This window comes from Neoarius graeffei, chromosome 7 (assembly GCF_027579695.1).
Source record: "Neoarius graeffei isolate fNeoGra1 chromosome 7, fNeoGra1.pri, whole genome shotgun sequence".
Classification (NCBI taxonomy): Eukaryota; Metazoa; Chordata; class Actinopteri; order Siluriformes; family Ariidae; genus Neoarius; species Neoarius graeffei.
The window spans coordinates 66,780,319-66,924,497 of record NC_083575.1 but is presented as its reverse complement, the minus strand read 5'-3'; the positions used below and the strand labels follow the sequence as shown (position 1 = coordinate 66,924,497).

General features: G+C 43.4%; 4 protein-coding genes, 1 long non-coding RNA gene and 1 pseudogene across 5 annotated transcripts in view; 2 read left to right on the top strand and 4 right to left on the bottom strand.

The window, feature by feature from the left end:
- The window catches only part of mtg1 (mitochondrial ribosome-associated GTPase 1), a 15,791-nt gene extending 14,386 nt beyond the window's left edge, over positions 1–1,405 (bottom strand). Inside the window, exon 1 of the mRNA XM_060924820.1 lies at positions 1,129–1,405. Coding sequence (XP_060780803.1) covers positions 1,129–1,231 — 103 coding nt within the window. The 5' untranslated portion in view covers positions 1,232–1,405. The remainder of the gene's footprint in view (positions 1–1,128) is intronic.
- Positions 1,406–28,548: 27,143 nt separating this feature from the next.
- LOC132888903 (E3 ubiquitin-protein ligase TRIM41-like) lies at positions 28,549–37,808 on the bottom strand. The gene is made up of 6 exons (XM_060924996.1): positions 37,230–37,808; positions 35,623–35,718; positions 35,206–35,439; positions 34,003–34,063; positions 33,294–33,862; positions 28,549–28,965 (listed from the first exon to the last, which is right to left on the bottom strand). Exons 1-6 carry the CDS (start codon positions 37,806–37,808, stop codon positions 28,549–28,551), a joined length of 1,956 nt encoding a protein of 651 aa, XP_060780979.1.
- A 6,854-nt stretch (positions 37,809–44,662) lies between these two features.
- dna2 (DNA replication helicase/nuclease 2) lies at positions 44,663–92,231 on the top strand. The gene is made up of 23 exons (XM_060926268.1): positions 44,663–44,939; positions 45,056–45,100; positions 51,686–52,662; positions 56,063–56,236; positions 56,339–56,522; positions 56,743–56,891; positions 61,076–61,207; positions 61,401–61,629; positions 62,062–62,179; positions 63,383–63,539; positions 67,893–68,084; positions 68,249–68,479; positions 72,745–72,861; positions 72,984–73,093; positions 73,277–73,386; positions 74,382–74,603; positions 76,336–76,529; positions 80,343–80,432; positions 81,961–82,162; positions 82,485–82,574; positions 86,494–86,676; positions 91,095–91,243; positions 91,883–92,231. Exons 1-23 carry the CDS (start codon positions 44,910–44,912, stop codon positions 91,932–91,934), a joined length of 4,137 nt encoding a protein of 1,378 aa, XP_060782251.1. The 5' UTR covers positions 44,663–44,909; the 3' UTR covers positions 91,935–92,231.
- Positions 91,569–135,083, bottom strand: LOC132889600 (phenazine biosynthesis-like domain-containing protein). The gene is made up of 9 exons (XM_060926269.1): positions 134,969–135,083; positions 134,772–134,871; positions 126,373–126,471; positions 126,183–126,292; positions 112,999–113,028; positions 112,766–112,854; positions 112,312–112,487; positions 101,563–101,625; positions 91,569–92,523 (listed from the first exon to the last, which is right to left on the bottom strand). Exons 1-9 carry the CDS (start codon positions 135,050–135,052, stop codon positions 92,411–92,413), a joined length of 864 nt encoding a protein of 287 aa, XP_060782252.1. The 5' UTR covers positions 135,053–135,083; the 3' UTR covers positions 91,569–92,410.
- On the top strand, positions 112,285–134,478 carry LOC132889601 (uncharacterized). The gene is made up of 2 exons (XR_009655075.1): positions 112,285–112,901; positions 134,177–134,478. It is a non-coding gene; the product is annotated as an uncharacterized LOC132889601 (long non-coding RNA).
- LOC132889599 (zinc finger BED domain-containing protein 5-like) lies at positions 123,567–125,185 on the bottom strand (annotated as a pseudogene).
- Positions 135,084–144,179: the final 9,096 nt, after the last annotated feature.

Genomic DNA, 144,179 nt, shown 5'->3' with positions numbered 1-144,179 from the left:
CAGCAATGTAATGCCTTTTCTGGCTAATTTTATTCGTCTTACCTCCAACAAAGTGGTCACTACACAAGCGTTGGTATGCTGCTATCCATCTTCTCCGTCGGTCAGCATCTACCGGGATCCGATAAAATGATAACCCTTGCCTTGTTTGTTGATGGTTACTACATCCAGGTGCACAACAATATAGTGGCATGATGGAAGTCTTGCTGAAAAACACTTTCTTTGCTGCCGTTCCTCAATGTTGGCTGTGGTAAACTACTGGTAGTACATGTCCAAAATGGCGGCCGCGTTTGTCGTGACGTCAAGTGAAAAGGGTCCATAGCTGTCAAAGGCCTTGGCCTTAAAACCGGTTACCGCAGTGACGTCACGCACTCAGGGCTGGCTGGATCAGCGGGGCAGCTCGAATGCCAACTTTGTGCTCGATTTTAACTCTCAAAAATATATAATTTTTTAATTCCCATTTACGCAGCATACAAAAGTCAAAGATGGAGATACCATCCACTCAGAAATTTATTTAAAAATAAAGGTTCTGCGTATCTGCTTTAAGTGAGGAATGCCTGAAAGACTTTACTGAGCAGAAAAAATTAAATGATGCAGAAAAAAAAGGTTTGTATCTGAGCAGCATGTTACACAAGACACCACTTTTCAGATTAAAAAAAAAGAAAACATAATGAAAGCTACTGAGTTTTGGTGCAAAATGAAGAAGTGAGTGTGACAGTCAAAGTGTCCAGAAGAACTGTGGCTGCTTCTGTAAGATGCTCAGTAAAACCTACAGCTCATTTCCGCATAAAACTGCACTCATTGTACCCGAGACTACTATTTTTTTAAGCAAAGGGTCGGCTCACACCAACTATTGACTTTGTTTCTTTTATTATGGCTTACTGATTACTGTTTATAGTATTTTTTTAAGTTGAAACATTTTATTTCATTATTTTAAGCCATTTTTGGTCAACAGCATTTCTTTACATGTGCCTAAGACTTTTGCACAGAACTGTGTCCAATACAGATGTAGATAATAATCACTGAGTGTGTACTGTGTTATGATACAGTGCCATTTCCTGATCATGTGTATAGTAACTGGAGAGGAAATTCACATGATGATAAACTTGTACATGAACTTTCCAAACAAACCTTTAGCCATATGTCCAGGGAACCAGTGTGCAATTTGTCTCTCTCCGAAATCAAACACAGTCCTGAACTGAGCAGCTGTGAGTAAAGCTGGAGAAATCCTCATTTCCAGTCGCTTATCGACTTATCAAAGATCCAATCATGTAATTGTATATATCCAGTGTATTGGTAATATGTGCTAAAACTGGCCGCATTAAATAAACACACTGATTAATAAGCTACAGATAATCAGACTGGTGAAGCAACATATAAACACACCACTCTGCTCTCTACTCGGGTGACTTTGTTCTTCTGCTGTTTATCTGACTTTAATGCTCGCTACCGCCACCTACCGTTTGTAGGTAGACTGGGATACTCTATCAGGGGTGGGCAATTATTTTTTCCATAGGGCCACATGAGAAACAGAAAATTTTGTGGAGGGCCGGACCATAAGGCTGAACTAAATTCTGCATAATCTCATCTCATCTCATTATCTCTAGCCGCTTTATCCTTCTACAGGGTCGCAGGCAAGCTGGAGCCTATCCCAGCTGACTATGGGCGAAAGGCGGGGTACACCCTGGACAAGTCGCCAGGTCATCACAGGGCTGACACATAGACACAGACAACCATTCACACTCACATTCACACCTACGGTCAATTTAGAGTCACCAGTTAACCTAACCTGCATGTCTTTGGACTGTGGGGGAAACCGGAGCACCCGGAGGAAACCCACGCGGACACGGGGAGAACATGCAAACTCCACACAGAAAGGCCCTCGCCGGCCCCGGGGCTCGAACCCAGGACCTTCTTGCTGTGAGGCGACAGCGCTAACCACTACACCACCGTGCAGCCAAATTCTGCATAATATTAATTGTATTTCTTTATATAAAGCAATAAATATCACTGTTTTTACAAGCTGCTAAGACTGGTAAGAGTATGGAAAAAACGAGGTTGCCTTACAAAAAATGTCATTTATTCAATCAAATTTCCCAAAACAATGGTTAACAAAATGTGAACGTTTGTACCATTTTTTTTCAGTCACATTCACCCCAAAACACAATAAAGACATCACAATATTGTCTTTCTACTCCAAATATCAAACAAGATACATCATATTATAATAATGATGCCCACATTTGTAGCCGGGCGGCACGGTGGTGTAGTGGTTAGTGCTGTCGCCTCACAGCAAGAAGGTCCAGGTTCGAGCCCGTGGCCGGCGAGGGCCTTTCTGTGCGGAGTTTGCATGTTCTCCCTGTGTCCGCGTGGGTTTCCTCCGGGTGCTCCGGTTTCCCCCACAGTCCAAAGACATGCAGGTTAGGTTAACTGGTGACTCTAAATTGAGCGTAGGTGTGAATGTGAGTGTGAATGGTTGTCTGTGTCTATGTGTCAGCCCTGTGATGACCTGGCGACTTGTCCAGGGTGTACCCCGCCTTTCGCCCGTAGTCAGCTGGGATAGGCTCCAGCTTACCTGTGACCCTGTAGAAGGATAAAGTGGCTAGAGATGAGATGAGACATTTGTAGCCTAATCACCTCATTTGGTGTTTTTTATTTGTTCAGTGAGAGAAATCTAGTCTCTGTTGGTCTTTAAAGGGGTCCACAATATAACACATACGGTTGCTGATGTGACAAAGTAACGTATTCATAAGTCTCATCTCATTATCTGTAGCCGCATTATCCTGTTCTACAGGGTCGCAGGCAAGCTGGAGCCTATCCCAGCTGACTACGGGCGAAAGGCGGGGTACGCCCTGGACAAGTCGCCAGGTCATCACAGGGCTGACACATAGACACAGACAACCATTCACACTCACATTCACACCTACGGTCAATTTAGAGTCACCAGTTAACCTAACCTGCATGTCTTTGGACTGTGGGGGAAACCGGAGCACCCGGAGGAAACCCACGTGGACACGGGGAGAACATGCAAACTCCGCACAGAAAGGCCCTCGCCGGCCACGGGGCTCGAACCCAGAACCTTCTTGCTGTGAGGCGACAACGCTAACCACTACACCACCGTGCCGCCCCATATTCATAAGTATTCTATCAAATTTATGTATTAGAAAACAACGAAATATCTTGGTAATTGTAAATATAATACTTTATTAATAGTCGGTACGCTAAACCGCACAAGAGTCGCCATTTTTAAAAGACCGTGACGTCAGCCCTACCCACTGCACTAGTGGAACTCGTGTAATCATGGCGTTGGGCGCATCAAGTGAAAGCGACAGCTCTGTCGAATCGTACGAAGAGATCCCGCAAGACACACTGCAAGCAGGCTATGGCTTAGAAGGGTACCAGTTTGAACCTAGGAGAGGTACTCTCGACTCCGGTGATGACGAAATAAGAGAAGAAAGCTCGGACGACGGCGAGGATGAGACCGATACTGATGCTGAGCGTGGGGCAGAGCGTCTGCGTGCAGGTGACACGGCGTGTCGCAAGAGGCAGAAACAGGTATTTCCAACCTCAATGAGCCATATTGTTTATTTACAACTGGGCACATACATACGTCATAAGTGTTACGCAGAGAAAATTAAGGTGCATTCTGATTGGATAAAATTAATATCATGACGGGCTGTTCAAACTGCGGAAATAGTTTGCTCGAGCTACTTTCAAAACACTATAACTTTCCAACCTTAGAACAAAAAACTTTTGTCAGTCTTGAATAAGATTCGTCATTGTGTGTTTTATTGTTATATTTACTCTATATATTGCCCTCTGTTCCCCTTTAACGAGTGCATCAAAGTCAGGTTGAATGTCTGAGGCGGAGATGCAAAGCACAGCTGACAGATGATCATCAGTCCATTCGGTGTAGGAATCAGATCTACAGATTGGCTCGGGCTCCGGCGCCTGCTGGTGACGTCACACTATGTGATTGGCTGGACCGTTTGAAGGATGACATACAAGTTTGTGGTTGGTCTGGACAAATTACGGAAGTAGTTATCGCGGGATTAGGTTTCGTGGGATTTCATGTCATGTTCATGTCGCGCGCATTGCGTTTTTGTTGAACACAACTTCAAAATAAAAGCAATGCACATTCAGTCCATGCATGAGGTAAAATTAGAAAATACGTTTATTTTGTAATTTCTAATTAACTTTACGCGGGCCGATCAGAATGAACCAAAGGGCCGGATGCGGCCCGCGGGCCGTAAAATGCCCAGGTCTGCTATAGACCAAATAGCCTGCTAATGATTCCCACTCAGCTGCATTTGGCTACCAACATCTTTGCCTATGGTTATCAAAGTAAGAGCAAGGGTAAAAAGGGTAGAACTTGTGTTGAACTAACTGTGGCAGTGGGGGCGTGGTCAAGCGTCGGTCTGTGACCGGAGGGCGGAGTCAGGGAAGGTAAGTGGCAGAATCACTACACCTGATGTGAATTAACCTGTGTTTGTGTGTCTTCCCAGGAGCCGCGCCCTATTTAAGGAAGAGAGCGAGAGCAGTGCGGTCTCTCTCCCGACCAGAACACGTGTGTGTGTGTGGCGTGTGTGTATAAGTATATGAGTAAACGTGTAGAAGCTGAAAAGCTGACAATAAAAGAGTTATTGAGAACTCAGTACTGGCCTGCCGTGCTTCTGTGCTCCACCCACCTAGAACGCTTGCTACACTAACTTTTGAACATGTTCAACAGAACTTTGAACATGTCATTTTAACTAGTGCTACTCTCCGCTGGAGTGGCGTATCTGTTTTCTTTATACATCTGTAGCAGTGGGCCCTCACTGTTATCTCGTTAGCCTTATTTTTGCCTGATACTTCCATCAGAAATACCACCCCGATTCCAAGAAAGTTGGGACAAAGTACAAATTGTAAATAAAAACGGAATGCAATGATGTGGAAGTTTCAAAATTCCATATTTTATTCAGAATAGAACATAGATGGCACATCAAATGTTTAAACTGAGAAAATGTATCATTTAAAGAGAAAACTTAGGTGATTTTTAAATTTCATGACAACAACACATCTCAAAAAAAATTGGGACAAGGCCGTGTTTACCACTGTGAGACATCCCCTTTTCTCTTTACAACAGTCTGTAAACGTCTGGGGACTGAGGAGACAAGTTGCTCAAGTTTAGGGATAGGAATGTTAACCCATTCTTGTCTAATGTAGGATTCTAGTTGCTCAACTGTCTTGGGTCTTTTTTGTCGTATCTTCCGTTTTATGATGCGCCCAATGTTTTCTATGGGTGAAAGATCTGGACTGCAGGCTGGCCAGTTCAGTACCCGGACCCTTCTTCTACGCAGCCATGATGCTGTAATTGATGCAGTATGTGGTTTGGCATTGTCATGTTGGAAAATGCAAGGTCTTCCCTGAAAGAGACGTCGTCTGGATGGGAGCATATGTTGCTCTAGAACCTGGATATACCTTTCAGCATTGATGGTGTCTTTCCAGATATGTAAGCTGCCCATGCCACACGCACTAATGCAACCCCATACCATCAGAGATGCAGGCTTCTGAACTGAGCGCCGATAACAACTTGGGTCGTCCTTCTCCTCTTTAGTCCGAATGACACGGTGTCCCTGATTTCCATAAAGAACTTCAAATTTTGATTCGTCTGACCACAGAACAGTTTTCCACTTTGCCACAGTCCATTTTAAATTAGCCTTGGCCCAGAGAAGACGTCTGCGCTTCTGGATCATGTTTAGATACGGCTTCCTCTTTGAACTATAGAGTTTTAGCTGGCAACAGTGGATGGCACGGTGAATTGTGTTCACAGATAATGTTCTCTGGAAATATTCCTGAGCCCATTTTGTGATTTCCAATACAGAAGCATGCCTGTATGTGATGCAGTGCCGTCTAAGGGCCCGAAGATCACGGGCACCCAGTATGGTTTTCCGGCCTTGACCCTTACTCACAGAGATTCTTCCAGATTCTCTGAATCTTTTGATGATATTATGCACTGTAGATGATGATATGTTCAAACTCTTTGCAATTTTACACTGTCGAACTCCTTTCTGATATTGCTCCACTATTTGTCGGTGCAGAATTAGGGGGATTGGTGATCCTCTTCCTATCTTTACTTCTGAGAGCCGCTGCCACTCCAAGATGCTCTTTTTATACCCAGTCATGTTAATGACCTATTGCCAATTGACCTAATGAGTTGCAATTTGGTCCTCCAGCTGTTCCTTTTTTGTACCTTTAACTTTTCCAGCTTCTTATTGCCCCTGTCCCAACTTTTTTGAGATGTGTTGCTGTCATGAAATTTCAAATGAGCCAATATTTGGCATGAAATTTCAAAATGTCTCACTTTTGACATTTGATATGTTGTCGATGTTCTATTGCAGGGGTGTCCAAACTGATCCATAAAGGGCCGTGTGGCTGCAGGTTTTCATTCCAGCCATGCAGCAGCACACCTGACTTGGCTCATTCTGTCAACTGAACTGTCTTCACACAGTCAAATACTTGCAGCCACACCCACCCTTGATTAAAGGGTGGGTGTGTCAGTTGATTGAATAAGCCAAATCAGGTGTGCTGCTGCATGGGTGGAATGAAAACCTGCAGCCACACGGCCCTTTATGGATCAGTTTGGACACCCCTGTTCTATTGTGAATACAATATCAGTTTTTGAGATTTGTAAATTATTGCATTCCAGTTTTATTTACAATTTGTACTTTGTCCCAACTTTTTTGGAATCGGGGTTGTACAAACACGTTACAAAATAGGCATTTCTAGTAACATGGTTCAACTGAACCAGGACGGTTTGGTTCGTGACCAAAAGATAACAGTCACATCACTAGGCTGCCATCTCAGGCTAGCTAGAATTAACGTTAGCATCAGCGACTTACCTTCAAAATTGCAGAGGTAATGGGGGCGTCGTGGCTCAGGTGGTTAAGGCGCCATACCATGAATGCGGGCGACCCGGGTTCGATTCCGGCCCGAGGTCGTTTCCCGATCCCTTCCCGTCTCTCTCTCTCCCGCCCATTTCCTGTCTCTGCACTGTCCTATCCAATAAAGGTGCAAAAAGCCCAAAAAAATATCTTTAAAAAAAAAAAAATTGCAGAGGTAAGACAAAATGTAGAACTTGAAACCCTTTTCAAGTTTACTCTGTGGCGTTGTGCCTGATGCCCTGACGATACGATGCACATTGTTAACAGTAAACTTCGGTAATTCCAAGAGGCACCTTGTGAACTTCATGGACTCAGCCATAACACCAGCACTTCCACATACCGACCAGAAATATCGAACCATCTTTACACAAAACAAGGAAGTGATGCATGCACCGAGGCCATTATAATAGCACTAAAAGAAGAAAATAAAAGTTTGTAGATGATCATTGGGTGGTGTAGTGGTTAGCACTACAGCAAGAAGGTTCTGGGTTCGAGCCCAGTGGTCAATGAGGGCCTTTCTGTGTGGAGTTTGCATGTTCTCCCAGTGTCTGCGTGGGTTTCCTCCACAGTCCAAAGACTTGCAAATTAGGCTAATTGGTAGCTCTAAATTGACCATAGGTGTGAATGTGAGTGTGAATGGTTGTTTGTTTCTGTGTCAGCCCTGCGATAACCTGGCGACTTGTCAAGGGTGAACCCTGCCTCTCACCCATAGTCAGCTGGGATAGGCTCCAGCTTGCCTGCAACCCTGTAGAACAAGATAAGCGGCTATAGATAATGGATGGATGGATGGATGGATGGATGGATGGATGATCATTGGGCGGTACAGTGGTGTAGTGGTTAGTACTACAGCGAGAAGGTTCTGGGTTCGAGCGCAGCGGTCGATGAGGGCCTTTGTGTGGAGTTTGCATGTTTTCCCCATGTCTGCGTGGGTTTCCTACACAGTCCAAAGACATGCAGGTTAGGCTAATTGGTGGCTCTAAATTGTCCATAGGTGTGAATGTGAGTGTGAGTAGTTGAGAGGAGAAAACCTTGATCATAATCCAGTAGAAGGAAATGGGAAACCACTATTGTAATGTTCCCTAGACACTGTTACCCCTTTTCCACCAAATCAGTTCCAGGGTTGGTTCGGGGCCAGTGCTGGTGCTGGTTCACAACTCGTTCAACTTGCGAGCCAGCTGAGAACCAGTTTGCTTTTCCATAGCTCGCGGTGCTAAGGGAAGCCACGTCATTACGTCACTGTATACATCAGTTACGTCGCTACGTTTGCTTAAACCTTGGCGCGAATATCGAAGCAAAAACAACGCGGAAGACGTTGACATGAAACGTCATGAAACAAGTTCAGTTACACAAATTGAAACGTGGCGATTTTCTATGCTATGGAAAGTCCGCACTATAATGACAGGCGTACTAACACCTTCTGCGCGCTTCGGCAGCGCATTGATATCTGAGCTCCGTATCAATGCGCTGCCGAAGCGCGCAGAAGGTGTTAGTACGCCTGTCATTATAGTGCGGACTTTCCATAGCATAGAAAATCGCCATGTTTCAATTTGTGTAACTGAACTTGTTTCATATCACTGGTCATATAAACCTATGTAAACAGGAAAAACGTGGAAGAGTTTGGTCGCATCTAACTACAGCCCCAAAAAATACCATTGGCCATACTGAGCCTAGCTACATTGCTAACAGGAGTGACAGCGCGTCTGACTGCGTCTGACTGACTGGGAGGTCGCGCAAAGCTCGGAGAGGTACAGAGCAGCTCGTCTTAATTCAGATAAGAGCATATTTCATTATGGAAGTACGGTGGACTGTTCCTTTAAACGGAGGCAGAAACACGAGTCTGTGAACAATGGAGTATACACACTAGACAGTGTTTATGTAGAGAGCATGCACACTAGACAACGTTTATGTAGAGAGTATGTTATGCACAACCTGTCAACCTCGATTACAATTTCCTATCTCTGTATTAGCCTAATTTAATGTTTTAAAGTAATTATTTTTTCGACTAAAATGAATGACTAAAACTGGACTAAAACCCTTTTCGTTTTCTTCGAATAAAACTAGACCAAAACTATCAAGGATAGAATTGACTAAAATGTGACTAAAACTAATAAGCATTTCGTCCAAAAGACTAAGACTAAAACTAAATAAAAAATGGCTGCCAAAAACAACACTGCACAGCACCGACCTAGCCCCCCTCTACATCAACAACGAGTATGTGGAGAGGGTCCACACCTTCCGGTTTCTCGGCGTCCTCATCTCCGCCGACACCTCCCGGTCAGTAAACATTACAGCAGTCATTAAGAAGGCTCAGCAGCGGCTACACTTCCTCAGAGTCCTCAGGAAGTACAACCTAAACTCCAACCTGCTGCTGACCTTCTACCGCTCATCCATCGAGAGCCTGCTGACGTACTGTATTACAGTATGGTACGGCAGCTGCACTGCTGTAGACAGGGAGAGGCTCCAGAGGGTAGTTAAGACAGCACAGAAGATCATTGGCTGCCCTCTCCCCTCCCTGATGGACATTTACACCTCCTGCTGCCTTAGCAGAGCTAAGAACATTATCAAGGACAGCTCCCACCCTGGCCTTGATCTGTTCGACCTGTTGCCCTCAGGGAGGCGCTACAGGTGCATCAGGGCAAAGACAAATAGATTAAAAAACAGATTCTTTCCAAAAGCCATAACCGCCCTGAACTCGGATATGCTCTGACTTTATAGTCTATTTATTTTACTATGTGACTCTCTTCGTGCAATAATTTATAATGTGCAGTACTTTATAAGATGACTCTCTCTGTGCAATACTTTTATAATGTGCAATACCTCACTCCATAATGTGAAACGCAACACATTCACCTCAGGACTGTGCACCTTAGGCAGCTGGGCCATAGAAGGTTCACGCTGCACGCTGCATGCTGCACACTACACGCTACACGCGTGTAAAGAAAAGTGGACAAACGTAGCATGACTTGCTCTGGGCCATAGAATGGCGTTCACGTTGCACGCTGCACGCTGCACACTTCACGCGTGAAGCATGAAATGAACATGCACACTTTTTTCTAGGCGTGAAGATGGAAATTCCAGTCAATGCATGCGGTCACCGCCGCGCCAGCCAATCAGAACGGGTCTAGGGAGATAACTCTATGCTTTCAGGGGAAAACTTCAGAAAAAATATAATTGAATGGTATAATTGAAAAATAGTTCTTCATCGGGATTGTCAAGCATATTATAGAATGTTCGGTGAAATTCACCACGGGTTTCTCTCAGAAGGAAGTGTTCTCGGCTCCAAATTCTGTTCCTTTTTCTCTTCCTCTGTCTCAGTAAAAGCAGAATGAGGCAATCGTCGTCATCCGAAGAGTCCATATTGTTGGTTATTGTTGTATTACTCGGTCAAAGTAGAACAGACGCAACACGTGAACATCCAAGCATGAAGTTTAATGGCCCAGGGTCCGGTTCTTCACGTGAACGTGTAGCGTGTAGCGTGCAGCATGCAGCGTGCAGCGTGAACCTTCTATGGCCCAGCAGCCTTACACACAACACATACACCTCAGGACTGTGCACCCTACACACAACACATTCACCTCAGGACTGTGCACCTTACACACAGCACATACACCTCAAGTCTGTGCACCTTACCTTACCTTGCAATACTTCATAATGTCTCATATCATCTCATTATTTCTAGCCGCTTTATCCTGTTCTACAGGGTCGCAGGCAAGCTGGAGCCTATCCCAGCTGACTATGGGCGAAAGGCGGGGTACACCCTGGACAAGTCGCCAGGTCATCACAGGGCACTTCATAATGTGTAATATTTTATTTTATAATGCGACTCTCTCGTGCAAAAATTTATAATGTGCAATACTTTATAATGTGACTGTCTCTGTGCAATACTTTATAATGTGCAATGAGCAATACCTCACTCCACAATGTGTAACACAACACATACATCTCAGGACTGTGCACCTTACCCCCCTTACACCCTCCCCCCTTTTTTTCTCCTCTCTCTCTACACGCTGTTTGCACTGTTATTGGAGATGCTTTAATCTCATTGTACATGTGTATAGTGACAATAAAGGCATTCTATTCTATAAGTAAATAAAAAGTAAACTGAAAGCATACTCTTATTTTTAGTTTAAAAGAAGTATACTAGAAGCACACTTGAATAAACTTCTTTTTTGTTAGGGATAACCTGGTCATTCAGTACATTCAGGTAGTCATCTGGCTTTATTTTATTGCCACATAAATATTGCTGGGCCTAAACATTACCAATTGAAGCAACACCATAACACTGGACTGTGCATGATGGGTTTATCACTTCATGCACTTCCTTGCTTACCTTGTGTAGCGCGGACAATGCGTGGGTGGAGCACAGAGGACGGCAGGACAATGTTTGGAGGTAGTAACAGCGTATTTTATTAATAAACTTTTCAGTTTAAAAAGAACTCGCAGCACACAGACACACTCTCAGCCTCCACTCCCGGGTCGCGCTCCCTCTGCTCTCTCTCAGCCTCTTAAAATAGGGAGCGGTTTACTGGGAAAATACACACAAAACACAGGTTAATTACCGTCAGGTGTAGCGAATCTGCCACTCACCTTCCCCGGCTCCACCCTCCTGTCACAGACCGATGCTTGACCACGCCCCCGCTGCCACATACCCCCACCGCCCGACTCAGGCCGGGCGCCCGTCCGGCCTGCAGCCGACTCCCCCCCCCCCTTGACGGGAGAGGAAGTCCGCCACGACCATCTGCGCCCCCGGCCTGTGGACCACCTTGAAGTTGAAGGGTTGGAGTGCCAGATACCAACGGGTGATCCGCGCGTTGGCATCCTTCATGCGGTGGAGCCACTGGAGGGGCGCGTGGTCCGAACAGAGGGTGAAAGAGCGCCCCAGCAGGTAGTAACGGAGGGCGAGGACCGCCCACTTGATCGCCAGGCACTCCTTCTCAATGGTGCTATAGCGCCCCTCACGCACTGACAGCTTGCGGCTGATGTATAGGACTGGGCGGTCCTCCCCCTCCACCTGCTGGGACAAAACGGCCCCCAGCCCTCTGTCCGACGCATCCGTCTGCAACAAAAAAGGGAGAGAGAAGTCAGGGGAGTGTAAGAGTGGCCCCCCACACAGTGCAGCCTTTACCTCAGAGAAAGCCCGCTGGCACTGCTCCATCCACTGGACCGGATCTGGTGCCCCCTTTTTAGTGAGGTCAGTCAGCGGGCTGGTGACGTCCGAATAATTAGGTATAAACCTACGATAGTAGCCAGCCAGCCCCAGGAACTGTCTCACCCCCTTTTTGGTCTTGGGCCTCGGGCAGGCCGCAATCGCTGCAGTCTTATTAATTTGGGGACGCACCTGCCCGTTGCCCAAGTGGAAGCCCAGATACCGTACTTCCACCCGCCCAATCGCACACTTCTTCGGGTTGGCAGTGAGTCCCGCCCGCCTCAGCGACCTAAGGACGGCCCTCAGGTGTTGCAGGTGCCGCTGCCAGTCATTGCTATAAATGATGATGTCGTCTAGGTACGCGGCCGCATAGGTGGCGTGCGGCCGGAGGACCCTGTCCATCAGCCGCTGAAACGTAGCGGGCGCCCCAAACAGCCCAAACGGAAGTGTGACGAACTGGTGTAAGCCGAACGGTGTGGAAAAGGCCTTTTTCTCTCGGGATAATGGAGTCAAGGGGATCTGCCAATATCCCTTCGTCAAATCCAGTGTCGAGTAAAAGCGAGCCGTGCCTAGTCGATCGAGCAGCTCATCAATACGAGGCATTGGGTATGCGTCGAATTTAGACACCGCGTTGACTTTTCTATAGTCCACACAGAACCGGACCGACCCGTCGGCCTTGGGAACCAAGACCACTGGGCTGCTCCAGTCACTGTGGGACTCCTCGACGATGCCCATTTCGAGCATGGCCTGAAGTTCTTCCCGAACCACCTTTTTTTTGTGTTCGGGTAGTCTATAAGGGCGGCTACGCACTACCACCCCCGGGGGCGTCTCTATGTGGTGTTCTATGAGGTTCGTGCGACCGGGCAGGGGCGAGAACACATCCGAAAACTCGGCCTGCAACTGGGCGACCTCCGCGAGTTGGGTCGGGGAGAGGTGGTCTCCACAGGGGACCGGAGAGGTACGTGATGCCAATGACCCTTTGGGGACCTCCGGCCCCAGCTCCGCCTTCTCCGGAACTACCGACACCAACGCCACGGGGACCTCCTCATTCCAGAGTTTCAGCAGATTGAGGTGGTAGATCTGTAGCGCCCCCTCCCTGTCCGTTCGCCTAACCTCGTAGTCGACGTCCCCGACTCGCCGTGTGACCTCAAAGGGTCCTTGCCACTTGGCGATTAATTTGGAGCTCGACGTGGGCAACAGGACGAGTACCTTCTCTCCCGGAGTGAACTCTCTAAGGCGCGTGCCCTTGTTGTACAGGCGGGTTTGCCGTTCCTGGGCCTGCCGCAAATTCTCCTGAGTTAGGTGGGTGAGCGTGGGGAGTTTTGCGCGCAGATCCATAACGTACTGAATTTCGTTTTTGCTCTGTGAAGGTCCCTCCTCCCAATTTTCCCGCAGTACATCTAAGATGCCGCGCGGCTTACGCCCGTATAATAATTCAAACGGGGAAAACCCCGTGGAGGCTTGGGGGACCTCTCGCACTGCAAACAACAAGGGTTCGAGCCACTTATCCCAGTTACGTGCGTCCTCACTTACGAATTTTTTAATAATATTCTTGAGGGTGCGATTGAACCGTTCAACTAAACCGTCCGTCTGTGGGTGATAAACGCTGGTGCGGATCGGCTTAATACCTAGTAGCCCATACAGTTCGCTCAGTGTTCGTGACATAAACGAGGTGCCTTGGTCAGTCAGAATCTCTTTCGGGATTCCAACCCGGGAGATGACGTGGAAGAGGGCCTCTGCAATACTGCGTGCTGAGATATTGCGAAGAGGCACCGCTTCCGGGTATCGCGTTGCATAGTCCACCAGGACTAATATAAAGCGGTACCCTCGTGTTGACCGATCTAATGGCCCAACGAGATCCATCCCAATTCTTTCGAACGGGGTCTCGATTAATGGTAGGGGGCGCAAGGGCGCTTTTGGAATGGCCGCTGGATTTACTAACTGGCATTCGCGGCACGCCGTACACCACTTACGGCCGTCGCCGCGAATCCCCGGCCAATAGAATCGGGCCATTATCCGGGCGAGTGTCTTATCCTGCCCGAGGTGTCCAGCCATGGGATTAAAGTGGGCCGCCTGGAATACCAATTCCCGGCGGCTCTTTGGAATTAATAACTGGGTGACTCGCTCTTTCGTCTGAGTGTCCTGCGTCACTCGATATAATCTATCCTTCAAAATGGAAAAATAGGGGAAGGACGGGGTGGCGTTCGGCTGGAGCGTTTGACCATCGATTACTCTCACTTGGTCAAACGCGTGTCGCAGAGTCTCGTCTCGCGATTGTTCCAGTGGGAAATCCACGAGGGATTCCCCAATAGAAAGAGGAGGGGCCGGCGGCTCCTCCCCCTGTCGCGGAGGTGACGTAGACGGCTCTGCGACCGCCGCTCCAGCCAAAGCGACACCGGGACCCTCCCCCGTCAACCGGCAGGACCCACTCTTTACTAGGCGTGCCATTAAACCCCGAAATCCCGGCCAATCGGTCCCCAAGATCAAAGAGTGGGTAAGGCGAGGATTAACCGCCGCCTTCACTATAGATTTTTCCCCTCTAAAATATATGTGGACTGACACCAACGGGTAGCTGTGAATATCCCCGTGCACACACAACACCTTCACCCCTTGTGCTCCCCCCAATGCCTCGTCTTGCACCAGGCTTTGGCGGATCGAGGTCTGATTGCAGCCTGAATCCACCAACGCCTGATATGTAGCCCCTTGTACACTTACCGGTATGCGATACGCTCCGGCCCGATCGAGGGCAGCCTCTGGCGCGTCGGGGATCCGCACCACCGCCCCCACCTCCATCGCTGCACATTGTTGCTGCAGGTGGCCCGGTTCCCCGCAGCGCCAGCAAACCGGCCCGGGCCTCCCCTCTGCAACTGTGTTCTGGGGCTCACTCACCTGAGGGGGGGGAGAGACAGACACAGAAGGGAGAAACGGGAGGGCACCACGGGTGCGGCGGGCCGGCTGGGGTGGGGCCGGCCCCCGCCTCCGTGGTGGGGGAATGGGGCGAGGACGGGACACGGGAGGAGGGGGGGAAGACAGAGAGAGAGAAGAGGAGACAGAAGACGATGTCATCCGTTGTCCTGCCGCCGGTACAGCCGCCAGATGATCCTCCGCCAGTCCTACGGCCTGATCCAGCGACGCCGGGCGGTGGCACTGGACCCACTCCGCGGTTCCGGCTGGTAAGCGGGCAACGAACTGTTCCAGCGCCACCTGGTCGATGATTCCCTCGGCGTCGCGATCTTCGGCCCTCAGCCACCGCCAGCAGGCGTCCCGGAGCTGCTGGCCAAACGCGAACGGGCTGCCGGCTTCCTCCATCCGCAGCGCGCGGAAGCGCTGGCGCTGCTGCTCCGGCGTGCGCCCCACGCGCTGGAGGACGGCCCGGCGAAGGTCAGCGTAGGCCAGCCGGCGGTCGGCGGGGAGCTGTAATGCGGCCAGCTGCGCCTCTCCAGTCAGGAGGGGGAGGAGGCGCGCCGCGCGCTGCTCCATCGGCCACCCCGAGGCTTCGGCGACCTGCTCGAACAAGGTGATGAAAGCCTCGGGGTCGTCCTGCGGGCCCATCTTGGTCACAGTGAGGGGAGACGGGCCCGCGGCCGGGGCGCTGGTGGACCCCGCCGACGCGAGGAGCCGCCGGAACGCCTCTCGATCTTCCTGTTGAGCCAGCACCAGGGCTTCGAAGCGGCGCTCCTGCTCCGTTCGGAGCGTGACGAGTGCCTGGTGCTGGCTCTGCTGAGCCGTGGCGAGGGCGTGGACCAAGTCCGCGAACGGGGAGGATTCCATGGAGCTGTAGCACTGGTGCTCCACCTTTTCCTGGGTTTCGGCACCACTGTAGCGCGGACAATGCGTGGGTGGAGCACAGAGGACGGCAGGACAATGTTTGGAGGTAGTAACAGCGTATTTTATTAATAAACTTTTCAGTTTAAAAAGAACTCGCAGCACACAGACACACTCTCAGCCTCCACTCCCGGGTCGCGCTCCCTCTGCTCTCTCTCAGCCTCTTAAAATAGGGAGCGGTTTACTGGGAAAACACACACAAAACACAGGTTAATTACCGTCAGGTGTAGCGAATCTGCCACTCACCTTCCCCGGCTCCACCCTCCTGTCACAGACCGATGCTTGACCACGCCCCCGCTGCCACACCTTGATATGCCCATCTCTCTGGAATAGGCTGAATCTGGACTCATCAGTCCATATGACCTTTTTCCATTGCTCTAAAGTCCAATCTTTATGCTTTCTAGCAAATTGACGCCTTTTATTCCAGTTAGATTCACTATTAAAGCTAGACGACCTTTCGATTTCATAAAATCAGTAAAATTTAGTTCCCTCTGAAATTTGGTCATCGTGATATATGATTATTTCTGTAATATCTCACAAAATATCAGGCCATCCTGTGGCTGGGAAGTTATTTAATTTGAGGGGATTCCCGAGCAAATAATGTGCATGAAATCGCTTGCTTTACGCAGTCAAGCAGACAGAGGAAGTCCGTGTGCACATGCGCAGGTTTACTTTCTTCTTCTTCTTCTTTTGGGTTTTACGGCAGCTGGCATCCACAGTGTTGCATTACTGCCATCTACAGGTTTACCTTTGACCGTGCACTGACAGTTACATCATTCTGTCACTAAACGAACAGCTGATCACACCGAGGTGCTCGCTGACCGCCGATATTTATTAGTTTGGTCCTGCGTTTCCTTTCCTTTATAACATAACGTCTTTTCTTCTCACTTTCCATTAGTGTAGTCGGTCTTTCACGTTTCATTCGCACACTCACATCCTCCATTTTCTCTCCTGTTTCAAATTTGTATTCCACAGTGCCTTGCGTGAACAGGGAAAGCCCACCACATGATGCATGACGTGGTATCTTGAATTGGGTCATGGTGAAGCAGGAAAAAATTGTAGAGAATTGAGGGCCACATGGCCCTAAATTCATTAATTGTTCTATTTATATTAAAAAAAAAACTAACAAAATCGGGAATCTGTGATTCAAATTCAGTAGCTTTTGGTCCACTAAACAAAAATAATTGGGTGTCAGGGAAAATTCTTTTTATGACCTACACTTGAGAAATCTGAAAGGCAGTCTACCTTTAAACATAGCCATGAGTTCAACTGTCGATTTATTTTATGATTCAACACCAAGAGTTTAAGTGATCTCCGATCATGGTCAGTCAAGATTTGAAGATGCGTTGGAGTGGTTCAGCAGCGCAGGCCTGGCCAAGGTGTGTCCCCGACTACTGAAGACCTACGCTGCTGAACTGGGTGAACCACTCCAACGCATCTTCAACCTCAGCCTGCAGCTGTGGAGAGAGTGCCCACCCTCTGGAAGACATCATGCATCGTTCCAGTTCCCAAAAAGAATTGGCCCAGCGAGCTGAACGACTTCCGACCGGTGGCACTCACTTCACATCTGATGAAGACATTGGAGCGGCTCTTCCTTAGCCTCCTCAGACCCCAGGTACAACATGCCCAGGACTGTCTGCAGTTTGTGTACTGGGCAGGTGTTGGTGTGGAAGACGCCATCCTCTACCTGCTACACCGAGCCCACTCGTATCTGGATAAAGGAAATGGCACAGTGAGTCTTCTTGGACTTCTCGAGTGCCTTCAACACCATCCAGCCCCTTTTGCTTCAGGACAAACTGAACAGGATGCGAGTGGACCCCTGCCTGGTCACCTGGATCTCCAGCTACCTCACCGACAGGCCGCAGTATGTCAGGATGAAGGACATCACGTCTGACACTGTGATTAGCAGCACCGGAGCACCCCAGGGCATGGTGCTGGCCCCTTTCTCTTCACCCTGTACACCGCGGACTTCTGCTACAACTCGGAGCTGTGTCACATTCAGAAGTTTGCCGATGACACAGCCATCGTTGGGTGTATCAGTGACGACAGAGAGGAGGCACATAGGAGCCTGGTGAGGGACTTTGCTGTGTGGTGCAACAGGAACCATCTGCAGCTCAACACCTCAAAGACCAAGGAGCTGGTCATTGACTTTGGGAGGTCCAGACCAAGGTCACGACCAGTTCTGATTGAGGGAGTCGAGGTGGAGGCTGTGGATTCCTACAAGTACCTCGGGCTGTGGCTGGACAGCAAGCTGGACTGGACTTGCAACACCAATCACTTATACGAGAAGGGACAGAGCAGGCTATACTTCCTTAGGAGACTGCGGTCCTTTAACATCTGCAGGAAACTCCTGTGAATGTTCTATCAGTCTGTGGTTGCCAGTGTCCTGTTTTACACTGTGGTGTGCTGGGGGGGCAGCACATCCAAGAAGGACACATCCAGGCTGGACAAACTGATCAGGCGGGCCGGCTCTGTGGTCGACATGAAGCTGGACTCTCTGGTGACAGTGGCAGAGAAGAGGACTATGGACAAACTATTGAACGTCATGGATGATGCCAGTCACCCTCTGCACACCGTCATCAGCAACCAGAGGAGCCTGTTCAGTGACAGAATGCTCCTTCCCAAGTGCAGGACGAACAGACTTAAAAACTCCTTTGTCTCTCATGCCATCAGACTGTACAACTCCTCTCTGGGGGGGAGGAGGGGTAACAGGAGGACAGAGGACGGGAAGGAGCAGTAGCCTAGCCTAACAATAAGCAATACTGGACAATGTGCAATATAATGTGCAATATCTCTCCTGCTGGCCCCTTCCCCATATCTTCTCATCTCATCTCATTATCTCTAGCCGCTTTATCCTTCTACAGGGTCGCAGGCAAGCTGGAGCCTATCCCAGCTGACTACGGGCGAAAGGCGGGGTACACCCTGGACAAGTCGCCAGGTCATCACAGGGCGGACAGATAGACACAGACAACCATTCACACTCACATTCACACCTACGGTCAATTTAGAGTCACCAGTTAACCCAGTGCTTCTCAAACTTTTTCTATCATTCCCCACCTCAGAAGAAGGGGATTTTTCTGCACCCCACTTGTCCCATATCACACCAACAAAATGGTAAAAAAAAAAAATACACAAGTTCATATTTTTCAATTTATTGAGGTAACATCAATTTGTAGCAATTTCTATTGTATAACAACATCAGATACATTCAATATGTTCAAAATAAAAATGTTAAAAATAACTCAAGTTCACAATTTTTCAAAATTTATCTAAGTAACAAATTTCTATCTAGTCCTCTCAACACCAGCAACATTAAGAACAATGTTTAAAAATAAAAAATTATATAGAAAATGGGAAAATTAAATAAAAATTGTGCTTAAGTTTGTCACTTTTTAAACTTTACAAAGAGGCAGGGCAGAGGCAGGTGAACAAATGACTGCCTTCACAGCATTAGTGACTGCAATGGGCCTGTTTTGTGCTACAGATTTTTTCGAAACGGGGTTGAACGCTTGAAACTGCCACTCTCAAGTCATGCTCAATGTCAAGCTGAGATCTGTACTTTGTTTTTAGCGAAGCAACTGCTGAAAAACCAATCTCACAGAGATAAGATGTGGCAAAGGGAAGAAGAATGCCCACAGCTCTCTGCCCAATGAGTGGGTACTGGCTTTCAACTTCCAGCCAAAATTGACTGAGTGCCTGAGATGTAAATCTTAACCTCAGGGTGGAGTCAGAGGTCATTTCAATCAGTTGTTCCTCTTCAGCAGAGCTAAAATCAGCTGGTGCTGCAGAAAGAAATGAAAAACTTTATTTGCCATTGCACATTAACAAGACAGACAGACAGACAGACAGATAGATACCTGCAGCATGAAATGGGTCCACTATCCAGTCAATAGTGTAGCACTGTTGGGAAAGTATTTTTTAAAGAATCCTCTCAATGCCGTGATCAGGGGCGCCACTGGGGGGGGGGGGGGGGGAGTTAGGACGATTCTAAGGGCCTGGCACTGACAGGGGGGCCTGTGAGGGATATTAATATTATTTTAATAGTATAGAGTGCTCCAAGATGATGCTAAAAATAGTAACACTGCGGTCTGCGCGGCCATCTTGGAAGTCACTCGCTCCAGAGCGCTCATAGAGTACACATCATAGAGTACACATTCACCGATTCGTTTCCGCGTTAGAGGGCTTAGAAGCTTGGATTTTTTAAGAATTTAGACATCTGAAGTGATGGAGCACTACTGTGAAAGTTTGGATAAGCAGGCACGGGAGTGTTATGCTGAGAAGTTACGTTTCATTGGGAATGTAGATCCATACACTGTTAGTGAGAAGGAATGGAAAGCTGACCCCAGCTTGTTGCCGCATGTGACATACATCGATCTTGTGAACTATCTAGTGTTTCACCAAGTCCATTTTGTGAACTAAAGCATGTGTACATAAACATTACTAGGCCTAGATCTTAAATGCCATTTGATGCAACAATGCACTGCAGTAGACATAAGCTACCTAATGTGACAAATATATCCATTAATCATTGCTGAAAGTACATAGAAAAGATAATAGTTTGTATCACATTTATTTTAGTAACTATGAAATTCAAGACAATTTAACCTACCTGTCACAAAGTGATCAGAACAAATCCGGATACAGTCAAGTTGTCCTAAATTTGATCGGTTGATGGCAGCCAGCCACTGTCGTCTCCTCCGCTCGCTTTTCTCCTGTGCTGCAATTCCCTGGTTAGTCACGACTTTAGGGAGTCTGTGGAAGCTTTTGCCACCCTTTTCCCTCTGGCTACTACAGCCAACAATGACACACGTATTTGGCATTGTCACCCCTTTTTGCTTCGCTGAACAACAACAATGCACTGACACAGCGACCTTTGACTTCCAATATGGCCGCCGCTGGGTTCGCGCTAACCTCGAAGCACTCTATTGCCTTGTGTAAGTTTTTGAAATAAAATAGTTCATTTCATCTGTTAAAATATGCAAATTATACATGGTTATGATTTGCTATAACATTTTTCTTGAATTATTTATGATATTGTCATTTCACCCCTCCACCCTTTTTTACTAATGGTACAGTCTGATTCTGGGCGCGGGACACGTGAAATGTGTAGCTCCGTGTATGCACAGCGCCGCTATTAGCGCAGCTTAGATCAGCTGTCAGTTTTTCTATGTGCGCAACAGAGGTGTACAGTCTAGAAGTTGCTAAGCAGGAGCAGGTGTGATGAATTATGAAGTCCGGATATCACACTGTGTGTGAAAAAAAATCACCTTTTTTCATAGGTATCTTTATTGTATAATTAATTAAATCAAGATGTTTTGCCATTGTTCATGTGTGGATTGTATTTAACTTTAATATGTTGCACATTAGCTGTGGTCATAGATATCATTGCTATTGTTCATGTGTGGATTTATTGATACTGTTGCTAAGTATTTAACTTGAATATTTGAACATTTGCTGTGTTTTCTAATAAATGTGTGATGCCTAAAAGAAACCAAAAACACTTAGTGGATTTCTCGCAGTGCACTATGTAATTGTATCAAAAAACTAGTGTAGTTATTCATCAAGGCATACATTTGATCACATACATTGTCAATAAATGGAGGAAACAAAGGAATACATTTTGTAATCCTGATTATTGATGATGTTTGCTGGAGGGCTCTGGAGTATCCATAATGTGCATAAAGAATGTTATAAATCCATACTGATACAGTGATGCATGCAGTTTCTCTCAACACAAACATTTGGATTGAATGAACTCCATAGGGGGCGGCACGGTGGTGTAGTGGTTAGCACTGTCACCTCACAGCAAGAAGTTCCGGGTTCGAGCCCTGTGGCCGGCGAGGGCCTTTCTGTGTGGAGTTTGCATGTTCTCCCCGTGTCCGCATGGGTTTCCTCCGGGTGCTCCGGTTTCCCCCACAGTCCAAAGACATGCAGGTTAGGTTAACTGGTGACTCTAAATTGACCGTAGGTGTGAATGTGAGTGTGAATGGTTGTCTGTCTCTATGTGTCAGCCCTGTGATGACCTGGCGACTTGTCCAGGGTGTACCCCGCCTTTCGCCCGTAGTCAGCTGGGATAGGCTCCAGCTTGCCTGCGACCCTGTAGAACAGGATAAAGCGGCTAGAGATAATGAGATGAGATGAGATGAACTCCATAGGCTACTGAGTGGCCTAATAATAGTTGCTCATAAAAGAAAAAATACATATCTTCAATATATATCATGGAATTTTCATTTTAAAGCAATAGTCTATTCAGTCTAATTCTGACAGTTCTGCATTTAAAATGCTCATATACCAAATAATTGTATCACCTAAACTTGCTAGGTAGCTGATCACATGCATAGTAAAGTAGAAGTGCAAGCCAAAAACAGACTTCAAATTCAGTTGCTTGAGCTTGAAAATTTTACCGGGGGGGGGGCCCTAAATTGTAATCTTTCATAGGACCCAAGATTTCTAGCGGTGCCCCTGGCTGTGATGTGCTGCTGTATACACGGGATCACTGCGGTGGCACCAGAATCGATGCGCTCTGCGACTTCAGTGAGATTTTCGAAGACTTCGGTATGTCCTTGATCAACGCGCTTCCCCCATACCTCCAGCTTTCGGATGAAAGCAGTGATCTTGTCAGCCAGGTGAGGTAGGTACTTGTCTTTTCCCTGAAGCTGAAAATTTAATTCATTCAGCTTTGCAAATACATCGCTGAGGTAAGCCAGTTTCATCAGAAACAGTTCATCGCCAAATTTGGCCGCTGCCTCATACATGCGCTCTTCTTCTAAAAACACCCGGATCTCTGTTCGGAGCTCAAAGCCGCGCGACAAGACTTTGCCTCGGGAGAGCCACCTCGCTTCGCTGTGAAACAGCACAGCGGTATGGTCTGCTCCCATCTCCTCACAAATAGTGGAGAAGAGTCGCGCTTTCAGGGGTCTTGTTTTGATAAAACTGACCACATCCACAACTGCTGTCAACACCTCGTTTAATTCGGGGCTGAGGTGTCTGGAGGCCAGCACTTCCCTGTGTAGAATGCAGTGCGTCCACTGTGTATCTGGCGTGGCCCTTTTGATCAATGCCTGGAGTCCCTTCCTTTTTCCTGCCATTTAGTGTAGCAGATAACTGAAACAATCTTTCAAATGGTGATACAAGCACCAAACTTGGCACAAATACTCCTTAGACATTATTCTTTTGAAAAAGTACGTGGGCCATCTGAAATTCAAGATGGCTGCTTATTTTCAAGATGGCCGCTGCTGCAGACTTGAAAATGGGATATAATCTGGCCACTTTGACCGATTTGAATGATCTTGGTGTCTAAAAGTAGGTTTTTGACTATGAGAAATCTAAAAATCCCACTCTTAACCATCTAGGGAGCTCCTTTCTGCCATTTCTAGCAAAAATATGATGAAAAATATACATAGACCAGAACATATCCTACAAACTATTTTATTTATTTGTTTGTGGCAGCGGGGGCGTGGTCAAGCACCGGTCTGTGACAGGAGGGCGGAGTTGGGGAAGGTAAGTGGCAGAATCGCTTCACCTGAGTGTCATTAACCTGTGTTTTGTGTGTTCTCCCCAGTAAACCGCCCTATTTAAGGAGGGAGAGCGAGAGCAGAGGAGTTCAGCCCCGGACGAGACGCTGTGTGTGTGTGTGTCTCTCTCGCTATTTTGAAACATTATTGTAACCCTGAAAAGTGTGGCAATAAAGCCGATAGCCGCCACGGCTCAGCAGAGCCAGCACCAGTCGCTCATCACACTCCGGAAGGAGCAGGAGCGCCGCTTCGAAGCCCTGGTGCTGGCTCAACAGGAAGACCGTGAGGCGTTCCGGCGCCTCCTCGCGTCGGCGGGGTCCACCAGCGCCCCGGCCGCGGGCCCATCTCCCATCACCTTGACTAAGATGGGCCCGCAGGACGACCCCGAGGCGTTCATCGCGTTGTTCGAACAGGTCGCCGAAGCCTCGGGGTGGCCGATGGAACAGCGCGCGGCGCGCCTCCTCCCCCTCCTGACGGGAGAGGCGCAGTTAGCCGCACTACAGCTCCCCGCCGACCACCGGCTGGCCTACGCCGACCTTCGCCGGGCTGTCCTCCAGCGCGTGGGGTGCACGCCGGAGCAGCAGCGCCAGCGCTTCCGCGCGCTGCGAATGGAGGAAGTCGGCAGCCCGTTCGCGTTCGGCCAGCAGCTCCGGGACGCCTGCTGGCGGTGGCTGAGGGCCGAAGATCGCGACGCCGAGGGGATCATTGACCAGGTGGCGCTGGAGCAGTTCATCGCCCGCCTACCCGCCGGAACCGCGGAGTGGGTCCAGTGCCACCGCCCAGCGTCGCTGGATCAGGCCGTAGGACTCGCGGAGGATCATCTGGTGGCTGTCCCGGCGGCAGGACAACGGATGTCATCTTCTCTCTCCTCTTCTCTCTCTCTCTCTCTTCCCCCTCCTCCCGTGTCCCGTCCTCGCCCCATTCCCCCACCACGGAGGCGGGGGCCGGCCCCACCCCAGCCAGCCCGCCGCACCCGTGGTGCCCTCCCGTTTCTCCCTTCTGTGTCTGTCTCTCCCCCCCCTCAGGTGAGTGACCCTCAATCCACAGCTGCAGAGGGGAGGCCCGGGCCGGTTTGCTGGCGCTGCGGGGAACCAGGCCACCTGCAGCAACAGTGTGCCGCGATGGAGGTGGGGGCGGTGGTGCGGATCCCCGACGCGCCAGAGGCTGCCCTCGATCAGGCCGGAGCATATCGCATACCAGTAAGTGTACAAGGGGCGACCTATCAGGCGTTGGTGGATTCGGGTTGCAACCAGACCTCGATCCGCCAAAGCCTGGTGCAAGACGAGGCATTGGGGGGAGCACAAGGGGTGAAGGTGTTGTGTGTGCACGGGGATGTTCACTGCTACCCGTTGGTGTCGGTCCACATACATTTCAGAGGGGACAAATCTATAGTGAAGGCGGCGGTTAATCCTCGCCTTACCCACTCTTTAATCTTGGGGACTGATTGGCCGGGATTCCGGGGGTTGATGGCACACCTAGTAAAGAGTGGGTCCTGCCGGTTAGCCGGGGGGGGTCCCGGTGTCGTTTTGGCTGGAGCTGCGGTCGCAGAGCCGTCTACGTCATCTCCGCGACAGAGTGAGGAGCCCCCGGCTCCTCCTCTTTCTATTGGGGAATCCCTCGCGGATTTCCCACTGGAACAATCGCGAGACGAAACTCTGCGACACGCATTTGACCAAGTGAGAGTAATCGATGGTCAAACGCTCCAGCCGAATGCCACCCCGACCTTCCCCTATTTTTCCATTTTAAAGGATAGGTTATACCGAGTGACGCAGGACACTCAGACGAAGGAGCGTGTCACCCAGTTGTTAATTCCAAAGAGCCGCCGGGAATTGGTATTCCAGGCGGCTCACTTTAATCCCACGGCGGGACACCTCGGGCAGGATAAAACACTCGCCCGGATAATGGCCCGATTCTATTGGCCGGGGATTCGCGGCGACGTCCGTAAGTGGTGTACGGCGTGCCGCGAATGCCAGTTAGTAAATCCAGCGGCCATTCCAAAAGCGCCCTTGCGCCCCCTACCATTAATCGAGACCCCGTTTGAACAAATTGGGATGGATCTCGTCGGGCCATTAGATCGGTCAACACGAGGGTACCACTTTATATTGGTTCTGGTGGACTATGCAACGCGATACCCAGAAGCGGTGCCTCTTCGCAATATCTCCGCACGTAGTATTGCAGAGGCCCTCTTCCACGTCATCTCCCGGGTCGGAATCCCGAAAGAGATTCTGACTGATCAAGGCACCTCGTTTATGTCACGAACACTGGCCGAACTGTATGGGCTACTGGGTATTAAGCCGATCCGCACCAGCGTGTATCACCCACAAACGGACGGTTTAGTCGAACGGTTCAACCGCACCCTCAAGAATATTATCAAAAAATTCGTAAGTGAGGACGCACGTAACTGGGATAAGTGGCTCGAACCCTTGTTGTTTGCAGTGCGAGAGGTCCCCCAAGCCTCCACGGGGTTCTCCCCATTTGAATTACTGTATGGGCGTAAGCCGCGCGGCATCTTAGATGTACTGCGGGAAAATTGGGAGGAGGGACCTTCGCAGAGCAAAAATGAAATTCAATACGTTATGGATCTGCGCGCAAAACTCCACACGCTCACCCACTTAACTCAGGAGAATTTGCGGCAGGCCCAGGAACGGCAAACCCGCCTGTACAACAAGGGCACGCGCCTTAGAGAGTTCACTCCGGGAGATAAGGTACTCGTCCTGTTGCCCACGTCGAGCTCCAAATTAATCGCCAAGTGGGAAGGGCCCTTCGAGGTCACACGGCGAGTCGGGGACGTCGACTATGAGGTTAGGCGAACGGACAGGGAGGGGGCGCTACAGATCTACCACCTCAATCTGCTGAAGCTCTGGAATGAGGAGGTCCCCGTGGCGTTGGTGTCGGTAGTTCCGGAGAAGGCGGAGCTGGGGCCGGAGATCCAAAAAGGGTCATTGGCATCTCGCACCTCTCCGGTCCCCTGTGGAGACCACCTCTCCCCGACCCAACTCACGGAGGTCGCCCAGTTGCAGGCCAAGTTTTCGGATGTGTTCTCGCCCCGGCCCGGACGCACCAACCTCATAGAACACCACATAGAGACGCCCCCGGGGGTGGTAGTGCGTAGCCGTCCTTATAGATTACCCGAACACAAAAAAAAGGTGGTTCGGGAAGAACTTCAGGCCATGCTCGAAATGGGCATCGTCGAGGAGTCCCACAGTGACTGGAGCAGCCCGGTGGTCTTGGTTCCCAAGGCCGACGGCTCGGTCCGGTTCTGTGTGGACTATAGAAAAGTCAATGCGGTGTCTAAATTCAACGCGTACCCAATGCCTCGTATTGATGAGCTGCTCGATCGACTAGGCACGGCTCGCTTTTACTCGACACTGGATTTGACGAAGGGATATTGGCAGATCCCCTTGACTCCATTATCTCAGGAAAAAACGGCCTTTTCCACACCGTTCGGCTTACACCAGTTCGTCACACTTCCGTTTGGGCTGTTTGGGGCGCCCGCTACGTTTCAGCGGCTGATGGACCGGATCCTCCGGCCCCACGCCACCTATGCGGCCGCTTACTTACACGACATCATCATTTATAGTAATGACTGGCAGCGGCACCTGCAACACCTGAGGGCCGTCCTTAGGTCGCTGAGGCGGGCGGGGCTCACTGCCAACCCGAAGAAGTGTGCGATTGGGCGGGTGGAAGTACGGTATCTGGGCTTCCACTTGGGTAACGGGCAGGTGCGTCCCCAAATTAATAAGACAGCAGCGATTGCGGCCTGCCCGAGACCCAAGACCAAAAAGGGGGTGAGACAGTTCCTGGGGCTGGCTGGCTATTATCGTAGGTTTATACCTAATTATTCAGACGTCACCAGCCCGCTGACTGACCTCACTAAAAAGGGGGCACCAGATCCGGTCCAGTGGACGGAGCAGTGCCAGCGGGCTTTCTCTGAGGTAAAGGCTGCACTGTGTGGGGGGCCACTTTTGCACTCCCCTGACTTCTCTCTCCCCTTTTTGTTGCAGACGGATGCGTCGGACAGAGGGCTGGGGGCCGTTTTGTCCCAGCAGGTGGGGGGAGAGGACCGCCCAGTGTTGTACATCAGCCGGAAGCTGTCAGTGCGTGAGGGGCGCTACAGCACTATCGAGAAGGAGTGCCTGGCCATCAAGTGGGCGGTCCTCGCCCTCCGTTACTACCTGCTGGGGCGCTCTTTCACCCTCTGTTCGGACCACGCGCCCCTCCAGTGGCTCCACCGCATGAAGGATGCCAACGCGCGGATCACCCGTTGGTATCTGGCGCTCCAACCTTTCAACTTCAAGGTGGTCCACAGGCCGGGGGCGCAGATGGTCATGGCGGACTTCCTCTCCCGTCAAGGGGGGGGGAGTCGGCTGCGGGCCGGACGGGCACCCGGCCTGAGTCGGGCGGTGGGGGTATGTGGCAGCGGGGGCGTGGTCAAGCACCGGTCTGTGACAGGAGGGCGGAGTTGGGGAAGGTAAGTGGCAGAATCACTTCACCTGAGTGTCATTAACCTGTGTTTTGTGTGTTCTCCCCAGTAAACCGCCCTATTTAAGGAGGGAGAGCGAGAGCAGAGGAGTTCAGCCCCGGACGAGACGCTGTGTGTGTGTGTGTCTCTCTCGCTATTTTGAAACATTATTGTAACCCTGAAAAGTGTGGCAATAAAGCCGATAGACAAACCTGATCTCTGTCCTGCCGTCCTCTGTGCTCCACCCACACGCGATTCTCGCTACATTGTTATTTTTAAATGCACAACTGGAATGTTTAGTTATGGTCAATGTTTGTCACTGCAGAGTGCAATGAGTCAAATACAGTGAACAGCTGCATGGTTTCACTTGTCCTCACATTTGCAGCTACATAGTCCGGTGCAGGTGAGACTGAATCGGTAGCATTTGCACCTTCCACGGCATTCAGATTTGCATCCACATTTGGTCAGCTGTTGGCAACTCTCGGCAATAGGTGGAAGCGTTGTCCAGAAGACCTTCCATGTGTCTCCACTCTTTGTCCATCCCCAGTCAGCAGGACTTTGTGTTTCTGGTTGGCGCAGTGTTGACTGACTCCATATACAGCCTGCTTGATAGGCAGCGCGCTTTGCATGCTGAAGTAGTGCTGCTTGAGTTAGAGGGATGGCTTCATATGGCCTCTGCTTTCAAGCAAACATATCCAGCCTGGCATCATCAACACGTACAACTGTACTGGACCTGTCATACATTGTCACCACAAACTTCTCCAGGACCTCCAGATCATCATCTACTGTTGGTGGGTACTGGCTGAGCTTGGCAAAGACATCAGAAGCTTCAGCATACACATCCCAGGTTTGCCATGCAGACTTCTTCCCTTTGCTGCGGAAGCCTGATACAACATTGCAACCAGTGAAGGCATGAAAGAAGAGTATTCCTTTGCTCTTCTCCAGTCCTAAAGAGAGGTGCAGGTCATGTACAGGAATCCATCTCAGGTTCCGTCCTTGGCCAAAGGCCACCCACAACTGGTGCAGACCAATTCCTTGAAGGAGAGGCAGAACACTGATTGCTATGATGAGGACATCCTCTACCTCTACTGCTACACCCTACATCCCAAACTATAATTATTGCTACAGTCTATACAAACATGCATGCTAGCTACGTTAGTGGACTATTTTACAAAAGGCCAAGAATAAGGCAAAAGTAAGCTTCTGAGTGATTTTATTCTCCCAGATTTGGATTCTACATGGTCAAAAATGTATAATTTGATGCCAGAATCATCCATATCGGACAAGTCTGTGCATAGTTATGGCAAAATGATATATTTCTGTACTGGACATGGTGGCCATCTTTAAAATGGGCAGCCATCTTGAATTTCAAGTGGCCCGTGTACTTTTTCAAAAGAAAAATGTCTAAGGAGTATCTGTGCCGAATTTGGTGCTTGTATCACAATTTGAAAGATTCCTCTGAAATATTATGTTATCTGCTGCACTAATTGTCTGCGCTCCATCAGAACAGAACCCCAAGCAATTTTCCCACCTCAGCCCTTGTTCTTTGAAGTAGTTGTCCATAATCTTGAACAGCTCCTCTGCCGTGGCTCTTGATGGTACAGGTTTGCAAAAGAGCAAATCCTCGTTTAGTGACAGCTCGTTTATGAAACGGACATAAGCAATGAAGAGGCACGTTTTACTGCTGTCTGTTGCTTCGTCCACTTGTAAAGCAAAGCGACTTTCTTGCAGTTGTTCAATGAGTTGGGATTCGATGTCATTAGAAATGTCGGAAATTCATCTCTCAACGGTGTCGTTTGACAGGGGGATTGATTTTAATTTGGAAGCGCTTTTCTCATCAATTAACTGATACCATATCAATAGTAGCAGGGAGAATGAGTTGCTCAGCTATTGTATGTGGCTTTTTGCACTGGGCAATATGGTATGCTACTTCGTATGAAGCCATCTGTGCCCTGCTATTAACTGACGCAGTTTTCACCATTCCCTTTTCCTGCTGCCGGTATTCCGCAAGTTTTCGTTCGAAAAAAAGCTATGGGTTTATCAATGTGAGTGGGGTGTGCAGTCTCCAAGTGTCTGCGCAATTTGTTAGGCCGCATACTGTCGGCTGCCAGTTGCCGCAGGCATAATACACATAAAGGTCGCTCCTCATCACCTACCTCAGCTACCGTGAATCCTAAGCCAAGGTAGGACTCAACATATTTTCTTTTAGGTTGGCATTTGGTACTTGCCTTCCCCTTCACTATTGGTGCCATAAAATCCCCGACTTTAGCGGCCCTTTTAACAAACGTATCCATTTTCGTGCCTAGTTCTGATGTCTCAGGCTCAGCTAGCACGAATGCAGGTTTGAAGATTCTAGCGTGCGTAGCGCCCGAGAATCTTTCTGAGGTATGTAAACAATGGTTAGTCGCATAGCAACGCATAGTCAGTGTGAATGAAAAAGGAAAGGTGGCCGGTGTCGAGTGCAGATGTTTCCTATGTAATGTTCTTTAACACGTTTAGCAAGGACAATAACTGAACACATTTTGAGCGAGTGTAACTTACAAGCAAAACAGAAAGGCATAAATAAAGAATGCAAAAGAAATAAATACATAAATCTTCCGATTTCACACGCCCCACACTTTGAGAAACGTGGAGTTAGCCTAACCTGCATGTCTTTGGACTGTGGGGGAAACCGGAGCACCAGGAGGAAACCCACGCGGACAACATGCAAACTCCACACAGAAGGCCCTCGTCGGCCACGGGGCTCGAACCCGGACCTTCTTGCTGTGAGGCGACAGCGCTAACCACTACAACACCGTGCCGCTTCCCCATATCTTATTCTTTTTATATTTGTATATGTAAATACTTAATTTAATTTATCTAGAAGCTTTTCTCTATTTTCTATTCTCTGTTTATCCTGTAATGATGATGCTGGAATCTTAATTTCCCTGAGGGAACCCGCCCAAAGGGATCAATAAAGTTCTATCTAATCTAATCTAATCTAATCTAATCTAATCTAATCTAATCTAAACTGTTTTTTTTAACATTTAAAAGCAGTTAGTAAATACCTCTCTGTGAAAGGTTATTTTTAATTTTTATTGTTCATATAGAAACAGCACCACTGCTTTCTGCTCACTGCAGACTTAGCCTACCCAATGAAAGTGTAAAGCACAGCCATCTGCTGGCAGTAGTTACAGCACTTTGCACTATTTTTCACTGTTAATCCTGAGCATCCTTAAATTGATTTAAATGTTAAGAAGTAGCAAAGGAATAAACTCAAACTATCTGTACCATACTGAGTTGCATATCATCGTATTATTTGCATTGCATTGTATCGCATTGTGGTGAATCAAATCATGTTGAATCGCACCGCATCGCAGTAGAGGAGAATCATATTGTGTCGCATTAATACTTGCTACATATGTATCTTGAATGTATCAGATCACTGGCAATGCATCAAGATGCATATCACATCAACCTCAGTGATGGCAAGACTCTTAGGAATAGGTTTAGGGTTATCGACATACTGAAGGTTTACCACAGGAGGAGAAAAAGAATGGTATTATTTTGTGGCAACAGTATTAATATGGCAAGATTGCTTGATGATGATTAAATAACAATTCCTGCCCCCACTGCTTTTACTACTGTCCGGTATCCATCCGATATACAAGAACATGTCATACATATCAGTTTAATTGTACAGATGGAGATCATATCTTATACGTATATTTCCTCATCCACCTCTGAAATGAAGGCATATAAGCATTGTATTATGTTAAATTTATAGACAAATTAAAGTATAAAGACAAACATGAAATATTTTCATTAAACAACTGTATACTCACTGGCCACTTTATTACCCATACCCCTGCTGTTTTATGCAGTCATCTAATCAGCCAATCCCTTGACAGCAGCACAATACATAAAATCATGCAGATACAAATCAAGAGCTGCTGTTAATGTTCACTTCAAACATCAGAATGGGAAAAACTGTGATCTCTGTGACTTTCACTGTGGCATGGGTATTGGTGTCACTTGCTCACTTGGGTTTGTTGAGTGTGTAGTAGCTGGCTGCTTTATGTCCCAGGGCGTCCTCATGCCTGTGTTACCTTCTGGCTCTCCCCTTTTAGTTATGCTGTCATAGTTAGTCCCTCTTTGCACTTAGTGCAAAATGTATCCTGTTCTTACTCTTTAGGTGACATTGGGCATACCTAACAACCTGTGTTTTCTCTCTCTCTCTCTCTCTCTCTCTCTCTCTCTCCCCCCTTCCCTCATCTCTTCCCTCTGTCTGTCCCTCTGTTGAGTTACATGTCAATCCTGAGACACCAGTGGTGCCGACCTCTTCTGCTCTCCGGACCTGCCTGATCCATCCTGATGCCCTACGTCTGGCTGGAGTCTCATCTCATCGCTCCTGTGGAGGATGGCCCCATATGGACAGTTGAAAGTTGCACTTGGAAGATGGCTGAGGACTACAGTCGACTTGCTAACTTTAGGACTGCAGTTGTCATGAACAATTTTGCACTTACGTTTCCATCAATGAACAGTTTATATCTTCAACAAAACAGACTTCATGTTAAAACAATGATGATTTTCCTGCTTTCATAGTTATACTTTGTGATTATATAGGACACAGTTATAGAAGCAAGTTATTTATAACCATGCTATCTGTTATCACCCAAATGAGGATGGGTTCCTTTTTGAGTCTGGTTCCTCTCGAGGTTTCTTCCTCATGTTGTTTGAGGGAGTTTTTCCTTGCCACCGTCACCACAGGCTTGCTCATTGGGGATAAATTAGGAATAAAATTAGCTCATGTTTAAAGTCTTTCATTTTCTGTAAAGCTGCTTTGCGACAATGTTTATTGTTAAAAGCGCTATACAAATAAACTTGACTTGGTGTCAGATGGGCTGGTTTGAGTATTTCAGAAACTGTTGATCTCCTGGAGTTTTCACACACACAAAAGAATCTAGAGTTTACACAGAATGGTGTGAAAAAAACCACTGAATGAGCGACGGTTCTGTGGGTGGAAACGTCTTGTTGATAAGAGAGCTTAGGAAAATGACCAGATTGGTTTGAGCTGCCAGGAAGAATATAGTAACTCATATAATCACTCTTCCCAACTATTGTGAGCAGAAAAGCATCTCAGCATGCCACAGCAGAAGACCACATTGGATTCCACTCCTGCAGCTAAGAACAGGAATCTTAGAATCAAGAACAAGTTCCTCTTAAAGTGGACAGTGAGTGTATAGTTTACACAATTTGTAAAAGACACAAGTAGTATTGATGTCTGAAAGCAGCAGTAGCTATGACAGGATAACATATCTGCATTTTTATATATATATAAGTCGTGCAGAGCACGATACTTGCGAAACGGACAAACGGACAGATCAACATACTTGCAAACGTTCCCGATTTTCACAAGTAAAAATACATATTTTATAAAATTATACGGACTCCTTTTGGCCTGTCCAGTTTAACAAGATGAGAGGTTGTGCGTTTTGCTTGTTGAAACAAAGGCAAGGGTTGAATAAAGGTCTCACTGGACCCAGAAATTCTACTGAAAACAAATGGAGCAATTTCAGTGTGTCTGCATCATAGAAAACTACTGTTCCTTTCTCAATTTCCACACAGACTCCAACTTTTTGAATTTTCTTTTCCACTGCTAACATAGTTTCCTCTGAACCATTGCATACAAGATATCTTCCATTTCCATGATAGATGTAGCAGAATGTCTTGTTCAAGAGGATACAGTCAGGAGTTTCATTCTTCTTTCCTGCCTGTGTTTTGGACCCATATGACAGACCAATTAGCCAGTATGGTTTCTCCCAGACTGCAGTCTCCCAGTAATGAGAGCCACTGAGGAATGACTCCTTGGCCAGGATACTGTACTCAGTGCTGACGTCTTCTGTGTCTTTGCTTTCCTGCCTGCTCTGTTTACTCCAGCAAACCTCCAGCAGGTCTGAGGAAACTTCCAGATTAGGGTGTGCTGTATCTGGATCTAAATGTATTGTCTTCAGGTCTGGAAGAAGGGAAGTGTCGTATTCATCACCATAAAAACTCTTCAGAATATATTTGTATCAAGTAATTGTGCATACTTGCCCATAGTCGCTTAGTGATTTGGAACACAGCTTTATAAAGACTTTCAACCAGCTGTTGTACAGTTTCCATCCTGTGTTTGTGTGTATCCACTGATGACAGTGTTGTTGATTTCAATTTTGCCCTGTTACCAGGAAAATAAATAAATAAAAGACATATGTGAAACTCCCTCTGTGGCCCTGACGGATAAGCAGTAGAGATAATTGATAGATGGAAATATGTTGTATGTGAAACCATTTTTGAGGAAACTGATCAATCTGAAAAAAAGAAAGAAAGAAATCCTGGAAATCCTCTATTTACATTCTTTTCAACTAAATTCTAACAGGTCAGCTTTTCCTCACATGTGCAGTTGAATAAAAAGGTTTACATCCCCTGTCAGTAATAGCACTGAAAACCTAAGTTTGGATCAGCCTCCAAACATGGCCGCTTTGGACTACAATTCCCAAGCACCGCAGCGCTCCTCATCTCCAGAATTCTAGGAAGTTCACCTGTTTCCCATTTTCCTGTAATTACTTCCCTATATAAGCCCAGCATTCACATACGCTCACTGCAAAGTATTGTTTTGTGTCCCTGATCATACAGAGCCTTCTGGCATTCTAGTGCGGTTGACTTTGTTTGCAAATTGATCAACCCTTGCCTGTCCCTGATTATGTCTTCAGATTGCTGTATTGGATTTAGTTACCAGTTTACGATGCACCTGCTCTCCCCTGCACTTGCATTTGTAAGTGCCTGTATCCTAGACATTGCTATGGTGTTTTGAATGAAAATCATAAATGCACCTCTATTTTACAATTTTTGTACAAATAGTTGAATTCCAATATGTTAAAATAAAAGGAAGATCCTGTAATGAGAGCCATTCAAAATATAAGGGAAAAATATAAAGAAAAATTTCTTTTAAATGAAATATTTCCCTGGAATTCTTGGTTTCCAGACCCAGAGGAAGAATGAGATCACTGACCAACTAATGTCCTTGTGTTTTATATTAATATCTTCCCATCTTTTTGTTGCTTATACTAATAAAAGAATGTGAGTGAAACCAAACATGCTGTCTTCTTGGTGTAAATAAAATTCTTTATCTTTTTTTAAATGATATGCAACATTTGCACTTGACTGTATGGAAAGAGAGGCATTTTTCCAGTATGCTTTACTCACCTAAATGTATGCTTTTTGAGATGCTACAAAAAGAAAATTATATAATAAGGGAAAAAAACATTCAAATAATTCTAAATTCATATAGTGTATTTAGTACATAGTTTGTCATGGTACCCTGATCAGTTTTAGCTGATCGTTTTCTTGAAGAAGAGATTTGCTTTCACTTAATAAAGAATCCATGTCTTTTATTTGCTGCTCCAAAGACACTCTCCGAGACGCCACCCACTTGTTGATGTAAACTTCTTCCATTTCTATAATATCCATCATCAGCTGTTGATCCTGTACAATCAAGGCTTTTATTTGCTTGTATGTTTCTGTGGTTCTGACTCTGTAGGCTTTAGCAGAAGACTGGAAAATAAACAAAAAATCATTGTGTTTCAGGTTAAAAAAAGAAACACATTTTTGAAAGATGATTAGAGAGAAATTAAGCAGCAAAGACAAGTTACATTAAAATAAAAAAAATCAGATTAATGACTAAAAACAAATTTTAAAAAGTAAAATCTATAATATTTGTGTTAGGTGAACATTTACAGATGTCTCAGAAACCAGTCGCTGCAGGTCCTGTAAAGCACACACAGCCAGGTGTCTGTTCTGCTGCAGCTCCGCATTTCTTTCCTCCACTGCTTTCTAAAGAGACCCTCAGAGGGCCAGAGAAGATGACAACACATGTTTAGAGTCTTTAACTGTGAAGAGTAAATCTGTTTTACTCTGGAAATGTCAGGGGTATTGGTGGTACAAAGTGGTGGTTTATGCAGTGGTGTTCAGTGCATGCCTTCCCTACAAAACCAAGCTCCAATAAATAATAAGCGGCATTGTTTGTTTGTTTGTTTTGAGCTAACATTAGCATTTCTCGACAGATTTTCATCAAATTTGCCAAGTAGGTCCGGGATGACCCGGAATTTTGCAGATATAAGCAAAATTCATGTACGGGCCCCAGGGAGGTCCCTGGGGGGGCACAACATCCACCCACCCCCTCCCTCAATGCCTTTCACGTTATATTTATCAACACAAACTCTCGACAGATCTTCACCAAACTTGGCACATAGGTATAGGAGATAGCCACAATTTGGCAGAACTCAGAAATTCCATATTTGGGCCCCAGGGGGTCCCGGTGGGCCCCTGCATGGTGGATGTTTGGATGAAGTAAGAAATATGTACCAACAAAGTATCTTTCATTTCTTAGTGGATATCTTCTCTCCACCCTTCCCACTGACTATTGTATTACTTTTTAACCCCTTTTTTTCTGATACACACACACACACACACACAAAATCTATCTAGATATCTATCCATCTATCTATCTATGGATAGATAGATGGATATATATATATATATATATATATATATATATATATATATATATATACACACACACACACACACAGGGTTAGTCAAAATTATGTTAACATTAATCGATTAGTTTTCCCCTGCAGATAGACATATGCCATGGGTGACAGATTAAATGGTACTGTTGCTCGCTGGTTTTTGTGTATTGAACACGATGGCGAACCGTCCTGTAAATCATCTTGCACATATGATGTATGTTTTGTGAAGAAATGGTTTCTACCATTTAAGTGTTAACATAATTTTGACTAACCTTGTGTGTAATATATATATATATATATATATATATATATATATATATATATATATATATATATAAAATATAAAACAGCATATTTAATCAGAACCTGAAGTGTAAAAATCGACAAAGTGAAAATATTTTCCCAGGAGAAATGTATGTAGCTTATATTTGTGTTTCTCTAATAAAGAATGTAAAACTAGAAACCTGTAAAACAGGATAAAGCGGCTAGAGATAATGAGATGAGATGAGTAATATATTGTATGTCACATACTAAAAAAATTATGTCCGAGTTTCACCCCCCAAGAACCCGGGCAACCTGCTAGTATGTTTATATATATATATATATATATATATATATATATATATATATATATATATATATATTAAAGCTCAGTCTGTTTCTGGAACTTAAAATATTAACAATATATCTAAAATAAAACATAAAATAAAAACCAACCTAAAACCAACAAAATCACATTCTAATATAACACAAAAATAACTATAAATAAACTAGAACACTATAATACAACTGTAATAGCATGTTGTCTACTACCTTGAAATCTGAGCAGGCTTCATGCAGCTGGATGATCCGGTGATTCTTATGTGTTCCGAACACCACACAGAGATAGCACACGGCAGCCTGGTCATCCTGGCAAAACAGCTTCTGCTCCTCACCATGCTCCTGACACTTATAGGAAAACAGATCTTCGGTCAATTCAATAAGTGTGTGTCCTCTGAGCCGCTCCCTGTGCTGATGATGGAGAGTGTGAGCTGAGCATAGTGAAGCATCACAGTTCAGACAATTTTTCACAGCCACTGAAGACCTCTCAATGCACTGATCACACGTGATAGCTGAAGTCATTAATGCAGTCTCTTCTGTCACACGTCCACAAGTGCTGGAATGCTGTACCTTTTGCTCCAGATCTGTGTTGATTTCAAGCGTCAGGTCAGGTGGAAGAAAGATCTGGCATTCAGGACAGAATCGTGGTCCTGCTCCTGAGTCATCATCATCCATGTTCCAAACGATATGGATGCAGGTCTGACAGAAGTTGTGTCCACAGGGGAGACGTATGGGTTTTGTAAAGACATCCGCACAGATGGGACATGTTAGTAGTTGTTCTGTAACCTCCATGTCTACTCTTGCTGAAGACCCTCCACTGAATGGACTGTGCTGGATTTCCATGAATGTTTTAGAGCTGAGGCTCACGTTTCAGTGCTATTGTGTGATGCATGGATCACTTTTCCACGTTAATTGTTGTAAGATATTTAAAAGAAAATACACTAATAGTTGTGATATAAGTTATGGTGTATAACAATACTTTATTAATTTCTGGTTGGAAGTAAATGTTTTATTCACTAAAAGTTTATACTGTTAAAATGATCACTCGAAAATGGCGTCAAATAGGTAGTATTTTAAATTGCAGATAAGGAGGGCCTTCTTAACTGTAAATAGGCTCTGACCTGCATCATTCTTCAACATTCACAATTTTAAGCTATCTAATATGGGCTCTGCATTTTGATTTTGGTTTGACAGGGGCATTGTTGTGGAAGTTCTGCAAATAGAGAGAGAGAGAGAGACACACACACACACACACACACACACACAGAGGCAAGCAAAAAACTAATTCAGAAACAGTAACTAATCCTTTTGTTACCTCTAGCTCTGTAATGGGTTTCCCAAAAGCCTCTTAACAAGGAGAGTGTTCATTGTGCTGCTTGCGCTACCATTTAACAATGATCTTTGTGCTACGATGCTTTTGGGAAACTCAGCACAGACTATTGCAATGCTTTGCCGTCTGGATGTTCCTGTAAGTACATGAACAAGCTCCATTTCATCCAGAATGTAGAAGCAAGATTTGATCACATCTCTCCTATCTTTTTTGCACCTAGAATAATTAAGACTATGCAACACGCACAGACCATTTAAAGCCACACTATTATGGAGCAGCCTTCCAGTTAGTGTTTGAGGCCCTGTCCACATGGCAACGGATTCAGGTGACTCCGATACAATTGCTTATCGTTTAGGCCTGGCGTCCACACGGCACCGGCGTTTTGGGTAACCAAAACGCAATCTTTTTGAGAACGGGTTCCAGAGTGGAAAGATCTGGCAACGTTGCCGTTGTGAAGTCGTCTGGATGAGTAGAACGGATTTGTTTACGATGACATCACAACCACATGACTGTGAGTGCTTCACGCTGGGTAGAAGTGTAATGAACTCGATGCGAGTTGTCAACAAATCCTATAACTTGGTTCATGAAACGCGCTTACAAAATATTTTCACTGTGAATATTTATTGTGTAATGGTGCAAAGTGAGAGAGAGAGAGAGAGAGAGAGTGAGAGTCAATCCCGCCAGCAAAAATAGGGAAAAAAAGGAGCGATCTCACCTCTTCAGATGTTGGTTTAAGTCCTACAATACATTCCTCAAAAAGGGCGTAGAAGAACAAATTAATCCATCAACGTGTAGCATTCAATTTATTCCGGACCATTAAAGACGCCGCCTTCCGTGTAGAATCATACGTCAGCCTCGCTGCCATATTGGATAGGTCAAAGCGGAGAATAAAGATTCATGTGCTGCGTTTAACTGTACCAACAGGTTTACCATCCAAACGAGATCACGTGGGATTACCTTTCACAGGTGAGAAACAACAAATTAATCCATCAACGTGTAGCATTCAATTTATTCCGGACCATTAAAGATGCCGCCTTCCGCGTAGAATCATACGTCATCCTCGCCGCCATATTGGATAGGTCAAAGCGGAGAATAAAGATTAGCTGCGTTTAACTGTACCAACAGGTTTGCCGTCCAAACGAGATCACATGGGATTACCTTTCACAGGTGAGACTGGAAAATACTTTTCATTATATTTGGTCATTATAATGTAATTTTACGAACAGATTTTTCTGACTTTGTGGCTAATATGAAGTCTCGCGCATAATAGTTTATGCGCATGCGTCCTTACTTCTTCTATTGTTCTGGTGTCTCCGAAGGGACCGTCTTACAGTGCCCCTAGAGGTGTGGCATGTGTATTGCATCGTTTTCAGCAAGCGTTGCGTTGCCATATGGACCTGATATTTTACTGATCGTTGCCCATTTGGATGCGATATATTTTTAAATAACATCTCGTTGCCGTTGTCGTGTGGATGTAGCCTGAGATTCAGACACAGTCTCAATTTAAAATTTGTAATTTCTATGCAGAAAATGTCCTTTATTTGTTTAGTTAAGCCTTTTCTCAATAGCTTTTATCTTAGATGAAAACACAGAATTTATTGGCAAAGCATTCCAACCATGTTTGGATGCTGGAGTCCCTGCTTGCACTGTATGCACAATGTACAGTGGTACTTGAAAGTTTGTGAACCCTTTAGAATTTTCTATATTTCTGCATAAATATGACCTAAACCATCATAAGATTTTCACACAAGTCCTAAAAGTAGATAAAGAGAATGCAGTTAAACAAATGAGACAAAAATATTATACTTGGTCATTTATTTATTGAGGAAAATGATCCAATATTACATATCTGTGAGTGGCAAAAGTATGTGAACCTCTAGGATTAGCAGTTAATTTGAAGGTGAAATTAGAGTCAGGTGTTTGCAATCAATGGGATGACAGTCAGGTGTGAGTGGGTACCCTGTTTTATTTAAAGAACAAGGATCTATCAAAGTCTGATCTTCACAGCACATGTTTGTGGAAGTGTATCATGGCACGAACAAAGGAGATTTCTGAGGACCTCAGAAAAAGCGTTGTTGATGCTCATCAGGCTGGAAAAGGTTACAAAACCATCTCTAAAGAGTTTGGACTCCTCCAATCCACAGTCAGACAGATTGTGTACAAATGGGGGAAATTCAAGACCATTGTTACCCTCCCCAGGAGTGGTCGACCTACAAAGATCACTCCAAGAGCAAGGCATGTAATAGTCGGCGAGGTCACAAAGGACCCCAGGGTAACTTCTGAGCAACTGAAGGCCTCTCTCACATTGGCTAATGTTCATGAGTCCACCATCAGGAGAACACTGAACAACAATGGTGTGCATGGCAGGGTTGCAAGGAGAAAGCCACTGCTCTCCAAAAAGAACATTGTTGCTCGTCTGCAGTTTGCTAAAGGTCACATGGACAAGCCAGAAGGCTATTGGAAAAATGTTTTGTGGACGGATGAGACCAAAATAGAACTTTTTGGTTTAAATGAGAAGCGTTATGTTTGGACAAAGGAAAACACTGCATTCCAGCATAAGAACCTTATCCCATCTGTGAAACATGGTGGTGGTAGTATCATGGTTTGGGCCTGTTTTGCTGCATCTGGGCCAGGACGGCTTGCCATCATTGATGGAACAATGAATTCTGAATTATACCAGAGAATTCTAAAGGAAAATGTCAGGACATCTGTCCATGAACTGAGGCCCTGTCCACACGGCAACGGATTCAGGTGAATCTGATAAAATTGTTTATCGTTTAGGCCTGGCGTCCACACGGCACCGGCGTTTTGGGTGCCCCAAAACGAAATCTTTTGAGAACGGGTTCCAGAGTGGAAAGATCTGGCAATGGCGCCATTGCGAAGTCGTCTGGATGAGTAGAATGGATTTGTTTACGATGACGTCACAACCACATGTGCTTCACGCCGGGTAGAAGTGTAATGAACTCGATGCGAGTTGTCAACAAATCCTATAACTTGGTTCATGAAACGCGCTTACAAAATATTTTCACTGTGAATATTTATTGTGTAATGGTGCAAAGTGAGAGAGAGAGAGAGAGAGAGTGAGAGTCAATCCCGCCAGCAAAAATAGGGAAAAAAAGGAGCGATCTCACCTCTTCAGATGTTGGTTTAAGTCCTACAATACATTCCTCAAAAAGGGCGTAGAAGAACAAATTAATCCATCAACGTGTAGCATTCAATTTATTCCGGACCATTAAAGAAGCCGCCTTCCGCGTAGAATCATACGTCATCCTCGCCGCCATATTGGATGGGTCAAAGTGGAGAATAAAGATGCCTCATTCATGTGCTGCATTTAACTGTACCAACAGGTTTGCCGTCCAAACGAGATCACATGGGATTACCTTTCACAGGTGAGACTGGAAAAATACTTTTCATTGTATTTGGTCATTATAACGTAATTTTACGAACAGATTTTTCTGACTGTGTGGCTAATATGAAGTCTCGTGCATAATAGTTTATGCGCATGCGTCCTTACTTCTTCTATTGTTGTGGTGTCTCCGATGGGACCATCTTACAGCGCACCTAGAGGTGTGGCATGTGTATTGCATCGTTTTCAGCAAGCGTTGCATTGCCATATGTACCTGATATTTTACTGATCCATTGCCCATGTGGACGCCTTATTATTTTTTAAAAAATCTCGTTGCCGTTGTCGTGTGGATGTAGCCTAATAGGGAGTATCAGGTATTTATCCTTTCATGGATGAGGTGTCATTGAGCCCATGTTTACATTAGACCATATCAGCGGATCATCAGATTAACGTTTTTAAAACGATTAGTGTGCACACAGCAACACCAATACACGATTTGCGTGCACACAGCAATACCAATACACGGATACGCTCGGCTCCGCAGGCATCCTGCGCTCCAAATCACTCCACCCTGAACAGCGAGTGCCCTCTGGAGGGTGTGCACTCCGGCCCTGCGCAGCTCACAGAGCACGCGAGTGAAGTGAACAAACTGTGATTCGGGACTGAGCCACTGTGTGTGTGATCCCAGTGCATATCACTTACCACTTGCAAGTGGAAGGATGGCAAGCCTAAAGACAATCATAACTACACAATGGGCAGTATTTGCATCAGTATTTGCAGTATTTTCATACTTTTATACTCTTTAATGAAAGGTGATACAAGGCGGAAGTCCGCGCCGTTTTTCAGCAGTCGCGTCACATGACCAACGCCAGCGAATCAGGAAGGTGGATGTCACGGTGACGTTGTCCAATGAGACGCCAGCTAGAGCTCAGCACAGCGGATCCGCGTATTCTGAATGTTTACACAGCATCGGAGCTGACACGATCTGGATTGAATACGTGGACGCTGGCGTATTCCCCTTTCCCGGCGTTTCCAGGCGGTTTAATGTAAACGGACAGTGCATCCGCGAAGAAAACGAGACAGATACGGTCTAATGTAAACGTAGCCTGAGTCATCCTGTTGGTGTGGGTCACTGGTGGCTGGGTGTGAACAGCCTCGAGAGTCGTTAGGGTGATCAATGGATTGCCTGTTAAGGTGATCAATGGAATGCTGATTCTCTCTGTCCTCCTGTGAGTCACTGAAAACAGCTGGGTTTTGGTGTGCATTCAGTTGTCTGGGAAGTGTGCCAAGGACAGCATTGTAGGTGGCTGATAAATGGTGTCACCACCTCTGTTCAGTGATGGCCGTTCCACCTTAGATGAGCTTTTCATCCATGAGAGGATAGTCAGACAGAACTGAAGAAGCCTTTCGGATGAGAGGTGAAACGTCTTCAAGAATCTTCAAGCAAGTCCAGTTGCTCTCTTTTACCACCCACAGTTTTCTTGCTGTGAGGTGACCGTGCTAACCGCTACACCACCGTGCCGCCCACTGTAAGCATTAGATCTAATATACTGTAGGTTATCTATTCTAATGAGTCAGAAATATACCTGAATACATACATTATAGAGTGAAAGAACAAATTGAAGAACTGCTTTTAATTTTGTTTCCCCCCAAAAAAAATCTCAAATATTCTATAGAACTCAATAAAATATGTACTCTAATTTCTGAACTTTTGTTGTTCCCCTATTTATCAGTTCCAGGATATGTTTAGTCATTTAATTATTTCCAATCTATGCTAATGATATTAAAGAATAATTACACCCAATGATGGTCTTTTACATACAGTGGTGCTTGAAAGTTTGTGAACCCTTTAGAATTTTCTGCATAAATATGACCTAAAACATCAGATTTTCACACAAGTCCTAAAAATTGAAAAAGAGAATCCAGTTAAACAAACAAAACAAAAATATTATACTTGGTCATCTATTTATTGAGGAAAATGATCCAATATTACATATCTGTGAGTGACAAAAGTATGTGAACCTTTGCTTTCAGTATGTGGTGTGACCCCTTTGTGCAGCAATAACTACAACTAAACGTTTCCGGTAACTGTTGATCAGTCCTGCACACCGGCTTGGAGGAATTTTAGCCCGTTCCTCCATACAGAACAACTGCAACTCGGGGATGTTGGTGGGTTTCCTCATATGAACTGCTCGCTTCAGATCCTTCCATGACATTTTGATTGGATTAAGGTCCTGACATTTTCCTTTAGAATTCGCTGGTATAATTCAGAATTCATTGTTCCATCAATGATGGCAAGCTGTCCTGGCCCAGATGCAGCAAAACAGGCCCAAACCATGATACGACCACCACCATGTTTTACAGATGAGATAAGGTTCTTATGCTGGAATGCAGCGTTTTCCTTTCTCCAAACATAACGCTTCTCATTTAAACCAAAAAGTCAGACAGAACTGAAGAAGCCTTTCGGATGAGAGGTGAAACGTCTTCAAGAATCTTCAAGCAAGTCCAGTTGCTCTCTTTTACCACCCACAGTTTACTATGACCTGGATGACTGAGAATCTTCACAGACATCTCACAGCAAGAAGGTTCTGGGTTCGAGCTGGCCTTTCTGTGTGGAGTTTGCACGTTCTCCCCATGTCTGCGTGGGTTTCCTCCGGGTGCTCCGGTTTCCCCCACAGTCCAAAGACATGCAGTTAGGTTAACGTGGGGCGGCCTTGGGCTGAAGTGCCCTCGAGCAAGGTACCTGACCCCTGACTGCTCCCCGGGCGCTGTAGTGTGGCTGCCCACTGCTCTGGGTGTGTGTGTGTGTGTTCACTGCTTCAGATGGGTTAAATGCAGAGGATGAATTTCACTGTGCTTGAAGTGTGCATGTGACAAATAAAGGTTTCTTCTTCAGTGATTTGTAGTATTGTGTATGTAACACCAGGGGGCGACCTTCAGATTTTCAGCCTAGTGGACAAAAACAACAGAAGAAACGTGTATCGTGTTTATGGCGTTGGCGCGGATCTGTGAAGAAGTTGAATGTGTGTGGGGCTGTGATAATGTTTATTTTGGATGGGATAGAAGATAGCAGTTTATTTAATTGCGGTTTGAACGACTTTTTACTGAATGGCGGAGGGATAGCGGTGATGTTTTTGCTTAAAATGTAGAGGAGTCGATGTGATCAGAAACTATTGGCACTTTCTGAATAACCATTTTTTAAGCTAGAGTGTCAGCAATGTCGAAGATCAAGTCTAAGAAAAGCATGGTGAGTGCTGAGTTAACGGCTAAGCTTATTGTTAAACATTTGACTGAGGCTGTAAATAAGCTTTGGAGGTAAACTGTGAAAAAGTCTTATTTAACACTGAACTTTTTATGTTGCAGATGAACAGTGGACTGCAATCAGACATTTCTGTGTTTTTCTCCAAGGTCAGTTATTAATCCCTTATAATACACCAGGTACAAATTATTTCATGCCATATGTGATGCACTTTGTGGATTGTGTCTGGCCAATGATTAACTGGATTCATATTTCTAGATTAATAATAATAATGATGCCAAAGGTCAGGACTGATAAAGTGCTTTTCTCATTCAGTCAAAATTGTCAGGGAAGCAGAGGATCCAGGTCCTGTCCCAGAAACACTGAGAAAGAAAGAAAGAAAGAAAGAAAGCACAACTTGATTCATCATACACTTGTGAAATTTCCTCTCTGCATTTAACCCATCTGAAGAAGTGAACACACACACACACACACACACACACCCAGAGCAGTGGGCAGCCATGCTAACAGCACCCGGGGAGCAGTTTGGAGTTAGGTGCCTCGCTCAAGGGCACCTCAGCCCAAGGCCGTCCATATTAACCTAACCACATGTCTTTGGACTGTGGGGGAAGCCGGAGCACCCGGAGGAAACCCATACAGACACGGGGAGGCCCTCGCCGGCCACTGGGCTTGAACCCAGAACCTTCTTGCTGTGAGGCGACCGTGCTCACCACTTACACCACCGTGCCCCATTGCACTGCACTATGCGCATTCACACACAGGAACGATATTGCTGGGTTTCACGTGACGTCACATCTGCCTCATTAGTTATTCAGAACTTTACCTGGTGGTCTACCAAAGCTCAGTTGACAAAGCGTTTCTACGGAGAAGGTGCATTGCTTGCATGAAAAATGCCTTATGCTTGCGTTGTTTTAGGTTGTCTGAATCAATCAAACTGTGAAACTGATAAGTTTCTTCAGAGTTCCCTGTGAACTAATAAAAAAGGGTGAGCGAACACAGGATTTCATAAAGACGTCAAGAAAGGTGGCTTTTGAGCCTCTCGCTGAAATCGAAGTGAGCCGAGTCGAAGCATGTTTGAGTTTGCAGTGATCACTTCTTGGTGAAAGGTTTGTATTTCCCCTCTCAGCTACGTCTTTAGTGTTTTCCAAGTACTTTTCTTGCTGTGTGTCGTTATTTTATGGTACTTTTTTTTTTTTTTTTTTTTTTTTTAGTCACGAAGCGCTAAAGTCCCCAGCTGTTTCTTTGTTTCCTCCTCACAAAGTCCATATGCATGAAGGTCGTGACAAAATTCTTACCTAGCCATACGGTTACAATGCGCCGTGATCATGTCTCCGTCTTGTTTAACTAAGATCCAGGCCTTTAAAGGGGTTTCTGATGATCTTTGTGAATGATTTACCTGAGAGATAAGAGCCAACACAAGTGAGAATCAAGCGAAGTGTTGTTTGTTTACACTTCAACTTGCAGCGCTTTGTTGTAAAGACGTGAACGAAAAGCTTTAAAAAAAACATATTTACATGAGCAAAAACAAGACAGGATTCATTCGGCAGCGACTTGATACCGAGGTCCTTCACCCAGCCACATATATATTTAAAAAAAAAAAGTTGTAAGCCTCCATACTCTTCCATGCTTCCATCTGTTGTGCGGTGTAGAAGGATGTCTGCAACACCAGATAGTTCGAGATGTCGGGGAACTCGACTGAAGGGTAGTTTTCGAGATCGTATGACAAATCCTTCTTTCTCAGACTGTAGGGGTCGATTCCATTGCACATAGCAATCTCCTGAATATATCTAAAGCAAGCAGTGGCTTCTAGATTCCGAGCAAACTCTTGATAAGTTATTGCTAGTTGTTTGCACTACGGCAGCCGTTTAGACCGCTAGCTATTTCACTTCCGGTAAAACCGCAAAAAAACGTCACGTGACTGAAACCCAGCAATAGAGTAGCCAGTCCAGTGTGTTTTTGAGGTGAGGTGGGAAGAAACCTGGGGAGAACATTGAAGAAAGACATGGGGAAACTCAACACAGGATTGAATGACCCTGTGGGACCTTGGCCCCGAGAGGCAGAATTAATGCCTGGTGAACCACTGTGCAGCTGATTGGACTCTAATTTCTTAATAATAAAGGCAGCAAAGTTTGTGGTGACTGATTAGGTGCTTTTTGCAATTGGAGCAAAGGGGGGCTTTAAGCTCCACACTTTTTTAAAAAAAAAAAGTATATGGTTACACATTAACTAACTGGAAATAAATCCAATGATCAAAGTGCAACAGTTCTGCAGCAGTTCTCCAACAGTTCTTCTTAAGGGATCAATAAAGTTTAATCTAAGCTAATCTAACAAGTCAACTTTATTAAAAAAAAATAGAACTAAAGCCCCCAGCAGAAGAATCCCATTTTCAATTTCTATTTCATTTTACTGAGTTCAGTTATCATGCATCCTGATTGGCTCCTGAGTAATCTGTAATAAAGTCTGACATGCTGATGATGCATTCCTTTCATTTTCAATGTAGCAGGGCCGAATACCCTCCTTTCCCCTATTTAGCTATGATTTTAATTTAGCCTAGCACCTGGCTAACAAGGAGCATGGTGGTGTGATCAGAGTAAAAGCCTTTCCATTCTCTGCAAAAAAAAAATTGATTTACCTGCATCACCCTGAATGTTGAAACACTTGAAAACATTTTCTGGGATCTCTTTGATTACTGCTTGTACAGGATGTACATTTAAACAGGAGCCTGAGATATCAAATGCATTGGCCAAAGGATTATTTTACTCAAATTGGCGAGTCAGCGGTAAAGCAAATGTTTCAGGATTTGTAACAGGGCAGTGCAGAAGTCGTTGTATTTACAGTGGTGCTTGAAAGTTTGTGAACCCTTTAGAATTTTCTATATTTCTGCATAAATATGACCTAAAACATCATCAGATTTTCACACAAGTCCTAAAAGTAGATAAAGAGAACCCAGTTAAACAAATGAGACAAAAACATTATACTTGGTAATTTATTTATTGAGGAAAATGATCCGGTATTACATATCTGTGAGTGGCAAAAGTATGTGAACCTCTAGGATGAGCAGTTAATTTGAAGGTGAAATTAGAGTCAGGTGTTTTCAGTCAATGGGATGACAATCAGGTGTGAGTGGGCACCCTGTTTTATTTAAAGAACAGGGATCTATCAAAGTCTGAGCTTCACAACACAAGTTTGTGGAAGTGTATCATGGCACGAACAAAGGAGATTTCTGAGGACCTCAGAAAAAGCATTGTTGATGTTCATCAGGCTGGAAAATGTTACAAAACCATCTCTAAAGAGTTTGGACTCCACCAAGCCACAGTCAGACAGATTGTGTACAAATGGAGGAAATTCAAGACCATTATTACCCTCTCCAGGAGTGGTCAACCAACAAAGATCACTCCAAGAGCAAGGCGTGTAATAGTCGGCGAGGTCACAAAGGACCCCAGGGTAACTTCTAAGCAACTGAAGGCCTCTCTCACATTGGCTAATGTTCATGAGTCCACCATCAGGAGAACACTGAACAACAATGGTGTGCATGGCAGGGTTGCAAGGAGAACAATGAATTCTGAATTATACCAGTGAATTCTAAAGGAAAATGTCAGGAAATCTGTCCATGAACTGCATCTTAAAAGAAGGTGGGTCATGCAGCAAGACAACGACCCGAAGCACACAAGTTATTCTACCAAAGAATGGTGACCTTAATCCAATGGAAATGTTGTGGAAGGACCTGAAGCGAGCAGTTCATGTGAGGAAACCCACCAACATCCCAGAGTTGAAGCTGTTCTGTATGGAGGAACGGGCTAAAATTCCTCCAAGCCGGTGTGCAGGACTGATCAACAGTTACCGCAAACGTTTAGTTGCAGTTATTGCTGCACAAGGGGGTCACACCAGATACTGAAAGCAAAGGTTCACATACTTTTGCCACTCACAGATGTGTAATATTGGATTATTTTCATTCAATAAATAAATGAACAAGTATAATATTTTTGTCTCATTTGTTTAACTGGGTTCTCTTTATCTACTTTTAGGACTTGTGTGAAAATATGTTGTTGTTTTAGGTCATTTATGCAGAAATAATATTTATGCAGAGAATAATATTAATGCATAATATTAATATTTATGCAGAGGACTAAAATTTCATCTGTGCTGTATGTCGAGCATGTATAGCATCTTTGACAATAAAGTTGACTTGACTTGAAATATAGAAAATTCTAAAGGGTTCACAAACTTTCAAGCACCACTGTACCTTCTAATTAGTCCTTGAGCTTAAAGGTGATACACAGAACATTTCTTTTTAAATAAATTTTGAGTGGATAGTATCTCCATCCTTGACTCTTGTATGCTGCATAAATGGGAATAAAGATGTACTGTATATATCTGAGAGTTAAAATCGAGCGCAGAGTTGGCATTCGAGCTGCCCTGCTGAGCCAGCCAGCCCTGAGTGCGTGACGTCACAGCAGGAACCGGTTTTAAGGCTGAGGCCTTTGACAGCTATAGACAAGTCATAAAAATTTATGGTGAAAGTAAGAAATACCGTTACCGACTTGCTCAACTAAGACTGATTTGACCTCATTGATTGTGGGTTGACTCTCATTAAAACAGGATAGGTGTTATAACTTATGCAGCAGACATGTACATGCATGCATTTTCACTGATAAAATGTAAAAGGCTAATTAAATAATTAGATGAACTGAGACAATCACATTCTGAAGCAAATTAAATAATCTTGTATTGGTAACTTAAACACACAATACAAGTTACATTTATTAATCTAAATGCAGGTAAACAATGTTTGTTTTGTATCCAAATGAGAGTCGGAGCTTACCCGTCTGTGTTCTCGCTTCTTGAAGGCTGATCTTGTGGCCGATTGTTTTGAAACAATCTGACTTTCAGTTGTTTGTTCAGTTTTCTGTTCATTCGCTTCTTCCATCTAAGGGCGAGATATTGCTGCTGAGACGAGCATATCCAGCACAGAAATCAGATGGCTGCTCCACTCGTTCTCCATTTTCTCCGTACTGAATACTCCACCATTACTGCTTGGCTCAGGCAATTACTAAAACCCGGGACAGGACGTCACCGGTTTTAGCAACAACCGCGGGGAGGTCACTGCCTGAGCGATATGTCCCATCCCGTTCCAGTCTGGGTTTTACCAACAACCCTCGGCTCACACTCGAGGAGAACTGGTGCAACTGAACTCACTTTCCTTTTAAAAAAATAAATAAATACTTGTGGGTTTCTTTTCATTTAATTGTTGTTACTGCACCCTCTTTCAATACGGGCTTATAGCCAACACTCTTCAACAGATTACAGGTTTTTTTCTAGAAAAATTTAGTATGAGGGCGCTCACCATGGCGGGGGGGATGGTGCCGGTTGTCGTCCCCCCCCCGCGCAAAGCCTTTGAAAAATTGAGGCGACAATGGGACATTCTGAGGCTATCTGAGAGGGAAATTGTAACAAATTGTCTGTCAACATTGAAAAAGAAAGAAGTAATCATCTTCTGCCCCGGACAGTCTTTGGCTTTCTTCCGTTTCGTGCCGCGGGATGACATCTTTAAATGCCCAAGCGTCAACAAAAACAACTCCCGAACTACTTCTTTCAAAAGCTCCTGCGCCGGTGGGTGAAAGGTCATTCAGTCTCAAGAAATCTCGCTCTACAAGTCAGCTGACCTTGTCTGTATCAAATCTCGCGAGAGCAGCCGCGACAAGTGAACAAACAACATGGCGCCTCAGTCTGGAAAACGCTAATTCGGATTGTTTTTGCACCGTCTGGTGGTGTATCTACTATGATTGGAATATTTTTGGAGTAATTATAACGTATTTGATGATCAGATACATTGTCACGTGGAATGTTTTCACGGAGAAACGATCGTTTTGAGAAACATTGCATGTTGTGTAGTAGCATACAAGTGCATGGCCTGAGTGTGACTTGGGGTTCAATCGGCATTTCGGTAAGAGGGCGCACGCCGAGAGTAAGAGGGCGCAGCGCCCCTGTTCCCCGGTTTAGACGAAAGCCTGGATTCGAGGTCTCATACAAGTCTTCAGTAAAATATACAGAGCAGAGGAGAGACCACTTGGTAGGTGCCCAATGTGCCCGTGAATTTCTTGCAAAACGAGTCCAAATCTTTGCAGTTTGAACATTCTTGGGCCATGAATGCAACGTAAATCGACCTTCTGTTGTGTTGCTGCACCCGCCAGCAGCACATCTACGTGGCATGCCGATAAATTGACTCAAAATTGAAGCTCAAAGTTGCAGTCAGCTCTGTTTTAGTATAGCGGAAAAAGCGAGGAGACCGATAGACTTCCTGCTGTGACGTTGCGGACGTCAAGGTCATTCCCTCAGACCACTACCTATATGAATTATTTTAATCATAAAAATTACTATATTAGATTCATGGTTAACACTTAAAACTATTCCTATGCCATTCTTGAGGTCTCAAGGTATTTTATAAACAAAAAGTAAGGCCATGGTTCTGCGTATCTCCTTTTAAAAACACACAACCTTTAACTAACCCTGTGTTGGACGGACTTTGGAAAGTGCTAGAATTACTGCTCTCTCTCTCTTTCTTTCATTTGCTTTTGTAAACATATCGATGAGGAATGTGTTATTCTTGCTCCCCCCCCCTTTTTTTTTTTTTTTTTTTTTTTAATTTTAGTTTTCATTCAGGCAATGAAACTGGCTTGAAGAGAGACTGAGTGATTTTAGATATTCTTTCTTTGCACCCTTTAATATTTTCACAGGTACAGCCAAAATCCCCAAAAAGATTTACAGCCTTGCGCCCAAATGTAGATGTCTCGATTATGAAGACCTCTGTTAGGCAAGACACAAAGTTCCCACTCTTCTCCATAATCATCCCGGAGACACCTGAGAGTGAGAAAAAGCGTCACTGCACAACACGGCCCTTTTCTGAGGATCCATTCTCCCCTGTGTCCTGTAGTCCACGTTCCCGAGGCCTCGTCTGCAAGGCCAAACTCTTGTCCAGAAGGTCGCTCCAACTACAGAACAAGATGAGCCCAAAACCAGGGGACACTTTGGAATCTGAGAATAGTATTGGTTGTTTTGGTTCAGTGAAACGGCTGGGGTATGGTTCGGAGATGCAGCAGACATCCAAGCGCTCCAGATCCAGAGAGTTCGAGAAAAGTTTTGGACAGGATTCAAGCTCCGACAGGGATTACTTCTGCAAATTTCACCAGAATATTCATGAAGCTGCTGATCTGAAAGATGTGAAATCAAAAGGCTTCTCAAAGAATATTGAGAAAAAGTCTGACAAAATACTATCTGAGAAGAACAGTTCAATATCCACTCTGTCGAGTAATATACTGAGGAATATGAATTCGGAAAAGAGTGATGGTGCCAATGGGTCAGTCATAAAATTACCAAGAATTAATTATAAAATCAGCTCGAGTGAAGATGAAAAGGAGAACATTGATCTCAGTACTGAGCCAAGTACAGACTTGACTGAAATATCCAGTGATAATCAGTTGGATCTTGTGGTGTCCTACAGTTCATGGCTATGCAATAGTGATGCTGGTGAAAAGAAGGAGAATGTTCTTTCTTGTGAAATTGAGAAGAAATCAAAACAAGTGAACAACCTTGGTGATGAAGAAAAGGCCATCACAGCTTCTGAGGAGAATGTAACTATACTGGATGACAGCTGGTTTAATGACCAAATGGAGCAAAGTTTTGAGGAGCCGGAACATGAAAAGTCCGAACTTGAGTATGTCTGCTTAATTTTTTGTATTTATAAAGTTGAATAATTACCTGTGTTCTGGTTAGATTGGTAATGCATTACATCAAAATTCCATCACCTAATATTTACTGCATTAGTTACTAGTAACAATAACAAGCCTTTACCATAGTGCTGCTGCTGTTGATTGATTGGTCAGAAGGAACTGGATAGTAATTGTGGGTAGAAGGTAAATCATGTTTATTAACGTGCATGTTCGAATGTGTTATTTCTATAATGACACAAGGACATATACGGTGGACACGTCAGATACATAACATGATTTTTAAAACTTGTGTAATTGTTGATACAGTGAGGTTTTCTGTGAGGAGACTGATTTAGCATTTATGAAAGGAGTCTTCAGTGTCGACACTTGTAACCGTTCCTTAAAGTTTTCTGAAATGGGAAATTCTTCAGGATGGAGGGGCTTGGCGGTTAGCAAATCATTGTGGTATAAGAGGATTAAACTATTTCTGGAGGTAATTATTATTATTCCCCCCCATAATGTTATTCATACAACCCCAATTCCAAAAAAGTTGGGATGCTGTGTAAACTGAAAATAAAAACAGAATGCGATAATTTGCAAATCATGGAAACCCTGTATTTCATTGAAAATAGTACAAGGACAACATATTAAATGTTGAAACTGGGAAATTTTTTATTTTTTTTTTTAATATATGCTCACTGAATTTGTCAGCAACATGTTTCAAAAAAGTTGGGACAGGGGTATGTTTTACCACTGTGTTACATCACCTCTACTTTTAACAACACACTGTAAATGTTTGGGAACTGAGGAGACCAATTGCTGTAGTTTTGAAAGAGAAATGTTGTCCCATTCTTGCCTGATGTACAATTTCAGTTGCTCAACACTTTGGGGTCTCCTTTGTTGTATTTTGCGCTTCATAATGCACCAAATGTTTTAAATGGGTGACAGGTCTGGACTGCAGGCAGGCCAGTTTAGCACCTGGACTCTTTTTTTACTACAGAGCAATGCAGTTTTAATATGTGCAGAAAGCAAGTTGGTGCCAAACTGCTGAAAGAAGGAAGGCCTTTCCTTAAAGATTTTGGTTGGATGGCAACATATTGCTCTGAAACGTACGTGTGTGTGTGTGTGAGATTCAGCATTAATGATGCATTCCCAGATGTACAAGCTATATGTCCATTACACAACTTTTTCAGTCTTTTGTTGCCTCTGTCTCAACTTTTCTGAAATGTGTTGCTGACCTCAAATTCAAAATGGGCATATTTATTTATTTATTTTTTAAAGAGAATTTCTCGGTACTATTTTCAATTAAAATGTATGGTTTCCATGATTTGCAAATTCTCACATTTTCATTTACAGTTTACACAGCATCCCAACTTGGTTTTTTTTTTTGGATTTGGTTATTTTATTCCTTACATAGACTTCATAAACATTAGTGGATATAAAGTGTACACACCCTGTTAAAATGATGTAAAAAAACGAGACCACGATAATTAATTTCGAAACTTTTCCCACCTTTAATGTGACCTATAACCTGTACAATTCAATTGAAAAACAAACAAATCTTCTAGGAAGAAAAACACAAAAAAAGCTGGTTGCATAAGTGTGCACACCCTAAAACTAAATTTTTTTTTTTTTTATTGCACCTTTTGATTTAATTACAGCATTCAGTCTTTTTGGGTCGGAGTCTATCAGCCTGCCACATTTAGACTTGGCAATATTTGCCCACTCTTCCTTGCAAAAGCGTTCCAAATCTCAGATTGCAAGGGCATCTCTTGTGCACAGCCCTCTTCAGGTCACCCCACAGATTTTCAATGGGATTTAGGTCTGGACTCTGGCTGGGCCATTCCAAAACTTTTTTTGGGGTCATTGTTATGCTGAAAGATGAAATTCATCTTCAGCTTTCTAGCAGACACCTGAAGGTTTTGGGCCAAAATTGACTGGTATTTCAAACTGTTCATAATTCCCTCCACCTTGACTAAAGCCCCTGTTCCAGCTGAAGAAGAAAACAACCCCAAAACATGATTCTGCCACCACCATGCTTCACCATGGGGATGGTGTTCTTTTGGTGGTGCGCAGTGTTTTTGCTCCAAACATACCTTTTGGAATTGTGGCCAAAAAGTTCAACCTTGGTTTCATCAGACCATAACACATCTTCCCACATGCTTTTGGGAGAGTCAAATGTGTGTGTATATATACTATTTTTCTTTTTTTTGCGCAAAAATTAGCCGGGCTTGGATGTTTTCCTTTGACCCTACCTCATAGTCCAGACATATGGAGAATACGGGAGATTGCTGTCACATGTAGGATGCAATGAGTACATGCCAGAAATTCCTGCAGCTCCTTCAGTGTTGCTGTCAGCCTCTCGGCAGCCTCCCTGACCAGTTTCGTCTTGTCATCAATTTTGGAGGGACGTCCAGTTCTCGGTAATGTCCCATATTGTCTTCAGTGTGCTCCATGGTATATCTAATGGCGTGGAAATGTTTTTGTCCCCTTCTCCTGACTGATACCTTTCAACAATGAGATTCCTTTGACGCTTTGTAAGCTCTCTGTGAACGCTGGCTTTTGCTGGAGGATGCAACTGAGTAAATGTCTGAACTTTATTTGGGGTTAATGAGTCATTTTAATTGATGGCAGGTGTGAACCCAAAAAGACTGAATGCTGTAATTAAATCAAAAGGTGCTTCAACAAAGTATTAGTTTAAGGGTGTGCACACTTACGCAACCAGCTTATTGTACTTTTTTTATTTTTTATGTTTTTCCCTCTAACAGATTTGTTTTTCAATTGAATTGTACAGGTTATAAGTCACATTTAAAGGTGGGAAAAGTTTTGAAATTATTTATTGTGGTGTTGTGTGTGTTTTTTTTATTTTTTATTTATTTTTTATTTTTTATAAACATCAGAAAAACTTACCATTTTAATGGGATGTGTACACTTTTTTTTTTTTTTTTTTTTTTTTTTTAACAGCCATTGTAAGTATCATTTAACAAAATGCATTTCTTAAATATCCAGTGAAAATGTTATTTAAATGCTAACCCAATGTTCATAACCACTTTTTTTTTTTTTTTTGGTAACAAAAGCAAATCTGTTAATTAAGGCATTAGTTGGATTTGCAAATTTGACGTGGTTTTTTTTATACTGATGATTAGTTAATGCAGATGTACTTGGTTGGTTTATAATTAAAAAAAAAATCAAAACCCTCAGTTAATAATAATGGTAGCTATTTTGTTAACAGTACTTAAGGTGTACTAAAGATGTTTATATTCATGAAGACTAATTCAGTAAATTATTTCATTTAAGGGAACCTTGGTGTAAAGCATTACTGCTAAGTTTGTTTGCTAAAACAGAAGCAGCTTTTACTTATTTTTATTTTATTAGTAGATGTGGTATAACTTTTTTGACTTTTAGAAAGAAGAGAAGCATTCCTGAGCATGTGATTCTGGCCTCTGGACTCCATAACCGATACTGGGTTCTAAACGTGCAAGAAACCACTGGAGCCCAAGGCTACAACGAGAAACATTTAACCATCACTTGCTCAAAGTCATCCCACCCTACAGAGACCTGCATTCTCAAGGATGACTGGTAGAGGACTTTACTCCATAGTTACAGAGGGATGTGATTTTCAAAGCATGTACATTGTTGTTTATTTGGGTTACCCTTTGTTTGTATTATTTGTTGTTTAAGGGAGAATACCCCAGTTGCTGTGGGGGACATTGTTCATCTGGAAGGAGAGTGCGTTTCTGGCTTATGGGTGATAGACAGGAGCTCTGGTTTCCTGATCCTTTTGCCTGATCTGCTCATCTCAGGGACCAGCATCGCTAACAGTGTTCGCTGTATGAGACGAGCTGTACTCGGAGAGATTTTTAAGGTAAGACAAGTGTTGAAGACTTGCCTTAATGTGTACCACGTGTCCTCTTGCTTGGGTGGGTTTATTGGGAAGTTATAAAGCAGCTGTACAATTGAATTATGTTTTGTATATAGAAGGGAAATTGATTATTGTCTGACTCCTGCAGATCTAGAGTTTTCCCAATGACCCCCCCCCCCCCCCCCCCCCAAACATCTGAACATAATCTCTGTTTTACTTCCAGAGTTTGAATGGTGGAAGCAAGCAGATGCTGAATGGGACCATTGTTCATGACATCTTTCAAAAAGCTGCCATGTCTTTAGACTTTTCTCCTGAAAAGCTAGAGAAGCTTGCCAGTGAAGCTCTGCTCAGCCCAGAATACCTTAGACAACTGTAAGGGGCAGTAAGCCATCTAATTTAATATTTTTTTTTTTTTTTTTTTTTTTTTATGGACATGAGTGTTTTTACTGGGAAATGCGCCAATCGTATTTCTCATACAAGCTACATCCAGGACATGGAGATTCAAAACCGTGATGTAAATCTCTATTGGTCACTTGTGAAGTAATCACTGAATTGTTTTTTGATTAAATTTGCGTATTTTCTGTTTTGTGAATATGTCTATAACATCACATTCACTTGAAGATTTGAACTTTGGTCTTGTGTTGAAAAACTCACAATTTTCATACAAAATACATCGCGGATCTGAGTGACACAATTAAATAATATTGCTGGTGTTGAGTGGTATATCAAATATATTCCATTCAGCTAGCATGATACTGAATGAGTTGAAGACGAGTTCAATACCATGCTAGTTGAATTGAATATATCTAATATACCATGAAAAAAAGCCAGCTGTTGTTGTTGTTACATACACATTTCTTTTGGGTGTTCAACACATCTTTCTCTTTCAAAATTCTCTCAATCTTTCGTATTTAACGAAGCAAACCTGGCGGCCACTTTTGTTTACAAATTGTCAGTCACTTGCTAGCGTGGAAGTTTTACGTCTCTGACGTGTGAATGTCTTGACAACCATGCAATATCGTAAACCATATTCAGTGCTCGTTCTCTAATGGCTAGAGTGATGTAATACACATAAGCAAAGTGATATGATAATATTGCACGCTAACAAACTAAATGGATGAAACCTGCTAGAAGGGAATAAAATGCATGTTTTTTATTCCATTGAAAAAGTGTCCTGTATGTACAGTATAATTAAATAATATTGGCTGGCGTTGAGTGGTATATCAGATGTATTCCATTTGACTCGTTCAATACCATGCTAGCTGAATGGAATATATCTGATATACCATGAAAAAAGCCATTATTATTATTATTATTATTATTATTATTATTATTATTATACATACACATTCAATGGAACAATTATAGATTTTACAAAAAGTTAAGAACGAGGGGGGTAACTTGCCAATATTGAATGCTGATTCTGATAGAATGTAATTCAATGTTCTGTCAATCCAGTGTACATGTACAGAGTCAAAGTTCTAACAGTAAAAATGGTACAAGTCCAAAAAGCCTGAACAACAACCCGACTTGTATACAAGCTACATCCAGGTTGACAGCTCAAGTTCAAAGTTACTTTTGGTATTCATTAATTGTTACATTGCAGTTGTTGAAAACAAAAGGGCTTTGCTGATTGATGTCCACGAGTGAAGTCCTCTTGTAAAACTCTCCGTCACTTTTCCTCACCTCCAAGTAGAACTTTGACAGTATTTCTGCTATTGCTCTCTCTTCCAGTTTTTCGATGTCTGTTGGTCTGTTTTTCTCTTGTAAATATGTGTGAAGAATATCCAGTGAAGTTTTGGTAGCCGTTCAGGTGTCCAGCGCAGGGCTCTACAGTGCGCACGTTTCACTCGCATTTGCGAGCGAATTTTTCGGCATGCGAACGACGAAAAAAAAAACGCGCATTCGTGCGAGGGCTTCTTGCGGCCGACAATTTAGGAAAGCACTGAGCACAGACGCGGCGAGTTTAACATTCTAAAATGTATCAAACGTTAAACTGCAAAGTATGTAAATCCAGCGCTGGATAGCCTACCTAATATAGCATAACGAGTAACGGCCTGTATTGTTGCAAGTGTGTGTGTGTTCTGCCTCTGCCTTGCTCCCTGTCTGTAGTTGCGTGTATTGCCCCTGTCTTGCACCTGCGGTGGTTCCCATGGTAGCTTGGGGGGGAGTGAAAGTTACATTTTTTTTTTTTGCCGTTCTGCCACATCTTTCTGTGATTGCCCCTCTTTCCCATGGTTGTATGTTGTGGGTGTGGCATTAGGTGGGAAAAGTGCTTTTTAGGGATTCATCAGATCATTCAACTGAGAGATAACTGAGAGCTGGTTCGGACCGAGCTGAGAAATATATTCGCTATGCAGAGAATAACGGCGTTTTTTAAAAGCAGTGATGGTGGAAACAAGAATAAAAGAACGGACGAGGAAGAAAGTGTCGTGAAGAAAGCTAGAACGACAGGAGAAGGTGCGGGAAAATTATGTAACGAGATGGAAAGCACACACCCCAGTGCAAACATTTAGATGGGAACATACAACACAGCAGAAAAACAAATAATATACAGTATATACAAATGGTGCATGTCACAACACAGCAGAAAAACAAAGAATATATATATACACAACTGGGTGTGTTGAGTTGCAGATGTTAATTGCACATTAGTTATAGAAACTCAGTTCAGCTACAAAACTCAGGATATTGCACTGTATTTGGTATTGCATTGTATTGGGTATGGATGTAAAAGTGTAGAAATATAAAATATACAAAAGCTATAAAAACTAAAAAGTTGCTCTGTGAGGTTGCACTGTAATAAGTATTGCACTGTATCAGGTAAGTGTGAGAATATTGTCCTTTTAGGTCCTTGTTGGTGCATTGTTGCACCTGCCAGAAGTGGCATCAGTCAGTGCATGTAATTAGCCTTTTTCACATTACGTCACTTGCAGAAGAACCTCACATCCGTTTCCAGCCTTTTGAATGGAAGAAGAGGCGGCATGCTAATCTGCTGGCTAACAAGTAGCAACCATAGAAAGTCAGTAAATTTCCTTTCCAAAACAACGCAGATAGGTGACTGGAATGGTCGCTAACAATACGTAATGATGAACAACAACAATGCGCAATATTATCAATCTTATCTGTGAGTGACACAGTTTTGTTAACATATGTTACCGCCGTATACCTCTTCTTCCATTCAAAAGGCTGAAAACGGATATGAGTTCCCCTGCAAGTGACGTAATGTGAAAAAGGCTAATTGTTCAAAGTGGTTATGGCCTGTGGGGAAAAAACTGTTGTTGAGTCTGTTGGTCCTTGCTTTGATGCACCTGTAACGCCTGCCTGAGGGCAGCAAGTCAGAGAACTCAGAGCCAGGGTGGGAGCTGTCCTTGATGATGTTGTTAGCTCTGCTGAGCTCTGCTCTCTGTTTAGCTACTGTTTGTTCATTCATTCAGTTGTTCGTTATTCATTTGTTTGTTCATTCATTCATTCATTCTCAATTGAATTTTGCGTTGGTGTGTCTAAGGTTTGCGCTGCAATAAGCCTTTAAAATGAAAACCTACTTGTGCTTGTGCCCCCATTTTTTTTTTTTTTCCCTGTGCTCCTAAAATTTTTAACTTAGGAGCACATGTGCTCCTGAAAAAAAAAGTTAGTGTAGAGCCCTGGTCCAGCACATCTTTCTCTTTCAAAACATATCTTCCGCTTTTAATGAAGCAAACCTCGCGGCTATGTTTGTGTACAAACTGTCAGTCACTCGCTAGCATGGAGGTTTTACATCTTCGACGTGCGTCTCTTTTTTTTTTTTTTTTTCAATTTTTCGATGTTCGTTGGTATGTTTTTCTCTTGTAAATATGCGTGAAGAACATATGAGGTTTTGGTAGCCTTTTGGGTGTTCAGCGCATCTTTTTAGTTTCAATTTTCAGTTTATATATTTAGTGCTTAAACCTAGCACTGGATTAGCCTTGTCTTCTCTCTTTCCCAGCTGACAAAGAAATGATTGTGCGCATGCACAGCAGAAAAGTTTTGTCATTGGATGTTCGCATGAGCGCTGATGTGTGACGTCGTGCTGTCTTGACAACATGCAATATAACAATATTGCATGCTCATTCTCTATTGGGGAGAGTGGCGTAATACATGTAGGATAAGTGATCTAACAATATTGCATGCCATCAGTAAACCCACTAGAAGTGAATAGAATGTTTTATTCCATGGAAAAAGTGGCCCGTATGTGTAATAATTTGATATTTCACTCATAACGTCACTCCCAGTGTTTTCGTGCTGACTAGACGTGTGTTGTCAAATTAGCAAACCGGTTCAAAATTAAAATTCTTTTGTTTAACTTGCGGGGTTTTTTTTTGGGTGGGGGTGGAGGAGTGTCCATATAATATAAAGAACATGACATGGTGGTGCGAAGATATGAAGTTTATCTTTTTGTGTCGAATATTTTCACTTGTTCACTTTGCTCACTCGTGAATATGTTCACCACTCGAAGATAAACTTCATAGCTTTGCGCAACCATGTAATATCTATCCATAATTTTTATTTAATATTTATTTAATAAAATGTTTGACCAGGTACAGTCTCAGACTGACTGAAGCAGACATGAAGCAGGAGGTGGAGGAATATCTTCCTGCAATTGCTGAATGGGCCAAAGACTATCTCCACACCTTTGTACGGGCCCGGCAAAAACGGCTGACTTTCAGACTGTGAGCATTTATTCTCTCCTTTTATAGACGGGATGGAAAATGAAGATTAATAGAACTTGATGTAGAAATGTGCTGTTTAAATTCATGCTTATAAATTTTAAGCAAAAGACCCAAATGCTTTTTCCTTAGGCATTTCTTCCTTGGTAGTAATATTCTGAAATATTATTTTTATTAGCTATGTTTCTGTTCTTAGCCCCAGTGATGGAGTTCTGAGCCGGCAGGATTCAGACTGTAGTATCGCCGTTACTGATTTTGTGGACATTGAGGAGAACATCTGGTCTCCAAGGTTTGGTCTGAAGGGAAAAATTGATGTGACAGCCGGGGTAAGGATCCACCGGCGAGGCAGGAAGCACGTAGACAAGATTGTCCCATTGGAGCTGAAGACGGGCAAGGAGTCGAACTCTATAGAGCATCGTAGCCAGGTAAAGGACTGAGGAGAACCTAGGTGAACATGTTCCTCTATTCAGCCATATATTGAGTCAGACTAGGCAGTGCAATAGTAGGGGTGTTGTACAATCTCATTCTTTAATTTTTTTGAGTCAAGCATTATGTAAATTGCCATTTGACTTTTTAACCAATGAAATAAACAGAAAAGTTAGTTAGAAAGGCGCACGTTTGGTCATTGATCCCCACATAAACACATCATGCAAAGCTCATATAACATCCAAGAAGAGTAAGCAACAACCAGAATTACATCCATACATCAAACCACAAGAATACAAATAAATGACAGTTAATTATTTCAGCTGATTATAACCTTCATTCGGAAATGCTTTCAATGATGTGTGTCCATACTCTGGTTTGGCTCTGTTAACCATTATAAACTCGTGTTGTAAACAAATTTGATATTTTAGGTTATCTTATATACTCTTATGAGCACTGAAAGACGGGAAGACGCTGAGGCCGGGTTTCTCATCTACCTGAAGACTGGCAATCTACAGCCCATAGTGGGTAACCACATGGACAGAAGAGGTATGTATTTTCATATCAACAGAAACCACAAGGCAATTGCCAAATATTTAAAAAAAAAAGTTGTTTTAAAGGTAGGATCAGTGGTTTAAGTGATCAGGCTTCTTGTAATAATTTGTCAGAGTTATACTCTGTCAGCTACTGTAAGAGTAATCTGATTAGAGGAAAACGTTTGGTCACGCTGCAACCCCAGGCTCTGAGAAACCAAAGGAGAGCAACAAGATGAGAACCAATCACAAGAAACAGGTTTATAAGTGCCGGTCAATCTTTTTGTATGTTAAAGGAGAACTGAAGGCAAATGTTTTATTATCAAAATTCTGTTTATCGCATTTTATTAAATATCGTAATGCATTTTTGATAGCTATTTTGTCACTGCTATAGCAAGTTATGAGTGTTTGGAATACGCTATGCAATATATCAGTTAATATGTCAAAGCAATGGCCGTAAACGAGATTCGTTGAGACCTGCGCGAGACATCGTAGGACGGAAGTAAAACGTACAGCGAAAATCAAAGTGACCAACATCTGCCAACGTTGTCAAAAGATGCGCGTGCCCTCTTTCGAATGCTGACGTAATCAAGCCGGAAGTTTTGTTTGTTTTGATAGCAATCAGGAAAGTTTTTGGAAAAAAAGTAGGCAGTAATCGTCATTTAAACTCGTTTTTGTGCAATATTTCGTTTGGAAAACAGTTTTCAAAATGGCGGCGCTGACACTTCATGCTTTGAAGTCTCGCACAAGTCTCGTGAAGATCGCGTGGATAAGCGACGCCTGCCGTGGACCAAATAAACTAAATTGAACATGGCTAAAAACCAAATAGGCCGATAAGTCTAATATTTAATTGCAATTAGTTGCCAATACGAGTCACGATATAAGGTTACTAAAACTGAAAACGGAACTGAATAACACGTTAATTTAAGAAATAAAGCACGTTTAAAAATGACCAATTTACGTGTGTGTGTGTGTGTGTGTATATGAGTGTTTAGTCTGTCTAGTTCTTATCTAGTGTTTATACTGTTTATATTGTTTTTTCAATTATTCTATTTTTATTTTTATTTATTGCATTGCCCGTTTGCACCGTGGGTCAGAGAGGACTGACATTTCATCTGTGCTGTATGTCAAGCATGTATAGCATATTTGACAATAAAGTTGACTTAACTTCAGTTCTCCTTTAATTCTGTTACTGATGCTTTTCTCTTGGTCTTCACAGAGCTGATCAAACTGAGGAACTCTCTGGTTCATCATCTTAGCAACAGTGTCATCAAGATTGACGGCAGAAGCCGAATGGGATGTTTACCTGAAGTCATCTCTGACCAGCAGGCCTGCAAGTACTGCCCACAGAGAAGAAACTGTGCACTTTACAACAGGTACTGCACACCTCCATAATGCAGTTTGTATATGGCATGTTCAAATGTCAAAGTCCTTCCCGTGCCAGGATCTGGTCTTCCCAGGCAGTTTCCTGTCCCAGTACTAACCAGATCCTTAAGGCGCAGCGGGTGGCGCTGGTCTCCGTAGCCCTCGGCCTCTCGCCTATGCAGCTAGGGTTACAGTGGTTGGATAGTCCTCTGGTAACTGCGAGAGTTTGACTCCCCACTTGCATCTGTATTACAGTGTGCCATGCCAGACAGCAGTAGGCACCATTTTTATGATGGTCTTTGGTGTGACCCAACTTTGAGTAGACCTCGTGCTCCTCCATTTTTACAGGTGGACATGCCAACCACTAGGCCAGCTCGTGGTATATGGCTTATTAACAGCTTTTAATTCTAAGTAAGTGCTAAATGGGTATTGTAAGTTATAAAACTTGTATATGCTGGACATTTCTTATATACATCTACAGGTTTAAAAAAAAATCCCTGTTTGTCCTCTTGCTTTTTTATTTTATTATTTTTTAAATTTCTTGGGTTTCAGAAGGGCACTATATAAATGAAACTTTGTTTCACAAATGTTGGATTTAGGTCTTTATTTGCTGACTAGGCTGCACATGCTCTCCTACAAACCTCTAAACCAGGGCTTTTCAAAGTGTGGGGCGCGCCTCCCCTAGGGGGAGCCAGAGTTCTTTGGGGGGGTGCAACGTGAGGAAAAATAAACCAGAATAAGTTACTATTGCAGACATTTACGCTACGTTCACACTGCAAGGCTTAATGCTCAATTCCGATTTTTTTGTGAAATCCGATTTTTTTGTGAGGTCGTTCACATTAACAAATATATGCGACTTGTATGTGATCCTCAGTATGAACGAAAAGCGACCTAAAAGTGTTCCGCATGCGCATTGCAGGATACGACGTCGTCACACGCAGTGAGCATGGCCAGTGTTTACGGAAGTAAAACCGCCCGGTTGCGGTATGACCCATCCAATCTAGCTTAAATAGCTGCATCCCCCCAAATGGAAATCAGCTCCCTAACCTCTGCGTCCTTCCATTGAGAAGATTCAGAACCTTCACAGCCCGAAGCGTCCCTCGCATTGATGTCATGCGCAGGGGCGCAGATACGTTTTTTGAACTGGGGGGGACAAAGCTGCCAGCAAACCAACCCCGATATGCCTGTCAAACTTGTTGTGGGTTACCATAGCAACCAAGCTCGAGCTCGCAACCTGTGCAGTCTACGCAGCTCAACCAACCGAATATCAGTCTTTGTTTTATGTGAGTTGTTGCAACTATGTATACACTGCTGTGCACCTCAATAAACCGAATGGTAATTAGTCTTTTGATTTTTCCGTGAGGTTTGCCTTATGCAAAGAAAGACAGCATAGACGTTTTTTCCTCCCTATAAGTGGGGGGGGGGACCGAACGAGGTGAATTTAAATCTGGGTGGGACGAGTCCCACCCTCTATCTGCGCCTGTGATTATGCGCCATGTTGTTGTAACTTTTTTTGAGAGACCCGCCGCCTACTTCAGCGCAGAATAGTGACGTTTGTGGCTTGTTGATGACGTGTAAGTCGGATGAATGCGACCTGGCGGTTCAGACTGAAGTCGCATATGAAAAGAGCGGATAGGAATCGGAATTAGGACCACATATCCAAACGGCCTGGGTTGGATTTGAAAAAATCGGATCTGTGTCGTTCATATTGTCAATAAAAGATCGGATACAGGTCACATATGGGCGAAAAGATCGGATTTGAGTCACTTCAGCCTGCAGTGTGAACGTAGTGAACTTCAGCTAGCCTTTGCCAGAGACCAAATGGATCGATTTTTAGTACCTAAAGCTACAGTGAATGAGGAGACAGAGTCTGGGCCAAGCAAAAAAAGAAGGAAGTATGACCACGATTATTTAAAGTTTGGATTTTCATGAACTGGATCTGAAGATGCTCCACTGCCACAGTGTGTTGTCTGCCAAGAGGTGCTAGCTAATGATGCTATGAGATGTTTTAAATGTGTAAAAAAGATGTTTTCAAAAAGCACAGATGTTTAAAATGTGTAAAAGAAAATAATACGTACAACAACCATTTTTTTAAAATATGAATGGAACATTAAGTATAGCAACAACAAAAATTGTAAGGGGGGGGGCGCTGTTGTTTATTTGCTCTCTGAGGGGGGGGCTGACTCTCCCACACTTTGAAAACCCCTGCTCTAAACATTAGTGTCTAGTCTTAAAGTTATGAGTCATTATAGATGTACTTTGAACTTTCTGGAATTCACTCTGGATAAGAGGGGAAGCTCAGTGGGTAGTATTGCTTCCTTATGTACTGGTATGTCCCAAATCATACCGGTAGGCAGACTGGTGACTAGGGCTGCACAATCAATCGAATTTAATTGAAAATCGCGATTTTGGCTGCCACGATTAAATTAAATGAAAATCGCGATTTATTTCCATTTAAAATGCAAGCTCTGCTGCATATCTGATAAAGCACTTTTTGACCAGTACTCCGCCAAACCATTAGGGGGCGAACCGACGCATGTAAGGTTTCATTACTCCGCCTAAATAAGCAAGCAAGCCAAGTCACTTACATGCGTCGGTTCGCCCCCTAATGGCGTGAGAGTAGGTAACAGATGGAGGTGAGAGAGAAAAGCTAACTATGTCGGAACAACAGACTATTTAGCACTGGAGGCAATGTTGTAACCTGCCTTCGCTCATGTTTAAAGCCAGATCATGTTGATAGGCTGGTCTTTCTAGCTAAAAACTTGTAGGCCTCAGTATAATGCTATGTAATTGTTGCAATTGAGTTTTCAGTTCCTTCATCCTTTGGTAATTTCTTGGATAAATTTCATTTATTTGTCATTTGGAAATCAGAACTTCTCTTTTAAATTTCATTCTGCACTGAAAGCTGTTCATATTGTTTGTTTGGATATAGTGAGATAAAATTTAAGTGATTTCCCTAACATCAAGAATAATCGTGATTAATAATCGTGATTACAATTTTGATCAAGATAATCGTGATTATCATTTTTTCCATAATCGTGCAGCCCTACTGGTGACTCCTCCTAATTTACTTTTCTGTGCATACGTGTGTTGACCTGTGAGGGTGTATGCCATTGTTCCCAGGATAGTGATGTGCAAGTCGACCCATAACATGTGGGTTGGGCATTTTATGTTACAATTCACATATATAAATTTTTTTTTGAAGGAAAACTATAGAATAGTTGTGAATTGCAACATAAAATGATCACACACTGAGTTGAAGTTTGGTTATTGATTAAGTTTATTATTAAGTTTGGTTATCCATTACTTTTACTTGTAACAGACAATAATTTTATCCAAAATGGTTTTTCCTGCCTTAGTCGATTTATTTCCATTTCACATGCATACAGCTGTTGTAAAGTTCAGTGTGTTTGTGTAGAACTCTGACTGTAGGTTCATTACTCGATCATGTAGAAATCATAAAATAGAAATCTATAACAAAGTTTATATAAAGAAAACGATAGGGTGCCGAGCCTTTTGAACAGAAAAGAAAGCACAACTTTATTCATCACACACTTGTGAAATTCCTCTCTGCATTTAACCCATCTGAAGCAGTGAACACACACATGCGCGTACACACGTGAGCCATGAGCACACACAAATGCCCAGAGCAGTGGGCAGCCATGCTAACCGCGCCCAGGGAGCAGTTGGGAGTTAGGTGCCTCGCTCAAGGGCACGTCAGCCCAAGGCCGTCCCATATTAACCTAATCGCATGTCTTTGGACTGTGGGGGAAACCGGAGCACCCGGAGGAAACCCACACAGACACGGGGAGAACATGCAAACTCCAATCAGAAAGGCGACCGCTGGGCTCAAACCCAGAACTTTCTTGCTGTGAGGTGACCGTGCTAACCACTACACCACCGTTCCACCCCATGCATATTCATAGGAAGTACAAAGGTGCAGTGTAATGAGATGCAGCAACTCCAAAGAAAATAAATGGATAATACAGACAGTAAGATGGGTGCGTGTGCTGCTCTCTCTCTCTCTCTCTCTCTCGTGCTCTTTCACAGTATCAGTAAAAAGTTTGGATCTTCAATGATTTTTTTTTTTTTCTTCATGTCAGTAATGATGGACTGTCGTTTCTCTTTACTTAAGTGAGCAGTTCTTGCCATAATCTGGATTACTAATGTTGTCAAAGGGTTATTTACTGTTTTTTACTATTTACTGTTTGATGGTCTCAAATGCCAAATGCATTAAAGTGACTGTGGACTGTCACTGATGGGTTGAAAATGGTGGTGATGAGAGCTTCTGTCAAGCATGCGTACTTTAAACTTTTTTTTTTGAGATTTTTTTTTCTGGATTTATGTGCTTCTTCTTTGTCCAGAGCTGTGGAGAAGGCTCCAGATGCATGTCCTTCTGAAGGTCCTCAGGCTTTCCTACAGCTTGAGAGTGAACATCTGAACCCGCTTCACCTGCAGTACTTCAGCCACTGGTTACTGCTCTGTAGCTTGGAGGCACTCACCATAGTGAACAAGGGAGGCTGTCGGAACATCTGGCTCCAGTCTGCTGAGGAGAGGTGGGCATAGAGACAAAGGAAACGTGGTCATCTTTATGGATATAAAAAATAAAATTGTAAATGGAGAGGAGGGGAAAATAATGTATCTATTGTATAGATCTGGAAATGCGCTATAGAAAAGTGACAGCTGCTAACCAACCAGTTAAACGTTTGTTGTTCCTCAGAGAGAAGAATGGTGGCTGTGTTGGGAACATGGTATTGGCAGGCAGCGTGACTGCTCTCTGTGGTGGTGTGTATGTGCACCACTTTAAGCGCAGACAAGGAGAACTTGCACTAATCACACTGATAGTCGGGGACAGGGTGGTGGTCAGTGACCAGGACTCCAGGTTCATTGGTCTAGCCACTGGATACATCACTGAGATCACAAACACAGGAGTGACATGTTATTTGCAGAAGTAAGTCGCATTCTAGTTGATTGACTTAAATCTCATTATTATGTACTCAAAGGTGTTTTATTTTAGGCTGTCTGTTTTGATGCCGAGGTCTATATTAAACCATTCATATCTGTTTGGTATCATCTTTGACACATCAATCACTTTCCCCAATCCTCTGCCTATAAAGCCTTAAAGGAACAGTCCACCGTACTTCCATAATGAAATATGCTCTTATCTGAATTGAGACGAGCTGCTCCGTACCTCTCCGAGCTTTGCGCGACCTCCCAGTCAGTCAGACGCAGTCAGACGCGCTGTCACTCCTGTTAGCAATGTAGCTAGGCTCAGCATGGCCAATGGTATTTTTTGGGGCTGTAGTTAGATGCGACCAAACTCTTCCGCGTTTTTCCTGTTTACATAGGTTTATATGACCAGTGACATGAAACAAGTTCAGTTACACAAATTGAAACGTAGCGATTTTCTATGCTATGGAAAGTCCGCACTATAATGACAGGCGTACTAACACCTTCTGCGCGCTTCGGCAGCGCATTGATACGGAGCTCAGATATCAATGCGCTGCCGAAGCGCGCAGAAGGTGTTAGTACGCCTGTCATTATAGTGCGGACTTTCCATAGCATAGAAAATTGCTACGTTTCAATTTGTGTAACTGAACTTGTTTCATGTCACTGGTCATATAAACCTATGTAAACAGGAAAAACGCGGAAGAGTTTGGTCGCATCTAACTACAGCCCCAAAAAATACCATTGGCCATGCTGAGCCTAGCTACATTGCTAACAGGAGTGACAGCGCGTCTGACTGACTGGGAGGTCGCGCAAAGCTCGGAGAGGTACGGAGCAGCTCGTCTCAATTCAGATAAGAGCATATTTCATTATGGAAGTACGGTGGACTGTTCCTTTAAAGGAAAATTTTGGGATCTTTTGACCTGGGTCCTGTTTTTTCCGTTTCTCTGGGTCCAAATATGTACTTGGGACAAAAATGATTTGAAAGTGGTCCAGTATTTAGTTAAAATGCTATAACTGGCAACTGCAAAACAATATAATTCTCCAGGGAAATCATCTGCATCAAAGTAAACTGCTTGTTTTTGCCACTGACCGGCTCATAATATTGTTATTCTCCGCTGGACAAAAGGCCCAAAGTGGGATTATGTCGTGGCGACGTCCGTCCGTCCCAGGAAGGGTACTCACCTTCTGAAATCAACTCCTCTCTCAATTTTTGGAGGAATTTCACGAAACTTGGCAGAGTTCTTTGTTATATGTCGGTAATTTGCATATTGTAATTTTTTGTTAAATCTGGCCACGTTTTACCAGAGTTACAGCCCTTGATTAACAAAATTACTCTTTGACAATTTCATGAGTGTGTTTTCCTTCTGAAATCAACTGAAATCTCAGTTTGTGGAGGAATTTCGCAAAACTTGGCAGAAGGCATTGTTGTATGTCGGTAGTACGTGTATTATTTTGCTCAGTCACATTTTACCAGAGTTGTGGCCCTTGATTAACAACCTTGTACTTTCACAATTTCATGAAGGTGTGCTTGCCTTCTGACATCAACTCCTCTCACAGTTTTTGGACAAATTTCTTGAAGCTTGGCAAAAGGCCTTGTTATATAATGGTAATATGCATATTACGATTTAATTTCATTTGTGAAAATTTCACCAGACTTTTGATCCTTGATTAAGTAACTTTGACAATTTAATGAGGGTGTACATTCTGAAATCAACTCCTCTCACAATTTGTGAAGTATAGATGTAAGTCTTCCGGATTTACCCGGAAATCCGGATATTTGACAAAACTCTTGAAAAATCTCCGGTTTCCCGAATGGAGAAATTTATTTTTCAGATTTTTTGCGTTCCTAGACGCAGTGTAATACTGCGCATCGTCCTTGCATGGGCGCAGTCCTTAAATAGCCCAAACATAGTTCATTGATTAAAGACAGGTGTTCTTTGTTAACGGCGCGCGTGCCGGAGCTCGTTAGGCACGCGCACGCCCAAGACGCGCCTTCAAGTGCATAAGCTATGGCGCGCAAGACTGACACTGTTCTGTGCAAGTGCAACACAATCGCACTAGAAAGCATGTTCAAGCTGCCAGTGTAGCTGCAGTCTTTTTAGTTGCGAATTACGAGTATTTCCTCGTGTTAATAATTCGCCATGTCAAAACAAGCAAATATTTCCTCCTTCTTTCAACGTGAAGAGAAGTAAGCAATTTATTATACATTTTTTCCATCAAAGTTGCATTTTGTGGCTTCGAAGCTAAGTTTTAGTGCCGTTTCTAGAACACAACATCAAGAAAACGTGGAAGAAACAGTAATAATGGAAGAGCCGGTTTCTAAGCTGCCTAAAACTAGCAATGGTAATTTATTTTTTGTTACATAATGCACTCAGGCTGCCAGTCAGTGTGTGTGTGTGTCTCTCTCTCTCTCTCTCTCTCTCTCTCTCTCTCTCTCTCTCTCTCACACACACACACACACACACACACACACACACACACACACACACACACACACACACACACAGACCCTGAAAAATCCTAGCTACGCCCCTGATTTACATGAGAAATTTGGTATTCATTGGTGTGTTTTAAATTTACAGACAATATGAAATAATGTAAACAATTGGCTTCAACTCGCATAAATATGAATTGGAAATTTTTAGTTCACTTTAGCTTCTGCAAACGCACAACTCTACTAAAAGATTGATAAATGAGGCTCAATGTCCCCAACATTGAAACCTGAAAGCTTTAGAAACTCTAACAGACCTTTACTTTTTAACAGTACTGTTTTGGGATTTTGCTGAGTTTACCTTCAGCTGTCTGTTTTTTTAAAGTAATGAACTATGTAGCCAGGAAAATCACCGCATTTTCTAAATGCACTCCTGAAATTACTCATTAACTAGGGGAATTAAATTTGATATTTTTGACATTAATCATTAATGTACATGAAAGAAAAAGGCTTAAAAGTTTTAACTTGTTTTAGTGAAAATAAGTACTAAAATGCACTAGAATGCATGCAGGGTTTTGCGTGTTATGTTATTAAAAATTTTTCGGGGGCCATCCCCCTCCCCAAATCTTAGTTTGACTTTCAGAAGTTCAGGATTTTTTTTCTTTGCTCCACTTTCACCCCTAGTGAAGGAATTTCCCTAAACTTGGCAAAAAGCTTTGTGACAGTTATACGCATATTGAAATTTAATTTAATTTGGGAAACTTTTACCACAGTTATGCCCTTGATTATTAACAAACTTGTACTTTGGTAATTTCTTCAAGGTGTGCTTGCTTTCTGAAATCAGTTTCCCTCACAATTTCTGGAGGAATTTCATGTAATTTGACAGGATTCTTTGTTATGTCGGTAATGCACATAGTAATTTCGTTCAATTCAGTCGCATTTTACCAGAGTTATGGTATAGTTGCCAGTGGGGGATATTGTGCTCTCAGAGCACAAGTGTCTGACAACATAGACAGAATCCTTAGAGATACACCTGTGTCTGTTTACTTCAATAACGGTAAAGAAGCTGCAGAAAGCGACTCTTTCCACACTCGTTGTTTTACCTTGCTCTTCTTCTGGTCTCTGATGCAGCACTGCATTCAGTTCCTGTAATCGATTTATCACACAGGGTTATTTTGTGATGATCTCTAAAGAAGTCACACAGAATTTTTGAAGAAGTCCAAGGTAATTCCTGAATATTTAGCTCATGACAATATGAATGAGTATCTGACAACATGGAAAGGATCCATTTTGTAAACATTTGAAAACCGTTCCACGTGATGATCAACTACAGGCACTGAACGGCGTGCTGCGTCAGAGACCAGTAGAAGACGAAAGTAAAACAGTGGCTATAGAACCGGTCATTTTCTATCGTTTCTTTGCAGTTATTGAGGTAAACTGACACAAGCGTATCTCTGTAGGGATCCTTTCCATGTTGTCAGACACGAGCAGTTTACTTTGACATAGATGATTTCCCTGTAGCCATTTCCTTGTATAGCCATTTTGCAGTTGCTGGTTATAGCATTTCTGACTCCATACTGGATTGATTTCAATTGTTTTTGTGTCTAGTAAATATTTGGACCTCAAGAGATGGGAAAATAGGGCTCAAGTTGTGTGGGCTTTTTTTTTTTTAAATCCTGGAATTTTCCCTTAAATAGCTGTGCTCCAACCCACCTAGAGCTATCGCCTCCTGATACTCTTGTCTGTTAACATCTTACCTTGCGTTTGAGAAAAGTGGTTTATAAATTTAAACACGCTCTTAATAGTAATCATTTTTCATGTCCTTGTTGTTTTAGGAATCTCTCAAAGAATTCCGCTGATATGGTATTCCGGCTGGATCAGGATGAGGGCGCTGGAGGCCTGAGCACTCATCTTGGAAACCTCTCCATGCTGATGGAGAACTCGCCGAACAGGTCCGCATATTTGCACATTGATTTGATTACTGTTATGTTTAAGAATAATAATTGCACTCCTTGATTGACATGTTTACTGTGGTCTGTAGTGGCTCTGACTCTCTAATTGATTTGTCTGGCAGTGATAGGCTGAGACAGCTCATTGTGGAGTTTAAGCCTCCTCAATTCATCGATAACCTCAGCAGTGTGTTGCCCCGAGAGGCCAAGGACACCGTAGCCAACATTCTGAAAGGTGTCTTGGTTTATATTCTTGTTTTATGACTTGGGATTGGTTCTTAAACTCTTACTACTGCTATTTTTAAGTGATTACTGTTTTTACCATAGATTGTAATTTCTGAGAGATTAAGCTGCTGTCGAATTGGGATGATATTCCTGTACTGTCAAGCATTGAGACGCATTGTATTCTGCTTCTTAGGTCTCAACAAACCTCAAAAGCAGGCCATGAAAAAGGTACTGTTGTCCAAAGACTACACACTTATTGTTGGAATGCCTGGTACTGGGAAAACTACTACCATTTGTACTCTGGTAAGAAACTGTTTACGTCTGGCGTAGACCACTAATGCCAGTTAATGACGCATCATCTATAAACCCTATAAAATTTGTGTGGGTGTACTATGTAGATACAGGGGGCTGCAAAAATAAGTATACAGTAAGGGTTATTCCAGTATTGCCAGTATTATAATAGTGTTGCTAGGTTTCATTTTTCATGATCAAATTTCGTTTTGTGTGAATGTTTTGTTTTTCATTACTGTATACCTACTTTTGCAGCCCCCCCGTATTTAAGTTATTCCATGAAATCGAGTCGTACATGAGCTGATGGCCAACGAGGTGCATAGCGCCAAGTTGGCTATAAGCCATGTATGACGAGATTTGAGTGGAATAACTGTGTTTATTCTATCCACGTTCACTGGATTTTGAGAAATGGAGCATTTTATTTTTTGCAAATCCGATAAATAAAAACTCTGTACAAAAATGTCTGACAATCATTTCTGCTTAGAATGTAAACAAGCCGGCAAAATGACAGTAGCAATTTGTGAAAAATGCTATAATAATTCTTGAAAAATAAAAAAAAAGACATGTTCTTGCCATCAAATACTTTCATTCCATATTTATTTTGGAGTTTTCGAGTAGAGCTTTTATTTCATCCTTGGTTGGTTCAGCAACACGCTCTGCCGTGTTCTTCTTCTTTAGGGTTTTTTGGTGGTTGGCAAGTCAACATAAAGGTGCATTACTGCCACCAACTGGGCTGGAGTGTGGAACGGAGGTATTTGGGGGCGGGGGGGGGTTATATTCTTTTAGCTATTTGTTTCTTTTAAATACTCAAAAACAAAGTGATGTATCTGACTTAATGTGCTCCACCATTTTGTTTTCCTCTATTCACAGTATACAAGCTGATATCCCAGTAGTAGAGTAGCCGATCAGAGCGCACGATTGCTCATATATCCAGTGAATGTAGATAGAGTATAGATCAATAGATATCTCATCACATTCAATTTCATTTCCATATCTATGTTTTTTAGGTGCGTATTCTGCACGCCTGTGGCTTTTCTGTGCTCCTGACCAGCTACACGCATTCTGCAGTAGACAACATTTTGCTGAAGCTGAAGAAATTTAAAGTTGGCTTCCTGCGCCTGGGCCGAACTCATAAAGTGCACCGTGACATCTTGCCCTTCACTGAGGAGCAGACTCGGACCAGGGGAATCAACACCCTTGACCAGCTGGAGGATCTCTATAATAAAGAGGTACACACAATGCAGGCTACCCAAGTAGTGTGGAAATTACAGCCAAAAATCTGAAAAGCCTGTGTGTTCATGCCAATTTTAAGTAAAATGTAACATACTATGCATTTTGATAAATTGATGTACTTTTATTGGAGGGGGGGACAACAACTTTCTGCTTAATGTATGTTGCTAAACTGTTGTGCCTGTATCTAAACACATGCTGTTTTAAATTAGCGCAGTTGCTTAAACGGGAACTGAAGTCATTTTTAAACTTTTCTTTATTTCTTAATTAACGTGCTATTCAGTTATGTTTTTGGTTTTAGTAACCTTATATCGTGACTCGTATTGGCAACTAATTGCAATTAAATATACTTGATCTGTCTATTTGGTTTTTAGCCATGTTGAATTTAGTTCATTTGGTCCACGGCAGGCGTCGCTTATCCGTGCGACCTTCATGAGACTTGTGCGAGACTTCGAAACGTGAAGTGTCAGCCAGGTGTCAGTGCCACCGTTTTGAAAACTGTTTTCCAAATGAAATATTGCACAGAACGAGTTTAAATGACAATTACAGCCTACTTTTTTTCAAACTTTCCTGATTGCTATCAAAACAAACAAAACTTCCGGCTTGGTTACATCAGCATTCGAAAGAGGGAGCGTGCGTCTTTTGACAACCCCTGCATCCGAAATCGCTCCCTATTCACTATATAGTGGGGACGCCATTTTGTAGTGCTGTCCAAAACCTTAATGAGGATCATTTACACCCTATATAGTGCACTCAAAGTCTTCCACAATGCATCACGATTAGTAGTGTACAACGATGGTCACTAACCAAAACAATATATCCCATCATGCATTGCGGTCACGCTGAAAGAAATCAAATTAAAAGTCTCAAATTTGATTTAATAAAAGGCAGCGGCAAAGAAGTACTCAGCCTTGATTTAAAAAAAAAAACTGAAAGATGCAGGTACTTTGTATTGATTAATGTGGGGAAATGCGCTCGGTATAATATGGATTTATCACAAAAATACATGCATGTATTTATTATTTTGAAAACCCACCAGCTGACTGATCTGGCACGTTTTAATTGTGCGACAGTAATGAAGTAAATACCAGCGCGACGGACGAGTGTCTGAAAGCGTTTTTACATTTTACCAATGAGCTCACTATATAGTCCTCTATATAGTAATTCCCTATGTAGGGAGTAGTGAACGAGTGAGCAATTTTGGATACAGGGAACATTGGCAGATGTTGGTCACTTTGATTTCCGCTGTACGTTTTACTTCTGTCCTACAATGTCTCGCACAGGTCTCAGAGAATCTCGTTTACAGCCATTGCTTTGACATGGACTGATGTACAGTATTACACAGCATATTTCAAACACTCATAACTTGGTATAGCAGTGACAAAATAGCTGTCAAAAATGCATTCCTATATTTAATAAAAAGAGAACTAGAATTTTGATAAATTTGCCTTCAGTTCCCCTTTAAATATCATATTTGAATTACTCTGTTGTTAACACCTTAAAGTGCAGTACATCTCTGACCTCTGGGATGTTGCTAAATGTGCAACATTAAAGGATAGGTGGAGTGTGTTTGACTAAAATTGGAGGGTGAGATGGTGACTCGCAGTTTATTTCACTTGTTTGGGATAGGATAGGATGGCATTCCTTTCTAGAAGGTCACTGACATGAGGTGCTGTAACTTGTCTGTAAACGTCTTGCCTAAAAGTAAAGCTCTCATCCTTCTCTCTTCAGCTTGTTGTAGCCACTACATGTATGGGTGTGAACCACCCGATCTTCAGCCGACAGCGCTTCGATTTCTGTATTGTGGATGAGGCGTCTCAGATAAGCCAGCCTGTGTGCTTGGGACCACTCTTCTATGCTCAGCGGTTTGTTCTTGTAGGAGATCACCAACAGCTGCCTCCCATTGTCCAAAATGCTGAGGCCAGGTATATGAATTTATAGGTTTATAATTAAATATTGGCTGGCTTTGAGTGGTATATCAGGTATATTCTATTCAGCTAGCATGATATTGAACCAGTTGAAGACGAGCTGAATGGAATATATCTGCTGTACCACCAAAAAGCCAGTTGTTATTATTATTATTATTATTATTATTATTATTATTATTATAATAATACATACACATTCAATGAAACAATTATAGATTTTACAAAAAGTTAAGAACGGGGGGGTAACTTGCCAATATTGACTGCTGATTCTGATCGAATGTAATTCAACGTTCTGTCAATCCAGTGTACATGTACAGAGTCACATGTACTATATACAGGTTGACAGCACAAGTTCAAAGTTACTTTTGGTATTCGTTAATTGTTACATTGCAGTTGTTGAAAACAAAAGGGCTTTGCTGAGTGAAGTCCTCTTGTAAAATTCTCCGTCACTTTTCCTCACCTCCAAGTAGAACTTGGACAATATTTCCGCTATTATGTATTCCGCTCCCAGTTTTTCGATGTCTGTTGGTCTGTTTTTCTCTTGTAAATATGCATGAAGAATATCCAGTGAAGTTTTGGTAGCCTTTCAGGTGTTCAGCGTGTCTTTCTCTTTTTAAATCTTACACTTTTAATGAAGCAAACCTCACGGCCATATTTGCATACAAACCGTCAGTCACTCGCTAGCGTGGAAGTTTTACATCTCCTCCATGTCTCTCTCTTCCAGTTTTTCAATGTCCGTTGGTATGTTTTTCTCTTGTAAATATACGTGAAGAATATATAATGAAGTTCTGGTAGCCTTTCAGGTGTTCAGCATGTCTTTAGTTTCAGTTTTATTTATTTAGTACTGAAACCGAGCACTGAATTAACCCTGTCTTCTTTCTCTCTCTCTCTCTCTCTCTCTTTCTCTCTCTTTCTCTCAATTATTCTGCGCATGCGCAGCAGAAAAGTTTTGTCATTGGATCTTCGCATGAGCTCCGAAGTGTGACGTCGTGTTGTCTTGACAACGTGAAATATAACAATATTGCACGCTCATTCTCCATTGGGGAGAGTGGCGTAATACATGGAGGATAAGCGATATGATAATATTGTATGCCATCAGTAAACCCACTAGAAGGGAATAGTTTTTATTCCATGGAAAAAGTGGCTCGTATGTGTAATAATTTTCAATATTGAACCGACAGATATTCATATAAAGACAATGTAACATTAAGAGGATGTGCTGGAAAGATAACTGAATGATGTTTTAGAATAGAAACAGCTTTATTGGGCAAGTTTGCTTTTACACACCAGGAGTTTGTTGTTTCTGTGAGTTACACTGAGCGCAACATACAATAGGATGTAAAACACACCCCAATTCCAAAAAAATTAGGACGCTATGTAAAACTAAATAAAAGTGGAATGCGATTAATTTGCAAATCATGGAAACTGTATATTTCATCAAAAATTGTACAAAGACAACTTATCGAATGTTGAAACTGACAAATCTTTTTGAGAAAAATATATGCTCATTTTGAATTTGATCCCAGCTACGTTTCAGAAAAGTTGGGATGGGCATATTTATCACTGTGTTGCGTCACCGCTACTTTTAACAACACTGTATTGTGGTGATCAATTGCTGTAGTTTTGAAAGTGAAATGTTGTCCCATTCTTGCCTAATTTAGATTTTAGGTTGCTCAGCAGTTCAGGGTCTCCTTTATCGTATTTTGCGCTTCGTAATGCGTCAAATGTTTTCAGTGGGGGACAGGTTTGGACTGCAGGCAAGCCAGTTTAGCGCACAGACTCCTCCAGCATGTGGTTTGGCATTGTCTTGCTGAAAAAGATGTCGTCTGAATGGCAGCATGTTGCTCCAAAACCTGTTTATATCAATCAGCATTAATGATGCCTTCCCAGCTGTGCAAGCTGCCCAGGTCATGTGCACTAATGCACCTCGATACTGTCACAAATCCTGGCTGTGATGCTAAACTGTGTGCTCATAACAAGCCAGATGGTCCCGCTCCTCTTTAGCCTGGAGGACGCAGTGTTCATGAGTTCCAAAAGGAATTTAATATTTTGATTCTTCAGACCTCGGGACAATTTTCCACTTCGCCTCAGTCCATCGTAAAAGAGTTCGGGCCCAGAGAAGGTGGCGATGTTTCTGGATATTGCTTATACATGGTTTTAACTTGCATTTTGGATGCAGTGATGAACTGGTTTCACAGACGATGGTTTTCTGAAATGTTCCAGAGCCTGTGCAGTGATTTCCACTACAGAATCGTGTCTGATTTTAATGCAGTGTCGCCTGAGGGCCTGAAGAGCACAAGCATCCAGTCTTGGTTTTCGTACAGAGATTTCTCCTGATTCTCTGAATCTTTTAATGATGTGTATCGCAGATGTGATCCCCAAATTCTTCGCAATTGCATGTTGAGGAACGTTATTCTTAAATCGTTGCGCTGTTTGCCCACGCGGTCTTTCACAGAGCAGTGAACCCCTCCCCATCTTTACTTCTAAGAGACAGCCTCTCTGGGATTCTCTTTTTATACCTAATCATGTTATTGACCTGCTGCCAATTAACCTCATTCGTGTGTAGTTTTGTTTGTTTTAACATTATGCAAATTTTCCAGTCTTTTTTTTTTTTTTGCCCCATCCCAACTTTTTTGAGCCATATTGCTAGCACTAAATTCAAAATGAGCATATGTTCTTAAACAATAAGATTTTTGTTTCAGCATTTGATAAACTAACTTTGTACTATTTTTAATGAAATTTGAGTTTCCATGATTTGCAAATCATCGCATTTCTGTTTTTATTTGTTTTACGCTGTCTCAACTTTTTAGGATTTGGGGTTGTAAAATAAAGAAATATTGTACCTGTCAAAAGTACTGTAAAGTAGTGGGGGGGAAGGAGAAAAGAATAATAAAATATACTGTGTGTATCTGTGTAATTGAATGAAGAGCTCTTTTCCAAAACGCGATAAACGCCAAATTAAAAAAAAAAAAAACGAGTTCGTCGTGCTATTCTGCTGTGTACTGCGCCTATTCATGGCTCCATTAATGTTTCATGCCAAATCGCTATATTTCCTTGTTTATATGTGCTGCAAATTGTAGTTTCTCTCCAAAACGCGATAGGCGCTACACCTGTTTTTTGGCCGAGTGCGACATTTCCTCTTGACCAATCAGAGTTCGGTCGGCGTTCTACATTATCCCACATGGCGGCGCCCTGAAGCGAGGAGTTTTGTTTGCTTGTGTAGCTTCTTGAGCACAAATAACTTTTGCAAATGTTGGTTGTGAATACTTTTGATGGTTCTGAAGAATTGAACTAACTGGTCATTTGTTATTTAGTTAGTTGTTTTCTGTGGTGGACAGTCTTAAAATGTAAGATTAAACATAAATGAATGAATGTTATTTAAGTGTTTTTTATATAATTTATTTGATTTTATTATAAATTGTATGATGAAAGTTCCTGATATTATATATCTACAGCATGTTCTCTTGTTTTAAAAACAGACAAAAAATGAATGGATTTGTAGCATTTTGAAAAAAGAATGAGTGAGTGGATTTATAGTGTAACTTTGGATTATATATATGAAAAATAAAAATAATACGTGTGCGCGTACGCACACAGACAAACGTAACCAGTACACAGTACTGCATCTGTTCAACAGGTTGTGGGGTGTTTTTTAATTACAGATGTGTGAACCAGTGTCATTACAAAGTAGCAGTTATATATTGCACATAAAAGAATTAGTTCAACTAGGAAGTTGAAGCTTCGTAAAATTTTATTTAATTTTACAAGAATGGTAAGAGTTTAACAGCTATATTTTGTAAATATTCCCAGGGCTTTGGGCATGGATGAGAGCTTGTTCAAGCGTCTCGAGCATCACAGTCAGGCTGTTGTTCAGCTAAATGTCCAGTACAGGATGAACAGGTGGGAAACGTGTATTTTGCCATTAGACACGGATCTTTTGATTCTAGCAATGTTTACATTGATGTGTTTTATCTCTAGTTCACATTTTAATTAGATATTATGATACATTGCTATTCACATCTGTGTGTTTTCTACATTTAACCAATAACTTGATTAAATAATTTTATTTGCTTGTGAAATGAAATTGACATCAATCATAATTGTTACATCTTCAGTAGAGATATTTAATGGGGTTGTTATAGGGAGACAAATGTAATCGATCAGCCAAGATATGGTATCTGATGTTGGCATCTTTAGTCTTGCACTAGAGGTGCAAATGTGATTCTGGTTCTCCAAGCCGATAGGTCCGATATTGGAAAGAGAAGTTCCACTACATAAAGTTTCGTTGGTTGTGCATGACCAGTAAAATTTACACTATGTAGAAATTGGATCCAATTTATAGAACTGTATTGATTTTCTATCAGATTGGGATCTAGTCATTTAAAATACCTTTGGAAAAATGAATTCAATTTTAAATTTAATTTTCCCTCATTGGAGACAGTCAGTGCTATACACTCCCTGGCCACTTTAATAGGAACTTGTTCTTGATTCTAAGATTCCTGTTCTTGGCTGCAGGAGTGGAACCCAATGTGGTCTTCTGCTGTTTGCATGCTGAGATGCTTTTCTGCTCACCACAGTTGTACAGAGTGATTTTATGAGTTACTATATCCTTCCTGGCAGCTCAAATCAATCTGGCCGTTTTCCTCTGACCTCTTATCAACAAGGCGTTTGTTTCCACCCACAGAACTGTCACTCACTCAATGTTATTTGTTTTTCGCACCATTCTGTGTAAACTCCGGAGACTGTTGCGTGTAAAAACCCCAGGAGATCAGCAGTTTCTGAAATACTCAAATCAGTCCATCTGGCACCAGCACCCATGCCACAGTGAAAGTCACACTTTGAGATCACGATTTTTCCCGTTCTGATGTTTGAAGTGAACATTAACTGAAGCTCTTGATTTGTATCTGCATAATTTTATGCATCGGACTGCTGTCAAAGGATTGGCTGATTAGAGAACTGCATAAAACGGTAGGTGTATGGGTGTGCCTAATAAAGTGGCCAGTGAGTAATTGTATTGGCTAAACTAGTAACATTTAAGAAGTGTGTCTTGACATTATTTGTCATGATTTGAGTATTATACATCATCCTGTCACCCAGCACTTGATTACAAGTCATATCATGTTCTAAACCACACTGATAAGTCTGCGTGTCATTCCAAAAAAAAAAACCAAAACTGAATATATTTTGAGGCAAGAGTATGGAAATTTATTGGCAACAAAGGGTGAGGGTGAGAGACTCCTTTCTTGTGAATTGACTACGTTTGAAGAAAGAGTGCTAAAATATTCCTTTTGATTTTTAAATATTGGCGATTGATCAGAATTCTGATCAGTTGAAGAGGTGTACACCAAGATGAATACGCCTGTATGGCTGTTGTAAACCCTTTGCCTATAATATATAACATTTTTTTTTTTTTTTTTTTGTGCCGCAGGATGATTATGTCCCTGAGCAATGCTCTGATGTATGAGGGCAGGCTGGAGTGTGGCTCGGAGCGGACTGCCAATGCTCAGCTGCAGCTGCCCTGCATGGCCGCACTAGAGAGTGAGCTGTGTGTGTGTCAGCCTCAGTACACTGCCTGGGTCCACGCTGCGCTCGATCCTCAAAAATCTGTCTGCTTTCTGGACACATCACAGGTCTGCTTGACTTCCTCTGTTGTTGACCTGCTAACCTGATGTATTAAAGTCAGGCAAGATTATTTTAGACCCTTTTACAGTACATTTGGCTTTTTTTTTTTTTGGGTGGGGGGGTTGTTTTTGGGACACCAGCAGCATCGTGCACAGAAATCTAGTGTAGTCTAATTATTAGAAGACACTTTTGTAAGTCAGGGTTCTCCTCCTTATTTAGTGTTGCCCTTTTTTGTGAGACATTTGAGAGGCATCTCTTCCCAAACTGAGCCAACTGTCCCCCTTAGATGACTTTTTAGTGTTTGAAGCCTTCTTTTCTTTGTCACTGCAGGTTCCAGCCCTAGAGACGGTGGAGAAGGGTGGAGTCAGTAATCACACAGAGGCCATCTTGGTGCATGCTCTCATTAGCCTGCTGCTTAAGGTTAGCATTTGTCAGTCTTCCTCTAGCAGATCCTGTAATCTGGCATACCGGTGTCACCCATTTTGTGACTTCAGAAACCCTGATTAGCTGAATCTGATGTGCTTGGCTATGTTCAAAATGGTGTACTTGTAATGCTGTAAGCTCGAGATCAGTGCTGTATACTACATATCTTTCCTTCTGGAAGTACACAGACTGAGGGTGTATTCACACCTACGTTGTTTGGTCCGGACCAAACGAACCAAATTTCCCTTGGTCCGGACCTTTTGGGTTGGTCTGAATACAAACCACCGAACTCTGGTCCGGACCAAACAAGCGGACCGAGACCGAGCTGCAAGGTCGGACTCGGTCCAGACCAAAGGAACCCTGGTGCGGACCTTTTGGAGGTGTGAAAGCAGACCGGACCTAATCTGACCGTTTTTCTTTTTTGTACCTCAGGAGCTTCCGTCGTTTGTCGAGCATTATGGGAAACAGAGTCTTGACACTCCACCGCAAAGTGTAAACACTTTCGGTTGTCAAGGGAACCTTACAACAGTCGTTCAGTCACCAGTGGTAGGCGAGTACAAAAAATGTGTAGGGGGCAAACTTGGGCCGAGGAAGAAACGCGTACCCTTGTGGATATATGGGCAGATGTCCACATATCTGAGCTTTTGGAGAGAACACACAAAAATGCCGACGTGTTTGCTGTATTCAGTGAGAAAATGAAGGAGAAGGGGTTCACGCGGAACAATGTCGGCTAAAAGTAAAGAAACTCCGTCAGACCTACATTAAAATCAGGGACATTCTTTCAAAAAGTGGCGGTACTAGCGACTTGCGTGAAGAGCCAGAACTGTCACAACATGATGTGCGCTCATCAGCGCTATCCTCCGTGACTACTTTTGAACTTAACGCTTTGTGCGCGTGTCGTCTCTGACCAATAGCTGAACGACCTCAGGGCGCGTGGCTTTGTTGACAGATTTTGGTCCGCTTACTAAAATGTACAGTGTGAAAGCGAACCGCACCAAAATGAAAAAATAAAAAAAACATTTGGCTCGGACCAAAGCAAGTGAACTATCGAACTATCCTGGTCTGAATACACCCTGAGACTGCTTTATTTTTGTGCCGTTGTAAATATGATGAAGCAACAGAAAAGGACTTCACGGTAGTTATGAATGCGTGGTTTTTTTTTTTTGTTTGTTTGTTTGTTTGGTTTTTTGCCTTAAAAGCTCATAGGCAACGGTTTTCAATTTATGCACATTTGAAACTTTATATGTCAAACCCTCTGTAATTTTCTTCTGGTCCCAAGAAGTATTGTTAATAAGTAATAATTAAAATAAGTTGGCGCAGATCGTGGCGAATTTCTGCTTGGCGATTTTCGTGACCACTCGGTGCGTGACGTCATTCATGGCAAACAAACCACTGGAGTTGAGTCCACTTCCGTTTATTTGCATTGCCGTTCGGTTTGAGTGCAGACGTGCGTTCGGGAATTTCCAAAGAAAACCCATGCCTTATTGTTGTGCAGTGAACTGTAACAACGGGACTGTTTCAGGAAGAAGTTTTTACCTTTTTCCGAGAGAGGAGAAGAGGCGGAGAGAGTGGATTGTGCATGTGAAGCGAGAGGGTTGGCAGCCGGGTAAATACGCCACTCTGTGCTCCGATTACTTTTTAAAGAATCCCCATCTGTTGGAGAGTTTAGGTGTCCGTGTCGGACAGAGAAGGCTCAAACCTAACGCTGTTCCGACAAAATTCGAACACAAACTCAAGCAGTCAAAGAAGAAACGGAGCAGCGACGCTCAAGCAAAAAGGAGAAGATTGGAGGTAAACATTTTTACCTTTGCTTGCAATTGACAAGTCAAGAATCCTGAGGGATCCTGTACAATCATTGTGGAAATGAGACAAAAGGGATATTTCCTCGCTTAGAGTAGGCTATAAATGGTATAATTCTTGTATTACTATTAGCAATATATTATATTAGCAATATAAATGAATCCGCTTTATATTATAGGGATTGTGTGTGCCCGTGTGGTTTTAATTATTCTTCAAGAGAGCTCTTATTTTGTATTACGACGAAAGTAAGAATTTATAACTACCAGGATAAATCGTTTGGGCGCGAGTCTTGTTGAGGTCCGGGGTCACCGCAATCAGCACGGTCAAACCAGTGAGCCACATGCACCAATTGCTTCGCAACAGCCGTAGGTTCATACATATATGGTTTCCCCTCTCGATATTCAATTTGGAGAGTTCCTATTTCAAAATCGCTATCGCTTTCAGACATTTTACACAACCTCTCACGACCAAAGTCCGTACAGAACTGCTCCTGGTCTGTTTGCCTTGAATGACGTCACGACGACGGTCCCCTGGCGGTGAAAGTGCGCATAAGTGAGATGTAAACAAACTTTCAGAAATTGCACAAACCAGTATATTTTAGCCGTTTTATTCAATTTTAGGGTGCAAATTAGACACCAGGAAGATTGAATTCGCTTTTTGGGTTGTTCTTCTCGAAAATAAAGTTGATATTCTACGTTCCACCTCCAACCCTTGGCTATGACCTTTAAATAGAACACAGCACGTAGCTCATTAATGAGAATAAACAGGAATTTTTCTGTTTTAATGAATTTTATTGTGCTTTGCTTGGTGAACAAAAACAAATTAGGTGGCAGCTTAATGGATAAGTGAAAACAACCAAGGGGGAGAACAGAGTGCCTGTAGGATATACTAGATAGTTGGCTGGTACAACCATCGACATTTGTAGGAACAGTGCTGGTTATAATGTGCATGCTCCTTTTTTTTTTTTCAGTTTTTGTCAGCCTAGAAGAGTGTTTTTTAAAGAACAAAACGAAACCCCAAACTACAGTAGCTATTTAGCAGTTACCTACAGGATTTATTTGAGACTGACCATACCATAACAGTTTTGTGTGTGGGTGTGTCTCTATTTATTTATTTATTTTATTTTTTATTTATTTATTAAAGGAACAGTCCACCGTACTTCCATAATGAAATATGTTCTTCTCTGAATTGAGACGAGCTGATCCGTACCTCTCCGAGCTTTGTGCGACCTCCCAGTCAGTCAGACGCGCTGTTACTCCTGTTAGCAATGTAGCTAGGCTCAGCATGGGCAATGGTATTTTTTGGGGCTGTAGTTAGATGCGACCAAACTCTTCCGTGTTTTTCCTGTTTACATAGGTTTATATGACCAGTGACATGAAACAAAGTTCAGTTACACAAATTGAAACGTAGCGATTTTCTATGCTATGGAAAGTCCGCACTATAATGACAGGCGTACTAACACCTTCTGCGCGCTTCCATTCGCCAGGCGGGCGAATGCCCTGGTCTGTCCGCCCTGTCTAAAAAAAAAAAAAAATGGTACAACTCCGAGTGAAGGTATCAATGCACTGTCGAAGCGCGCAGAAGGTATAGTGCGGACTTTCCATAGCATAGAAAATCACCACGTTTCAATTTGTGTAACTGAACTTGTTTCATGTCACTGGTCATATAAACCTATGTAAACAGGAAAAACGCGGAAGAGTTTGGTCGCATCTAACTACAGCCCCAAAAAATACCATTGGCCATGCTGAGCCTAGCTACATTGCTAACAGGAGTAACAGCGTGTCTGACTGCGTCTGACTGACTGGGAGGTCGCGCAAAGCTCGGGGAGGTACGGAGCAGCTCGTCTCAATTCAGAGAAGAACATATTTCATTATGGAAGTACGGTGGACTGTTCCTTTAAAGTAAAATTGAATGTCATTTTGAACACAGCCCTTGATTTCGACTGGAAACTGGATGGCAACTGCTCCGGTTTCAAGGCTTGTACACTATATTTGTGCTGGTCTAAACACTACACCTCACCTGCATAAAATAAACATTGAGGCAAACTTTTTTTGGTTTTGTATCGGGAACTTAAAAACTTGACGAAAACAGAAATAAAGTTTTATTGACATTTCAGGCCGGCTGCAGGGCGAGTGACATTGGGGTCATCGCTCCATACCGGCAACAACTCAAGGCCATCACCGCTCTGCTGGAAGAAGAATCCTTCAGAGCCGTGGAGGTGAACACTGTGGACAAGTATCAGGGTCGGGACAAGAGCGTCATCATTGTGTCCTTTGTCAGGAGTCACACAGAGGGCAACGTAAGTAGCGATTCCCATCTGGCGTATAGAGCAGTATGTGAGCCTGCATTACATAAGGATAATTTTGTAATGGCGTGTTACTGTACGACTTTTAGACAGACTTGGTGTTGACCAGCAGTCATATAAAAAGTTACAGTGCCTTGCAAAAGTATTCATACCCCTTGAACTTTTTCACATTTTTCCACCTTACAACCACAAACTTAAAAGTTTTTTATTGAGATTTTATGCAGATAGACCAACACAGAGTAGCACATAATTGTGAAGTGAAACGAAAATGATAAATGGTCTTCAAAATTTTAAACAAATAAAAATCTGAAAAATGTGGTGTGCATTAGTATTCAGCCCCCTGTACTCTGATACCTCTAAATACAATCCAGTGCAATCAATTGCCTTCAGAAGTCATTTAATTAGTTAATAGAGTCCTACTGTGTGTAATTTACTCTCAGCATAAATACACTTGTTCTGTGAAGGCTTCAGTGGTTTGTTAGAGAACACTGAAGAACAAACAGCATCATGAAGACCAAAGAACTCACCAGACAGATCAGGGATAAAGTTCTGGAGAAGTTTAAAGCAGGGTTAGGTTATAAAAAAAATATCCCAAGCTCTGAACATCTCAAGAAGCACTGTTCAATCCATCATTCAAAAATGGAAAAAGTATGGCACAACTGCAAACCTACCAAGACTTGGCCGTCCACCTAAACTGACAGAGCGAGCAAGGCGAGCACTGGCCAGAGAAGCAGCCAAGAGGCCCATGATCACTCTGGAGGAGCTGCAGAAATCCACAGCTCAGGTGGGAGAATCTGTGCACAGGACAACTATAAGTCGTACACTCCACAAATCTGGCCTTTTTGGAAGAGTGGCAAGAAGAAAGCCATTGTTGAAAGACAGGCATGATAAGCCATGTAGGGGACACAGCAAACATGTGGAAGAAGGTGCTTTGGTCAGATGAGACCAAAGTTGAACTTTTTGGCCTAAATGCAAAGCGCTATGTGTGGCAGAAAACTAACACTGCTCATCACCCTGCACACACCATCCCCACTGTGAAACATGGTGGTGGCAGCATCATGCTATGGGGATGCTTTTCTTCAGCAGGGACAGGGAAGCTGGTCAGAGTTGATGGGAAGATGGATGGAGCTAAATACAGGGCAATCCTGGAAGAAAACCTGTTGGAGGCTGCAAAAGACTTGAGACTGGGAAGGAGATTCACCTTCCAGCAAGACAATGACCCTAAACATACAGCCAGAGCTACAGTGGAATGGTTTAGATCAAAGAATATTCATGTGTTAGAATGGCCCAGTCAAAGTCCAGACCTAAATCCCATTGAGCATCTGTGGCAAGACTTGAAAATTGCTGTTCACAGACGCTCTCCATCCAATCTGGCTGAGCTTGAGCTATTTTGCAAAGAAGAATGGGCAAAAATTTCAGTGTCTAGGTGTGCAAAGCTGGTAGAGACATAACACAAAAGACTTGCAGCTGTAATTGCAGCAAAAGGTGGCTCTACAAAGTATTGACGCAGGGGGGCTGAATACTAATGCACATCACATTTTTCAGATTTTTATTTGTTTAAAATTTTGAAGACCATTTATCATTTTCGTTTCACTTCACAATTATGTGCTACTCTGTGTTGGTCTATCACATAAAATCTCAATAAAAAACTTTTAAGTTCGTGGTTGTAAGGTGGAAAAGTTCAGGGGGTATGAATACTTTTGCAAGGTACTGTAAATAGCAATCAGTGCCCTTCCAGTGCAACTCGCTATAGCTTATTTACTTTTTTAACTTTAATTTCAGTTGAAGACGGTTTCTTTTATAATGAATGCTAGAAGGCAAGTCCAGCACGTTCTGCACTTGAGTATATTTTTGTTCAAACAGTTAGCTTAAGGTATGTAGAACTACATTTCATTAATTCTGCAGACACTACTTTTTTAAAAAGCCAAAGTGACCTTTTTAAAATGAGACAAATGCAATTTAAACAAGCTCACCTTGAAATGGTGACTTGGAGCCATATTGTTTGTTCACTACCTGCAAGTTGAAGGGTGGAAGTTAGATGCAGTGTCCGTTAGATGGCAGGCATGTGTGCACCGTCTCCTGGAAACTGGAATTTGGGGGAAAATGGAAAGTCACTTCACTGACCTGGAAACAGTCTGAGTGAGTGTGTGAGATGGAACGGTATGAACTCGTTAATGTAAGGCCAACATTATCACACAGTAGGGGTTCTACCAAACTTATTGGTTGGCTATGGTATCTCTCCGACTCTGGAGTTCCCAGTGGAGACAGTTACCTCCATTTATTTTTATTATAATATTTATTCTAATTAAGGGCGGCACGGTGGTGTAGTGGTTAGCGCTGTCGCCTCACAGCAAGAAGGTCCGGGTTCGAGCCCCGTGGCCGGCGAGGGCCTTTCTGTGTGGAGTTTGCATGTTCTCCCCGTGTCCGCGTGGGTTTCCTCCGGGTGCTCCGGTTTCCCCCACAGTCCAAAGACATGCAGGTTAGGTTACCTGGTGACTCTAAATTGACTGTAGGTGTGAGTGTGAATGGTTGTCTGTGTCAGCCCTGTGATGACCTGGTGACTTGTCCAGGGTGTACCCCGCCTTTCGCCCGTAGTCAGCTGGGATAGGCTCCAGCTTGCCTGCGACCCTGTAGAACAGGATAAAGCGGCTACAGATAATGAGATGAGATTTATTCTAATTATTCAAGTTGCAGTCAAGGCCTGAGAGGTGACCAGTAGGCATGAGATGATACGGGAAAGCCAAAATATGTTAAAATCTCCCAATACAGTCTTCCTGAGATGATATTGACACAAAGCATTTTAAGCTGTAATACTTTTACTTTTGTTTTTGATGACAAATTAAACCACTGCAATATCAATACAACATGGGTGTCAAACTCAAATTTTGCTTGGGTCAGCATGTTTGTGAGATCCTGAAGGGCAGTAATTTTTATTTGTTTGTTTGCATATTTAACATTATATTGATTTAACACCAGTAATCTTTGGGTCAGTCTATATCCTGTGGTCACAAGCTGTGTGTACTGACTGAAAGAATAAGGTTGCTAGTATCGGCGGTGGAAAATGGGTTCCTCTGCATGATTGCTGAGCTTCGTTTGTGTGATATGGACAAAACCAGAAGATTCTCCAGTTCCAACTGTTGCTCCTCTGAATTGAGAGGTGCTAGCTGATGTTTGGGCACCTTACGATGATGTCTCTTGGCTATATCACATGGTTGGCTTGAGAACATCTGGAAATCTCCCAGAAGTAGGTGGAAGCTATAGCTGGGATAAAGTCTGGGCTCATCATCTCAGCCTGTTTCCAGTACAGCTCCCAGAAGGAAAATGAATGAAGTATTAAGTTAGTGGGTTAAAGGTATACTCAGATTTTTCAAGCTGGTCTGGGCAAGTGACAATGGACAAATTTCAGCACGTTTTCCTTTAAGACAGGAGAACAGCAATCCTGTTTCAGAAAAGAAAGACTGACTTATGCAGTTCATGTAACATATCTGTAGTATGCAAATACCTGGAGTTACGTTTCACTGTATTGCTTCAGTGTTGTAAAGTTAAAATAAAACTACTCATTACAGAGAAACATGTTGGATCTTATTTGTGGTAATGTGTCATGCTACACAGTAGGTAAAGGCTTTAAAGGAGAACTGAAGTCATTAAACTTGCTTTATTTCTTAATTAAAGTGTTATTCAATTATGTTTTCAGTTTTAGTAACCTTATATCATGACTCGTATTGGCAACTAATTGCAATTAAATATTATACTTCTCAGCCTATTCGGTTTCTAGCCATGTTGAATTTAGTTCGTTTGGTCCACGGCAGGCGTCGCTTATCTGTGCGATCTTGACGAGACTTGTGCGAGACTTCGAAACATGAAGTGTCAGCCAGGTGTCAGTGCTGCCATCTTGGAAACTGTTCTTCCAAATGAAATACTGCACAAAAACGAGTTTAAATGACGATTACTGCCTACTTTTTTTTTTTTTTCCAAACTTTCCTGATTGCTATCAAAACAAACAACTTGATTACATCAGCATTCGAAAGAGGGTGCACACGTCTTTTGACCACGCTGGCAGATGTTGGTCACTTTGATTTCCGCTGTACGTTTTACTTCCGTCCTACGATGTCTCGCACAGGTCTCAATGAATCTTGTTTAATGCCATTGCTTTGACATATGGACTGATATTACAGAGCATATTTCACTCATAACTTGCTATAGCAGTGACAAAATAGTTATCAAAAATGCATTCCTATATTTAATAAAATGAGAGAATTTTGATGATAAAAAAATTTGCCTTCAGTTCTCCTTTAAGCACCTTTGCAGTACCACATTATTTTTATTGATGTTTGTTGAATGTGCCAGTCAGATTTTTTTCTTTCTGTCTGTCTGTCTGTCTGTCTCTCTCTGCCTGCCTGTCTGTATGTCAGCTGGGAGAGCTGCTGAAAGACTGGCGAAGGCTGAATGTGGCCATCACCAGAGCCAAACATAAGCTGCTGATGCTGGGCTCAGCTCCTGCGCTGCGCCTGTACACTCCACTGGAGAAACTTCTCACTCACATGCAGCAAGAGAACATGATATCCTTTATTCTGATCAGAACGTGATATCCTTGGCTCTGCGCTCGTTCTAGTCATTTTAGAACAATGGTTTTTCCAACGCGGTAAACTTTTGCTGTGTTTGGTGATGAATAAAATTCAATTAAATTACAGCAAGAATAATTTTCCCTGCTTCTTTAAGGCTCCTGTAGAGTTTAAGTCCAATTTGAATATAATTGAGTTAATCAGGGTTGTCTTTACCATGTACTAGAAGGTACTGTGTGTATTACAGCTGAAATTGAGAGGCCAATTACCATTCACTTTCATGTAGGCTAACTGTTGGTCAAGTAACCATTTTTCAAGTGGCCCTTTTTAAAAAAAAAACAAAAACAAAACAATTGTTCTGGAATGGTTTAATTGAAATGACAAACCTTCCTCTTCTCTCCAGCCGATGCCACCACTTGTTGACATCTGCCTAAGGTAGGAGCGAATTTCCAGCCCAGGAAAAAAGTAAACAGAATCCGTAAATGAAGAAACTAGTGTGATCGGCTGCGTATGTTATTGTGTGTCACACGAATATGGTGTCTGTTTTGAAATTGCATGTTTATTGTAGGCCAAGAAGCACATTTAAACAGGTCTTAAAAGCTTACTGAATACCTTGTTCTCCTTAACTTGAACTACATCTGCCAGCTGCCCGCTGCTGCTCATGAGGCACTACCTTGCATCAAAATGTGACATTTAGTGGACTCTCACACTGCAGCTTCTTAGCACCAACTCCCATTGAGTTAAAGATCCCTAAAGACAGAGTTTCTCTGAGCCTGAATGAGAGTTTGGACTGCTAAATAGATGCTACATTATAATACCTCATGGTTAATAACTGACTTTTTTTAAACCCCAGTTTTTTTGTGTTTTCATATGCTTTTATTAAGAGGATTTTTTTTAACAGATATTCAAAGTATTTTGTATGTAAATAGTTTTGTGAGATTTTGTATGTTTTCCTCTAATAAAGATATTAAAGTTTCTAATTACAAACTTTTGTCATTACTAACGAATTGGATTTCTCTGAAAAATAAACTGTTCTTCCACCACCACACGTGGTTCCTATGATTAGTTACTAGATTAGCCTGCAGTGAATATGATTGCAATAATTTGACAGTGGACTATACAGTATATGGCTAAATATTTTCATTGTGAGCTCTATAGCAGTTTCTCTAAAGTTTGAGGATTCCTTGAAGGAGGACCACTGCTCGGCCAGTGATGTCGACTCTGTTGTCTCCTCTCAGTTCCAGCTCGAGTTCTCCGCCACGTTTGGAGCACTGGTAGGCTGCCACACAAACAAGAACCAAAGCATGCAGAGTTGTGAATAATTGGGAGCATTGTTGTTTTTTCAGTTTCACCAGTCTGAAGAAATATCTTAATGCCTTCCATCTTTGGATCTCTAAAATAAGTCATAATTGAACTCTCTGTATTATGAATTTCTGTTCACAACTGAGTTATTCTGGATTTTTCTCAAATGGTTTGTTTTCAGAAAAGTTGGGATATTTTCCAAAATGCAGTTTAAAAAAAAAAAAGTGATTTGTTAATACACGTGAACTTTTATTAAACTGACAAAAGTACTAAGAAAAGATTTTCAGTTGTTTTACTGACCAACTTAATTGTATTTTGTAAACATAAAGTTAGTTTGATGCCTGCCACACACACAAAATAAGAGGCAAAATAAGACCTAAAAGTTTATAGGATGTTAAAGTGCCACCATTTTGGAAGATTCCACAATAAGCAGGTTAACTGGTAATAGATGAAGGTATCATGATTGGGTATAAAAGGAGCATGCACCAAAAACTCAGTCTTTGCAAGCAAGGATGGGTCATGGCTCACTCCTTGTGCCAAAATGTGAGATAATTGCGAGTCAATTAAAAAAAAGAGCATGTCTCAATGCAGAGGATTTAGGTCTTTCAAAATCTACAGTACATAATATTGTGAAAAGATTCAGGGAATTCTGAGACCTCTTGGTGTGTAAAGGTCGGAGAACCATTGTTGAATATACATGACCTTCAAGCCCTCAGGTGGCACTGCCTGAGAAACCATCATGCTACTGTGACAAATATAGCCACATAGGCTGGGGAGTACTTTGGAAAACCGTTGTCGCGTAACACAGTCCGCTGCTGCATCCAAAAATGCAACCTGAAACCATATTTTGCAAGGAGGAAGGCGTTCAGCAATTCTTTGCAAAAATGCTGCCGATTTCTCTAGGCCCAGACTCCTCTTAGATAGACCAAAAGATCATGGAAATGTGTGCTGTGGTCAGAGTCCACATTTTGGCTTGTTTTCGGGAAAACCAGATGTTGAGTTATCAGTGCTAAAGGTGAACGTGACCATTCACATAGCTGCCAACTACTACGAATAAATCGTATTTATTACAATTTGTCGTTTTGATTACGAAAATACAAATTTACTACAATAAAATACGATTTTGCCAATTTTTATGGGTCATTTTCAAAGTCTATCACCGGTGGGATTCGTATTTGAACCCGTTGTCTTTCAAACTGTCTCTGTGCGTATAGGCCAATGCTCTGACCAATCAGCGCAACAGTGACTGTGACGTAGTCAGAGCAACAGAAAGCAGTGGGGGAGGGTAAACCATAGACATATAAACATAGACTCCGCCTTCTGCGTAGAATCATACGTCATCCTCGCCGCCATATTGGATGGGGCAAAGTGGAGATTCTTCAACCGTCTCTGGTATAGCGTCTAGACAGTAGCCGAGAATAAAGACGCCTCATTCATGTGCTGCGTTTAACTGTACCAACAGGTTTACCGTCCAAACGAGATCACATGGGATTACCTTTCACAGGTGAGACTGGAAAAATACTTTTCAATACTGTTCCTTCAGTCTTCAGTTTCCCAGCTCATCTCCACCGGATAGGTGTATAGTTATAAGCAGTGAGAATTAGATAATACAGTGCCACACTATGATGAACGTTTTTGAACGTATGATGAACGTTTTTAACCTTTCTGAATGTGAAGGAATCAGTGATGTATTTTGTTTTGGTATGACGTTAGAACCTGGCCGAACTCAGTTTGGCAGTCATTAAGCTCACTTTATTCAACGAGAGTAGGTCTGTGTGGTGACTCAATAAAACCGTACATTTTTATTTTCATTCACTATTTCCAGTTTTTCCACTATTTCCATCATTTATCATATTCAGTCTTGTAGGTTGGTTATTGTGGCCTCAGGTTTTGGTAGCTTGCTACGGTATGCTGACTGATTAGCTTACCTGAGCTATCTATCACGTATCTGTCGCTAGTTTGCAGTGTACAGTAGCCTGGCAAGCCAGACTAAATGTGAATATTTAGTCTGACCTCGATCCGTAGACATTTCCGACAGGGGTGGGAGGAACAAACTGCTGTCTTTCAAACTGTCTCTGTGCGTATAGGCCAACGCTCTGACCAATCAGCGCAACAGTGACTGTGACGTAGTCAGAGCGCGCAGTGGAGGAGACCTTGAAATAAATAATTTTTCAAAATGCGTATTAATTAATAAACAGGTTCTAGATATTAAGAAGTTTGGAGATAATGACCACAAGTTTGGAGTCTGTACCACATACTTAACATACACTCTTATTTTTTTCAAGTGTTTTTCAAGGGTTTGCTTAAACTGTTTTTGAGAGTTTTTATTTAGTGGTGTTTGGTGAAATAATTTCCCTTAAATTTACAATAACGGGAAAATAAGAAACAATCAAAAAGTAATGTTTCAAAGCTGTTTATTAATTCTTCGTACTGTACAAACTAGCCCCATCCTTTTGGCTACAAGCGGAGCCAGCTGGTAGATCAGACTTTTGCCATAGCTGGTCAGCAAAGCAGCGAAAACGTCCTTCTTGAAAAGGAATGAGCGGAGAGCCTCTTCCTGCTCATGTTTCAACGAAAACTCCAAGTCTAATTCTTCTAAAACTGATTCCAAAGCGGAGTCAAATGCGCGCTGTTCACTAGCCGTAGCCATCTTTCCTGTTGTGCTTTCTCCAGCGTCGCGCAGCTTTGTCATCACTCCTGCAAAAGCCCGCCCAAAGAATCCAAACAAAAACCTTGCGTTGTGATTGGCGGGCACGATTTGATGCCCGGGGTGTTTTTGTTTATATGGTGCGAGGCTAGACCCACTCGCTAGGCAAAAATATTTTTGGCCGCTAGGCGGGTGGGTCTAGTTTACTAGGCTAAGTGTACAGGGTATTTCGCACACTATTTATAACCATCACATTAAAAGTTATTTGTTTTGATGCCTGTTTGTTTCTCATATATATACGTGTGGGCGGCACGGTGGTGTAGTGGTTAGCGCTGTCGCCTCACAGCAAGAAGGTCCTGGGTTCGAGCCCCGGGGCCGGCGAGGGCCTTTCTGTGTGGAGTTTGCATGTTCTCCCCGTGTCCGTGTGGGTTTCCTCCGGGTGCTCCGGTTTCCCCCACAGTCCAAAGACATGCAGGTTAGGTTAACTGGTGACTCTAAATTGACCGTAGGTGTGAATGTGAGTGTGAATGGTTGTCTGTGTCTATGTGTCAGCCCTGTGATGACCTGGCGACTTGTCCAGGGTGTACCCCGCCTTTCGCCCGTAGTCAGCTGGGATAGGCTCCAGTTTGCCTGCGACCCTGTAGAAGGATAAAGCGGCTAGAGATAATGAGATGAGATATATACGTGTGTGTCTTAATGGGTGAATAAAAGGCATCGAGTTAAATATTATTGTAGAAAGGGGCTTTATGAAGTTCAGTCCATTTACTTGCATTGGTTTACGGGGAAGATTTGCCACATCCAATATGGCGGACACTCTGACGTATCCCAGCAACGGGCCACCAGCTCAATGCGGTGTCTGTTTATATGTCTCATCTCATTATCTCTAGCCGCTTTATCCTTCTACAGGGTCGCAGGCAAGCTGGAGCCTATCCCAGCTGACTACGGGCGAAAGGCGGGGTACACCCTGGACAAGTCGCCAGGTCATCACAGGGCCGACACATAGACACAGACAACCATTCACACTCACATTCACACCTACGGTCAATTTAGAGTCACCAGTTAACCTAACCTGCATGTCTTTGGACTGTGGGGGGAAACCAGAGCACCCAGAGGAAACCCACGCGGACACAGGGAGAACATGCAAACTCCACACAGAAAGGCCCTCGCCGGCCCCGGGGCTCGAACCCAGGACCTTCTTGCTGTGAGGCGACAGCGCTAACCACTACACCACCGTGCCGCTCATGTTTATATGTCTATGGGGTAAACAAACAGCATGTGGAGAGGGACACCATTGGAGTGTCCAGTGTTTTGGTGAAGATTCAGCGATCATGGAATGAGCGGAGAGCCTCTTCCTGCTCATGTTTCAACGAAAACTCCTAATTCTTCTAAAACTGATTCCAAAGCGGAGTCAAACGAGCGCTGTTCAATAGCGCTTTCTCCAGCGTCGCGCAGTCTTGTCGTCACTCCTGCAAAAGCCCGCCCAAAGAATCCAAACAAAAACCTTGCGTTGTGATTGGCGGGCACGATTTGATGCCCGGGGTGTGTTGTTGATTCTGTTCTGTTTGATTTGTAGTCATGTGAAGAAGCAAGTTGAAATTGACACTTTTTTGAGCTGTTTCACTTTGTGCCAAGCATGTTTTGAGGCATTTTTATGTTTGGTGTTGATTACAAGAGGTTCCTTTTATGTTTGATCTGTGCCAAATTGCTTTGATTATACATGTATTCTAGTTCCAGGTAAATTTGTTTCCATTGTTGAAAAGAACTTTGCAAATTAATGCAAAATGATAGTTTAGTTTGTAGAATATATTTTGTAAAACTATTTTGTTTTGGTGTGATTTTTCAGGGTAGTTTTGCTAGAAAGCTTTGGCAGCGGCGGGGGGGCTGCCCCCCCGACCCCCCACCAAGACTCAGTACCCAACCTTGTATTACTATTTACAATTTCGGAATGTTGGCAGCTATGCATTCAGTTTGTGGTGCAAAAGCCAGTATCTGTGATGGTATGGGGTGCAGCAGTGCCCTTGGTATGGGTGAATTGCATGTGTTTGAAGGTACCATTGATGCGGAGGCGTATGTTGGGATTTTAGAGAAGGATATTGCCCAGGTCAAACGGCAGAAAGGTGCATGCTGTGACCTGCGATCAGTCGGGTGGCAAGTGGACGCAAGCGTTTTGTGCCAAATCCTTCGTTGTGGTCAGACGTTGTCTCATCTCATTATCTCTAGCCACTTTATCCTGTTCTACAGGGTCGCAGGCAAGCTGGAGCCTATCCCAGCTGACTACAGGCGAAAGGCGGGGTACACCCTGGACAAGTCGCCAGGTCATCACAGGGCTGACACATAGACACAGACAACCATTCACACTCACACCTACGGTCGATTTAGAGTCACCAGTTAACCTAACCTGCATGTCTTTGGACTGTGAGGGAAACCCACGGGGAGAACATGCAAACGCCACACAGAAAGGCCCTCGCCGGCCATGGGGCTCGAACCTGGACCTTCTTGCTGTAAGGCGACAGCACTAACCACTACACTACCGTGCCACCCAGTCAGACGTTGTAACAATTGAAATTGTGAAGTGTGCCTTTAAGACGTGCTGTGTTGCCTAGAGAGGCGGCGTCATCAGCTTGGGCTTGTGTTTTCTGTTAGTTGAGCCGTGCACCTTGCTGGAAATGGGTGTTTCTTAATGAGCTCCTTTTTCTTTTCACTCCTCAACTCGAGTAATGTTTAGGGAACATATGACTTCTACAGTGGTGCTTGAAAGTTTGTGAACCCTTTAGAATTTTCTATATTTCTGCATAAATATGACCTAAAACATCAGATTTTCACACAAGTCCTAAAAGTAGATAAAGAGAACCCAGTTAAAGAAATGAGACAAAAATATTATACTTGGTTATTTATTTATTGAGGAAAATGATCCAATATTACATATCTGTAAGTGGCAAAAGTATGTGGTGTGACCCCCTTGTGCAGCAATAACTGCAACTAAACGTTTGCGGTAACTGTTGATCAGTCCTGCACACCGGCTTGGAGGAATTTTAGCCCGTTCCTCCGTACAGAACAGCTTCAACTCTGGGATGCTGGTGGGTTTCCTCACATGAACTGCTCGCTTCAGGTCCTTCCACAACATTTCCATTGGATTAAGGTCAGGACTTTGACATTCCAAAACATTAACTTTATTCTTCTTTAACCATTCTTTGGTAGAACGACTTGTGTGCTTAGTCTTGCTGCATGACCCACCTTCTCTTGAGATTCAGTTCATGGACAGATGTCCTGACATTTTCCTTTAGAATTCGCTGGTATAATTCAGAATTCATTGTTCCATCAATGATGGCAAGCCGTCCTGGCCCAGATGCAGCAAAACAGGCCCAAACCATGATACTACCACCACCATGTTTCACAGATGGGATAAAGTTCTTATTCTGGAATGCAGTGTTTTTCCTTTCTCCAAACATAATACTTCTCATTTAAACCAAAAAGTTCTGTTTTAGTCTCATCCGTCCACAAAACATTTTTCTAATAGCCTTCTGGCTTGTCCATGTGATCTTTAGCAAACTGCAGACGAGCAGCAATGTTCTTTTTGGAGAGCAGTGGCTTTCTCCTTGCAACCCTGCCATACACACTATTGTTGTTCAGTGTTTTCCTGATGGTGGGCTCATGAACATTAGCCTATGTGAGAGAGGCCTTCAGTTGCTTAGAAGTTACCCTGGGGTCCTTTGTGACCTCGCCGACTATTACACACCTTGCTCTTGGAGTGATCTTTGTTGGTCGACCACTCCTGGGGAGGGTAACAATGGTCTTGAATTTCCTCCATTTGTACACAATCTGTCTGACTGTGGATTGGTGGAGTCCAAACTCTTTAGAGATGGTTTTGTAACCTTTTCCAGCCTGATGAGCATCAACAATGCTTTTTCTGAGGTCCTCAGAAATCTCCTTTGTTCATGCCATGATACACTTCCACAAACCTGTGTTGTGAAGTTCAGACTTTGATAGATCCCTGTTCTTTAAATAAAACAGGGTGCCCACTCACCCCTGATTGTCAGCCCATTGATTGAAAACACCTGACTCACCTTCAAATTAACTGCTAATCCTAGAGGTTCACGTACTTTTGCCACTCACAGATATGTAATAATGGCTCATTTTTCTCAATAAATAAATGACCAAGTATAATATTTTTGTCTCATTTGTTTAACTGAGTTCTCTTTATCTACTTTTAGGACTGGTGTGAAAATCTTATGATGTTTTAGGTCATATTTATGTAGAAATATAGAAAATTCTAAAGGGTTCACAAACTTTCAAGGACCACTGTATTTTGGGTGGTGTAGTGGTTAGCACTGTCACCTCACAGCAAGAAGGTTTTGGATTCGAGCCCAGCGGCCGGCAGGGGCCTTTCTGTGTGGAGTTTGCATGTTCTCCTCGTGTCTGCATGGGTTTCCTCCGGGTGCTCCAGTTTTCCCCACAGTCCAAAGACATGCAGTTAGGTTAACGTGGGGCGGCCTTGAGTAAGGTACTTAACCCCTGACTGCTCCCCAGGCGCTGTAGTATGGCTGCCCATTGCTCTGGGTGTGTGCGCACGTGTGTTCACTGCTTCAGATGGTTTAAATGCAGAGGATGAATCTCACTGTGCTTGAAGTGTACATGTGACAAAAGTTTAAAAAAAAAAAAAAATGTTCGTCTGATAGAGCCATTTAACCAGGCATGGTAAGGTTGAAGTGTACACAGCAAATTTTATAGTATTAAATCAACTCTGAGAGAGTCAATTTTAACACAATGCTGGTGTTTATTTTGTCCCAATCTCTGCAGTGTTAATTTAACACTTCCTAAAGTTAAATCAAGTTTTTAGTCATTTCAACTCTATATTTTAACGCTTTTGCTTAATACTGGGAAACTAACTATGAGAATTTTGCTGTAGTAAGTTAATAAACTATGAGTATTGTGGAAGTCCTGGAGTTTGTGTGAACGTGTTTTTTTGCCTTCCTCTCCTTCTCCACACACTCCAAACTGCTTCAACCCGCGATTGGTCGCTCAAGTGTTGCACGACCGCCTGCCTCTACCTGCGTCAACCTACTATTTTGCACCAATGAGAAGCGAATCGCAGCTGAAATGCGAACAGATCGTGATCCACTTGTGTCAACCTGCTTTGACTAAAGACCCTCTGCAACACACTGCCATTATCTGTGTCAACGCAAGACCAGTCTTGTCTACCTGTGATTTTGTTATCGCAGGTAGACACAAGTAGTTGAAAACCTAGTTGCCGCCTGCCGTCTGACCTGGGCATATGTTTCCATCAATGCGTCTCTTCTTGGGAAGTCCATGCTTATTTCAGCAGGGCAGTGCCAGGCCTCATTCTGCATGGGCTACAACAGCATGGCTTCATGGACAGAGCGAGTGTGGTTGACTGGCCTGCTGCCATCTAGATCTGTCTCCTATTGAGAATGTATGGCGCATCATGAGGAGGAGAATCAGACAACGGTGACCCCGGACTGTTGGGCAGCTGAAGTCCTGTATCAAGCAAGAATGGACAAATTCCAATTGCAAAACTGCAACAATTGGTATCCTCAGATCCCATACAATAAAAAATGGTATTAAAGGAAAGGTAATGTAACACAATGGTAATGATGCCTATCCCAACTTTTTTTTGTGTGTTGTAGTCTTCGAATTCTAACTTAATTATATTTTGTAAATGTGAACAAAGTTGGTCAGGCTTAGTCAAACTATTAAATATTTTCTTTGTACTTTTGTCAATTAAATAAAGTTTCACATGAATTAACAAATCAGTTTTGTTTTTATTGCATTTTGGAAAATATCCCAACTTTTCTGGAAATGGGGTTTGTATTTATTTTTCCCTTTATTTGCATTTGCTCAGGGCCTCATGTTTTTATTAATCAGTAATGGTCATTTTACTCTCAGCGGTTTTCTTATGTTTTATCTAATTTCATTAATGTGATCCACCCTAAGCAAGAGCTAACAGTGAAGAATTACCCTATGCCCTGTATGTATTTTTAAAGGGAGTACAGAACTGTCTAGGATTTAAAGATTGGTGTTCCATACAGGGTGTTTGTGGCCAGTGTCCCCAGGATAGGCTCTGGATCAACTATGTCCCTGACCAGGATAAAAAATAAAGCACTTTCTAAAGGGTAATGAATGAATCCATGTTTCACTGAGGGGCCTAAAGAAATGGAAATATTTTACAATTTATTTTTTGTAGATAGTGGTGGAATTTGTAGAACACCATTATAATATTTATTTTAGGGAATTAAACTGATGAAAAGTTACATTAATTAGAAAACAACGGTATTATATTACTAAGAAGATGGGTATGAAACATATTTTAGTTTTTGACAAACCAAAATACAGATCATTAGGTCTCATTACCTAACATTTTCTTCTTTCCCAGTTTCTCAGACCAGTAAGCAGCGAGGACTGTATGTGCAGAGCCTTTAGGAAAAGTAGAAAAAATCAGAATGTGAGGTATTTGGTAGCTGTGCTGACAGGGACAGTTAGAAAGAAGGCATTTTTAATCAAAGTTAGACCATGATCACAGAGGATCATGTGGTTGAAGAGTACGTCATACCAGCGGTGTTGCAGAAGATTGACAAACACCAATTTGGACCTGTTTGACCAATTTGACAAACACCAATTTAGTTTACCACGCATACGCTCATTAGCATGTTGCATAATTGGTACACTGGCACCATTGGAAACGGAGCCACGATCCGAGTGGTTTTGTTTGATTTCTGTAAAGCTTTTGACTTAATTGACCATAACATACTGGCTAGGAAACTTTTGGCATATGATATTCCAATGCAGATCAAGAGCTGGATTGTCGATTTCTTGATGGACCGAAAGCAGCGTGTCAAATTAGCACAAGACTGGTTTTCTGAATGGTATTCTGTGTCTGCCAGCGTCCCTCAGGGGACCAAACTAGACCCCTGGTTGTTTCTCATTATGATCAACGACCTCGATGCACCGATCAACATGTGGAAATAAGTAAACGACACCACAATCTCAGAAGTAGTAGAGAAAGGCCAGGAGAGCAACATTCAATCTGTTGTGGACACTATTTCCAGTCAATCTAGCTCTGAAGGATTTCAGCTGAATGAAACCAAATGCAAGGAACTCAGGATTAGCTTTGCAAAGAACAAACCTGATCTCAAGCCGATAGTAGTTCATGGTAAGTCCTTAGAGACAGTGAACAGTGTCACAGTTTTAGGCCTGAACATTAGCTATGACTTAAAGTCAGGGGCGTCGGAAGCATTTTTAATGTGGGGGGGGGGACACACTGGCGGGGGGGTCTGGAAAACCCGGAGTGGATTTTCAGTGGTATGTGTATTCTCTTATCGATCAAGTGGGATAGATTCTTTCACGAAGCAATATAAATGGCACCTGGTGAACTAATATTTTATGTTAAATGTGGGGGGTCCAAACAAAGAATTATGAAATGTGAAGGGGACACTTCCCCTTCACATTCAATGGTGGCGACGCTCATGCTTAAAGTTGAATGTACATGTAGAAGGTTGGAAACAGTAGGAAAAAGTAGATAAGAGAAAAACAGACACCCATACTATAATTTTTTTTTAAATTATCTTTTTCATTTTATTTTTTTTCCCTCACCCCTCCTAGAACTGCCACCTTATTGTGGTGGAGGGATTTGTGTGCTTGAATAATCCTAGGAGCTATGTTGTCGGGGGCATTACGCCCCTGTTAGGGTCTCCCAAGGCAGACAGGTCCTAGGTGACAGGCCAGACCAAGAGCAGTTCACCAAACCCCTTATGGATATTAAAGGAACAAGGACCGTGACGTCACCCGGTATGGCACAGCCAGGGCCCCACCCTGGAGCCAGGTCTGGGGTTGGGGCTCGTATGCAAGTGCCTGGTGGCCGGGCCTTTGCCCACGGGGCCTGGCTGGCCTCAGCCCGAAGCGGTGACGTGGGCCCGACCTCCTGTGGGTTCACCACCCACAGAGGTAGCCGCAGGGGGCTGGTACAGTGTGGATTGGGCGGCAGTTGAAGGTAGGGGCCTCGATGACCTGATCCCCGAACACAGCGGCTAGCTGTTGGGACATGGAATGTCACTTCGCTGGGGGGGAAAGAGCCTGAGCTTGTGCGGGAGGTTGAGAGGTACCGGCTAGAGATAGTCGGGCTCACCTCCATGCACAGCTTGGGCTCTGGAACCCAGCTCCTCGAGAGGGGCTGGACTCTCCACTTCTCTGGAGTTGCCCACGGTGAGTGGTGGCAGGCTGGTGTGGGCTTGCTTATAGCTCCCCAGCTCAGCCGCCATGTGTTGGAGTTTACCCCAGTGAACGAGAGGGTCGCCTCTCTGCGCCTTCGGATTGGGCAGAGGGCTCTTGCTGTTGTTTGTGCCTACGGGCCGAATAGCAGTATAGAATATCCGGCCTTCTTGGAGTCCCTGGGAGAGGTATTGAGAGGTGCTCGGACTGGGGACTCCATTGTTCTACTGGGGGACTTCAACGCTCATGTGGGCGATGACAGTGACACCTGGAGGGGTGTGATTGGAAGGAATGGCCTCCCCGATCTGAACCCGAGTAGTGTTTTGTTATTGGACTTCTGTACTAGTCACGGTTTGTCCATAACAAACACCATGTTCAAGCATAGGGGTGTCCATAAGTGCACGTGGCACCAGGACACCTTAGGTTGGAGGTCGATGATCGACTTTGTTGTCGTTTCATCTGATCTCTGGCCCTATGTCTTGGACACTTGGGTGAAGAGAGGGGCTGAGCTGTCAACTGATCACCACCTGGTGGTGAGTTGGATCCGCTGGCGGAGGAGGAAGCCGGACAGACCTGGCAGGCCCAAACATATGGTGAGGGTCTGCTGGGAACGTCTGGCCGAGCACTCTGTCGGGGAGGTCTTTAAGTCCCACCTCCAGGAGAACTTCTCCCAGCTTCCGAGGGAGGCGGGGGACATTGAGTTTGAGTGGACCATGTTCTCTACCTCCATTGTAGACACGGCTGTTCGGAGCTGTGGCTGCAAGGTCGGCAATTCCCAAACCCGGTGGTGGACACCGGAAGTAAGGGATGTCGTCAAACTGAAGGAATCCTATCAGGCCATGTTGGTCTCCGGGACTCCTGAGGCAGCTGATGGGTATCGGCAAGCCAGGTGTGCTGCAGCTCGGGCAGTTGCGGGGGCAAAAACTCGGAACTAGGAGGAGTTTGGTGAGGCCATGGAGGAGGACTATCGGTCGGCCTCGAAGAAATTCTGGCAAACCGTCCGGCGCCTTAGGAGGGGGAAGCAGTACTCCGCCAACACTGTTTACAGTGTGGTTGGGGAGCTGTTGACCTCGACTGGGGACATTGTCAGGTGGTGGAAGGAATACTTTGAGGATCTCCTCAATCCCACTGTCACGTCTTTCATTGAGGAAGCGGAGGCTGATGACTCAGAGGTGGACTCGTCCATTACCCAAGCCGAAGTCACTGAGGTGGTTTGCAAGCTCCTCGATGGCAAGGCACCGGGGGTGGATGAGATCCGCCCTGAGTATCTCAAGTCTCTGGATGTTGTGGGGCTGTCTTGGTTGACACGCCTCTGCAACATCGCGTGGCGGTCAGGGACAGTGCCTCTGGAGTGACGGACCGGGGTGGTGGTCCCTCTTTTTAAGAAAGGGGACCAGAGAGTGTGCTCCAATTATAGGGGAATCACACTTCTCAGCCTCCCCGGGAAGGTTTACTCCAGGGTACTGGAGAGGAGAATTCGGCCAATAGTTGAACCTCGGATCCAGGAGGAACAATGCTGTTTTTGTCTTGGTTGTGGAACACTGGACTAGCTCTATACCCTTCATAGGGTGCTCGAGGGTTCATAGGAGTTTGCCCAACCAGTCCACATGTGCTTTGTGGATCTGGAGAAGGCATTCGACCGTGTCCCTCGTGGTATTCTGTGGGGGGTGGTTCGGGGCTCTTTGCTAAGGGTTGTCCAGTCCCTGTACGAACGGAGCAGGAGTCTGGTTCACATTGCCGGCAGTAAGTCAGACCTGTTCCCAGTGCATGTTGGACTCTGGCAGGGCTGCCCTTTGTCACCGGTTCTGTTCATAATTTTTATGGACAGAATTTCTAGGTGCAGCCAGGGGCCGGAAGGAATCCTGTTTGGGAACCACAGGATTTCATCTCTGCTTTTTGCGGATGATGATGTCCTGTTGGCTTCTTCAAACCAAGACCTTCAGCATGCACTGGGGCAGTTTGTAGTCGAGTGTGAAGCGGCTGGGATGAGAATCAGCACCTCCAAGTCTGAGGCCATGGTTCTCGACCGGAAAAGGGTGGCTTGCCCTCTCCAGGTTGGTGGAGAAGTCCTGCCTCAAGTGGAGGAGTTTAAGTATCTCGGATCTTGCTCACAAGTGAGGGAAGGATAGAGCGTGAGATCGACAGGTGGATCGGTGCAGCCTCCGCAGTGATGCGATCACTTTACCGGTCCGTCGTAGTGAAGAAGGAGCTGAGCCAAAAGGCAAAGCTCTTGATTTACCGGTCGATCTACGTTCCGACTCTCACCTATGGTCATGAGCTTTGGGTAATGACCAAAAGAACAAGATCGTGGATACAAGTGGCCGAAATGAGTTTCCTTCGCAGGGTGGCTGGATGCTCCCTTAGGGTGAGAAGCACAATTACTCAGGAGGAGCTCTGAGTAGAGCCACTGTTCCTCCACATTGAGAGGAATCGGCTGAGGTGGCTTGGGCATTTCTTTCAGATGCCTCCTGGACACTTCCCTGGGGAGGTGTTCCAGGCATGTCCCCTGGGAGAAGGCCCTGGGGAAGACCCAGGACATGCTGGAGGGACTATGTCTCTCGGCTGGCCTGGGAACGCCTCGGTGTTCTTCCCGAGGAGCTGGCCGAGGTGTCTGGGGAGAGAGAAGATTGGGCTTCCATGCTCAGACTGCTGCCTCTGCGGCCTGGCCCCGGATAAGCGGATCGAGACAAGACGAGACGATGTTTTTTTTTTCATTTATTTTTGTTCATTTCAGCATTCACATCACTACACTGCTATGGCATGTTCAGACCGCTAGGTGGAGCATCGCGCTTGTGGTAGAATAGGACTTGCGTGTAAACAGGAAGAATAAATCCTGCTGCTGTGAAGTTAACACCAGCGCAACGTGCATCTCCTCTATTCTTACCACAGGTCGGTAAATATACATTTAATCAGGTGTACATGCTACATGTTAAGAGTTGAATGTGTGACTCAAGGATTAGTTGTGTACATGAGCCAAAGTAACAAGTTGTAGGGAGAGTTTGATGTGAATGGAGAGACGGATGTGTATGCTAACTGACTAATGCTAAGTAGTGTGTCATCTCATCTCATTATCTCTAGCCGCTTTATCCTGTTCTACAGGGTCGCAGGCAAGCTGGAACCTATCCCAGCTGACTACGGGCGAAAGGCGGGGTACACCCTGGACAAGTTGCCAGGTCATCACAGGGCTGACACAGACAACCATTCACACTCACATTCACACCTACGGTCAATTTAGAGTCACCAGTTAACCTAACCTGCATGTCTTTGGACTGTGCGGGAAACCGGAGCACCCGGAGGAAACCCACGCGGACACGGGGAGAACAAGCAAACTCCGCACAGAAAGGCCCTCGCCGGCCATGGGGCTTGAACCCGGACCTTCTTGCTGTGAGGCGACAGCACTAACCAAGTAGTGTGTCAAGTCAAAAAAAAATGGCGCCATCCTAGTGGCAGCCTGTCATAGCAGCTCTGGGTATTTGTTAGTTTTTTGTATTTTTATTGAGTATTTTTTGTTTCTTAGTGCTATTTTTGCTATTCTTGCACTGTGCATTGATCACAACATACAGCAAGATGCTTTTCAAGTGGATAGGACACTTTTTAATCATTTTATTTGCATTCGGGTCTCTTCGGATCACTGGGAGCCATGCCTGCAATATCGCTGGCATTGTTTACACCCGCGACCAGCTGATGGCTCTGAGGTACCCGACCCTCTTGCCCGGAGAGAGACCCACTGTACCCAAGGAGCTAAAGCGGAGGCAGCGAGGCTGCAGAGCGGGGCTCAAACAGAGGAGGAAGAAGAGAAAGTTTAAGCCCTACATTCCCACAGTTATCACTGGAAATGCAAGATCATTGGCAAACAAAGTGGACAAACTGGAAGCGCTCGTAAGGACACAGAGGGAGTACAGGGAGTCCAGTATCATGTGCTTTTATGGAAACGTGGCTGCACGAACAGATACCGGACCCTAACATCACCATTCCCGGCTTCCAGACAGTTTGAGCAGATAGAGACACCACTGCGACTGGTAAGAAGAAAGGAGGGGGCCTCGCCGTGCTCATGAACAACAGGTGGTGTCACCCCGGGCACGTCTCTGTTAAAGAGTGGGTCTGTAGCCCAGACATCGAGCTTATCGCCATCGGATTTCGTCTATATTTGCCGAGGGAGTTTACCAGTGTCATCGCCATTACTGTTTACATTCCACTATCAGGAAACGCGGAGGCAGCGTGTGACGTCATCCACACTGTGACTGCCGAACTACAAACAAAACATCCCGGGGCAGTCATCATCACAGGGAACTTTAACCATGCTTCCATCTCATCCACACTCCTGACTTTCTACCAGTTTGTTACATGCACCACCCATGAAAATAAGACTTTGGACCTGCTGTATGCAAATGTTAAGGATGCATACAGCTCCACTGCCCTGCCACGATTGGGCAGGTCAGACCACAACCTAGTCCTGCTCTCTCCATTATACAAGCCTGTGATTCAGCAGCACCTGGTCACGGTGAGGACAATGAGGAAATGGTCTCTTGAGGCCATGGAAACACTGCAGGGAGCATTGGAGATCACAGACTGGGAGGCTCTGTATGAGCCACACGGTGAGGACATTGATGGCCTTACTGACTGTCTCGGAGTACATTGGGTTCTGCATTGACAACACCTGTTAGGGTTTTGCTGGGATTCGAACCTGGTTCGTTGGTGTGATAATCCAGCAAACCCCCACTAGGCCACCAGGGGGATGACTCAAATGCAGAGGCGTGAGGCGGAAGTAGAAAAAGTATCAAAAAGGTTTATTTACAATATGTACAAAAAATATCCAAAAAGTAAAAATACCAAAACGCTCAGAAGATATAAGGGAAAAAATCCAAAAGTACAAAACAAAAGCCAAAAAACAGAAAAGAAAACGCAAAAATACCAAAGCTCAGAAGATCCAAAAAACACAGTAACTACTAGGTCCAAAAGAAAAGCAAAATGCAAAATAAAGAACACGGTACAGAGGAAACTGGAGATAAACATAACAGCATAAAGACTCCGTGACAAAAGGACTGAACTCAGGGGGTATAAATACACAAACTAAATTGAACACAGGTGAAGATAATCAGGACTAAACAGGCAATTAACACAAACACAACACAGGAACAGTGGCGGCCTCTAGAGGCCAAAATAAACATGACACGAAAAGGAAATAACAGTGGCCTCTAGAGGCCAAAACAGTCCTAGCCCTAATAACACCATCCCCACTAAAGAGGTCCGCTGCTACCCAAACAACAAACCGTGGGTAACCAGCGACCTGAAGGCCCTACTCAACGAGAAGAAGAGGGCCTTCAGATCGGGGGACCGAGCAGAACTACAACGGGTACAAAGAGAGCTTAAACACAGCAGCAGGGAGAGCAAGGACAACTACAGAAGGAAACTGGAACACAAACTGGAGGAAAATAACACCAGGGATGTCTGGAGTGGGGTGAGAGAGATTACCGGCTTCCAGAGGAGAGGTGGGGGTGCAGCTGAGGGGAACGAACAACGTGCGAACGAGCTGAACATGTTTTTCAATAGGTTCAACTCCAACCCCCCTCCCCCAGCCGCCCCCCTACTGATCCTCCAAGCAACAACCCCCCCACTTCCTCCCACCACCTCTACCTCCTCCCCCCCCCCCCCCCGCGGACACTCACCAAGAACCTTTTCACACCCCACGCCCTTAGGATATCCCCAAAGTCCCCCCAGTCCCCCACCACCTCCTGCAGCAGACACCTCTCTGCATCACGGGTGCTAATCATCCAAGAACTACGGGATCCTGATTTCCTGTTTCCTGAGAGAGAGAGAGATCCAGTCGAGCAACGGACTTCAGGTATCCAGAGATGGCTGCGCTACAAGATCTGCAGTGGGAGATTCAGCAACAGCTTCATCAGCTAACCAGTGCTGCCGATACAGACCTGCTCTGCAAGCTTACAGTGTCATGCAAAGATGAGATGGAAGAAGATTGGCCAGGCAAGGATGCAACCAACGTCAAACTCATTGACTTTATCAGAAGTAAACAACTGAGGGGAGTCGTGGCTCAGGTGGATAAGGCGCCATACCATAAATCCGGGGACCCAGGTTCGATTCCGACCCCAGGTCATTTCCCGATCCGTCTCTCTCTCTCTCTCTCCCCCCCTGCTCATTTCCTGTCTCTACACTGTCCTATCCAATAAAGGTGAAAAAAGCCAAAAAAAATCTTTAAAAGAAAAAAAGTAAACAACTGAGGCGCCTTAAAGGAACAGTCCACCGTACTTCCATAATGAAATATGCTCTTATCTGAATTGAGACGAGCTGCTCCGTACCTCTCCGAGCTTTGCGCGACCTCCCAGTCAGTCAGACGCGCTGTCACTCCTGTTAGCAATGTAGCTAGGCTCAGTATGGCCAATGGTATTTTTTGGGGCTGTAGTTGGATGCGACCAAACTCTCCCGCGTTTTTCCTGTTTACATAGGTTTATATGACCAGTGATATGAAACAAGTTCAGTTACGCAAATTGAAACATAGCGATTTTCTATGCTATGGAAAGTCTGCACTATAATCAGGCCCGGCGCCATGGGGGGGCGAAAGGGGGCGTCGCCCCCTCGTGGCTACAGCCCCGCCCCCTCAACGGAGACTCGGATCACTTAATTGTTTTCTTATGAAAATAAAATGTATTATAGACGTATTAATAATTTGCATTTTCAAATACAAAATATTAAGTGGTTGCGCATTGCACAAAAATACATTTCACATAAATCACTACTAAAACTGGCACGGTAGAACAAATCTGATTGGTTGTTATGATTCTTACGTTGCAATTGTAGAATTCAACTGTATTAAGGTAGGATTATTTCAAAAAGCCTGAATTTAATATTAACCCTGTTTAGACATATGTATCAATCCTAACTACTGGGGACTACTAGTTATTGTGGGTGTATGTGTGAAATGCTGACACAGCCGCGCACACACAGACCTGTGATAAGGACAAGGGGAGGGGTCGTGCGGGCGGGGGTTTTACATGTACACTTACAAGTGCACTGTCTCTGCAATATCCTGTAATATGCAGTCAGTTTACGGGAGTAGTCTTTCCCCCTCCGAATTAAACGAATTCAATCACAATATTGTGAATCCATTTTCTTTCTTTGTAGGCTAAGTTTATCTCCATTTATGTTGGTGTATGTGTTCATATAGGTCCGCTTTGTGCGTAAATAGCGTAAGAATATGTGTCGTTGACGTCACCTCCCATGCAGCGGGGGTGAAAATTCATCACTTCAGAGTGTTTTGTCCCCTACACACCTAAACTGGGATCGCGGATTAAGTGGTTAGCGTTGACTCAGTGCGAGTCAGGAAGGCTATTACTGGTGCAGCCGCGGGGTCTGTTGATTTTTTTAAATTATGATTTTGGCCGCCGAGCCAAGTACCTTACTTGCATTGACGTTTTGTTTTCATGCCGCGGAGCTTTTTGTATGTATTTTAAATGTAAAGGACTTGCCTGTAGGTTTGTGTGTGTTGTTTTATGTTTGGCATCTTTCCGGTTGTAACGCGTGTCTGTGAGAAAACTGGAGGGGAGGGTTAACAGGTGGGCACGGGTGTTGATAAAGCGCAACTGCCCTGGTAATATGTCACATGATTTTCCCGTACTAAAGCAACCTTCGGGGCCGTGGTTTTGTGGTTGGCGCAGTTAATTGTTTGAAACACGTTGTCAGACCGCCATCACTACTACACACTATATGAAAAATATTTGCCCCCTTGCGATTTCTAATTGCCCCCTTAGTAAACTGTTCCTGGCGCCGGGCCTGACTGTAATGACAGGCGTACTAACACCTTCTGCGCGCTTTGGCAGCGCATTGATACGGAGCTCAGATATCAATGCGCTGCTGAAGCGCGCATGCTATTACATGTTATTACATTACAATTAGCATGTTATCATGAGAGCTGTTAACATGTTAGGATTAGCATGGTAGCATGCAAAGTTCGCATGTTTGCTGTTAGCGAGTTTGCCTGAGCATGTTAGCATGCTAACTGTTAGCATGTCACCCTCAGCGTGTTAGCATGTTAGAAGTTAACATACTAGCCATTAGCAATGTTAGCCTGTTAGCTGTTAGCATGATAGCTGCCAGCATATTAGCCTTAAAGTGTTAGAATTTTAACAAATAGCATGTTAATCATTAGCATGTTAGAAAGCTAGCTGTTAGCATGTTCTCTATTAGCATGTTATCTATTAGCATGTTAGCATTAACATGTTAACATGCTAGCTTTTAGCATGTTAGTATGCTGTTAGTATGCTAACTGTTAGCATGTTAGTATGCTAACTGTTAGCATGGTAGTTGTTAGCATGTTGGCATGCTAGCTTTTAACATGATAGCTGTTCTGCTATAGCTCAGCAAGCACACTTTTTGCTTTTTCTCTGCAGAAATGCAGTCTAGTTTTAATTATTACTTATTAACAATACTTCTTGGGACCAGAAGAAAATTACAGAGGATTTTTTAACATATAAAGTTTCAAATGTGCATAAAATTTAAACCGTTGCCTATGAGCTTTAAATGTAATTCAGCCAAATAGCTGCAGTGTTTTAGTAAATAAAGTATCTAGTATCTTCCAGCAATGTGTAGCATTATAAAAGTTTTCATTATATAACTTCTGTTTATAAGTTAAAAAAAATGTTCTGAAAGTGTTGAATGACTATTGCATAAAGAACTAATGTATAGACATTTGCAATTTGTGCAATACTGAAAACCAATTTGGTTTATATACAATTGCAAAAAAATTGTAGAGCACAAAAGACATGTCTACGAAATGAGACTAAATTCAGATAGGGAGCCTGTGGGGATGGTGTTTTGCATGCTGGGGACAATGACAGGATTTTGTCCCTGTGTAACTCCCTAGTGTAAGGGGTACGAGTTTACCAGTCACTGGATCTTCAGGGATTCCGACCCACGGTGCAAAGTTACGGGAGTAAAAGTCATATCCTGGCTGTGACGTTGGTGCTCCTTTCACTGTGATGATAAGGCTCTTGATCCTTCCGCTGTCTTCACTTTTCAGCAGAGACTCGGTCATCGGACTCAGGGAAGTGAGCATGGACCTTTAACCAAATGATGATGATTATAATCGTTCATAATGAAGTCTGGATATTTTTGGAAATAGAGTTGCCTACTTTTTGAAGAACAAATATGTAATTTGCAAACTGTGCATCAGAACTGTGTTGATTTAAATAATATGCAGTTTTCATGGCCAAATAGTGTCGTCATCATCATAATTTAATGTGAATTTTTAACTAGATTCCACTACATGATGTATTAAAGTGAACAGAATAATCTTGTACATAGTTCTCTTTTCATTGTTTATTAGAGTCTCCTGTACCTGTCGCATGTATCAAGCAAACGCACTAGCAGTTTCTTTGTTGTCTTACAGTAACACACCTCTTGAATAGGCAAATCTCCCACAGCAGCCTGTGAAGTTAGGAAAATAGCTGTGGGAATCTAGACTGTATTTTCAGGTACTTTCAAAACACATTTACAAACAAAACAGCTTTTGAGCAAGACTATAACTCTGAGTGTGGTGATTTATATTATATTATGCAAAGGTAAACTTACCTTAAGAATGTCAGTAAAATTCTTTCTGTCCTATATGTAAAATATAGACACACAGAAAATTAACAGTCCTAAAGGCTTATGTTCAAGGTACATTATTTGGGATTTGGCATCTAGTGGTGAGCTTGCAGGTTTACAACCAACTGAATGCCTCTCTCTCAGCCTTCCCTGTCCAAGCATGTATTACAATGTACAGTGGGACTCAGGGGACCATAGTGCACAATCTCACTTCCACAAAAGTTGGGATGCTGTGAAAAATGTAAATAAAACAGAATGCGATGATTTGCAAATTATTTTAACCTATATTCCATTGAATGGAATACAAAAACAATATATTTAAATGTTCAAACTATTTGTTTTTTGTAAATATACACTCCTTCTGAATTTGATGCCTGCAACACTAAAAACGTTGGGACGGGCAACGAAAGACTGGGAAAGTTGTGGAATGCTCAAAAAATAAACCCCAGCTGTTTAAAACATTCTACAGGTTAACCAGTAATTGGAAAGGCTCAGCCATTCACAAGCAAGGATGGGGCAAGGTTCATCACTTTGTGAAAAACTGCGTGTGCAGATAGTCCAATGGTTGAAGAAAAACGTTTCTCAATGTACAATTGCAAGGAATTTAAGGATTTCACCATCGACAATCCATAATATCATCAAAAGATTCAGAGAATCCAGAGAAATCTCTGCATGTAAGAGACAAGGCCGAAAACCAACGTTCAACACCTGTGACGCTGCATTAAAAACCAACATGACTGTAAAAAGGATATTACTACATGGGCTTAGAAACACTTCAGAAAACTGTTGTTGGTAAACACAGTTCATTGCTGAAGCTCCAAATGCAAAGCAAAAGCCAAACATCAACATCCAGAAACACCATTGAATTTTTTGGACCCGAGCTCAACTGAGCTGAGAATTTCATGTTCAAAACTTCACCAATTCATGTCCTCCGTTCCCAAATACTTACCGAAAAGGTAATGGAACACAGTGGTAAACATGCCCCTGTCTCAACTTTTTTGGAACATGTAGCAGGCATCAAATTCACAATCTGGAGACTTTATTTTTAGAAGGTTAATAACCAGTTTAGCTCACATCAATCTCACACTGGGCTTTCAAATCTATCTGGGTTTAGGACCAGCACCAAGTATGCACTGTTTTGTACAAACCCAGTGGCTGGGTATTTTGCCTAACCTGTATGTCTTTGAACTGTAGGGGAAACCGGAACACCCAGAGGAAACCCACACAGACCTAGGGAGAACATGCAAACTCCATACTGAAAGGCCCTTGTCAGTCATGAGGTTCGAATCCAGAACCTTCTTGCTGTGAGGTAACAGTGCAAACCACTGCATCACCAAATGAGCAAATATTTGCCAAAAACAAAGTTTATCAATTTTGAACATTAAAAAAATCTTGTCTTTGGATAGTATTCAGTTGAATATAGGTCAGAAAGGATTTGCAAATCATCGCATTCTGTTTTTATTTATGTTTTATTACATTGCTAACCACTTACACCACTGGCGGCACGGTGGTGTAAGTGGTTAGCACGGTCGCCTCACAGCAAGAAGGTTCTGGGTTCAAGCCCAGCGGCTGGCGGGTGCGGAGCTTGCATGTTCTCCCCGCGTCTGTGTGGGTTTCCTCCGGGTGCTCCAGTTTCCCCTACAGTTCAAAGACATGTGGTGAGGTTAATATGGGACAGCCTTGGGCTGAGGTGCCCTTGAGCGAGGCACCTAACTCCCAACTGCTCCCTGGGTGCTGTTAGCATGGCTGCCCACTGCTCTGGGTGTGTGTTCACTGCTTCAGATGGGTTAAATGCAGAGAGGAATTTCGCAAGTGTGTGATGAATAAAGTTGTGCTTTCTTTACACAGCATCCCAACTTTTACAGAATTTTACTTTTACAATTTTGGGGTTGTAACTTCCACAATGATGTCATCGTCATCTATAACCATATCAAGTTGCCCGTCACCTTTTACTTTAAGTAAATATTTAGAAATTGTATTTAGTTATTCAGTGTGTAAAAACTTCCATGCAAAATAGCTCAGTGTGCTCCGTGTTGTGGTAGAGTTTTATTGTAGATGAATATTTTTGAATATTAGTGAATACCTTTTACAAAAGTAAAATATTTGCAGCAAACTTGCACCTATGCACGTGTATATGAGAGATTTGCATTTAGATTAGTAGGCTCAGTTCAGCAGTCCAACAGAAAAAGTCCAATTCAGTGTCACTTTGAAAACATTGATGAGCCCTCATCAATGATTTCCATCTGCAAAAGGCCACACCAATGATCATCCTTGTTTTTGGTAATTACCTGTCTTGATCTTTTGCTGATCTTGTTTTTCTTCTTTGTCAAGGATCGTTGAGGGCTCCCTTACTTTTTCTTGTGCTGAGTATTGTCCTCAATTTTTACAAAATTTGGGTGCTCAAACTTTGATTCAAACACTGATTCTACTTCATGTCTTAAAGTAATGATGGATGTCGTTTCTCTTTACTTAGTTGAGCGGTTCTTGATATAATATGGATTACTACAGTTGTGGAATAGGGCTATTTACTGTATTTTTATTATTTACTGTTTGTTTTCAAATGCAATTCCACTAATTAATGTGTACAACATAGATCTTTAGTAGAAAACCCCCCTGTAGAAAGAGTTGGAGGTGGGTGGAGCACAGAAGCATGGCAGGCCAGAATTGAGTTCTTACAAACACTTTTATTTTTGCGCTTTTCAGCGGCTTACTTTGCTCGCCCACACACACGCATACAAGTGTCCAGGTTGGGGAGCGCTCCCTTTCTCTGCTCTCTCTCTCCTTTTATAGGGCGCGGTCACTGGGGGAGACACACAAACACAGATTAATTCACGTCAGGTGCAGCGATTCTGCCACTTACCTTCCCTGACTCCGCCCTCCATTCACAGACACCCCCCCCCCCCCCCACGGGAGAGGAAATCCGCCACGACCATCTGCGCCCCCGGCTTGTGGACCACCTCAAACTTAAATGGCTGGAGTGCCAGATACCAATGGGTGATCCCGCGTTGGCATCCTTCATGCGGTGGAGCCACTGCAGGGGCGCATGGTCCGAACAGAGGGTGAAAGGGCACCCCAGCAAGTAGTAGCGGAGGGCAAGGACTGCCCACTTGATGGCAAGGCATTCCTTTTCTATTGTGCTGTACCTGCCCTCACGCACCGACAGCTTCTGGCTGATGTACAGCACTGGATGGTCCTCCACCTCCTGGGACAGAACAGCCCCCAGCCCTCTGTCCGACGCGTCTGTTTGCAAGGATGAGAGAAAAGTCAGGGGAGTGTAACAGTGACCCCCACACAGTGCAGCCTTTACCTCAGAAAAAGCCCGCTGGCATTGCTCCGTCCACTGGACTGGATCTGGTGCCCCCTTTATAGTGAGATCAGTCAGCGGGCTGGTGACGTCTGAATAATTAGGTATAAACCTATGATAGTATCCAGCCAGCCCCAGGAACTGTCTCACCCCCTTTTTGGTCTTGGGCCTCGGGCAGGCCGCAATCGCTGCTGTCTTATTGATTTGGGGACACACCTGCCCATTGCCCAAGTGGACGCTCAGATACCGTGCTTCCACCTGCCCAATCGCACACTTCTTCGGGTTGGCTGTGAGACCCGCTCACCTCAGCGACCTAAGGACGGCCCTTAGGTGGTCTAAGTGTTGCGGCCAGTCATTACTATAAATAATGATATCGTCCAAGTATGCGGCCACGTAGGTGGCGTGGGGGTGGAGGACCCTATCCATAAGCCGCTGGAACATAGCGGGTGCCCCAAACAGCCCAAAAGGAAGTGTGACGAACTGGTGTAAGCCAAATGGTGTGGAAAAGGCCATTTTCTCTCAGGATAATGGAGTCAAGGGGATCTGCCAATATCCCTTTGTCAAATCCAGTGTCGAATAAAAATGAGCCGTACCTAGTCGATCGAGCAACTTGTCAATACGAGGCATTGGGTACGCATCGAATTTAGACACTGCGTTGACTTTTCTATAGTCCACACAGAACTGGACCGACCCGTCGGCCTTGGGAACCAAGACCACCAGGCTGCTCCAGTCACTGTGGGACTCCTCGACGATGCCCATTTCGAGTATGGCCTTGAGTTCTTCCCGAACCACCTTTTTTTTTGTGTTCGGGCAGTCTGTAAGGGTGGCTGCGCATTACTACCCCCGGGGGCGTCTCAATGTGGTGTTCTATGAGGTGGGTGTGGCCAGGCAGGCGCAAGAACACGTCAGAAAATTCTGTCTGCAACTGGGCGGCCTCCGTGAGTTGGGTCGGGGAGAGGTGATCTCCACAGGGGACCGGAGCGGTGAGCGATGTCAATTTTCCTTTTTGAACCTCCGGCTTCTCCTCCTTCTCTGGAACTAGTGACACCAACGCCGCGGGGACCTCCTTGTTCTAAAGTTTTAACAGATTGAGGTGGTAAATCTGTACCGCCCCACCCCTGTCCATTCGCCTCACCTCATAGTCGACATACCCGACTCGCCGTGTGACCTCAAAGAGTCCTTGCCATCTGGCGATCAATTTGGAGCTCAACGTGGACAACAACACGAGTACTTTATCTCCCGGTGTGAATTCCCGCGCAGGTCAATAACGTGTTGAATTTCATTTTTACTTGTTGAAGGTCCCTCCTCCCAATTTTCCTGCAGCACATCGAGAATGCCACGTGGCTTATGCCCGTATAATAATTCGAATGGGGAGAACCCCGTGGAGGCTTGTGGGATCTCTCGCACTGCAAATAACAGGGGCCCAAGCCATTTATCCCAGTTGTGTGCATCCTCGCTTACAAATTTCCTAATTATGTTCTTGAGGGTGCGATTGAACCATTCAACTAAGCCAATCCGTTTGTGGGTAATAAATGCTGGTGCAGATAGGCTTAATTCCCAGTAAACCATACAGTTTGTGCAGTGTGCGTGACAAACGTAGTGCCTTGATCAGTCAGAATCTCTTTGGGGATTCCAACTCAGGAGATGACGCGGAAGAGCGCTTCTGCAATACTACGTGCTGAGATGTTGTGAAGAGGCACTGCTTCTGGATATCGCGTTGCATAGTCCACCAGAACTAAAATAAAGCGATTATCCTCGTGTTGACTGATCTAATGGCCCGATGAGATCCATCCCAATTCTTTCAAACGGGGTCTCTATTAATGGCAGAGGGCGCAAAGGCGCTTTTGGAATGGCCACGGGATTTACTAACTGGCATTCGCGGCATGCTGTACACCACCTACGGACATCGCCGCGAATCCCTGGCCAATAGAACCGGGCCATTATTCGGGCTAGTATTTTATCCTACCCCAAGTGTCCGGCCATGGGATTAAAGTGAGGTGCCTGGAATATAAATTCCCGGCGGCTCTTTGGGATCAAAAACTGTGTTATCGGGTCCCTACTCTGAGTGTCCTGTGTCACTTGGTATAATCTATCCTTAATGACGGAAAAATAGGGGAAGGACAGGGTGGCATTTGGCTGGAGCGTTTGACCATCGATTATTCTCACTTGGTCAAACGCATGCCGCAGAGTTTCGTCTCGCGACTGCTCTAACAGAAAATCCACGAGGGATTCCCCGAGAGAGGGAGGAGGAGCCTGCTGCTCCTCACTTTGACGCGGTGATGATGTAGACAGCTCTGTGACAGCTGCTCCCGCCAATGTCACACCAAGACCTCCCCCCGCTAAATTATGGCAGGCCCCACTCTTCACTATATGTGCCATTAATACCCTAAATCCCGGCCAATCAGTCCCCAAAATTATCGAGTGGGTAAGGTGAGGATTAACCGCAGCCTTTACTCCTAAATTTCTCCCCTCAAAATAGAATGTGGACCGACACTAAAGGGTAGTTGTGAACATCCCCGTGCACACAACACTTTCGCCAATTGTGCTCTCCCCAATGCCTTGTCTTGCACCAGGCTTTGGTGGATTGAGGTCTGATTACAGCCGGAGTCCACCAAAGCCTGATACGCATCCCCTTGGATACTCACCGGTATGTGATACGCTCCGGCCCGATCGAGGGCGGTCCCTGGCGCGTCGGGGATCTGGACCACCGTGCCCACCTCCATCGCCGAGCACTGATGCTGGAGGTGCCCCGGCTCCCCACAGTGCCAGCATACCGGCCCAGGCTCTCCCTCTGCACCGGTGTTCCAGAGCTCACTCACCTGAGGGGAGGGGGGGGAAGAGACACAGACAAGGACGTAAGAAACAGTAGGGCACTGCGGGTGCGGCGGGCCAGCTGGGGTGGAGCCGGCCCCCACCTCCGGGGTGGGGGAATGGAGCCAGGACGAGGAACAGAAGGGGGGGGAGAGAGAGAGAGAGAGAGAGAAAGAGGGGAGAAGAGGAGACATGCTGTCCTGCCATCGGAACAGCCACCATATGGTCCTCCGCCAGCACGATGGCCTGATCCAGCGACGCCGGGCGATGGCACTGGACCCACTCCACTGTTCCTTCCAGAAGTCGCCATCACGTTGATTCCCTCAGCATCGCGGTTGTCGGCCCATAGCCACCGCCGGCATGCATCCCGGAGTTGCTGGCCAGACGCAAACGGCTGGCCGGCCGATCTCCTCCAGGCGCAATGCACGGAAGCACTGCCGTTGTTGCTCCGGGGTGCGCCCCACACATTGGAGGACGGCCCTGTGGAGGTCGGTGTAGACCAGCCGGCTGTTGGTGGGGAGCTGTAGGGGAGGAGGCGCGCCGCGCTGTTCCACCGGCCAACCTCATGCCTCTGCTGCTCGCTCAAAAAGAGCGAGAAAGGCTTTGGGGTCGTCCTGCGGACCCATCTTCATTAGGGTGAGGTGGGGCGGGTCCGCGGCGGTGGTGGACCCCGCCGACGCGAGTAGGTGCCGGAACGCCTGGCGATCTTCCTGCTGCGCCAGCACCAGGGCTTCGAACCATTGTTCCTGCTCCTTCCGGAGGGCAACCAGCACCTAGTGCTGACTCTATTGGGCTGTGGCGAGGGCATGGACCAGGTTCTTGAAGGGGGAAGACTCCATGAGGCTGTTCTCTTCTGTGCTCCGTCCTGGGTTTCAGCACCACTGTAGAAATAGTTGGAGGTGGGTGGAGCACAGAAGCACAGCAGGCCAGAACTGAGTTCTTACAAACACTTTTTTATTTTTGCGCTTTTCAGCGGCTTACTTTGCTCGCCCACACACATGCACACACGCACACAAGTGTCCAGGTTGGGGAGAGCTCCCTTTCTCTGCTCTCTCTCTCCTTTTTATAGGGTACGGTCACTGGGGGAGACACACAAACACAGGTTAATTCATGTCAGGTGCAGTGATTCTGCCACTTACCTTCCCTGACTCTGCCCTCCATTCACAGACTGATGCTTGACCACGCCCCTGCTGCCACACCCCCCAAAAAAATTTGGTGCACAAATTATTTATTTTGATATAAAAAAAACTGAATGTCTCTCGGCTGGCCTGGGAACACCTCGGTGTTCTTCCCGAGGAGCTGGCCGAGGTGTCTGGGGAAAGGGAAGTTTGGGCTTCCATGCTCAGACTGCTGCCTCCGTGACCCGGCCCCGGATAAGCGAAAGAAGACAAGATGAGACGAGAAAACTGAATCAGTGTTACCAATTTGGAGACTTTAGCAACATTTCAGGGAGCCAATAGTGCAGATGAGCAATGAAAAACAACCATGCAGCTTACTGTCCTTCCATTTGCCAGAAATTTTCACAGCCTTCTGGTATAGTCACTGCGGCACAGTGTACAGGTAAGTGTTGGAGCTCATGCGGTTTTGTATGCTCACTTGTAGGTGGGGCCATTTATGCAAATGGGATAATTATTACTATTAATTGGCACTTTGTTTTGCAGCAGAGTACTGAAGGTAGTGGAATCTGGGTGTCACTGGGTGTTGTGTACCATCAGCTGCACTGCGCTGTGTGCGCGTGTGTGTGTGGGTGTGTGTGTGGGGTGTCTTCTGGCACATTCCCTCCCAGCAGTGTGCCTCCCCACTGGTAAGCCTCTGCCCTGCCATAATAATAATAATAATAATAATAATAATTTAACCTGTATTCCTACTTAGTACTGTCATAGCCTTCGACATGAGTGTGGTTTTTTTTTTGTTTTTTTTTATTATAATTTTTATTCCATCATACCAACTTCTTGACTCTTATAGCCATATGCTTTTATTGCCTACTGATCATGATCTGTTTCAGTAAAGTTTATTTTTGTATGGAACACATGCTACTCATTTGTAAAGTGAACCTGTGTGACCGGTAGTATCAGGTAATATTTCTCCAGGTGAAATTCACAGAGTTGCATCGTCAACTTGTTAATTTATAATTGCTAGCCTGTTAGTTTCAGCAACCTATGATCTCTAGCTCCAAAATTGGTACAGATGATGACATAAGACTTATGTCATCATCAGTGGTTCCCAAACTTTTTTACATCACGTACCCCTTGAAGCATTTCATCTCCAACCGCGTACCCCCCCCATGCACAACAAGAAATAAAAACACGAAACTGTTAGGGAGCAGAGTTTTATTAACTAGCTTGCAGATATTAAATACAACTACAGATGAACAGGCATGAGAAATAAGAAACAAGAACTAAGACTAAGAACTAATTAGCCTGTTAAGAACATAACCAAACCTGTGGAGCTCTGCGTCGAGTTTGAGAGGGGGCGTGACCGGAGCGAGTTCATTAAACATGACCGAAATCCAGGTTAATGTGAAGGGTGTGCTTGAGAGGATGCACATAGCCCCCTTATGTCTGGTCGAATCGGAGAAAGTTTCAGCCTTAAATCGTCTTCTACACACAGCCTGTGCCAGTATTTAGTTTTCAGGCTCATCAGAGATGAGAACCCCCTCTCACATAAATACGTAGTTGCGAAGGGCATTAATTTTTTGACAGCGCGTGTTGCCAGTTCAGGGTACTCTGTGCACAATCCTATCCAGAAATCTGTAAGAGGCTTGTGGTTGAAATCAATTTTCATGGATCCTGTTGATGCTATGTCAATGAGGTTCTCTTGTTCAGATACTGGCAGGGCAGCAGGGACAGTAGAAAAAGGATGTCGAATCCAACTGTCCGACTCGTCACTGTCGGGGAAGTACCTGCGCAGCTCAGCAGCCAGCTCACTGAGATGTGTTGTGATGTCGTGCTTGATGCCGTCTGTCAGACTGAGGTGATTTTTACACAGAAAATCATGCAAGAACGGAAAGGCCTCTGTCTTGTTTTTGCCCACACAGTCTATCCAGAGCTTCAATTTCTGGATCATTGCCTCGATTTTATCTCGCACATTAAAGATGGTTGCGGAGAGCCCCTGTAATCCAAGATTAAGTTCATTCAGCCGAGAAAAAATGTCACAGAGATAAGCTAGTCGTGAAAGAAATTCTCCATCATGCAAATTGCCAGACAGGTGAAATGTCTGGTCAACAAAAAACATTTTAAGTTCATCTCTTAAAGGCGTCACGCAGTGGCGATAAAAGTCGCATTATTCTGCACCAGAATGCTTTCGAGATTCGAAATAAATTGACCGTAGATTTTTCAAAAGCTTCCCGCGGTTGTAATCGGTCCTTATTTGGTCATGCCCATCACTTGAAATTTCCCGTGTTCGCAGCGCCCCCTCTCGGTCAATGGAACAGCTGCGTGACGTCATATCAGTAACCACTCGGTGCAGTTGCAATGGCAGACACACCAGAAAATAGGAGCGATGCTGAGGAAATTAGCTTTGATTTTACCGATACAGAAGAAGAAAATGGCCCACAAGTAGAGATTTTGACAGCTGAATGTCCTGGTGGTATCCAGCCTTACAGATTTGAACCTGAGCGCTCATCTTCAGAAGAAAATGAGGACAGTTCTGACGACGACAGAAACGAAGACGAGAATGAAGAAGACCGGCGACTTGAAGACTTGTTTTGGTTGGTTTCTCTGACTAAATCACTACTTGTGTGTATTTTTAAAGACCATTTTCACTTGAATTAGAATGCTGTGTGATTTAATCTATGATTATGTGTAATACTGATAGCTGTAGGGGGTGAAAGTATAGCTAGAAAGATTGAATTCTAGCAACTTGACAGCTTGCGATCTCGCGAAATGCAGTGGGCCTTCTGATACAGTAGACCCTTTGATATTCCAGTTTTCATCATTTTCCTTTTATTGCGGTTGATTTTAACTTGATATTCAGTATGTTATAGGCTGGGAGTATTGAGCTTTGTATTGTATTGTTTAGTAAACGTACAATCATCAGTAATAAGTGATAATTATTAGTTAAAGGCAGCTCTGTGGCATAAATCTTTCAATTAATCTTCTGTCATCCATTTGCTAAAATTATGTGCCACATATGTTATCAAGACAACACTTCATGTGACAAAGAAAGATATGACAAATACATAAATGTATGAAAATCATTTTGTAAAATTAATGATTGATACATAGAAACACTTAAAACATGTGTTTTTAAAAAAATATTTTTTTTCTATCAATACCTAGCCATGACCTTGAAATCAGATCCATTGATAAAAACAGTCACAAATAGTGTTCAGTGTTCGTTATTACAGCCAAACACAATACACTGATTAGGCATTTTGTATCACAGAATATTAATACATCATTTCATAGTGTTTTGAGTGTTCAAAACTATCCACAAACTGAATAAATCCACAAAATCCGCAATGTAAACAACTCTGGTAAATGCACGCTATAGAGAAATCATGGCGACAGGCCAGCATCACCCAAGGGAGGTTACTGGTATGACATCACACATAAGTTGACCTAGTTAACGGCTGGCTGCCTAAATTTGGCTGTGCGCGTCAACTTTAAATGCTTGTAGCGGGCGCATCGTGACACTGAGATCGCGGGAAACCGAGGGGCTTGAATAACCCACCAAACCCGACATTTTGACACATGATATAGCCTGATTGCTGAAATTACCGCACGACGCCTTTAATTCAAAGACGTGTGTCAATACTTTCCCCCTTGCTAACCAGCGCACCTCCGTGTGCAGTAGAAGAGATGTATGGTCGCTGCCCATTTCATTGCAGAGTGCAGTAAATATGCGAGAGTTCAGAGGCCTGGCTTTAACAAAGTTCACAATTTTTACAGTTGTGTCCAAAACGTTCTTCAAATTTACAGGCATGCCCTTGGCAGCCAGAGCCTTTCTGTGGATGCTGCAGTGCACCCAAGTGGCGTCGGGAGCAACTGCTTGGACGCGCGTGACCACTCCACTGTGCCTCCCTGTCATGGCCCTTGCGCCATCTGTGCAGATGCCCACACATTTAGTCCAAAAAAGTCCATTCGATGTCACAAAGGTGTCCAGCATACGGAAGCTGTCTTCCCCTGTTGTTCTTGTTTCGAGTGGTTTACAGAACAGCATGTCCTCCTTAACTGACCCTTCATGGATATAACGGACATATACCAGGAGCTGTGCCAGGCCGGCCACGTCCGTTGACTCATCCAGCTGTAGTGAATAAAATTCACTGTCTCGTATGCGAAGCAGTAACTGTTTTTAAAACGTCTCCAGCCATGGCACTGATACGCCGAGAAACGGTGTTGTTTGATGAAGGCATGGACTGTGACACTTTTTGCCTTTTTCCCCCCAACATTACCCCAACCACGTCTGCGGCAGAAGGTAGAAAAAACTCCTCCACAATATTGCGGAGCTTGCCAGTCCGGGCTACTCGGTAGCTCACCATATACTGTAAGATGCCTCTAACCCTTTCTTGTTTATTGTGTCTGGTTTTCTTATGCTGCTCTTACTGGTAGAAAGCCCACGTAATTCCCTTACAAAAAACTCCCGTGGTTTATTTTTCAAGTGAGGGTGATTCGTCTCCAGATGTCTGCGCAAGAGTGACGGTTTCATTGAGTTGTGAGATAACACTTTTGTGCATACAACGCACTGTGGCTGAATAGACGAGCCAGTACCAATACAAGTGAACCCCAACGAAATGTAGTTCTCATCATATTTGCGTCTTTTTTCTCATGTCGTTCTTTCTGCATCCATATGCTTGCTCATGTCAGGGGGGTCATCATACTCACAGTCACCGTCAGCGGCACAAGCCATGCTAGTAGCTTGATGAGCAACAGTATCCCTACTGCTGCTAGCACCCTGATCCACGAAAGAGAAATCTGGGTTGCTGTCACCGACAGGGGCATCCCCGATAGTAGGCCTAGGAGCCGATGGCGTCTCTGTGGAGGGGGGGGTTTACTCTTTTCAGCCATTTGTCCATGTTCGTGTTTGTTCGTTCTTTATTAGCAGCGACGTTTCATTGCCATAGCAGCAAAGTGACATGCAGCTAAACTGACTGAAGTTTCGTGTTGGCCGCCTAGCAACAACTGTTTCAGTTGAAGGGAGAATCTTCGAGCCTAACTTTGTGTGCATGCGTAGTAAAGTGCTGGGACTGATTGGCAGGTTGCTTATTTGTTGTATTATGTTGCCTATATTCGTTGCTATTTGCATAATTTTTTTTCTTCCCACGTACCCCCTACAATCACGTCGCGTACCCCTAGGGGTATCCGTACCACAGTTTGGGAAGCGATAACATAAGTTATGGAGCATGTTCCAAGAAAGTACACTGGATTTCGCCCAAGAGTTGAAATACTGTGTTGTTCTCTATGAACTAAGTAGGTTCATGTTTTATCAAGCATCAGCCTTAAGATCTTATTTCTTGGTTCTGATATTGTGCATTTTTATGCCTCCACCACCTTAAGGTGCAGGAGGCATTATGTTTTCGGGTTGTCTGTCCGTCCGTCCATGCGTGCGTGCGTCCGTCCGTCCCGAAACCTTGTGAACACGATATCTCAAAGGCTAATGAAAGGAATTTCACCAAACTTTCACCATTTGTGTGCTTTGGGACAAACATGAACTGATTAGATTTTGAGATCAAAAGGTCTAAGATCAAGGTCACTGTGAGGTCAAATGTCTGTCCGAAAACCTTGTGAACACAATACTCCAAGGCAAATGAAAGGAATTTCACCAAACTTTCACCATTTGTGCGCTTTGGGACAAACATGAACTGATTAGATTTTGAGGTTAAAAGGTCACAGGTCAAGATTACTGTGAGGTCAAATGTCCGTCCTCAAATCACAACTTAATAAGGCGTGTAGTCTACCAGGCGGAGGCATCCCCATCGACGCCGTTGGCGTCGAGTTCTATCTAGTTTTTTTTCCTGAAACAAACACAATTGTTGAAATAAACTAAAAAATTGTTTACCAGTGGGTACATTGTCCAAATACTTTATTGGGTCTCTATATTTCAGTGGCTGTACCTGAACTTCTGGTTTATTGAGAGGGAAGACCATCACTAGTGATTCACCGCGCTGATGCACCAATAGCTCTCCACTCAGAGTCTCAAAGGCCACCACAGAGTTGGGGTTTTCTGAGAAATAATAGAGCTTTGCTATAGCATTTATCACTGCTGAGTGTATTTTCAAAGTGTTACAAATAAAACACTTTTACTTTTCTTGTAAAAGAGCACTGCTGCTGAAGCCAGTGTCGCATGGCCACAAAGGTTGACTTCATGTGTAGGGGTGAACCAGCGTAAGCCAAACCTTGCTCCTGGAAAAGACCATTTATTATACATACTTATTATTATCAGACCTATTAAACATTATAAATGCAATATGAGAGGGGTTTTGCATTTTCATTCTGATATCCATTGTACATCACTGTGCACAATACCATATACAACCCCAAGTCCAAAAAAGTTGGGATGCTGCTTAAACATAAATAAAAACTTGGTTTTCTGGAGTGTTCCCGAACCCAATCCTTCATTTAAAAAACCCAAAAATTATTTATTTATTTATTGGTAAACATGTGCTCATTCTGAATTTGATGCCTACAACACATTCTATAAAAGTTGGGATGGGGTATGTTTTCCACGGTTACATCACCTCTTCTTTTAACAACACTCTAAGTATTTGGAAACTGATGACACTAATTGCCGAAGTTTGAAAGTGAAATTCTTTCCTGTTTTTGCTTGATACGTATATGACTTCAGTTGTTCAACAGTCGCAGTTGTTGTATTTTATACTTCATAACGCACCTCACATTTTCAATGGGTGGCAGGCAGGCCAGTTTAGCACCTGCACTCTCTTAATACAAAGCCATGCTGTTGTAACATGCAGAATGTAGCATTGCTTTGCTGGAATAAACAGGGACATCCCTGAAAAAGACATCATCTGGATGCAGCATATATTGCTCCAAAACCTGTTTGTATGTTTCAGCATTAATGGAGCCTTCACAGATGTGCAAGTTACCCATGCCATGGGCACTAACACCCCCCCCATACCATCACAGAGGCTGGCTTCTGAACTTTGTGCTGGTATCTGGATGGTCCTTTTCCTCTTTAGCCCAGTGGCCAAAACATCCATGATTTCCAAAAACAATTTAAAATGTGGACTCGTCAGACCACAGCACACTTTTTCACATTGCATCAGTCTATCTCGGATGAGCTCGGGCCCAGAGAATTCAGTGGTGTTTCTGGATGTTGTTGATGTATGGCTTATGCATTGTATGATGGATGCAGCGACAAACTGTGTTTACAGAAAGTGTTTTTCTGGAGTGTTCCCGAACCCATGTAGGTAATATCCTTCATACAATCATGTCAGTTTTTGATGCAGTGCTACGTGAGGGCTTGAACGTCACAGGTGTTCACTGCTGGTTTTCAGTCTTGCCCCTTACATGCAGAGATTTCTTTAGATTCCCTGAATTTTTTGATATTATGGATTGTCAATGGTGAAATCCCTAAATTCCTTGCAATTTTACACTGAGAAAAACATTATTATTCAACTATTTGCCCACACAGTTTTTCACAGATACTCTTTTTCAAACAAACGAGTTCTGTTCTTATTTGTGCACCAAATTTTGAAACATTCAGAGCATTTCGACAAAAAATAAATTGAATCAGAACCTGAAAAGCTGCCAAAATATAGATGGTTTTACCAGTGCAAACCGTGATGACATCAGTTGGCATGTCATTAGCTTAGAGAGGAAGTGGAGCACAGCAATGGAGAACACAACAGAAAATAATACATCCTCAGAAAAAAATGGACCAAAAATGAATATCTGCAATAACAGAACAAAAGCTTACAAGTAATCAGTGCGCTCTGCCATCTTGCTATTACTGTTTACTCCTGTTGTGAATTGTGCAACGCCCTATGTTCACGAAGCATCCTTGATTACAACGGTTTCATTCAACACTGGTGAAAACATGGGCCAGTTTGCTAGCTGGCACCAAGGTTCAAAGAGTCCTGAATGGAACTGGTTCAAGAACCTGCTCCCTGTTGGTCCAAAAGGGGTAAAGGTGGTGAACCTCAACCCATCCTTGTTTGCAAACAACTGAGCCTTTCCAATTACCAATTAACCTGTTTACTTGTAAAATGTTTTAAATACAAGGTTTGTTTGTTTAACATTCCACAACTTTCCCAGTCTTTTGTTGCTCTTGTCCCAACTTTTGTAGAACGTGCTGCAGGCATCAAATTCAGAATGGGTGCATCTTTACAAAAACAATAAAGTTTCAGTTTGAACATTTAAATATCTTGTCTTTGTATTGTATTCAATTGAATGTAGATTGAAAATGATTTGCAAATCATTGCATTCTGTTTTCATTGACATTTTCCAAAGCGTTTCAACTTTTTTTGAATCAGGGCTGTAAATTCAAATTGCAGTTGAATTTGGATTATTTCTCAGCAGAGGTGGAAAGAGTACTAAAATATTATACTCAAGTACAAGTACTGTTACTCTGATGAAATTTTACTTAAGTTACCAGACAAAAAATCTACTCAAGTAAAAGTAAAAAGTAGATCATTTAAAATGTACTTTGAGTAAAAGTAAAACGTTACTTTTAACAATGGGTGTTTTCTGCCTCCATTGTGTTGTGCAAAAATGAAAAAGAAGAGGAAACAAGGATATATGTACATCTCAACCCAGATGTTTTATTTAAAGGAAGTGTATCAAATTGAATGCTTAGGATAATGCTGCATTAAAACTGAGACAAACAAAAAAGGTCAATACACACAGTCATGTCGTTTACATCGCCCTGACCACACACAAAGCATTGTACATGAAATATGAAAGTGAAATGTTGCACCGAAATCTCGTAGCTTGCCTGTGTGCACTGTGTGTTATTAAACAATTCAATTCAAACATTATTTGTTTTGCTTAGTATTCCTTTCTGGCCTGTTGGATGTAGAATGGTAGGAGGACTGATCACGTCAGGTTGGCGAGCTAACTTTCTTGCATGATTAGCCAACCGAATAACAGACTAGTTACCGTTATGTTACAGTACCAACAGGTTGCTACTTCAACATTAGCAATGCCATCCACTATTTTTGGAATATAACCAGCCTATTGTCGGTTTTACTATGGAAAGGAAACATTATGATCAAGGGCGCAGATATGTATTTTGAACTGGGGGGGACAAAAAACTGGGGGGGACAAAGCTGCCAGCAAACCAACCCCAACCCCGATATGCCTGTCAAACTTGTTGTGGGTAACCATAGCAACCAAGCTCGAGCTCGCAACCTGTGCAGTCTGCGCAGCTCAACCAACCGAATATCAGTCTTTGTTTTGTTTTATGTGAGTTGTTGCAACTATGTATGTACTGCTGTGCACCTCAATAAACCGAATGGTAATTAGTCTTTTGATTTTTCCGTGAGGTTTGCCTTATGCAAAGAAAGACAGCATAGACGTTTTTTCCTCCCTATAAGTGGGGGGGACCGAACGAAGTGAATTTAAATCTGGGTGGGACGAATCCCACCCGTCCCACCCTCTATCTGCGCCCGTGATTATGATGACAATACTTACCTCAACATGCTTGCGCAGATTAGACGTCGAATTTTTGTATGCCGCAATGGTTGTCTTCTTGGGCACACATAATCTGCATTGCATAATGAAACTGTCACCCCTTTTCTCTACGAAGCTGAAGTGATCACGTATGTAGGGCCAGGGGTGCACTTCATTACTGGAAGAAATTGCATTTTCTGCAGGGTCGTCCACCACAGGTTCCTTGGTCTCCTCCATGTCTGCAGGGGCGCTTTATCAATACCCGTGGCCCAGGGGCTAGGCCCCTCATAGGCTACCTGTCAGCCCTACCCTTACCGTTGGCCAGGAAAACACTCTTATTTTATTTGCAATATGTGTCAAGCATTTACAGTGTAAGCACGTAATTAGCCTAGAAGCCTACGATAGGTTACGTTTGGCTCAGCGTAGCTGCGCAAGGCCCACGCTCACATCGCTCAACACATCCGACCACAGAGGGAGAGAAGAACACGCGCATTATCATTACAGAGCCAGTTCTGATTATTACCACGGACAGGACAGTGATACTGCGTAACTTTCACGCAGGGGCATGGCCAGAGATAACCACACAAGCGCGTGTGCGCTAATGTAGACCTATGTGTTGTAAACATAAAACACACACACCTACAGACAAGTCCTTTTAAAAAATAAAATACATAAAAATAGCTCGGCGGCATGAAAACAAACATTCACTGCAAGACAAGGTGCCCTAGAATCGCCATCAGTTTTTAATATCTATATGGACTTTGTTGTCAGGATTGCACAGCATGAGATATCAAAACTGTACCCAGATACAGGCTTCAAGTTCAGATATTGCATTCCAAATGAGGTATCCACAAGAGAAATGCGTACGAAAGCACGAGCATCAGGAGAGGGTTGCATAACAGAGATTCTATACGCAGATGATCAGGCCATACTCGCTGGATCCATCGAGGAGCTTCAGAATATTCTTCAGTTGTATGATAAGACCTACACCCGCTTTGGTTTACAAATATCATATGTCAAAACAGAAACAATGGCTTTTAACGTCAATGAGGATATCAAATGTAAACCAAGTATCATTTCCCTTGGCGGCACTAATATTAAAAACGTCCGCACCTTTAAATATCTTGGTTATAATGTCAGCAACTGTGATGAATCCTCACACTTCCTGCATGCTAGGATAAGTGCTGCATTCATGAAATGGAATGAACTGAAACACATTCTAACCGACCACCGAATACTACTAAAAACCCGTATAAAGTTCCTAGTGGCATGCGTTCGATCTCGCCTCCTGTACAGCACACAGGCATGGCAACTATCATCCAGTGAAATTCACAAAATTGAGGTAGTGTGGCACGGCTTCCTAAGGAAAATGATTAAAGGTGGATATAAACGAAAGAATGCCCCTGACCAAAAGAACACTACAAATGAAGATATAGACTGGAGCTACAAGCTGTCCAATGCTGACCTCTGGAAACTGACAGGAACCCAGGATATAAAACTATCCTGCCAGGCTTTCGTCTAAACGGGGGAACAGGGGCGCTGCGCCCTCTTACTCTCGGCGTGCGCCCCCTTACCGACTCCGTGAAAACATCCCAGCAACACTACGTGACAATGTGTCTGATCATCAAATACTTTATAATTGCTCCAAAAATGTTCCAATCATAGTAGATACACCACCAGACGGTGCAAAAACAATCTGAATTGGCGTTTTCCAGACTGAAGCGCCATGTTGTTTACTTGTCGCGGCTGCTCTCGCGAGATTTGACATGGGTTACTGACAAGGTCAGCTGACTTGTAGAGCGAGATTTCTCGAGACTGAATGAACTTTCACCCACCGGCGCGGGAGCTTTTGACAGAAGTAGTTCGCGAGTTGTTTTTGTTGACACTTGGGCATTTAATGATGTCATCCCGCGGCACGAAGCGGAAGAAAGCCAAAGACTGTCCGGGGCAGAAGAAGATTACTTCTTTCTTTTTCAATGTTGACAGACAATTTGTTACAATTCCCCTCTCAGATAGCCTCAGAATGTCCCATTGGAGCATTTTTCAAAGGCTTTGCACGACGGGGAGGGGGGGGGGGGGGGGACAACCGGCACCATCTCCCCCCCCCCCCCCCCCCCCCCCGCTTTGCTCCCCTCGCCATGGTGAGCGCCCTCATGCTAAATTTTTCTAGAAAAAACCCTGCCTGCTACGTACAACAACTAAAATATATTGCTCACGTTTGCCGGATGGGCAATAACCAAGTGCAAAAGCAGCTCCTGTTTGACAAAAATGGTTACAAATGGACGAAATGGGAAAATCTGCTGGGCATAGACACCCAACAGATAAGACGTATGATGATGGACAAATCAAACTTTGAGCAACTGCTGCAACTGCTACAGCAGAAGCACCCCTAGAGAGTTTAACTTTTGACAGGGAAACATGATGATGATGATGATGATGAAGGTACTTGGCTCGGCGGCCACATGAAACGTAAACACCATGGACAGCGGCCAAACTCATAACTCTACAGACCGAAATACACGAAACCAAGTCCTACTAGGGTCTATTTTACCGATCTATGTTCAAGCATCATGCAAATCTTCTTTCTCCTTGAATAAGACCGTGCATTCAACTGCCTTTTTGACATGACTGCATCGAAATACCACTTGCAACAATATTTCATGCACTCCATCAAGAAAAAAGTTAAACATGATGAACACGGGCATACTGTTTTGAGCATATGATTTTTTAAAAAGAAACTAGCTACATCAAAGTCCTTCAATAAACCCATCCTTTAGCGCAAATGAGCTTAACCTAGTTCAAAGCATGACGCTAGCAGTAGCTGCATAAGGCAAAATCATGTGGGCCTTTCGTCAACAACAAGCCACGGCGGGCAAATATTAATAATCAAGCGTCCTTACCTTAAAACATTGTCTTGACCACAGAACTTCTCAAGTATTTCACTTAAATCCACACGGGTTAACAACACACCCAACACAGCTAGCGAGAAATGTGGATCTGCGCTAGCTTTGTATTGCTATTCCCCTCAGTATGCTTACTCTGTCTGCTGCCTGAACTGTGAAAATTATAGGCTACAATCTTTTCATCAATTTCTTCAGTAGATGCCGTTTTAGACATTTTATTATCCCCATCGAAATATTATACTAACAGGATTATAACTCAAATCACACGACACGTATTCAAATCACAACTGATTTATTTTACTGTTGGACAGATCATAGCATATCTAGCCTAGCTGCACATAGCCTAGCTGCTGGTAGGCTGATAACTGATAAGTAGCTGATATTCTGAACAGATTGGTGATCCTTACCTTAAAAAAGTCTGTGACTTTAGGCAACGATTCTATCATTACCTGCATCTCTCTTTTTTTCCTTTTATGCGCCCCGCTAACATGTGGACGCTTCATCTTTCAAAGCCTCTAAATTTGTGTCTCTGTAGTCTGTAGTCTTTGGCGCGCTTTCGTGCGTGACGTTACATTTTGTTACATTTTATTCTGGTACAGTTGTGGGTGTTCGTTTCGCGAACCACATCCACCATGTCTCTTACAGCAGGCTACTGTGCGCTCATTTATTTCTAACCTTATTTCTATCCGTACATTAATGTAGGCCCACGATTCCGACAGTTTATTATTTTATTAATATTACAAGGCCCCTGATTGGCTGTGGCCCAGGGGCTTGAGCCCCCCGAAGCCCCCCCCCTTAAAGTGCCGGTGCATGTCTGCCATCGTCTGTGTGAGACTCGCGCGCGCGACAACTGTCCTTCCCGTGATTCATTTCCAGAACGCATTTCCCCTTCTCCGTTTTAGCCTTTTTTATTTTTTATTTATTTATTTTTTTTACTCAGTAACAGTTGTGATGTAAAATGTACCGAAGTACACTACTTAAAAGAAAACATACTGAAGTAAAAGTACACTCTTTAAAAATTGCTTGAAAAAGTATAAGTACACAAAAAAGCTACTCAAGTACAGTAACGCGAGTAATGTAATTTGTTACTTTCCACCTCTGTTTCTCAGATTATGCACAAGGGAAATACAGTGACAAAAGCAGGTTTGCGTAAAGTTATTCTGAATTTAAATATAGTTTGGAAAATGCTATGTAACCCATTGGGATATTAGGTGTTATTAGATTATTTCCTTTCAATAACAATTTATGTATTTTCCTGTCTTCTGTTTCCATATTCGCCATTTCATATTTAAGTCATCCTTTTATTTTAACGCAGATGTCTATTTTTCAGTTTGTGAGCAGAAACGTCATAACAAACACGCTCATAGATTCAGGAGGAATGGTTAATTCCTATTGGTGTAAAATGAACTAAGTTCTGCCTTTTTGCTCCAGAGGGAATGAAAGAACCGAGTTGAAACGCAAGTGAAATGTTGTTAATTAAATTTTGGAAAGAAAGAAAGAAAACAGTTCAGCAAGCAAGAGTTGGAGAAGCCTTGATGATCTTTTTGTTGTTATACTTTTATCTTCTCGGCTAGGTTTTTTGGAAACCCTGGATTCTGGATCCTGAGCTGGATCGATTCTCTCCCTGACGAGAGGGATGGCGAGCCACCTGTGATGAACCCCTGGACTTTGGGAAGCCTTTGAGTTATTCGTCTGCCTGCGGTCAGCGTGGTAGGATTGAGGAAAGGATTTCCGGAGACAACTGAACTGAATGGACATTTATATTTTTGGGGAAATATTTTATTTTGGTGCACCAGAAATTACATTCATTGTCTGATTGTTGATGTTGTGAAATGTTGGAAATTCATGTTAATACAATTATCTTGTTATAATCTAACTTTGTGCCCTAGTTACTCGTGGTGGTGTCCAACTCAGTTAATTACCCCTCCCTGCAAATCTAGACTAATCTGGTCCAGTGTCCATTTACCTTATAGGTGGGTTACAGCTAGTTTGCCTGCTTCAACAGCTACCCTCAGTCCCTGATAATCACGTATAAACCTGTGGTTATGTATAAATTGTACGTCTAAACCCATGTATGTATAAACCCATACCCATTTGTAAAATATTATACAAACATGACAGCTTTAAAAGCAAATAATTAATTGCTTTCAGTCTTGCAGAGTTGACTACCTGAACAAAAATCTTCTGTTGGTTTCAGATTTGTGATGAATGCAGTCTCGGACAAGTTCATTTCAGCTGCTATTTTCTGATAAAGCTCCTCTTTCAGTTCCTGGATACATAATAAACATTGCATAGTAAATCCTACTGCCTACATAGACTGTAGTCTAGCTGTTTTTTCTGTTATGCAAAAATACTAAATTACTTACATTCTCTAAAAGGCAAACTGCAGCAGGGTTTCCTTTAAATGGTAAATTAGTAAATGCATCAACAGTATATACTGGAATCTCCATTAGTGATCCTGAGATGTCCCTAAGATTCCTGTATTAGGATGTGTAGATGGATTGTTCATCAAAATTAGGACAACATTGTGTTTGTGCTAGCAGAATATGCCTCAGCTTTGACTTTGAGCTTGACGTGTTGACAGGGGACACCTACATGTAATTTTAAAGGGCTAGCTACATGTAATTTTATACCGCTACAGTGGTGCTTGAAAGTTTGTGAACCCTTTAGAATTTTCTATATTTCTGCATAAATATGACCTAAAACATAATCAGATTTTCACTTAAGTCCTAAAAGTAGATAAAAAGAACCTAGTTAAACAAATGAGACAAAAAAATACTTGGTCATTTATTTATTGAGGAAAATGATTCAATATTACATATCTGTGAGTGGCAAAAAGTATGTGAACCTTTGTTTCAGTATCTGGTGTGACCCCCTTGTGCAGCAATAACTGCAACTAAACATTTCTGGTAACTTGATCAGTCCTGCACACCGGCTTGGAGGAATTTTAGCCCATTCCTCCATACAGAACAGCTTCAACTCTGGGATGTTGGTGGGTTTCCTCACATGAACTGCTCGCTTCAGGTCCTTCCACAACATTTCAATTGGATTAAGGTCAGGACTTTGACTTGGCCATTCCAAAACATTAACTTTATTCTTTTTTAACCATTCTTTGGTAGAACGACTTGTGTGCTTAGGGTCGTTGTCTTGCTGCATGACCGACCTTCTCTTGAGATTCAGTTCATGGACAGATGTCTTGATATTTTCCTTTAGAATTCACTGGTATAATTCAGAATTCATTGTTCCATCAATAATGGCAAGCTGTCCTGGCCCAGATGCAGCAAAACGGGCCCAAACCATGATACTACCACCCCCCTGTTTCACAGATGGGATAAGGTTCTTATGCTGGAATGCAATGTTTTCCTTTCTCCAAACATAATGCTTCTCATTTCAACCAAAAAGTTGTATTTTGATCCCATCCATCCATAAAACATTTTTCCAATAGCCTTCTGGCTTGTCCACGTGATCTTTAGCAAACTGCAGATGAGCAGCAATATTCTTTTTGGAGAGCAGTGGCTTTCTCCTTGCAACCCTGCCATGCACACCATTGTTGTTCAGTGTTCTCCTGATCGTGGACTCATGAACATTGACATTAGCCAATGTGAGAGAGGCCTTCAGTTGCTTAGAAGTTACTCTGGGGTCCGTTGTGACCTCACCGACTATTACACGCCTTGTTCTTCGAGTGATCTTTGTTGGTCGACCACTCCTGGGGAGGGTAACAATGGTCTTGAATTTCTTCCATTTGTACACAATCTGTCTGACTGTGGATTGGTGGAGTCCAAACTCTTTAGAGATGGTTTTGTAACCTTTTCCAGCCTGATGAGCATCAACAACGCTTTTTCTGAGGTCCTCAGAAATCTCCTTTGTTCGTGCCATGATACACTTCCACAAACGTCTTGTGAAGATCAGGTTTTGATAGATCCGTTCTTTAAATAAAACAGGGTGCCCATTCACACCTGATTGTCATCCCATTGATTGAAAACATCTGACTCTAATTTCACCTTCAAATGAACTGCTAATCCTAGAAGTTCACATACTTTTGCCACTCACAGATGTATGTAATATTGGATCATTTTCCTTAATAAATAAATGACCAAGTATGATATTTTTGTCTCATTTGTTTAACTGGGTTCTCTTTATCTACCTTTAGGACTTGTGTGAAAATCTGATGATGTTTTAGGTCATATCTATGCAGAAATATAGAAAATTCTAAAGGGTTCATAAACTTTCAAGCACCACTGTAGTATTGGAATTAGCTTTTGTTTTATACACTTTCTGCAACTGAATGAATGAATAAATAAATAATATGGTGAGGGTGAAGACTGAAATGTTTTTTCTCGGAGGCACATGCAAATGAAAAAAAAGTAACATCACAATGCAGCTGAACACACTGAAGAAACCAAGAGTGCTAACTTTCATAGTGTATGAGCTCACATACATAAAGAATGGGTGTGCTTGGTTCTCTACAGTGCACTAGTATTCCAGCCAAGATGTATTCCAGCTTCACACCAAGTGTTCCCAGGATTGGCTCCCGATCCGCCATGAATCAATGACCAATAAAAATTTGTTACTGAACTTGAATGAAGTAATATCCTCTCATTTTGGATTTTCTGTTATACACGCACTGGCCCATTCATGACAATGTATACAAAATTTGATCTGAAAGGGAAAACACCTGTGCCTCTGTTATGCTTTGTGGGACATTTCAGTGGCATGGCTTGGGTCCACTTCAAACACAGTGTAGGTAAGGGTTGACATTGCATTCAGTTTAATGTCTGACCAAGTGACCAAAAAGACTGGCCCAAAAATCAGTTTAGTGACCAATAACCAGAGGTTGACAGAGTACCCAACTTCATTACTTAAATCAAAGTACAGATACCACTGGTCAAATGTTACTCCAATACAAGTAAAAGTTGTACAGTCAAATTTTTACTTAAGTTAAAGTACTGAAGTATTTGCTTTTTAAAAATAAGTATCAAAAGTACATTTTCTGTCAATGCATTGTTGTATTATTGCCACAACGCTTACAAAACCTAATGCCTCTGAAGCAGCTGACTGGATTTATTGAAGAGCTTGTAGAACCTGTAGAATAAATACTTGGAAGAATGTTACAAAATGTAAGTACAACGCCACAGTCCCTTTAAGAAACTACAGATCCCACCAACCAACTTCTGCGTTGACCTACGTCACGCCGGGGTGGGATCACCTACGTCACTTCCTCCATGAGCCTATAAGTGACGCAACCACAGTCCGCCTAAGAACTACAAATCCCATCAACCCACTTCCGCGATGGCCTACGTCACGCCGGGGCAGGATCACCTACGTCACATCCTCAGTGAAGGCATAAGTAACTGAGCAACACTTCCGACTTCCTCTTTTGGCGCCTCATGAGTTCCTCACATGGACACAAAGAGACCGCTCGTCAGAGCCCCCAAGATAAGGACGTCTTTCTCCTGAGAAAACGATTCAACACGCTTTTTGTTTACCCTTGGCCACGGTAGAACTACTTAAATCGTGCTATATCTCTCTCGGTTGAGCTACAGCTGGTTTTGTTTGTCTATTATAAGTACGTACGACTGCAGCCCAAAGCAGTTTAATTAAAAGTTAGAAGCGACCCGATTCCTTCTGACCAAAAGCGCTGTGCACATTGTTTGATCAGAGACTTTCTTCCCACAAACTACAAGCGTCAGACCAAGAATTCTCTGCTATCTACAGAAGCGACTCACGTGCTCCTGTGGACTCTGAAAGTTTCGGAACATCCTCATAATCTTGCGTCAAGGCAAGATACTGAAGTAAGAGACTGGCATTTGGGCAAAACTAGTCTTAGGAATTAGCTTTATTAAGGAGTGTGAATTAAACTCAGGAATTGTTTGTGTACACTGTAGACACTCGGTGTTGAATTGATTGTTCTATTTTGTTTTGATCTCTCAATTGCTTAATAGATAGGCTTTTGCATGCTTTCCTCTATTCCTTTCTAACCCTTAATTTCATTATTACACATATTTTGACCTCATCAAGATTTCAGTGGATTTAGTAGTGTTATAAGCTAGCTTAGCTAGCAACACACAGCTAATTCTTTTGTCTCGTTAGCAAGCTAGGCTAACCTCTTGTTTAGGCCACAAGGTCTACACCACGTGGTCACAAGGCCTCACACCCACAAACACACCTTAGTTAGCAACAGAGCTAATCCTTTGTTCTACTTGGATAACATTCCTTTGTCTTAGCTAGCAACCAAGCTAGGCCTCCACCACGTGGACACACACACAAACACATCTTAGCTAGCAACTAAAGCTAACTCTTTTGTTCTACTTAGAAACATGTGGTCACCTCCCCCTACACTCTCACACACACACACACGCTCATCAAGTATATATCATGTTTGTATATATTTCAACTGCCATTACTCATTTTTATCTTTGTTATAATAAATTCAATTATTATTGAAACTGTGTGTTTATTTGTTGTGCCTAATATTTTTGAAGTAGCCCAATCTCAAAAGAATTCCAAGGTGCATATGAGTTATGTAATACGGTAAGTGATCATAATAATTTGGAATATACCATAATTTAGCTGTTTGGTAATTTATTATTAAGCACCAAAATTAATGGTATTAATTAATGAGATTATCAATGAGACTGATTTAATGAGATTATTAATGAGACTGATTTAATTAGATTGATCACTTAAAACTAATTGCACCTACAAAAATGAAACACAACTGAACTAAAAAAGAGCCACTGTTATTTTCTTTTTTTTTATTGTAACACTCCTCCCCACCCCCACAAAGCAGCATGGTAGTGTTCTGACCCAGCTCTGGCAGTGTGTGCACACATGTATGTGTATGTTAATCAGGAAGACACTGGAATAGCTATAAATGCAGCTTGCTCCAAAAATAAAAATGACAATCCAACCTGCTTAAAACCCAGGTCCACACCTCGAACTTAATAGCTGCCCAACAGCAACACTGCTTTAAGCAAGACAAAAAAGTGCAAGACCATCATCTGACATCAAAACAAAAAAATCCAGCAATTTGTTGTGGCTGACTAGTACAATACTGTCCATCTCACAGGTCTCACATGCGTACATGTGCAAGTGTCTGTATTCATGCACATATGAATCTGCCTGTGGAATCATGGTGGTTTAATGTTAAGCTAGGTAGTCAGTGAAGCGCCACCTGACATGCTAGCAAAATCTTTTCAAACTCAAAATCATATTGGGTAGCTAACGTTACTAAAAAAAAAGATTTCTACATTCTGTTTATTTGGCAAGATTATGCTAAAATGTTTCTGAAAGGACTTCAGATAAGTTAATGTTATTCATGTTAGCGTAACTCCATTTTTACACGTTAACTAAGAGTGTCCAAGTTATCTAGCTATGTGTTAACATTAGCCATGGACAATGCTATGGCAACTTGGTGGGCAAATCCATAGAAAGTCATTTGACTAACCAGACTGCATAGCTATTGCAACGTTATCGCTAGCTCTAAAAGCACATAAAACCTCATTGTGAAAACAGTAACACATATTGTAACAAGATGGCGGTGCACAGTGGTGCGGCGGCTTCTCGGCTCCCAGTTAGTGTTCGACCCCTTCCCACCTTTTCTATTAACTCGTGCAACAAACCAGGGCTCTTCAGTGCGCACATTTCACTTGCATTTGCGAGCGAATTTTTCGGCATGCGAACGACGAAAAAAAAATGCGCATTCGTTCGAGGGCTTCTTGCGGCCGACAATTTAGGAAAGCACTGAGCACAGACACGATGAGTTTAACATTCTAAAATGTATCAAACGTTAAACTGCAAAGTATGTAAATCCAGTGCTGGATAGCCTACCTAATATAGTGTAATGAGTAACGGCCTGTATTGTTGTAAGCGTGTGTGTGTGTGTGTGTGTGTGTGTTCTGCCCGCGCCTTGATCCCTGTCTGTAGTTGCGTGCATTGCCTCTGTCTTGCACTGCGGTGGTTCCCATGGTAGCCGGGGGGGGGAGTGAAAAAGTTACATTTTTTTTGCCGTTCTGCCATGCTAGTGCGTTTTACCGGGACATGAGATTTCAGCATTTTTATTCTTCTCTGTCTGTAGCTTGAATAAGTTTAGGCAACTGAATAACACTTTCAGTTAAAGTTGAGTCTGGTGCTTTTGTGCTGACGCTACAATAGCCTACTATCACAATAAATATCCCCCATAACATTTCCCGTTTTCTACTCATCTTTCTGTGATTGCCCCTCTTTCCCACGGTTGTATGTTGTGGGTGTGGCATTAGGTGGGAAAAGTGCTTTTTAGGGATTCATCAGATCATTCAACTGAGAGCTGGTTCGGACTGAGCTGAGAAATATATTCGCTATGCAGAGAATAACGGCGTTTTTTAAAAGCAATGATGGTGGAAACAAGAATAAAAGAACGAGGAAGAAAGTGTAGTGAAGAAAGCTACAACGATGGGAGAAGGTGCGGGAAAATTATATAATGAGATGGAAAGCACACACCCCAGTGCAAACATTTAGATGGGAACATACAACACAGCAGAAAAACAAATAATATACAGTATATACAAATGGTGCATGTCACAACACAGCAGAAAAACAAAGAATATATATACAACTGGGCATGTTGAGTTGCAGATGTTAATTGCATATTAGTTATAGAAACTCAGTTCAGCTACAAAACTCAGGATATTGCACTGTATATTGTATTGTATTGGGTATGGATGTAAAAGTGTAGAAATATAAAATATACAAAAGCTATAAAAACTAAAAAGTTGCTCTGTGAGGTTGCACTGTAATAAGTATTGCACTGTAATAAGTATTGCACTGTATCAGGTAAGAGTGTGAGAATAATGTCCTTTTAGGTCCTTGTTGGTGCATTTTTGCACCTGCCAGAAGTGGCATCAGTCAGTGCATGTAATTAGCCTTTTTCACATTACGTCACTTGCAGAAGAACCTCACATCCGTTTTCAGCCTTTTGAATGGAAGAAGAGGCGGCATGCTAATCTGCTGGCTAACAAGTAGCAACCATAGAAAGTCAGTAAACTTCCTTTCCAAAACAAGGCAGATAGGTGACTGGAATGGTCGCTAACAATACGTAATGATAAACAACAATGCGCAATATTATTATCAATCTTATCTGTGAATGACACAGTTTTGTTAACATGTGTTGCCACCGCATACCTCTTCTTCCATTCAAAAGGCTGAAAACAGATAAGTGAAGTAATGTGAAAAAGGCTAATTGTTCAGCGTGGTTATGGCCTGTGGGAAAAAACTGCTGTTGAGTCTGTTGGTCCTTGCTTTGATTCACCTGTAACGCCTGCCTGAGGGCAGCAAGTCAAAGAACTCAGAGCCAGGGTGGGAGCTGTCCTTGATGATGTTATTAGCTCTGCTGAGCTCTGCTCTCTGTTTAGCTATTGTTTGTTCATTTATTCATTCGTTCATTCATTCATTCTCATTTTGCGTTTTATGTGTTGGTGTGTCTAAGGTTTGCGCTGCAATAAACCTTTAAAATGAAAACCTACTTGTGCTTGTGCCCCCATTTTTTCCCTGTGCTCCTAAAATTTTTAACTTAGGAGCACGTGTGCTCCTGAAAAAAAAAAAGTTAGTGTAGAGCCCTGCAACAAACTGAGGCTAAAATACAGCGCACAGGACCTAATTATTCTGGGGAACCTGAATGTGGGACTGAAACCAGATGTCAAGGCAGCATTAGGACGTTTTGGGCTGCTAAAGGAGAGTAGATGAAGGAAAACAAAGCAGCAGCGCGCAAGGAGACAACTGTGCGCCCGGAGGCAGAAGAGGGGGCTAACAACAGACCTGCTCTTCCAACTCTGTTCCTGTCTAATGTCCGCTCTCTGGACAACAAGATCGAACTGTTTAGGCTGAGACTGAACTTCCACAAGGAGATGAGGAATTGCTGTGCTTTCCTGATCACCGAGACCTGGCTGAACGACAACATGCCAGACTCCGTGTACCACCTGGATGGACTACTTTTCTTCTGCGCCGACCGCGATCAGGGAAAAGCCGTGGTGGAGGACTCTGTGCTTATACAGTGGCGCTTGAACGTTTATGAACCCTTTAGAATTTTCTATATTTCATGCATAAATATGATCTAAAACATCATCGGATTTTCACACAAGTCCTAAAAGTAGATAAAGAGAACCCAGTTAAACAAATAAGACAAAAATATTATACTTGGCCATTTATTTATTGTGGAAAATGATCCAATATTACATATCTGTGAGTGGCAAAAATATGTGAACCTCTAGGATTAGCAGTTAATTTGAAGGTGAAATTAGAGTCAGGTGTTTTCAATCAATGGGATGACAATCAGGTGTGAATGGGCACCCTGTTTTATTTAAAGAACAGGGATCTATCAAAGTCTGATCTTCATAACACATGTTTGTGGAAGTGTATCATGGCACAGACAAAGGAGATTTCTGAGGACCTCAGAAAAAGCGTTGTTGATGCTCATCAAGCTGGAAAAGGTTACAAAACCATCTCTAAAGAGTTTGGACTCCACCAATCCACAGTCAGACAGGTTGTGTACAAATGGAGGAAATTCAAGACCATTGTTACCCTCCCCAGGAGTGGTCGATCAACAAAGATCACTCCAAGAGCAAGGTGTGTAATAGTCGGCGAGGTTACAAAGGACCCCAGGGTAACTTCTAAGCAACTGAAGGCCTCTCTCACATTGGCTTATGTTAATGTTCATGAGTCCACCATCAGGAGAACACTGAACAACAATGGTGTGCATGGCAGGGTTGCAAGGAGAAAGCCACTGCTCTCCAAAAACAACATTGCTGCTCATCTGCAGTTTGCTAAAGATCACGTGGACAAGCCAGAAGATTATTGGAAAGATGTTTTGTGGACGGACGAGACCAAAATAGAACTTTTTGGTTTAAATGAGAAGCATTATGTTTGGAGAAAGAAAACCACTGCATTCCAGCATAAGAACCTTATCCCATCTGTGAAACATGGTGGTGGTAGTATCATGGTTTGGGCCTGTGTTGCTGCATCTGGGCCAGGATGGCTCGCCATCATTGATGGAACAATGAATTCTGAATTATACCAGCGAATTCTAAAGGAAAATGTCAGGACACCTGTCCATTAACTAAATCTCAAGAGAAGGTGGGTCATGCAGCAAGACAACGACCCTAAGCACAGAAGTCGTTCTACCAAAGAATGGTTAAAGAAGAATAAAGTTAATGTTTTGGAATGGCCAAGTCAAAGTCCTGACCTTAATCCAATGGAAATGTTGTCGAAGGACCTGAAGTGAGCAGTTCATGTGAGGAAACCCACCAATATCCTAGAGTTGAAGCTGTACTGTATGGAGGAATGGGCTAAAATTCCTCCAAGCCGGTGTGCAGGACTGATCAACAGTTACCGGAAACGTTTAGTTGCAGTTATTGCTGTACAAGGGGGTCACACCAGATACTGAAAGCAAAGGTTCACATACTGTTGCCACTCACAGATATGCAATATTGGATCATTTTCCTCAATAAATAAATGACCAAGTATAATATTTTTGTCTCATTTGTTTAACTGGGTTCTCTTTATCTACTTTTAGGACTTGTGTGAAAATCTGATGATGTTTTAGAT

Bases quoted from the DNA above. Each gene is read 5' to 3' on its own strand.
- LOC132888903 (XM_060924996.1), bottom strand. From the start codon at position 37,808: ATGGAGGTTACAGAACAACTACTAACATGTCCCATCTGTGCGGATGTC. The intron at 34,064-35,205 runs GTACCATGACAA...TCCTGGTAACAG, and splicing joins ATCAGCTAAAACTGATCAGG to GGCAAAATTGAAATCAACAA. The intron at 33,863-34,002 runs GTACAACAGCTG...CCCTTCTTCCAG, and splicing joins ACAAACACAGGATGGAAACT to ACCTGAAGACAATACATTTA.
- dna2 (XM_060926268.1), top strand. From the start codon at position 44,910: ATGTCGAAGATCAAGTCTAAGAAAAGCATG. The intron at 52,663-56,062 runs GTATGTCTGCTT...TTTGACTTTTAG, and splicing joins CATGAAAAGTCCGAACTTGA to AAAGAAGAGAAGCATTCCTG. The intron at 74,604-76,335 runs GTACACACAATG...TTCTCTCTTCAG, and splicing joins AGGATCTCTATAATAAAGAG to CTTGTTGTAGCCACTACATG.
- LOC132889600 (XM_060926269.1), bottom strand. From the start codon at position 135,052: ATGGAGATTCCAGTATATACTGTTGATGCATTTACTAATTTACCATTT. The intron at 113,029-126,182 runs GTACAGCCACTG...TTTTACATATAG, and splicing joins TCAATAAACCAGAAGTTCAG to GACAGAAAGAATTTTACTGA. The intron at 101,626-112,311 runs GTAAACTCGTAC...CTTTTCCTAAAG, and splicing joins CCCTGAAGATCCAGTGACTG to GCTCTGCACATACAGTCCTC.